Source organism: Odocoileus virginianus, chromosome 17, assembly GCF_023699985.2.
Source record: "Odocoileus virginianus isolate 20LAN1187 ecotype Illinois chromosome 17, Ovbor_1.2, whole genome shotgun sequence".
In the NCBI taxonomy this organism is placed as follows: domain Eukaryota; kingdom Metazoa; phylum Chordata; class Mammalia; order Artiodactyla; family Cervidae; genus Odocoileus; species Odocoileus virginianus.
In genome coordinates, this window is record NC_069690.1 from 44,204,692 (window position 1) to 44,332,915 (window position 128,224).

At 50.2% G+C, this 128,224-nt stretch overlaps 2 protein-coding genes, 1 long non-coding RNA gene and 1 other non-coding gene across 8 annotated transcripts; 3 read left to right on the forward strand and 1 right to left on the reverse strand.

The window, feature by feature from the left end:
• Positions 1-7,062: 7,062 nt before the first annotated feature.
• On the reverse strand, positions 7,063-7,960 carry LOC139038967 (uncharacterized). The gene is made up of 2 exons (XR_011492063.1): positions 7,599-7,960; positions 7,063-7,415 (listed from the first exon to the last, which is right to left on the reverse strand). It is a non-coding gene; the product is annotated as an uncharacterized lncRNA (long non-coding RNA).
• Positions 7,961-26,508: 18,548 nt separating this feature from the next.
• On the forward strand, positions 26,509-82,628 carry PLEKHM1 (pleckstrin homology and RUN domain containing M1). Of its 3 annotated transcripts, XM_070479617.1 has the most exons (13): positions 26,509-26,615; positions 29,469-29,631; positions 33,126-33,214; positions 36,550-36,797; positions 38,473-39,099; positions 47,212-47,617; positions 62,602-62,866; positions 66,012-66,932; positions 69,799-69,944; positions 73,224-73,417; positions 78,742-78,805; positions 79,545-79,702; positions 80,436-82,628. In XM_070479617.1, the coding sequence occupies exons 3-13, from the start codon at positions 33,167-33,169 to the stop codon at positions 80,545-80,547; spliced, it is 3,189 nt and encodes a 1,062-aa protein (XP_070335718.1). In that variant the 5' UTR covers positions 26,509-26,615; positions 29,469-29,631; positions 33,126-33,166; the 3' UTR covers positions 80,548-82,628. The 3 variants fall into 3 exon arrangements, with proteins under 3 accessions (XP_070335718.1, XP_070335719.1, XP_070335720.1); XM_070479618.1 differs by lacking the exon at positions 29,469-29,631; XM_070479619.1 differs by lacking the exons at positions 26,509-26,615; positions 29,469-29,631 and adding an exon at positions 29,186-29,416.
• Positions 82,629-84,112: 1,484 nt separating this feature from the next.
• ARHGAP27 (Rho GTPase activating protein 27) lies at positions 84,113-121,438 on the forward strand. Of its 3 annotated transcripts, XM_070479620.1 has the most exons (18): positions 84,113-84,296; positions 85,220-85,353; positions 86,643-87,317; positions 110,721-111,134; positions 111,391-111,573; positions 111,776-111,856; positions 111,929-112,018; positions 112,374-112,441; positions 112,739-112,829; positions 113,336-113,440; positions 117,220-117,318; positions 118,298-118,403; positions 118,553-118,675; positions 118,749-118,847; positions 119,040-119,117; positions 119,218-119,352; positions 119,512-119,617; positions 119,724-121,438. In XM_070479620.1, the coding sequence occupies exons 3-18, from the start codon at positions 86,661-86,663 to the stop codon at positions 119,899-119,901; spliced, it is 2,613 nt and encodes an 870-aa protein (XP_070335721.1). In that variant the 5' UTR covers positions 84,113-84,296; positions 85,220-85,353; positions 86,643-86,660; the 3' UTR covers positions 119,902-121,438. The 3 variants fall into 3 exon arrangements, with proteins under 3 accessions (XP_070335721.1, XP_020729046.2, XP_020729047.2); XM_020873387.2 differs by lacking the exon at positions 84,113-84,296 and having other exon boundaries at positions 85,023-85,353; XM_020873388.2 differs by lacking the exons at positions 84,113-84,296; positions 85,220-85,353; positions 86,643-87,317 and adding an exon at positions 105,945-106,147.
• Positions 91,267-91,371, forward strand: LOC139039253 (U6 spliceosomal RNA). The gene has a single exon (XR_011492576.1). It is a non-coding gene; the product is annotated as a U6 spliceosomal RNA (small nuclear RNA).
• Positions 121,439-128,224: the final 6,786 nt, after the last annotated feature.

Sequence of the window (128,224 nt, forward strand, 5' to 3'; positions counted from 1 at the left end):
TGAGCTCTCTTGTCTAACACTTGGTGGGTGCCTTTATGATTGCTCAAATTACATGGTAATGTGAGGTTCCTTTTCTGGCTGCAGTCTACCTGGTGTAGTCATGGTCCACATAAAATTTTTCGTGGGAATGCACACTCACCTTCACTCTCCAACCCTCCAACCCCCCAACCCCTGCCAGGATTCAAGGCTTTATTCAGTTTCACAAAGGCTTACAGAACAAGAGGAAGAGAGGAAGACAAGCTCGCAGACTTTACACAGAGGATGAGAAGCCTGGGAAGAAGGAGTGGACTGAGAGATGGGAGTGCTCCTGAAAAAAACAGACAACAGATTATTCCAGGGGTTTCCCACAGCTTTTGCAGATGGCAGTCATGCAAAAATTCACTGAAATTGAAATTGCTGGGTGGCATTTCAGGGGGCTTGAAGAGCTCTGGTTCTTTACATCTCAGAACAGAAAGAATTCAGCGAGAGGCAAAGTGATAGATAAGAAGTGATTCATTAGAATAGGGTGTTTCGAGGTTTACAAGTGGGCAGTGAGAGGTTGCCTTGCCCCAAGAACTTAGTGGGCTACAGTTTTATAATCAAAGGAAAAGTGGGGAGGGGGAAAAGACCATCTTCTTCCTCATTCTTGAATAGACTTCCACCATTAGTTCCTCCTCTATCTCGTGGTGGTGTGGTGGGCGGGGCGGGGGGCGGTGGCGGGGACATAGTTTTCTTGTCCCTATGTGGTCAAGCTGGAACTGTCACGACACTATGGAAAAATTATTTCAGGTCTCATTACAATGAGTGTCTTTCACTTTGAAATGTCACATTTCCATATATTATTGTTTTTTATGTTTGCAGAGAGTATGTCCCAGGGGTCATTAAACTACTGAGCCCACTGGGCAGGATGTGGGTCTCCTGTCACCATTGTTCATTGTTTGGGGCATGTCTTGTGCTTCTGTTGCACGGTTTTCTTGCTCAGCGAGCCTGCTTGTTTTGTGGTTAAGCAAACCCTTGCTTTCTTGAGTAATCACTAACTTACAGGGGTCTCCCACACTGTTCCTTCTACTTACAATGCCCTAGTGGAAATAACTGTTTAATCACCTACCTTGTCCCTTGACTTGTCCCTATCAGAATAACTAAGGGACATTGCATGCTCCATTTGAGGGGAGGGTATGCTTGTGCCAAGCCGGTGAGGCTCTTGCTGTGCCAATTATGACCAGAAATACTGCCCTTTTGCCAAGGTGACCAGATTTCCCTAGTAACTCTCTTACTTTCCACCTTGTTTAAAATGAATTTAACACTGGGACTTCCCTGGTGGTTCAGTGCTTAAGAATCCACCTGCCAGTGCTGGGACACGGGTTTGATCTCTGGTCTGGGAAAATCCCACATGACGCAGGGCAGCTAGGCCCCGTGTGCTCCAACAGGAGAAGCCACCACAAGAAGCCCCCTCACAGCAACTAGGGAGAAGCCCCCGCTCATTGCAACCAGAGAAAGCCCATGTGCAGCAAGGAAACAGGACAGCTAAAAATAAGAGCGTTAATTAATTTTAAAAAGGGGTTTGGCAATGAGAATACTTTGCCTCTATGTCTTTCTTTCAAATCTTCCTGATCAACAATTAACCCTGGTGAACACATTCAGCAGTTAGTCTCATCAAGACCAAAGCCAAAGATGAGGTGGTTCTCACTCCTGGACAATTTCAAAAGTGGCAGACCACAATGCCAACAGCCAGGCAGGTGGGTTTTTTTTTTTTCTTTTTGAGAAGAGAATAGAGTTTATTAGAGTGAGAGACGCGATTAGAACAATAGGGCAGCTCAAGGGAGAGCTGAACCCTTCCAAGGGCTAGTTGCAAATACTTATAGCCTTAAGAAGTGAGTGAAGTGAACTCACTTAGTTGTGTCTGACTCTTTGTGACCCAATGGACTGTAACCTACTAGGCTGCTCCATCCATGGGATTTTCCAGGCAAGAATACTGGAGTGGGTTGCCATTTCCTTCTCCAGGAGATCTTCCCGACCCAGGGATTGAACCCGGGTCTCCCTCATTGTAGGCAGACACTGCACCATCTGAGCCACCAGGGAAGTTCTTAAAACAGAGACAAATTCTACTGGAAGGGTGGTATTAGGATGGCTAGGATGTTAGAGTGTGAGTAATCAGTGCAAAGCAATAGAGGAAAATAATAGAATGGGAAAGACTAGAGATCTCTTCAAGAAAATTATAGATACCAAGGGAATATTTCATACAAAGATGGGCACAGTAAAAGACAGAAATGGTATGGACTTAACAGAAGCAGAAGATATTACAAACAGGTGGCAAGAATACACAGAAGATCTATACAAAAAAGACCTTCAAGACCCAGATAATCACAATGGTATGATTACTCACCGAGAGCCAGACATCCTGGAATGTGGAGTCAAGTGGGCCTTAGGAAGCATCACTACAAACAAAGCTAGTGGAGGTGATGGAATTCCAGTTGAGTTTATATTTCAAATCCTAAAAGATGATGCTGTGAAAGTGCTGCACTCAGTATGCCAGCAAATTTGGAAAACTCAGCAGTGGCCACAGGACTGGGAAATGTCAGTTTTCATTCCAATTCCAAAGAAAGGCAATGCCAAAGAATGCTCACTCTACTGCACAATTGCACTCATCTCACATGCTAGTAAAGTAATGCTCAAAATTCTCCAAGCCAGGCTTCAACAGTATGTGAACCATGGACTTCCAGATATTCAAGCAGGATTTAGACAAGGCAGAGGAATCAGAGATCAAATTGCCAACATCCATTGGATTGTCAAAAAGGCAAGAGAATTCCAGAAAAACATCTACTTCTGCTTTATTGACTATGCCAAAGCCCTTGACTCTGTGGATCACAACAAAATGTGTAAAACTCTTAAAGAGATGGGAATACAAGACCACCTGACCTGCCTCTTGAGAAATCTGTATGCAGGTCAGGAAGCAACAGTTAGAACTGGACATGGAACAGCAGACTGGTTCCAAATAGGGAAAGGAGTACGTCAAGGCTGTATATTGTCACCTGGCTTATTTAACTTATATGCAGAGTACATCATGAGAAACCCTGGGCTGGATGAAGCACAAGCTGGAATCAAGATTGCGGGGAGAAATATCAATTACCTCAGATATGCAGATGACACCACCCTTATGGCAGAAAGTGAAGAAGAACTAAAGAGCCTCTTGATGAAAGTGAAAGAGAGTGAAAAAGTTGGCTTAAAGCTCAACATTCAGAAAACTAAGATTACAGCACCTGGTCCCATCACTTCATGGGAAATAGATGGGGAAACAGTGAAAACAGTGACTAACTTTATTTGGGGGGGGCTTCAAAATCACTGCAGATGGTGACTGTAGTCATGAAATTAAAAGACACTTACTCCTTGGAAGGAAAGTTATGACCAACCTAGACAGCATATTAAAAAGCAGAGACATTATTTTGCCAGCTACGTTCCATCTAGTCAAGGCTATGGTTTTTCCAGTGGTCATGTATGGATGTGAGAGTTGGACTATAAAGAAAGCTGAGCACCAAACAATTGATGCTTCTGAAGTGTGATGTGGGAGAAGACTCTTGAGAGTCCCTTGGACTGCAAGGAGATCCAACCAGTCCATCCTAAAGGAAATCAGTCCTGAATATTCATTGGAAGGACTGATGCTGAAGCTGAAACTCCAATAATTTGGACACCTGATGAGGAGAACTGATTCATTTGAAGAGACCCTGATGCTGGGAAAGATTGAAGGCAGGAGAAGGGGATGACAGAGGATGAGATGGCTGGATGGCATCACCGGCTCAATGAGTTCCAGAAAAACATCTATTTCTGCTTTATTGACTATGCCAAAGCCCTTGACATCTCTTGGGCTGCAAGGAGATCAAACCAGTCAGTCCTAAAGGAAATCAGCCCTGAACTCAGTGGACTCAATAGACATGAGTTTGAGTAAACTCCAGGAGTTGGTGATGGACAGGGAGGCCTGGCATGCTGCAGTCCATGGGGTCGCAAAGAGTCGGACATGACTGAGTGACTGAACTGAACTGAACTGACTAGGGTGAGTATTTTACATAATGTGGGGTCAGGGAACTGCCTGGTTTAGACCAGGAGGCTCATGGTAACAGTTGCTATGGGGCTTGATTAATTCTAGAAATTTTTGTCCTGTGACCTTGATATAAGGCTCCACACCCGTGACCTTTGTACAGGGCTCCACATTCCTCCTCTTTATTTATGGGCCAAATCTTTGGCCCCTTAACATCCTGCTCATGACTAACTGACTACCTATCCCTATCTTGGCCCCAACAGCCACTTATAAGTGGGAACAGTCACTGGTGTTCCCTAGAAGCTGGGTTCACCTCTTGGGTGTTGAGCCAAAAGACACAATTATTATCGAGGCTGTTGCTCTAGAATCATACAGCTGCCTCTCCCTCAAATGGAAAGTAGTTGCTCTCACCTAAGTTTCAGGAGGAAGTGCAAAGAGAAAAACAAGAACCAGTTATAACCAACTAGGTCTAAGATGTTGGAAGATTTGACTTCCAGTAGACCTTGAGCCTCATTATATACTCACTGTGATGAACTATCATACTACATGACACACCCAGCAGCACAAGGACAGTTGACAACTGCCATGACAGCTGGAAAAGCCCACACAGGACTGAAAAGGAGAACTGCATCAGTTACTGGCCCAAACCACACCCCGTGCTGGACAACTCATGGACATTCCTCCCTCTCTTTCCAGTTCACTCCCTTTAAACTTGATCCTCCTATATATATGGTGTCTCCACCTGAACTGGGTTGAAAAGGTGACTTGAGAACTAAGTTCTGCTTCTCCATTCTTTGTTATTGTTGTTTTTTAGTATCTCAGTTGTGTCCAACCCTTTGTGACCCCATGGACTGCAGCACTCCAGGCTTCCCTGTCCTTCACCATCTCCCAGAGCTTGCTCAAACTCATGTCCATTGAGTTGGTGATGCCATCCAAACATCTCATCCTCTGTCATTCTCTTCTCCTCTTGCTGCTGCTGTCGCCTCATTCGTGTCCGACTCTGTGCGACCCCATAGATGGCAGCCCATCAGGCTCCCCCGTCCCTGGGATTCTCCAGGCAAGAACACTAGAGTGGGTTGCCATTTCCTTCTCCTGTTATGCCCGATGTCCGAATCCCCGAGCGGGAAGAGAGAAAGCTACCAAGAGACAATGCAAAACGCAAGAAGGAAGTTTATTGCTAGCTCGAGCTAGGGCCCCCGCTGTGTCCAACGCAGTGGCGCACAGGCTGAGAGCCCCGAGCCCGGTTTTTTTACCCATATTTATAGGCCATCCAATTTCAAACATAGGCAGGGGTCAATTAGCGAAGCGGATTGGTTACATGTTCGCGCGCGCGGGACTTTTCCGAAAACAAGTTCTGATTGGCTGTATCTGGGTGGCCTGATAATCGTCCTAGTTGCCAGAGGAGGGTCTTTCCCTTCCCGCCTCTGTCTCCTATCATGGCGTTATGTTTGCTCTTCCTACATTCCGTTTGTTCTTCCTACATTCCCCCCTGTCTTTTGTTCATAAAGAGGAATCTTCCTCTTTTTCATTTCGGCCTACCGGCCGGTACTATTGCCTCAGCATCATAATCTGGATAGTATTTAGCTGTGTCCTAATAAAAGTGATTAGTCTATTTAAAATGCAAGGTCCAATTGTAAGTATTAATATTAACAGTAAAAGTGGGCTCAGGAGGGTTGAGACTAAAGGAGTCAGCCAGGGCGACCAGGATCCAAACCATTCCCACCATCCCTGCTGGGCTTCCCGTTCTCTTTTGCGCTGCGCCAGTCCTTCTCTTACTTTTGCCATGGATTCTCTTACGACTCCTGTGTGGTCAGCATAGAAACAACATTCTTCTCCCAGAGCCGCGCAGACCCCACCCTGCTGGAGAAAAACCAAGTCTAATCCTCTCCTATTCTGCAAGACCACCTCAGACAAGGAAGTCAGAGACTTTTTTAAGTGGCTGATTGATTTTTTTATGTGAGTTAGATCTTTATCTATAGCAGCTCGGAGGGAGGAAAACCCTTGGCCTTGTAGAGACAGTGAAGCTATTCCTGTCCCTGTCCCTGCCAGCCCAAGACTGAACAAGGCTGCCACGGTGATCGCACTGACTGGCTCTCTCTTTTGTCTCAGCATTTCCCGGTCCCAATGTGAGTACATAACCTCTTCAGAGTGGTATAAGATTTTTGGCATTACAGCAACCAGGACACAGAATTCTTGACTCTGGTTAAAAACCTTCACATTCAAACATGGGGTCAACCCAGTATGTGAACAGATCTACCATCCTCCAACCCCCGGTACAATCCAGTCCTCTCCTTGGAGGCTTAGATTACCCTTGGTCTGAGCACAAAGGGAAGCCTTGTCATGTGGTACTGTGCCTAGGCAAAGCCCTTGTCCCCATACCTCCTTCATCGTGAGGCCAACCTTACGTTCTTCCCATCGACATTGGGGTGGATTCTGGCCTGAAGACAAGTTGTAGGAGACGTTGAGGCCTACAGCCTCATAAAAAGGGGGGCGAAGATTATAGCACAGCCAGCAGGATTGGGTTGCATTAGGGTTGGTACGGTTTAAAGTCGCAAAGGCTGCATTCACCAAAGCCCATAGAGGATCTTGGGAGGCTGGACTAATGGTTACAGCCAGAGGGCTAGGGGCTTCTGTTGGGTTATTTCCAGGGCTTGGAGTGGAGGAGGGGTTAAATGTTTCCTGCGAGCTTGATCTAGAGGGGCTAGGCCCTGAGGCCCCTTTGGTTCCCGTTTCTGTTATGACTGTATTGGGACCCACACTATGTGTTTGCACTGGCTCAATAACCTGTCTTATGGTCAATAACCCACTCGGATAGGGACCGGGCCAACTCACGTGGAGTTGAAATCCCCAAGTCAGTCCGGAGGTCCACTTGTTTTTTTTTTTTTCCCTTTTTTGGTTAAACTGTACCCGTATTTGAGGTGCCCTGCGGTCAGGGTCTCGGAAGGTAAAGTTCACCAAGTCTCGATTTCCCACATCCCACTTTCTGGGCCCATCGCATGAGGTTACACAACTCTAACTAGCACAGTAAAAGCTTTCTACCCCCCCACATGTCCTCCAATTTCCCTTGATGCCACCAGGACAGGCGTAAAACCCATCTGGCCACCAGAACCCATCCGTTCTGACCCACCCTGGCCCAGTATGAAAAAGTTGCCTGAGATCAAAGTACAGGTCTGGCCACCAAGTGTTAATGGGATGGATCTCCGAGGTCTGGTTGAGCACTTCGTGAGTCTGTCCGTCGCTGAGTTTCTAGGTAACCTTGACCGGCTGGTGGGGGTTGGTCTGGAGGCCGTGAGAAGTCGTCCCTGGATTGATGATTCGCCTTCCATTCTGTTTGTGCCTTATCTCGTTCCTCTGGCGTGGCCTGCCGCACGTGGTTGCAGTGAACCCAGGGTCCAATCCCGTCAACCTTGACAGCGGTAGGGGTGGTTAGGAGAAAAACATAAGGGCCTTTCCATCTAGGTTCTAATACTCTAGATTGGTGTCGTTTTACCCAAACCCAATCACCCGAGCTAATATTATGTGTGGGGAGGGCCCTCTCATTTTGGTCCTCGTATACCTCCCGGATCAACTTCCAAACACGGTTATGCACCTTGCTTAATGCCATTATTGTTTGCCAGAATTGTCCCAGAGCAGGGGGTGGCAGGCACTTTCCTTCAAAAATAGGATACACAGGAGGGGGTCTTCCATACAAAATTTCAAAAGGGGTAAGATTCAGCTTATAAGGGGTGTTACGCGCCCGGAAGAGTGCGAAGGGAAGGAGGGTCACCCAGTCCCCGCCAGTCTCTATTGCCAACTTTGTCAGTGTTTCTTTTAGGGTCCGATTCATTCTCTCAACTTGTCCCGAACTCTGGGGATTATATGCACAATGTAACTTCCATTTTGTCCCCAGAGCTCGGGTTAATCCCTGCACAACTTGGCTCACAAAGGCAGGTCCGTTATCAGAGCCCATAGTTACTGGTAGCCCGTACCTAGGCACTACTTCTTCCAGGATCTTTTTAGCAACTATTATGGCTGTCTCTCCCTTAGTGGGGAAAGCTTTTACCCACCCCGAGAAGGTATCTACCAGAACCAACAGATAGCGATACTCATACTTTCTTGGCCTTACCTCAGTAAAGTCTATCTCCCAGTGTTGCCCTGGCCCTTCCCCCCGGTACCTCGCTCCTAAGTGTTGCTTCTTCTCTGTTCTCATTAACTGGCACGCTTTACAGGCTTGAATTATCTCTCGTACAGTTGCCTTTTGTCGGGGGAACCTCAGGCAGGCCGTCTGGATAAGTGTCAAAGTCTTTTTTTCTCCCAAATGTGTGGTTGCGTGTAGGTGTTCACACAAATGACGACCCAGGGTGGCAGGCAATATCAGGTTGCCCTCTTGGTCCCGGTACCATCCATCTTTCTCATCCTTCTGGAGGGTGGTGTCCTTATTGATCCAGTCGAGATCAGGGTGGGAGTATTCGGGAATTGGTGGCAAGGCCCCCATACCGGGAGGGGGAAGTTCCACGGTTAATATGGGGGCGACGTAGTCTTGGCTGGCTGCCCTCCGAGCGGCCGCATCAGCCGCCCGATTACCTCTTGCCTTTGGGTCTTCCCCTTTTTGATGCCCGGGAACATGCACTATAGCTACTGCTCGGGGCAATTGGACAGCTTCTAGGAGCCTGCGAATCTCAGGCAAATTCTTGACTTCCTTTCCCTCAGCTGTCCGAAATCCCCTTTCTTGGTATATGGGGCCCTGGATGTGGACAGTGCTGAAAGCGTACCGACTGTCCGTGAAAATGGTGACTCTTTTTCCTTTTGCTCGCTCTAGAGCTTGTATTAGGGCAAGCAATTCGGCCTGCTGTGCAGAAGTATTTGGGGGGAGTGTTTCAGCCCATATCGTCTGCCCAGACTCATCAACTATGGCGGCCCCCGATTTTCTTTGCCCGTCCTTGACATAGCTGCTCCCATCGGTGAACCATACTAGCTCACTGCTGCTTAGTGGCACATCAGTTAAGTCTTTTCGTGCCGCCAGGGCCTCAGCCAGTATCTCACTGCAATTATGGAGAGGGCGGTCTTTTTCTGGGTTAGGTAGGAGCGTGGCTGGATTCAGGAAGCAAGGGGTCTGAAAACGCACCCGTGGGGTGTCGAGCAGCAGGGCCTGGTAATGTGTCAAGCGGGCGTTGGAGATCCACTTACCCGGCGGCTGCTTCAAAACCCCTTCGATGGCGTGAGGGGTGAAAACCGAGAGTTGTTGCCCATACGTCAATTTATCGGCTTTTATCGGCGTCACGGACGAGGAGGGCAGTGGCCGCAACGATGCGAAGGCAAGGGGGCCACCCAGCGGCCACCGGGTCCAATCGCTTTGACAGGTAAGCTACTGGCCGTTTCCATGGTCCCCATTGCTGCGTTAAGACCCCCTTTCTAATTCTTTGCTTCTCATCCGCTTGTTGACTTCTCGCAGGTCCTGGACAGGTCTATAATCCGTCCCCCCTGGCTTCTTCACCGGCAGTAAGGGGGTGTTCCAAGGGGATTGGCACCGCCTGAGAATTCCGGCATCCATGAGCCGTCGAATGTGGGGAGTGATCCCCCGCCGAGCCTCCTGGCTCATAGGGTACTGTTTCACCCTCACAGGAACTGCCTCGGCCTTTAGCTCGATGACGACCGGATGCCTCTGTTTGGCCAGTCCCATTCTTGCCGTTTCTGCCCAGGCCAATGGGTATTTATGGACCCACGGTTGTACTTCTGGTGCTATGACCTCTGAGGGCTTAGGCACAAAAAGTCTGTATTCATCCCTTAAGGCTAGGGATAAGACATGTATCGGCTGTCCAAGTCCATCTGTGACTGACATTCCCCCAGGGTCAAAATGGATCTGAGCATTAACTTTAGTCAACAAGTCTCTTCCAAGTAGAGGGGCTGGGCATTCTGGTATCACCAAAAACGAATGGGACACCTGATGGGTCCCCAGATTTACTTTTCGTTCTGTGGTCCAACAATATCTTTTTGTCCCCGTGGCTCCTTGCACTATGCTGGTTTTCTTAGACATTGGTCTCAGCCTTTTATTTAAAACGGAGTGTTGGGCGCCAGTATCTACCATGAAGCCAACGGGTTTCCCCTCCATATTTATGGTTACCCAGGACTTGGGGAGGGGTGCCGAGCCTTGACTCCCCTAGTCACTGTCTTCTCTCATGTATAAGGCCCGATTCTCGAGGGAGACTTTCTCCCTCTGGGCCATCCTTTTCCTCGAGTCTCTCTTAGGGCACTCGTTTTTCTAGTGCCCCAGTTTCTTGCAGTAAGCACATTGATCTTTCTTTAGGGTCTGTCTTTCTAGCTTCTCTTTCTTTCCCGCTTGTCGGCCCCGAAGCTCCCTCGCTCCTGATCCGGTTCTTATCCCCGCAAAAAGAATCTTGGCTAGCTCCTTCTGGTTCTTCTGGTTTTCCCTCGTCCTATACTCCCTATCTTCTTTCCTGATCTTTTCTGCTAGTTCTCTCTCCTCCCGTCTAATCCGTTCTTTCCTTTCCTCTGCAGTCTCTCTGTTATTGAACACTTTCTCAGCTGCTTTCAATAAGTCCTGTATTGTCTGCTCTCCTAGCCCCTCTATTTTCTGCAATTTCTTTCTGATGTCTGGAGCTGCCTGGTTTACAAATGCTAGTATCACGGCGGCGCGCGATTCGTCAGCCTGGGGGGTCCATGGGTGTGTATTGTCTAAAAGCTTCTATTAGCCTCTCTAAGAAGGCTGCCGGACTTTCAGTGGGCTCTTGCCTCACCAGATTTACCTTTGCCAAATTGGTTGGCTTCCTTGCTGCAGCCCTCAGGCCAGCCATCAGAGTCTGGCGGTACACTCGGAGACGCTCCCTACCTTCCATTCGCTCGAAATCCCAGTTAGGTCGCAGCAAGGGAAACCCCTCGTCCACGAGATGAGGCTGAGCAGTAGGTCTCCCGTCGACCCCGGGGACTCGTTTTCGCGCCTCTGCCAGGATTCGCTGCCGTTCCTCCGTGGTGAAGAGTACCTGTAACAACTGTTGGCAATCATCCCAGGTGGGGTTATGAGTGAACAGAATAGAGTCTAAGAGGTCAATGAGGCCTTGGGGCTTCTCCGAGAAGGGGGGTTTTGTGTTTTCCAATTGTATAGGTCACTCGTGGAGAAGGGCCAGTACTGATAAGTCCGCTCTCCGTTCGGGTTCGCTGGTCCCACCCGGACGGGGAGTGCCTGAACGGTGGATGACGGTAACTCTGGGTCCCCAGGGTCTTGCATACTCCTATCTCCCCTAGTCCTTCCCCGGGTCCCCAGCGCTGGTCCTCCCTCGTGGTCGCCCCTTGTTGCCCTTCCTGATCCTTCCCATCCACCCGGGGGTTTTGAGGGGGGCACGTAAGGGGGGGGGGGGGGTCTTGCTTCTGTTTCTAAGTCTATTAGGTTTGGGCAAGAGGAATCCTGAAAGACCGGTTTTGAGCTCTCTTTCTTCTTAGTTTCTTCCGAAGTGAGTTCCATCACCAGGACCTGTGGATTAGAAGTTCTGTGGACGAAAGGTTTTAACCAGTTAGGTGGGTTTTCTACCAGATCTTGCCAGACCACGATATAAGGGACCTGGTCTGGATGGCCCCAGGGGTCTGGTGCCATTATCTTTTCTTTCACTGCCTGTATTATGGAGGGCTGAAACGTACCCTCCGGGGGCCATCCGACCTGGAGGGTAGGCCATTCTGCAGAACAAAAAGTTATTAATTTACTTTTCTTGACTGACAGAGACAAGTTATGAGCCCTGGCTCTTACATCCGGAAAATGATCAGTCATGAAAGAGAGTGGAGTAGATTCTCCCTGACCCATAGTTAAGGAACAAGTGGTATGGAAGAAAGGGAGAGAGAAGTCAATGAGAACAACCACCAAAAATCCTATCAGGAGTGGTGGCGGCCAAGAGGTTGGGCTTATGGTATGCTTTTGGAACTGTTTATGTGCCTGCGTCGTTGCACGGAAGTTTTCTTGCTGGGGGCGGGCACCCTAGGGGTTTCTGGCCCGTTCCGTGACCCCCTTATCCTTTCACGGGAGTCTTCAAGTGGCAGGCGCCCTAGCGGCTCTTAAGTGCCTGACCCGTGCCCACACCAAGAATTTTAGGCCACGTTCTCAGTTTGAGATATTAAGGGGGAGCTTCACCCGGTCGGGCTCTAGTTACTTAGGCTCACTTTTGTTGGGCCTTCAGAGTCCACCAGAGTGTAGCCCTGGCCAGGACCCATCAATTGCCCCCACAATTGTTCGCCCGTTCACTGAAGCTCCCAAAGAGATTAGGAAATTGAGACCAGATCATACAAAACGAAATAGCAAATGATACACCAAGAGAAGACAAGAAGCGAGACAATGCCGGCACTCACACAAACACGGAGCGGCGTAGACAAACACACGGACAGACAATTGTCGGCCGACAACCAAGTGCTAGGTCTCTGGGGGGGTGCACGCCCCCGTAACAGGCTCAACTTACCAAACAGTGTCCACTGATCAACTGCCGCGGGATCAGGGGATGAAAGACCCCTTTCTCCGCAGAGCCGGTCGCCCCCCAGCGTTTTCGCTGGCCTGGGTCTCACACCAGCAGGAACGTTCCCTGCACCAGTTACCTCCCTGCTCTCCTAGCAGGCCCCGGTTTCACACTGGATTTCCCTGTACCAGTTACTTCCCTGCTCTCCTAGCAGGCCCCGGTTTCACACTGGATTTCCCTGTACCAGTTACCTCCCTGCTCTCCTAGCAGGCCCCGGTTTTACACTGGATTTCCCTGACCTGACTGGGTACCGGTACCGTTCGGATTCTTCCTTCTGTCTCGGGAGGTTTCTCTCCTCGCCAAGGGATCCCGGAGGAGCCCCCAAATGTTATGCCCGATGTCCGAATCCCCGAGCGGGAAGAGAGAAAGCTACCAAGAGACAATGCAAAACGCAAGAAGGAAGTTTATTGCTAGCTCGAGCTAGGGCCCCCGCTGTGTCCAACGCAGTGGCGCACAGGCTGAGAGCCCCGAGCCCGGTTTTTTTACCCATATTTATAGGCCATCCAATTTCAAACATAAGCAGGGGTCAATTAGCGAAGCGGATTGGTTACATGTTCGCGCGCGCGGGACTTTTCCGAAAACAAGTTCTGATTGGCTGTATCTGGGTGGCCTGATAATCGTCCTAGTTGCCAGAGGAGGGTCTTTCCCTTCCCGCCTCTGTCTCCTATCATGGCGTTATGTTTGCTCTTCCTACATTCCGTTTGTTCTTCCTACACTCCAATGCATGAAAGTGAAAAGTGAAAGTGAAGTCGCTCAGTCGTATGTGACTTTTACCGGCCCCATGGACTGCAGCCCACCAGGCTCCTCCGTCCATGGGATTTTCCAGGCAAGAATACTGGAGTGGGGTGCCATTGCTTTCTTCACCTTCTCCTCCTAGCTTCAATCTTTTCCATCATCAGGGTCTTTTCCAATGTATGGATGTGAGAGTTGGACCATAAAGAAGGCTAAGTGCTGAAGAATTGATGCTTTTGATCTGTGGTATTGGAGAAGACTCTTCAGAGTCCCTTGAGCTGCAAGATCAAACCAGTCAATCCTAAAGGAAATCAACCCTGAATATTCATTGGAAGGACTGATGCCCAAGCTGAAGCTCTAATACTTTGGCCACCTGATGTAAAGAGCTGACTTACTGGAAAAGACCCTGATGCTAGGAAAGACTGAAGGCAGGAAAGGGGAGCGACAGAAGACAGGATGGTTGGATGGCATCACCGACTCAATGGGCATGAGTTGGAGCAAGCTCCGGGAAATAATGAAGGACAGGGATGCCTGGTGTGCTGCAGTCCATGGGGTCGAAAGAGTCGGACACGACTGAACAACAAAAACAGTGAAGTAGAAATTACTAGGCAGTCAGTGTAGAACTCTGAGACTTCAGTCTTGTTTTCAGTAAACATCCTGCTCCATTGTCCTGAATTCCTGGAATGTGTCTTTAGTCTGATAAATTATCAGCACAAAGATCCAGGTAAGGGCAGTAATTAAACTCTGTTGCGTATGCCTGGGGGCTTCCCTGGTGGCTAAGCTGGTAAAGAATCAGCCTGCAATGCAGGAGACCTGGGTTCCCTCCCTGGGTTGGGAAGATTCCCTGGAGAAGGGAATGGCTACCCACTCCAGTAGTCTGGCCTGGAGAATCCCATGGACTGTATATCCACGGGGTTGCAAAAAGTCAGACAGGACTGAGTGACTTTCACTCCATATGCTTGAAGGAAAAACAATTGATGATCATTAATCTTAAACCCACACATCTGGTCCATAGTAAAATGTCCAGAGGGTATAAAAAAGGGTGGTGACTTAATCCAAGGATCAAGAGAAGCTACGAAGATGTTATGTGTCTTGACCTTTAAATTGACTGGTTAGAAATAATGTGGTTTAAGGAAGGATATAAAAACTGCTGTAAGTCCCACCTTGGAGGGACTCTACCTGCTCTCACTGTCTATGCTGAAAACTTATACTTTCCTCCTCTTTAATAAATTCTATTCACTTGCTACCATGAGTGTTTGCATGTACCTGGATTCTATTTTTTGGCTCCGTGGACAAGAACTCAGATTCCTGTCTCAACAGCTCTTTGCATCAGGTGGCCAAAGTATTAGAGCTTCAGCTTGGGCATCAGTCCTTCCAATGAATATTCAGGGTTGATTTCCTTTAGGATTGACTGGTTTGATCTTGCAGTCCAAGGGACTCTCAAGAATCCTCTCCAGCACCAAGTTCAAAGGCATCAGTTCTTCAGCACTCAGCCTTTTCTATTGCCTGGCTCTTGTTGTACCCGGATCGCGGAATCCCACCAAACACCACAGGAGCCGCGGATTGATGCAAAAGCAGTGAGGAACTTTATTACAAGCTCGAGCAGGGACTCTCTTCACACAACGGTGAAGGAGCCCCGAGTGAAAGCGGCGAATCTTTATACTGTATAGCAGGGGAAGCGGGAAGGGAAGCTTAAGGGGATTGGTTAATTCTTCAACTAAGGATGTCTTGTTAGCTACTGATTGGTGGGTTAGAGTAAGGGGGGGTGAGGGACTTTCCTGTCCTCCCCTGATTGGCTCGTTGAGTTTCTTTCTCTCCTCGGGAGGGGGTTTTACTCAAAATGGCGGGGCTATCCTAAAATGGAGTTTTTTGGGTTTCACATTTCACATTTCCCCCTCTTCTAGTTCCTATGGAAGGCCCAATCATGGGTCTTCTACAGAGTCAACTATATCATCTGTGGAGACAGTCGAATATTGAGATCTGAGTAACATTAGGTGGATGGTATTAAATCTATCTTTTACAAAGGACATAATTCAATTTAATATACAGGGACCTACAGTTAAGATTAGTTTCCGGGTTGTCTTTGGCCAATCAATCTAATTCAGAGTCTTTCCTGGTGGTGCACGTATCACTCAGCCAAGATGGATGCTAGCAAGAGAGATTCTGGGAAGTGGACGGACAGGCAGTGTCTCCTCTCGACCTTTCCCGAACTGGTGGTGGCTTATTGGTTCCATATTCCTTATCAGGATCTCCTGTCATAAAACAACTCATGCAAATGGTTACTATGGTGCCTGGCCAGGGTGGGTGGTTTCAATCAGTGTGCTTCTCCTAACAACTACCCACCTGAGAGACTTCATACTCAAGATGCTTCTTGGGAATTGGGACAGAGGTCTCTTTCTTCTGTAACTTCTTCCTGCTGTGCCTGGGCATAGACCTGCCTAGCAGAGCAGAAGTCTCTCTCTACCTGATCTAAGTTGGGGTGTTCCATATCTGAAACCAGCTTTCACTCTTGTAATAACAGCAATTTAGTTTGAAACTGTTGGCACCTCTCAGAGAAGAAATAGACAGGGGCCAAACAGGAGACCTAACAGGATGGTCATCACTGGTCCCCAGGAACAGGAGGCAACGTTTGGGGTGAGGGCTGCGGGGTTTGTGACCTTTTTTTTTTTTTTGATTGGCTGGTGGTGAAGCAACAGAGCCGTGCTCCAGGAATCTTGGTTTAGTCTGAAGTTAGCATCCTCCACCTGGGTGGGGGCTCCAGTTCTGTAGAAGAACTCAAAAGACATTGTTATGCATATTTCTTTGAGTAGGAACTAGGACCCTGTCTCAAGGCTGTACCACCATTTGATTGTTTCTCCTGTTTCTGTATTCCCTCCCTTCCCTGATTAGCAATCATTTGAATCCACCCTTTGGAGCTCAGGGAAGGTCAAGGAGGCTGAATGAAGCTTATATCCTACAGAAAAGAAATGGAGAATACACAGCAGATTTGTACTCCAGAGTCGCCACCCCACAGAGTCCTGCTCAGTTTTAATTTAGGGAACAGGGCAACTATGACTGTGATAACTTCTTGTCAAAATGGGGCATAGGACTGCCTCAGCTCGGAGAAGAGACACTGAATTGGAAGTATTTCTGAGTTCCAAGTCCCAGATCTGAGCCCTGTATGATTAAAATCTCAATCCCTTGGTCTGCCATTTTGTTATAACAGACCCAGTTAGTAGTAGCTGGAGGAGGGATAACCGGAATTTTAATAGACAAAATAAATCTCTTTCTTTTTAGAATAGGCCTGAAACCCAGTTTGGACCTGGCACTTTGGGGAGACTTTTAGCCAGGTGGCCAGTTGCCTAGTTTTATAAAAAGTAAGGTAGAAGTTACTAGCGTCCAGCAGACATTGTTTTGAGAATGGTGGCATCTAAGCCTGACACGACTCAGAAAACTCAGGTGTTTAGCAATACAATGTCTAATCTGAAATTACACCCATAGTAACACCAGGTTATTTCTCAGGCTGTCTGAACCATAGTTGAGTACTCTATTTTGACTTTTAGTTGTAAATTTTTCCTTAATAGCCAAAGCAGATGTTACCATTAATGACATCAGTGTTTTTCTAGAGAAGATGCAAGAATTGGGACTCATAAAATCTCCTGAAAAGATCTAACTATCTGAAGGCCTGTTCTGCCAGTTTTTCTCAGAGCACCGAGTGCCTCATTCCTGATTTTCACCCTGAACTCCTTTCAGGGCCGTTGAAAGTCAGCAGTTGCACAGGCCATAATTTAATCTCTGTAGATGTAGATGGCAAGTCAATCTTCAGTTGGCAAAGCGCCTTTTTGCTCATAAACTTGATCGTGATTTTGAGAGGGCCATTTCATGACCATTTTATCTCATGGTGCTGAGAATGCCCATTCTCAGGTTTGGCAAAGATTTTGTTGACAGGCCACTCAATGTGCTGTTACTGGACTAGGATATAAAACAGTATCCAAAATTCTCTGGACCACCTGTCTTACTAGCCTCTTGGTCCAGGAAAACATTCCTTCTTGTTGCTTCTTCTCATATCTAGAGTTACACTGCTATTATCATCGATCTCATAGGGAACTATATATTATTCTATCAGAGGCCTCAGTCACACATTTGGCAGTGTAAGAAACAGCAATTTTGTAAAACAGGTGAAATACAAAGAACATAGCCAGCAGTATTAGTAAAGTCACAAGTAAGACTTAAGTTAAGAGCTTCCATTTGATGTAGCCCAGTATATCCCAGGTCATCTGACTTAGTCTACTCTGTACGAATCTTTATCTTTCAGGGAAATTATACATCGGCACCACCATCTATAAGGCACATAGCCCAGTTTTCTAGTGTTACTAGACTGATTATCCTTAGTATGATTTAATTGTTTTCAACACAGAGGAGACTTTAAACCTAAATTACCATAGTCTGGTGTTATCTATATAAATCCATCTCATAATTGTGGGAGATTTCTTTCTCCTTTGCTGAAACTTTTCTTGTTGCTCTGATTGAGCTTGAGTAATAGAAAAAGGCTCAAGTTTATGGCAAGAGTCAGAGTAGGCATTATTAATTGGCCCAGTGAAGGGATCCTGTCTAGTAGCATCACAGTGACCTGAATATGACTATAATTTTTTTTTTAAGTAAATTTCCTCAGGGCCAACCAGTTAGAGTCTTGTAGTAGAGAAATTTACCAAGGTAACCTAGAACTAGATACAGGTAATTGGCTACAAACCCAACAATTGAATTGATTTCTAAATCTAGCATAGGATCAGGCCTATGATAGAAAAGCATTTGATTTATATGCAAAGGTCTAAGAAGTCAAGAAAACATTATAAATGATCATGCGAATCAGGTCCAGCATCTTGAGCAAGCTGTCTACCTCTGATGCCGTTGTCTTCTCATCCTGCTGTAGCGTAGTTTCTCCTGTTTGAGCATCATTTTAAGGTGAGATCAGATTGGCTGTCTTCTCTATAGAACAATCCAGTGTAGGGGCCTTTGGAAGTGGGAATTAATCTAAGAGTTAATTTTCCTTCAGTTTCATTGTGCATGAGCTAGTTAAGAGTACCTGATAAAAAGTCCTTCCATCCAGGTTGGAGACAGTCTCTTAAATTATGTCTTTTTCCAGTCCTGGTTGCAGGTCATGAGGCATCTGATCTTCATCCAAAGATAGATTACTGAGATAAGCTTCAGAAACAAACTTAGGGTGTTCTTTAAGAATTCAATTAAATTTCACATTAATATCACATAACAGCAAACAACTATCCGAGAAATGAGTCTTACTACATGCAGACCTCCATTAACAAACTGGGATTTAACATTTTTTGAAATATCTTTTTCTCCCTAAAGTTACCCTCATTTTTATCAAATACAACCAAATTAAGGCTAGTTTGTTTGCAAAATAGGTCTGTTCTTGGTCTGATGATTTATATAACCATAACTGATTATAGACTTTTTATTTTGCTAAAACATTTATAGAATCTCAGACTGAACTTTTAATATAAAACAGGGCTGGGAAACTCACACCAAAGACTTATCACAGATTTTGCCTAACAAATCTAGGTGAACTCTTCCCTTTTTAAGGTCTCAATAATTCCTTGAGATTTTTGTACCTATTCCCGGAAAACACAAGATTCAAACCTGTAATTTCTCAGATAGAAACCATAAAAGCTATAAGCATATTTGCTGGTTCATTCAGTCCTTTGTTAACTTTTGTGAAGTCATCAGGTTTCTCATTAGAATACCAAGACATATCAAAATGTTAAGAACTCCATATAATTTCTAGGATATCTGTATTAGTAATTTTCCATACATTATAACATGAGCAGATTTATTACTCATTTGATAATCTTTTTCATGTAATTTAACCAACCAAATAAACACAGTTTAATATCTCTCTTTGGGATGTTTCAGGGGCCCTCTGAGACACCCCAAAGTTAACTAGATGTCAAAGGAACTTCAAAAGAATTCGATTTAGGAAGTTTTATCCAAAAGATCAATTAAAAGCGCTTAGAACATTTGGTCAGATTTAGTCAATGTTGATGGGTGTATCATTTAGCTTGTTGATATGTCACAATGGGCGTAAATACCAAGGCTCAAGGTCTAGTGAAAGTCAGCTCCGCCATCTTGGACCTAATTGGCTCTAACCAGTTTTCTTATGACGTGTCATTCCTAACAAAATCCATTTATCTAACTAATTGTAATCCAATTTTAGAAAATCCTGATTGTGCATAACTCTTTTTAGTATTTTTTCATACCATTTTTTTTTAACTGAAAGCACACTTCCTGCTTTCCTTTAGCAACCAAGAGCTAACTTTTATATTAGCATTTTATAGATTGGTGAGCATAAATACCAGTGATAACTTCTAAAACCCTTGCTTTCTTAAAACATTTTAGGATGGCATCAAACATTATTCATTTATAGTCCCAAATCTCTTTAGTTTTTCTGTAAAAGGAAATCAGTGTTTAGTAGTAAATGTTTCAAAATCTTATTTAATTTGGAAATGACCTAATTATTTAATAGACTTCTAATACTTAGTTTAGCACAACCCTTAGAAATTCAAGTTATGCCAATCTGGGGAGACTATTGTAGACAGATATTCTCAAAGATTAATTATTCTTACTAGAGCTTATATACAAACTCATTCCTCATTTACATTTTTTAGAAGTTTTTTCACTCGAGGTAATTTCCTTGTTGACAAACTTGTAACAAGTATAATATTTAACTTATATTAAACCTAGATACAATGAAAATATTCTACTTGATGTTAATTACTCTAAGACATGTCTATATTAGATAGGTCAATAAACAAACATTAATATCAGGTATTTAATACTGAATATTTCCCAGTTCACCTGAACCTGGAATTTATTGTTTAATTTAGAATTATTTGATTTGTAAGCACTTACCTTTTTTAAGCCAATTAAATAGAGCTCATTTACAAATTAACCTAAAAAATATTACCCAGAGACAAAGACATACCAAAACATATTTAGACAGACACAGTGCAAGATCTACCTTCATTTTCTAAGTTTGGTCATGAATTAGATATTTAAATAAATAACATTTTTAAAGGCTTTTTTCCTTTTTCTCTCAGTCTCAGGAGTTAGAGATGGTCTAGATAAGTGTTCCTGAGAGCCCTGGTCTCAAGGCACAGGGAAAGAAAATCAAGTTCTAACAAAATGACGGCAGGTCTAAATGGTGGCCAGACAAAGCAAAATGGCCGTCACAAATCACAACTGGGTCTGTCCCATCGTCGGTCAGTCACACAATGAACAAACAAGACGACACACCAGACAAATAACAGAGCGCGCAATTCCGAGAACAAAAGGTGCAGAGTATATCAGATGTATATCAGATGAGTGGGAGCTGGAAGACGTCTCTTCCTGCTCCCTGCTGGAGACCGTATCGGCGCGTCCGCCTAGGTTTAAGTCCAGCTACAGAGCGGGGCCCCCTTACAGATATAGATGCAGCTGCTGCTACTGCTTACCAGCCATTCGTCCTCCGAAGCGCGGGTCCTGGAGGGTCCGGGGGATCCCGGACGAGCCCCCAAAATGTTGTACCCGTCTCGCGGAATCCCCCCAAACACCACAGGAGCCGCGGATCGATGCAAAAACAGTGAGGAACTTTATTACAAGCTCGAGCAGGGACTCTCTTCACACAACGGTGAAGGAGCCCCGAGTGAAAGCAGCGAATCTTTTTTATACTGTATAGCAGGGGAAGCGGGAAGGGAAGCTTAAGGGGATTGGTTAATTCTTCAACTAAGGATGCAACTAAGGATGTCTTGTTAGATACTGATTGGTGGGTTAGAGTAAGAGGGGGTGAGGGACTTTCCTGTCCTCCCCTGATTGGCTCGTTGAGTTTCTTTTCTCTACTCGGGAGGGGGTTTTACTCAAAATGGCGGTGCTATCCTAAAATGGAGTTGTTTGGGTTTCACATTTCACACTCTCACATCTGTACATGACTACTGGAAGCACCATAGTTTAACTATACAGTAACCTTCGAAGGCAAAGTAATGTCTCTGTTTTTTGATATGCCATTTAGGTTTGTACACAGAAGAACTGTACAAAAAAGACCTTCATGACCCAGATAACCATGATGGTGTGATCACTCACCTAGAGCCAGACATCCTGGAATGTGAAGTCAAGTGGGCCTTAGGAAGCATCACTATGAACAAAGCTAGTGGAGGTGATGGAATTTCAGTTGAGCTATTTCAAATCCTAAAAGATAATGCTGTGAAGGTGCTGCACTCAATATGCCAGCAAATTTGGAAAACTCAGCAGTGGCCACAGGATTGCAAAAGGTCAGTTTCATTCCAGTCCCAAAGAAAGGCAACGTCAAAGAATGTTCAAACAATCACACGATCATACTCATCTCACATGCTAGTAAAGTAATGCTCAAAATTCTCCAAGCCAGGCTTCAACAGTACATGAACCATGGACTTCCAGATATTCAAGCAGGATTTAGAAAAGGCAGAGAAATCAGAGATCAAACTGCCAACATCCACTGGATTGTCTAAAAGGCAAGAGAGTTCCAGAAAAACATCTACTTCTGCTTTATTGACTATGCCAAAGCCTTTGACAGTGTAGATCACAACAAACTGTGGACAATTCTTAAAGATACAGCAATAGCAGACCACCTTACCTGCTTCCTGAGAAATCTGTATGCAAGTCAAGAAGCTGTTGACTTGTTAGAACTGGACATGGAACAACAGACTGGTTCCAAATTGGGAAAGGAATACATCGAGGCTGTATATTATCACTGCCTTATTTAACATATGTGCAGAATACATCATGTGAAAGGCTGGCCTGGATGAAGCACAAGCTGAAATCAAGATTGCCAGGAGAAATATCAACAACCTCAAACAGGCAGATGACACCACCCTTATGGCAGAAAGTGAAGAACTACAGAGTCTCTTGATGAAGGTGAAAGAAGAGAGTGAAGAAGTTGGCCTAAAACTCAACACTCAGAAAATGAAGATCATGGCATCCTGTCCCATCACTTCCTGGCAAATAGATGTGGAAACAATGGAAACAGTGGCAGACTTTTTTCTTGGGGGGGGGGGGGGGCTCCAAAATCACTGCAGATGGTGACTGTAGTCATGAAATTAAAAGATGCTTGCTCCTTGAAAGAAAAGCTATGACTGACCTAGACAGCGTGTTAAAAAGCAGAGACATTACTTTGCCAGCAAAGGTCCATCTAGTTAAAGCTATGGTTTTTCCAGTAGTCATGTATGGATGTGAAAGTTGGACTATAAAGAAAGCTGAGCACCAAAGAATTGATACCTTTGAACTGTGGTGTTGGAGAAGACTCTTTGGGACTGCAAGGGGATCCAACCAGTCAGTCCTAAAGGAAATCAGTCCTGAATATTCATCGGAAGAACTGATGCTGAAGCTGAAACTCCAATAATCTGGCCACCTGATGAGAAGAATTGACTCATTGCAAAAGACCCTGATGCTAGGAAAGATCGAAGGCGGGAGGGAAAGGGGACGTCAGAGGATGAGATGGTTAGATGCATCACAGACTTGATGGACATGAGTTTGAGTAAGCTCTGGGAGTTGGTGATGGACTGGGAAGCCTGGCATGCTGCAGTCCATGGGGTGGCTAAGAAAATAAAGTCTGTCACTGTTTGCATTGTTTCCCCATCTATTTGCCGGGAAGTGATGGGACTGGATGCCATGATCTTCTTTCTTTGAATGTTGAGTTTTAAGCCAGATTTTCACTCTCCTCTTTTACCTTCATCAAGAGGCTCTTTTATTCATCTTTGCTCTCTACCATAAGGGCGGTGTCATCTGCATATCTAAGGTTACTGATATTTCTCCTGGCAATCTTGATTCCAGCTTGTGCTTCATCCAGCCAGCATTTCCCATGAAGTACCCTGCATAGAAATTAAATAAGAAGGACTGACATACTAATGTCAGGAAAGGTGAAAGAGGAGAGTGAAAAAGTTGGCTTAAAGCTCAACATTCAGAAAACTAAGATCATGGCATCTGGTCCCATCACCTCATGGAAAATAGATGGGGAAAGAGTGGAAGCAGTGTCAGACTTTATTTTTGGGGGCTCCAAAATCACTGCAGATGGTGATTGCAGCCATGAAATTAAAAAACGCTTACTCCTTGGAAGGAAAGCTATGACCAACCTAGATAGCATATTAAAAAGCAGAGACATTACTTTGCCAACAAAGCTCTGCCTGGTCAAGGTTATGGTTTTTCCAGTGGTCATGTATGGATGTGAGAGTTGGACTGTGAGGAAAGTTGAGCGCCGTAAAATTGATGCTTTTGAACTATGGTGTTGGAGAAGACTCTTGAGAGTCCCTTGGACTGCAAGGAGATCCAACCAGTCCATCCTAAAGGAGATCAGTCCTGGGTGTTTGACTGATGCTGAAGCTGAAACTCCAATACTTTGGCCACCTCATGCAAAGAGTTGACTCATTGGAAAAGACCCTGATGCTGGGAGGGATTGGGGGCAGGAGGAGAAGGGGACAACAGAGGATGAGATGGCTGGATGGCATCACCGACTCGATGGGCATGAGTTTGAGTAAACTCTTGGAGTTGGTGATGGACAGGGAGGCCTGGCATGCTGTGATTCATGGGGTCGCAAAGAGTCGGACACGACTGAGCAACTGAACTGAGCTGAACTGACATACTAAATAAGCAGGTTGGCGTACAATATATAGCCTTCATGTACCTTTCCCTATTTGAAATCAGTCCATTGTTCCAGGTCCAGTTCTAACTGTTGCTTCTTGACCTGCATACAAGTTTTGAAGGAGGCAGGTAAAGTGGTCTGATATTCCTATCTCTTTAAGGATTTTCCACAGTTGTTGTGATCCACACAGTCAAAAGATTTAGCATAGTCAATGAAGCAGAAGTAGATGTTTTTCTGGAATTCTTTTGCTTTTTCTATGATCCAGTGGATGTTGGCAATTTGATCTCTGGTTCCTTTGCCTTTTCTAAATCCAGCTTGTACATCTGGAAGTTCTCAGTTCACATACTGTTGAAGCCTAGTTTGAAGGATTTTAAGCCTTAGTTTGCTGGCATGTGAGATAAGTGCAATTGTGCAGTAATTTGAACATTCTTTGGCATTGCCCTTCTTTGGGTTTGGAATGAAAACTGACTTTTTCCAGTCCTGTGGCCACTGCGGTGTTTTCCAAATTTGCTGACATATTAAGTGCAGCACTTTCACAGCATCATCTTTCAGGATTTGAAATATAAGCTCAACTGGAATTCCATCACCTCCACTAGCTTTGTTTGTAGTGATGCTTCCTAAGGCCCACCTGACTTCACATTCCAGGATGTCTGGCTCTAGGTGATAATCACGCCATCGTGATTATCTGGGTCATGAAGATATTTTTTGTACGGTTCTTCTGTGTATTCTTGCTACCTATTCTTAAAATCTTCTGTTAGGTCCATACCATTTCTGTCCTTTATCAAGCCCATCTTTGCATGAAATGTTCCCTTGGTATCTCTAATTTTCTTGATGAGATCTCTAGTCTTTCCCATTCTATTGTTTGCCTCTATTTCTTTGCATTGATCGCTGAAGAAGGCTTTCTTATCTCTCCTTGCTATTCTTTGGAACTCTGCATTCAAATGGGTATATCTTTCCTTTTCTCCTTTGCTTTTTGCTTCTCTTCTTTTCACAGCTATTTGTAAGGCTTCCTCAGACAACCATTTTGCCTTTCTGAACATGGGTATTTCATGAAGGGGCTTGGGTGGTGTATTCACCTTCATGAAGGGGCTTCAGCAGAGGGATTTAACATAGAATAAGGGAAAATGTTGAGAGAGTTCAAGTTTTAGTTGATTGAAGTCACACAGTCAGAACATGTCAACATCATCTTTCCTTATTTTTCCTCCAGGCTGGTAACTGAGCATGCAGTTAGACCACCCTCCACCTGGTGGGAGGGAGGGTGGGGATGTGGGGAGTGAGGGGGGCAAGGGGGACTTAGTTCCTGTAGCACAAGTCAAAGAGGTGTGTCAGATTGTTATGTCCAGCCCTTGAGGAGGAACTAGGATTCTTGTTTCATGGCTGAATTATTGTTTCTCGATTGCAATCTTTTGTTCCTTTCAGATCATTAATTACTGAGACCTATTCAAGGGCAAGCATTGTGGCCAGGCTTAGATCACAAAACAGCTTAGGCATAAAATGGCTTCTCTTATGTCAAAAAGCTATATTGAGTTCTTTTCCTCCTAGGACTTCCCCATCCCCCCATCCTATCTGCTTACACTAGGACCTCAACCTTCCCAGAGATATGAAGGACACCTTCTCTGAAGAGGTGGATGGAGTATAATACCCCAGCTGGGATCAGTGGAGCTTCCTCCCAAGACTGGTGTGTCCCCCATCCGCCAGTCCTGTAAAACCACCCCAAAGTCCCACGGCCCTGCACGTAGTGGGAAGCCCTGCATGTAGTGGTACCTCTTCCCACACGCAGGCCCTAGTCTTACTAGAGTGAAACCCAAGCATGTTAAATGTCTCAAGTATGGCAGGACCCGCCCCCCAACCCCCACTTTTGACCTTTGGTTCTCAGTACCACCCCTTTTTAAAAAATATCTGGCTGCGCCAGGTCTTCGTTGGTTTGTGGGATCTAGTTCCCTGACCAGGGATGGAACCCCCTTCATTGGCAGCATGGCGTCTTAACCACTGCACCACCAAGGAAGTCCCTATTCTGATTCCATTTGAAAGAGAAATATCACTTCTGCAACGGAAAGCAAACAACTACAAGGCTACGTGAGAATAACTGCTTGAGCGAGTGTGGTGGCGCAGGCATGATAGTACATTACTAGATAATGCCCAGGGGACCTCAAGGCGTTCCCTTGATACAAGCTGTGCTTAAAACATACACGCTTTTCCTGAGAAACGCCAGGCGGGAGAGCAGCTCCAAGCTGGGCCTGGGCTCTGCCCATCTGGCTACACTGATGCCCTGAGGGAGGCAAAAATAGGGTAGGCGTTGGTCCCATTTTACAGGCGGGGAGCCTTCACTGGAGGCCAAGTGACGGCCCCAGTTCTACGCAGATGCGGTCAGGACCTCAGAAGCCAGGATCTCGTCTGACACAGATCCAGCGGGAGGCGGGCAGTGAGGACGCATTCCGCCGGGCGCCGGCGGCCTTGCTTCTCCGCGCCCCGCTGGGGTACGCTGACCGTGAGCCTCCCAGAACACCTATCTACACCCGGGCTGAGAACCCTCCGGCACCGGAGCGCTGGCCCCGCCCCGAGGCCCCTCCGGGCCCCACGATTGGCTCCATGTGCAGGGGCGGGGCCGGACGCAGAGTAACGTGACGGCGTCAGGCGCCGCGGGAGCCGCTTCCTGTTGTCAGTGGCCGGGAGGCCGCGGCGTCCCATCCGAGGCTTAGGGGCTGCAGCGGCTGGCAGTGCCCCCGCCCCCTCGCCGCTCCCTTCGGTGAGTTAAGGATCCGGGGCGAGGCGGGCAGCAGAGGGGCGCGAGGCCGGGACGCATATGAGCAAGGGAACACCAGCACTCTCCGTGAGCCCAGACCCCTGGTTGCCTTGAGACTGCCCTGCTTCCGAGCCCTCACCCTTCCCAGCCCAGGCTCCGCGCCCCACTCGACCCTAGCCTTCGGCCCGCACCGCCGCTGCTGGCCTGTCCCCTCCATTTGCCACTCGTGACCTGACCCTAGCGCTTACCACCCCACCCCCCCACCACCGGTCTTGCGTAAATGCAGCCTCATCCTTGACCTCACTGTAGCCCAGTTCCAACCCCGACCTTGACCGCATGCCTCTGCTTCCCCCCAGCACATGCCATCTTCACCTCTCAACCCCTTTGGCGATCCTCATGACGCACACTGGACTCTTTTCTGGTTCGGTTAGCCCTTTTCATATCAGCCTTCTTATCCGAATCTTCCACACCCTCTGCTCAGCTCCCCAGGGTATGCCCATCCTGAATACCCCATCTCTATCCAACTCTCATTTAAGACCCACCACCAAAGTAGACGCCCTGTTGAGCACACACTTTTCTTTTTGATAACTCTGATCTCAGCCCTTTCTCAAGTCTTACACGCCTCTTGTCTTCAGACTCAACCCCTCACTTCGTAGCCCACAATAGATTTCCTATCCATTTCCAACCATTAGAGGACACTCCTAATGTCCCTAAGTCTTTGCTAAACTACCCCCGACTCTTGGTGCCCAGTTCTTAGCATCCTCACCCAATCTTATTAAAACTGAGGTCTCCTGCCCTCTCACCTCTGCTATCCCCAGCTCAGTTCTACACCTGTTTTTCCCTTAACCCAGTCCCCACTCAGTCTGAGAATCAGTGCAGAGTCCCCCTGCCAACCTCACCAGCTGCCCCTCAACAGCCAAATGTCACTGCTTTCTGGGAGCCCAACAGTTAGACACTGAGGGGTTTGATGGGTGCCGGCAGGGCCTCATGTGGTAGGTAAGTGTGGAGAAGTAGAGCTCCCTGCTTTGGGTCAGGGTCAGGGATTTTTTTCCCAGGTGTCTGGTCCCCTGGACTTGCCCCCTGAAACTGTATGTCTAACATTCATATTAAATGACTTGTGCTGCTTCCGGAATGGTAGGTGTCCCCAGATACCTGGAAGGTGAAGATGGCCACTCACCTGGCTCCCACACAGCCTGGGGCAGTGGAAGCCATCACTTCCTGTTGGCTGGTTTTCTGGCCGTGAATAAGCTCCAGGAGCACCACTGTGTGGCAGTGTTCACAGAGCCTTGTCCATGTGTGTTGTCACTTGTTATGGACCCGCTCCTGGTGCTCCTGCCAGCTAGAGCTGAGAGCAGACCTGTCCTGAGCACAGGGAACGCAATGGATGCCAGAGATGATGTCACACGTTGTGAAGAGCGTAGGTGAGAGGGCTCCCAGGAGGCAGAGGCTCAGGCGGGTATAGCGGCTGTTGAATCACTTCCTTTTTCTGCAGGTGCTGGATCTTTGAGTTTGGGCCATTTGGTTACCCATGAACATGGGGAGCCCAGATATCTGAGTGGCTGAGGCAGAGGGACATTCCTGAGGCCCCACTTTCAGCATTTATCATCGCCTGGGCTTTGGGGATACACATTCTTTTCAAATTCTGATGACCTGCCTTTAGAGGCCATTTGGTAGCAATTTTAAACGGTCCCCAATAGGACCTGTTGTCTTTGTTTGCCATTCATAGTCTCTTTTTCCCCATATTTATTTACTTATTTGGCTGTACTGAGTTCTAGTTGTAGCACACAGGATCTTTTTAACTGTGGCATGCAGGATCTAGTTCCCTGACCAGGGATCAAACCTAGGCCCCCTGCATTGGGAGCATGGAATGTTAGTCACTGGACCACCAGGGAAGCCCTCTTGCTATTTATAGTCTTGCTCCTTTGAAAAGTTGAATGCTCTTCTCCCTTCAATGTCCACCCCCCACCCTATTAAGGTGGGATACATTGAAATAGTTTTAGCCAGCTAGCAGGGTGGTTTAATGTAAGGTGTTCCATCCTGGCTGAGAACTGTATACCTCAGCTTCCCTCAGCCTGTGAAATGGAGATTCCTGCCCTGAGCCTTATTTTTGTTTTATTCTAATGTTCATCCAGTAGATGTTTTTTGAGCATGACTATGTGCTGTGCATTGCTCTAGGCACCAGAAATGCAATGGTGAATGAATTCAAGTTCCTGTTATCATTCGTTCAGAGTTGGTCCTTGCTGGAATCCTAAGGACGGGACAAGAATATGGGGGAGATGGGTGTTATTGATGGAAGGAAGGAAGGAAGGAAAGAAAACTGCTCTGTCTTCACTGACTTCACATTTCTGGCCTTACTCACTAGCCTTTAGTTTGGGAATCACAGGGCTAGAGATTTCTGTCCCTCTAGCGGGTATCTGATGATTTCAAAGGCTGTTCCACACTCTCCCCACTCCCTTCTCCTGCCTCAGGACACTTGTCCAGAAATGCAGCCGTCTTCAGGTGGAAAGAGGTATAGTTTACTCACTCCGCACTCACATGTCTGAAAGATCAGCTGCCCTTCTGAATCAGAAGACAACTTTGTCCTTCTTTTCCAGCTGAAAACCGTGACTCATCAGTTCATACAGCAGCTGGATGGCTTAAATGCCAGACTGTTCTCAATAGCCCGGTACAGGGCTGGATTCAGGCCGTAGAGAGCAGGCTGTTGGGAATAGCTGGGAAGTCTCTAAGGAGAGGAGGCTGCTGTTTACTGATGGATGGAGTGTTTCAGAACTGGAGAAGCCCAGCAGTTCTTTTCTTCCTTTAGTGTAAGTCTCATCTAAGCCATTTTTTTCTTTTTTTCTTCCTTGGTCTCTGGAGGAAGTGAAATTGGACATTCATAGAAGGCCAGGCAGCATAAGAAAGAAAAGCAACCAGAACAATTCCTTCCTGTGTGTTGGAACATTTAAGAAAAGACAACTGTGAAACCTGGGTACCATGGAAAGGGCTTGGCCTCAGCTGGTTGGGACTACAGACTTGATGGGTAAGATTGTTTGAGTTTCTGAGTGCAAAGTTAATTATTACTTAGTTCGAAAGTAGTAAGTTTTGCCTGAAACTCTTGGAATCAAAAACCTGAGGCACTTTGATCTGGCAAAAGACACAAGACAGAATGAGGAAACCAAAGAGTTCTATTCCTACTGAACCTTAGTTTTCTCCTTTGTAAAATGGTGATAATCACCCTTCTCTGACTGTATTGATTTAAGAATTACATGAGATTAGAGAAGCTTGAAGCATTGAGTCCGGGTGAATTGTTACTTAGGGGGAGAGGTAGACTTTTCAAGGTTAGGATTTGCCTCAGGGACAGACAGAAGTCGCCTTTTCTGCCAAACTCCACCAGTGGTGTTTGAAGAACCTTTTAGCAGTGTTCCCCACATTATCCCCTTACTCTTTTTAGCCTAGGTCTCTTTGCAGCCCCCCCACCTTTGGTTTGGTTTTTGGTGTCAGTGAAGAGTGTTCTGAGGACAGGAAGTGAAACCCGTCCCATGGGAAGGTACACTGGGGGGCCCTGGAGAATGATGGAGTGCTGACCCAGCAGTCAGGAGACCGAGCCCCATTCTGGTTCCATCAGCAAGTTGTGCCATCAGCCATCACGCTCCTTCCTCTGAGCTGTTTGCTGACTCTCTGAGGCATTCTGGGGCAGACCCACATAGGCGGGGCGCTTTGGCTTCTTACAAAGGAAGATGTGCCCCGAAGTGTGGCATGGACCCCAAAGCCTCAGTCCCGCTTTGTGACTTACCAAGTGGCTGCTGCCTTCTGAACTCCTCTGCCCTGTCACTCTGCAGCCTTTCTGACACTTGGCTTTAAAAGCGACAGGTACTTGTCTGGCCCTGCTCTGACCTCTCAGCATCAGTCTATGTGTGAAGAGACCCTTTCTGGCCTGAAGCACCTGGTTACTAACAGGGCTACCCCCCTCTTCCCCACCCATGAATATTATTTTCAGTTAATTCATTATGAGGCCTGAATGAACCCAGGCTGTTTTTCCAGGTTGCTGAGGCCTAAACCTTTCCTGTCCTGACCTGTGGCTGGTTGAGGGAAGGGCAGCTGTGGGGCTTGAGGCTCCCTCCAGAAGAGGCAGGCCCTAGGGGAGCCCTGTGGCCTGAGGGGAGGCCTATGGCCGCTGGAATTACTGAAGGGGATTGGTGCCCAGGGTCTTGGAGCCAGAACACCTGGATTTGGCCTCCTGAGCTGCACAAGGTGGCCTGGAAGGAACATTGTCCAGAGGGACTGTTTGCAACACCAGTCCTTCCGCCTGGGGTGCTGGTGGCAGGAGACTGGATGAGGGCCTGAGAATCACTGTAGGTGGGAGGGGGAATGAGGTGAGGGTGAGGCAGTAAGACAGGGCCTGAGGCCAAGGGTTGCATCCTGTGGTCCGTCACGCCCTGACCAGGGCTGGCTCTGCAGGGGCCACCCTCCAAACCCCTCCCTCATTCCCCGTGTCTTTACTGTGGGAGGTCAGCTCTGGGTCCGGTTTACCCTCTGCCAGCCCCAGGGACCAGGGACTGAATCTGACCGTCTCCCACTGTTAAGGGCCATGCTGTCTCTGTCACTTCTAAGTGTTGAGCTCACATCCTCCTGTAAACCTTTCCTGCCAGGCTGACCTCAGTGTCCCCCTGCAGCCCCTCACCTGGACCCCCAGGCCTCCCTGCCCCCTTTTCCCTCCCTGCCTTAGCCCTCACCCACACCCACCTCTTCCAGAAGGGAGGTGATCACACTCCGTCAGTCTGAGGGTTTCCCTTGAGCAGGGGTGACCCTTGTCCTGGCAGTGGGCGGTGGAGTTGGCCACTTACCAGCCTCGAAATCTTGGGAATTTCCTTGACTTGCATCAGCTTCTGTTAATAAAGACAGAAATAAACACTAAGACAATAAAACACTCCCAGGGTGGTTATGAGAAATGAATGAGGCGATATATGTAAAAGGTACAAAACCCATTGAGCGTGCCTTGATTTTAGTAACGTCTTTGGGCCGTGAGTTTCGGTTGATTGTTTTTTTGGCTGTGCTACATGGCATGTGGGATCTCAGTTTCTCAACCAGGGGTTGAACTCACAGCCCCTGCAATGGAAACATGGAGTCTTAACCACTGGACTGCCATGGGACTCCCCTGGGCCATGAGTTTTTGAAAGCAGAGACAGCAATACCCTTTTTTGCTTTTCTTTTTTTGGTGTCCCCTCATGCTCAGCTGTGTGGCCACTCGAGATTTGTTTAGATGTGAGTGTGCCTGTCTAGTCCTGGTCTGGACAAGTTGCTGTGGTGGGACCAGGCAGCAGCCCCCTCAGGTTCAGGCCAAAGTCCCTACCATCCCCCACCGTGCCACCCTTGGCCTAGTTGCCTCGGGAGAAAGCCAGCTACCCCAAGAAATGTCTCTGCATACTGACTTGAGCTGCCTGCACACTCTTATTTGGGCAGTGGCATTCTTTGCCAGTAAATTTGGACAGTCATGTCCAGTAGGGTTAGAGATACCATTTATTCTTGGTAAATATCAGGCCCTGTGCTTGGCACTGTCCACGCTCATAGTCTCCCTCCGAGAGGTCTGATACATGCCCCAGTGTGCCAAGTTGGTTAGTGGCAAATTAAGATTAGAACCCATGTCGTTACCCTTTAGACATGTGCCTGTGCTGTTCAGGCTAGCCCCTCATGGCCCAGAGAAGCAGCAGCAGTGTGGCAGGAGTGCCGTTCCGTCTGAAGCCATGTCAGTTGTACTTTTCCCCGCTGGCTGGCCGAGCCCGGCTAGGAGAGGAGTCACGGGACAGTTGCAGGGCCCAGGCCCTGAATGTGAGCTGTGAGTTCCTGCTTCTCAGCCCCTGTGGGTTCTTGGCGCCTTCAGCTGCAGCAGTCCCCTTGCGCCCTCAGCTCTGTATCAGATCTGCCTTTCATCCCCTGCCTTTTGGTGCCAGTGTTTGGTGTGGTGTAAAGGGCCCTTTCTGGGCTTCCCTGGTAGCTCAGCTGGTAAAGAATCCGCCTGCAGTGCAGGAGACCCCGGTTTGATTCCTGGGTCAGGAAGATCCCCTGGAGAAGGGATAGCCTACCCACTCCAGTATTCTTGGGCTTTGCTGGTGCTCAGATGGTAAAGAATCCACCTGCAATGTGGGAGACCTGGGTTCAGTCCCTTGGCTGGGAAGACCCCCTGGAGGAGTGCAGGGCAACCCACTGCAGTATTCTTGCCTGGAGAATCCCCATGGACTGTAGCCCACCAGGCTACTCTGTCCATGGAGTCAGAAAGGAGTCAGACGTGACTGAGCAACTAAGCACAAAGGGCCCTTTCTACCCACCTTTTGGGACAGACCTGCCCTTGGCACCCAGGGCTCCTCGTGAGGTCCAATCCATCGGCCTTTTTTTCCTTCCTTATTTCCTTCCTTAAAATCCACTCTCAGTTTTTACATTTGTATTCAAAGCCCTTTCGGTTGCAGTTTCGAGGGTGAGTTATGGGGAACAGGCGGGCTGGCGCAGTGATGGCTCCTGTGGCCATGTCTGTCCCTGCAGGTGTCATGTGATTGTCCTGGTGAGCTGCTGCTGGAGTGGAAATGCTCTCAGGGGTGGAGAATGGACTGGACCCCCGGGCTGCCATCCCGGTAGGCAACAAGGGACGATCAGGGTGGGGGAAGGGGTGCCTGGGACAGCCATGCCTTTGTTTTTTCTCGCTTTGAAATGAATTAGCCCTGTTTAGAAAGAGAAGGCTGAGAAAAAGTTGCGCACAAAAGATCCTGCCCAAAATCATCTTATTGGTGATAAAATGAGGATTTACAAGAAACAATGGGGATTGAATGTAGGTTACCAGAATACCAGGGATTTCTCCGAAGAAGATGCACAGATGACCAATAAATACATAAAAAGATGCTCAATGTCATTAGACATTAGACAAAGACAGATCAAAGCCATAAGGAAGAAAACAGAAGTGAAGTCACTAGTGTAGGAAACAAACTTATGATTTTCAGGGGATAAGGGGAGGGGAGGGGTAAATTGGGAGATTGGGACGTATATACACACTGCTATATATAAAATAGATAACTAATAAGGAAATACTTCGGCCACCTGATGCAAAGAACTGACTCATTGGAAAAGACACTGATGCTGGGAAAGATTGAGGGCAGGAGGAGAAGGGGATGACAGAGGACGAGATGGTTGGATGGCATCACCGACTCAATGGACATGCATTGGGGACATGTCTCCCTCTCCTTCACAAACTCCAGGAGATAGTGAAGGACAGGGAAGCCTGGCGTGCTGCAGTCCACGGGGTTGCAAAGAGTCAGACACAACTTAGCGACCGAACAACAACATTAACAATAAGCACCTGCTGTGTAGCACAGGTCAATACTCAATACTCAATAATAGCCTATATGGGAAAATAATTTTTTTTAAAGGGTGGAGAGATGTATATATATATATATATAACTGATTCACTTTGCTTGCCCCTGAAACTAACACAACATTATAAATCAGCTATACACCAATAAAAATTTTAAAAATAAAATAGTAAGGAAAAAAAAAGCCATAATGAAGGACTTCCCAGGTTGTCCAGTGGTTAAGACTCTGAGTTTCTATTGCAGGGAGTGTGGATTAACTCCTTGGTAAGGGAACTAAAATCCCACATGCCGAGCAGTGTAGGAGGAAAAAAAAACCATATTGAGATACTTCTTCATACCTACCAGGATGGCTGTAATGAAAATGGCAGACAATAATAAGTGTTGGTGAGGTTGTAGAAAAGTTGGAACCCGCATCCCTTGCTGCTGGGAGTGTAAAATGGTATAGCCATTGTGGAAAACACTTTGATAGTTCCTCAAAAAGTGGAACAGTGTTACATACAACCCAGCAATTCCATTCCTAGGTTTATACCTAAGAGAACTGAAAACATATGCTACACAAAAACTTGTAGATGAAAAAAAAAAACAAACTTGTACATGAATGTTCAAGCAACATTGCAGCTGAAAAAGTGGAAACGACCCAAATATCTATTAATTGATGAGTGCATAAATAAAATGTGATATATCTGCACAATAGAATATTATTTGGCAATAAAAAGGAATGAACTACTGATCCAAGCTAGAACACCGACAAACTTGAAAACATGCTAACTGAAAGAAGTCAGACACAAAAGCTGTATGTTGTGTGATTGCATTTATATGAAATGTCCAGAAAATAGGCAAATCCATAGAGACAGAAAGTACATCGGTGGTTGCCAGAGGTTGGGGGAGGAAGGGAATAGTGAGTGATTGCTAATGGGTACAGGGTTTCTTTTGAGGGCAATGAAATGTTCTAAAATTAGATAGTAGCAATGGTTGCACAGTTCTGTGAATGTGCTAAAAACCACCGAGCTGTGTGTTTTAATGAGCGGATTTTATGATATGTAAATTATGTCTCATTAAAGCCGTTCTAACAAAAGAACATTTAACTTTTCAAAGAACATTAACATGGATTGTGTTGTCTAAAATAAAAACCAGTGACACATTTGTCCATAATCCTGTCACCTAATAATTCAAACCAGTTTTTCTGTAATCCCTTCCAGTCCTTTTCCAAACCCTTAGGTAATTTTGACATATGTACTTTTATTATGCTAGGACAATCTTAACTCTGTATTTCCAAAGGACTTTATGTATATTTAAATATAGGCTTTCTCTAGTTGCAGTGTGTGTGGGCTTCTCCAGTTGTGGCTCACAGGCTCTTTAGTTATAGTGTTTGGGCTTAGTTGCCCCAAGACATGTAGGATCTTAATTCCCTGACCAGGGATTGAACCCTGAAGGCGTCCCCTTCATTCAAAGGGGACTTCTTAACCACTGGACCACCAGGGAAGACTCCTATGTATGTTTTATGATTTATTCATTTAGCAATCATTTACCGAGTACACATGCCGAGAACCAGGACCATTGTTGAGGGCACGAGGATGAATAAAAAGCTAGTCCTGCCCTCAAAGAGTTCCCCCGCTCAAGTGCTGCAAATCACGGAGTATTATTTCTGTATAACAGATAGGAAATTGAGGCTCAGAGAGGTTAGGTGGAATATCTGAGGTGACCCAGCTGGTGACTACCAGAACTGAGATTAAACCCAGGCTGTGACTGCCAGGTCTAGGATCTTTCTTCCTATAAACCATGCTCCTGTTTCCAGGCGTTTTTATTGTTCTAACGCAACACTTTTTTCCTCTTAACTTATTGACTCTCTGTGGAATGTTGGTCATATGATTAAGATGGAAAAATCTCACTCTTGCCCTAGATGAATTACCTCAGCTCCCATATCTGTAACTATGATGAAGTCAGTACTTAAACACAAGGTTTATATGGCTGTCAGCTCACTGAAGTTTGGTTTAAAAAACAAGCAAACAGGCAGTTCCCCAGCAGTCCAGTGGTTAGGACCTGGTGCTTTCACTGCTGTGGCCCGGGTTCAATTCCTGGTTGGGGAACTAAGATCCTATAAGCCTCACAGCATGGCCAATAAATAAGTAAATAAATTTAAATACTGAAAACCAAGCAAAAATACCCCACAAATATCTTTGCAAAAAAAAAAAAAAACATAATAATAACAACACCTCTCTGTGTGATTTTTTTCTTTTTCTTCTTTCTATTTTCTACCATTAGCCTGTACTAAATTTTTTTTTAATTAAAATTTTTTGTTTTAAAAATTTTTAAAAAAGAAAAAAATTTTAATTTATTTGGCTGCACTGGGCCTTTGTTGCAGCATGCAGTATATTTAGTTGCGGCATGTGGGCCCTCGCCCCTTGACCAGGGACCCCTGCGTTGAGAGCGCACAGTCTTAGCCATTGGACCACCAGGGAAGTCCCAGCCTGTCCTAGTCTTGTTGCATAGATACACGATTTGTGCTTGCATGGGGACCCATGTGGTTGGTGACAAGCAGAGTGACATTGCAGGGGTCGCCACAGGAGCCTCTAAAGACCCGTGTTGTGTCCGGCGCCCCCTAGGTCATCAAGAAGAAGCTAGTGGGCTCCGTGAAGGCGCTGCAGAAGCAGTACGTGTCCTCGGACGTGGTGGTCACGAGCGAAGACGGAGATGCCAACAGCATGTGCAGCGCCCTGGAGGCCGTCTTCATCCACGGCCTGCACGCCAAGCACATCCGCGCCGAGGCCGGAGGGAAGAGGAAAAAAGGCGCCCACCAGAAGCCTCTGCCTCAGCCTGTCTTCTGGCCTCTCCTGAAAGCTGTCACCCACAAGTGAGAGCCGCTGGGTGGAAGCGGGGTTCACGTCGGGGTGGAGCTTCAGTATGTGGGGCTCTGGGCTCTTCCTTCCAGGACTTTTCTGTGAAAAGCCACAGGGAGCCCTGTGTCATGGAGAGGAGATGGCCCAGGGGAGGCTGGTGTCAGACCAGGCCTCAGCGGGCCCCTCAGGCGGTGTCGAGCCCCTGGGCTGGGCACCCTGAGTGGAAGCAGGAGCCTTCTTTTCTCCTCCTCTGGCAAATTCTGTAGTTGGAACAGAAGCTGTGTGGCCTGCAAAGCCTAAAATCTTTACTGTCTGCCCCTTTCCAGAAATTTGCTGACCCTGCCTGAGGACGTTTGCATATTTGTGTGCTAAGTATCATACTTGTAAGGAGGTAGGGCTTTTTTTTTTTTTAAGAAGAGCAGTGTCCAGCCAGAGCATCTGAATGTGTGCCCTGAGACGCTTGGCTTGCCTGCCCTGCCCTGAAGCACCTGGGCTCTGGAGCAGCCAGCTGGCATGGAGCCTCTCTGGTCTCTTAAATGTCCCTGGTGGCCTGTCAGTCTCGAATCTTCCTTTTCGTGCCTACTGCCGCTGCCCTGCCTCAGGCTCTTACCTTAATTCTGGGTGGAATGCCTTTCTAAGTGTCCCCCTTGTCTCCTTCTGTCTTTCCTTTGGTCAGTCAGCCAGCCTTCAGCGAGCTTAAGCTGACCAGAGCTCCATCCGTGGGTTCTGCAGAGTATGGTCAGTGGTCCCGTGGAGGGGCCATGCGCGGGGGATGGTGTAGTCAGAGGAGGGGCACTTATAGCAGACGGAGACATGTCAGGAGCTGAGTTGGGTACACGTGGGACCGGGATGGAACACCCTACCCTGAAGTCTGCATAGCTGTGGGCGTGCAGCTTTCCTGAGGAAAGCCCTGTATCCATAGGCTCCCAGATGTCAGGCTGGGGCCCCGGAACCTGTATCCTGGTCTCATTCTCTACAGAGTTCTAATGCACAGCCAGGGGTGGGCACCATTGCCCCACTCTACTTCCCCCATTTGATACTCAAGACCTGTATTATTACCTCGCCTTGCAACCCAGTCTTCCATCCTCCTCCCCAAGCTGTAACCAGAGCGCTCCCCACTCCTGTTATAGACTGTAGCTTTTCTCCCCTTATGCCTTTTTGTCTATCAGTCTCTTACGCCTTGAAAGTTCTCCTTCCATCTTTGCCTCTTGAAATCCCTCAAGGCCCAGTGCAGAGACCCCATTTCTATGGCATTTTTCTTACTCCAACCCAGAAATGATTGCTTGGCCCCCACCAGAGTGCTGCTAACAATAGGGCTCACCTCAGTATGCCCTTGAAAAGTCATTACCTGGACCGAGGGTAGGGGCTATGTCTTGACCCCATGTCTTCACAGCTCCAAAGACCTTGCCCTGGGGGCTCAACAGACGTGTCCCAGATGAGCAGATATTGTCGGGCCAGACAGATAGTTGTCATGAAAATGGCAGTGATCCTTCATGATACCAACCTAAGAACATTGGGGGTTATAGCTGAATCTTTCTGAATTCCCCTTCAAATGCTGTTATCCAAGAATTTTTCATGCCTAGGTATACTTGCAGTCATTGTTCTTGGCTCTTGCTAACCAGTGGGTAACATGACATCTCGGTGACTGGCAGTCGTTTCTTGAAACGTGTCCGTTCTCCATCTTCCCAGACACATCATCTCGGAGTTGGAGCACCTGATCTTTGTGAGCACGGATGTGGGCCGCTGCCGGGCCTGGCTGCGGCTGGCCCTCAACGACGGCCTGATGGAGTGCTACCTGAAGCTGCTGCTACAGGAGCAGGCCCGCCTGTGCGAGTACTACCAGCCCACGGCCCTGCTCCGCGACGCCGAGGAGGGAGAGTTCCTCCTGAGCTTCCTTCAGGGCCTGACGTCCCTGTCCTTTGAGCTCTCCTACAAGTCTGCCATCCTCAACGAGTGGACACTCACCCCGCTGGCCCTCTCGGGGCTCTGCCCGCTCTCAGAGCTCGACCCCCTCACTACCCCTGGAGCTGAACTGCAGCGGAAGGAGTCTCTGGACTCCATCTCCCATTCCTCGGGCTCAGAGGACATTGAGGTCCAGCACTCAGGCCACAAGATCCGACGGAACCGGCAGCTCACCGCCTCCTCCCTCAGCCTGGACACGGCCAGTTCATCCCAGCTCTCCTGCAGCCTCAATTCTGACAGCTGCCTCCTCCAAGAGAATGGCTCCAAGAGTCCAGACCGTTCCGAGGAGCCCATGTCCTATGACTCAGACCTGGGGATGGCCAATGCTGACGACTCGGACATGTCTCTGCAAGAGTGAGTTCCCCTCCCCCACCCCTTCCCCTGCCTTCCTGCTTCTCTCCCTCTTGTCCTTCCGCCCTTCCTGGAGCATGTGATTGCCTGTCACTGAGCTCAGGCCTCTGTTAGGGCAGGAAGACAGACAGAGAGGTCATAGACTCTTCCTCAGGGACCAGAGTTGCTGGGAGCTGTACCTGGAAGTAAACTGGGGCTAGTGGGGAGAATGCATAGAAAGCATTTTTTTAAAAAATATTTATTTATTTATTGGGCTGTGCCAAGTTCATTGCAACACTTGAGCTCTTCCATCTTCGTTGTGGTATGCAGGATCCTTAGTTGTGGCACAGGAACTCTTAGTTGTGGCATGTCGGGTCTAGTTCCCTGATCAGGGCTCGAACCCCGGCCCCCTGCCGGGGGAGCATGGAGTCTTAGCATGATCCTGCAGGGAAATCCCTGGAATGCCTTTAGATGGGGCTCAGAGCTGGTTCCAGCTCCAGCTCTGTCCTAGGTGACCTGTGACAAGTTAGTTAGTCTGAGTTTCAGTGTCAAATATCACTGCCATCTTCATCTAAAGAGAAGGAAACCAATAGTTCAGAGCTCTGTGTACAACTTCCAAAAAATACAGTGAAGCACAGTGCACAGCGTGATCTTCTGGGACCTCATGGAATGACAAACTTGACAGGAGACAGGAGCCTGGGCAGAACCCTTCCTTCATTCAGGCTTTTTAACGTTGGTTTTTGATAATCTATTTTTATGGTTAAAAAAAAAATTTAAAATGTGTACCGTGAAAAATCTCTCCCACCCCTGTAACCATAAATATTAATTTCTTACATATTTTTCCAGTGTCTCTAAATCCAGCTATACTATGTGTGACTATGTAGATTTGAACTTTTTCTTTCTTATTTCTTCTTTTTTAATCGAAGTATAGATGATTTACAATGTTGTGTTAGCTTCATATATATATATATGTATATATATATATCCTTTTATAGATTCTTTTCCTTTATAGGTTATTATCTTTCTTATTTCTTTATTTGGCTGTGCTTGTCTTTGTTGCTGCACATGGGCTTTCTCTAGCTGTGATGCACACAAGCTTATCTGGTTGTGGCACATGTGGCTCATGGGCTCTACAGTGCAGGCTTAGTAGTTGGGGTACACGGGCTTGGTTACCTCGTGGCATGTGGGATCCTAGTTCCCCGACCAGGGATTAAACCCACGTCCCCTACATTGAAGTCATATTCTTTACCACTGGACCACAGGGGAAGTCCTTTATCTCTTGTTTCTTATTTCCCCACTTCTTTCCACAAAAGCTAGTATAAATTATAAATACACCATTCTATACCTTACCAGGGCTTCCCTGTGGCTTAGTGGTAAAGAATCTGCCCACAATGTAGGAGACCCAGGTTCAATCCCTGGGTTGGGAAGATCCCCTGGAGAAGGAAATGGCAACCCACTCCAGTATTCTGGAATTCCATGGATAGAGAAACCTAGTAGGCTACAGTTTATGGGATCACAAAGAGTCAGACACAACTGAGTGATTAACACATACATACATACCATATTTGAGAGATCTTGTCATATCAGAGCTTCTTTTTCTATTATATTTGTGTCCAGTATATGAATGAATGTACCTTAGTTTATTGAATCATCCCTGAGTTTAATGGACATTGGAGTCCAGGGTTTCTACAAATAACCTGTGAATGTGGTCCTTTAGGTCTATGTGAGTTCTCTCTGTTCAGTAAATTCCCAGAAGAAAAATTACTGAACCAAGGGGTAGATTAATTAGTAACTTTCACAGATATTTCCTATTTACACTTCATCAGTGGTATGCCTATGTCCTCTCAGCCTTCACAACAGAAGGTATTAGCAAACTTTTGGATGTTGCCTCATCTAATAGGTAAAAACAGTAGCTGTTTATGAAGCATTCCCTCCAGGTATTACCCGTTTTTCCAGCAACTGTGGTTAGGACCTTCTTTCCACTACTGCTGTCCCCGCCCTCCCCCGTCTCCTTGGTTCAGGTCTTTACAGGGCTCCCACCTGTGTGGGAATCACACCAGGACTCTGGGTGTCCTGGACTGGCCCGGAAGCAGATCCAGTTTCAAGCCAGTTCCACCACGTACAAGCACAGTGGTATCCTGCATATTGCTAACTCTTTTTGAGGTTCTGTTTATCTTTTCTTTTTTTTTCCCGGAATGTAGTTGATTTACAATGTTGTGTTAGTTTCCATCATACAGCAAAGGGGTTTAGTTGTATATATACATCTATCCACTCATTTTTAGATTCTTTTCCCATATAGGTCATTGAGTTTCGAGTAGATGTCCCTGTGCTATACAGTAAGTCCTTACTGTTACTGTAGTTACTGTTTCATTGTTTTTTTATCTTTAAAGTGGAAATTCCCTCATAGGGCCGTTTGAGAGTCAAATGAGATGCCCGTCAATCAGTTGCACACATAAGAATGTGTGGTAGTTCCCAGAAACGGCTTCTGAACATCGAGCACATCAGATAGAGTTTTCACATGTCCAAACAGAAGGATTAGATATGATGTGCTGAGAAGACGCAAGCCCTGCCCCAGAGGCGGTGGGGCCCGAGGCGTGACTGCCTGTCAGCCACCTGTCCTGGCCTTTGGTGCTTCTCCCTTCCCCCGCAGACCAGCCAGTCCTCTCTGTCATGTGTCTTGACTTTATCTTTCATGTGTCTTATGATTGGAAAATTCCAGCTTAAGGTTGTTGAATCAGTGACCATCCACCCTCCTTCAGGGGAAGTGTTGTCCTGGGTATTCTGGGGGAACAAAAGGGAAGAAGTCAGGAAGCATAAACCCACACTGGACAGTGATGTGGGGAACCAGACACCACACACACACATGCAGAAGCACGCAGCCAGCACCACCATTCTTAGAGCATCCACAGAGACCAGCGTTTCTTGGAGTGTATGTTTCAAGGGAGATTCTCACCAACACTTAGAGAGTTAAGTTAATGTGTTACTTAAATGCATGTAACTTACAATTGGGCATAAACACATTGGGCTTAAAACTCAAAACATCTGCAAATTGGGAATTCCCTGGTGGTCCAGCGATTAGACCTCCATGCTTTCGCTGCCCTGAGCCCAGGGTTTAATCCCTGGTAGGGGAACTAAGATCCAGCAAGCTGGGCTGTATAGGAAAAAAACAAAACAAAACTACAAATCAGACATGAATTGCAAAACCCATTTCAAATGAAATTTATTAATGTTTGGCAGAAACCAATTTACAGTTTACCTTGTGAAGAAAGGATTAACTGCCTCTCACGGCTTCTTTGGCATTTGTTGGGTCTGAATTATAATTATTGCTGAGAAGCACAGGTACAGTCTCGTGGTAAAGAGTGTAGACTCAAGAGCCAGACTGCCTAAGTCCTCCATCAACCAGCTTTGCTACCTCAGGCAAGTTAGTAAACCCTTCTGACCTTGATGTCCTCATCTGTAAAATGGGGGTGAGAATGCTTCAAAGGAATGCTGGGGTGATGCGGCAAATAGAGACCTTCATATGCCTAGAACAGTGTCTGACTCAGCATGCTTGCTGACCACGTGGTGGTGTTATTTAACTTCTGGGTACCTGTGATATCAGCTCTGCTTGTCCCCATATCCACTGCTGAAAAACCTTGCTTAGTAATATTTGTCAGAGGTCACTGTCATGAGGCTTTCCCTTGGGGGAGAAATGATTCTTAGTATATGCATCCCACCTCTGTGCTTTTATTAGTGGCTCTTGACTGCCAAATAGTACCGTGTATCACCACCACAGTTCGCATGTTCAAAAAAACCACAGGCTCAGAATTGCTCATCAGGGGTCCTTTATAAGGTGACCATTCAGACTCTTCAGGTCATGGGGGTATAGCTCAGGGGTAGAGCATTTGCCTGCAGACTCTCCAGGCCATGCTTTTTATTTACTTTACACATATAAGTACTCATAATACATATATTTTCCCACCAGATTGCTCTCTAAATGAAAGCACAAAGTCAGAAATTTTTCAAATAGAAAGTTTTTGGTAAACAGGGCCTTGTACCAGACCCCAGTGGAAGGACTGTAGCAGTTTCACAGTTTCATTTCTTGGTTTTTCTTTTTTTTTCACTGTTTCATTTCTATGTTGTATTTTATAAATAGAAATATAAAACTGTCAAAATGTTTGACAGTTTTCTTTCTTTGCCTTTGCTTCACAATCTCATCTCTATCCCTTTTTCCCACTTGATGTACATATCTCTTATTCTCACTGGGTCCTGAAGACTGGTACCAGTTCTGGTGAAGCTCTGTGAACTTGATTTCACCTTGCCTTTAGTTTTGATTTGACAGAAGCTATAGTTGATCACACAGGCTTCTTGCCATTTAGTGGCATTTCCCTAGGCATTAAATCACTCACTTATTCTAACACCCTATCCATTCTTGTCATTAAAACCTTTCTTATAGATCAGGATTCATGTCTATTTGATAACCATTTTGGCAATGCTAGTGAGTGTTTCAATAAATCTTCTCCTTTGCTTACATTTTTATGTTTGTGTACAGGGAGGCTAAGCAGCCTTATCAGTGATAATGAGGTTAGTGTTACTTTGTGCCAAACCCTGTACTAAGCACTTTACCTGTATTATCTCATTTAATCTTTGTCAGAGTCATAAAAGGTGGATGCTGTTACCACATCTGTCTTTCAGATAAGGGAATTATGTCCATGAACTTCATGTTCACATTGTGCGGCCCACAGCCACATGCTAACCAAGGCCAGGAGGACTCGGGGAGCCCTGCTCTTAATCACTCACCACACCACCTCCTGAGACCTCACAGAGGACCTTGTCAAAAATCTGCCTCGCTGGTTCATTTCAGATGAGGTCCCATTCTGTCCCAGCGGTTTGGACACATACAGTTGGTTAGCAAATGTCCCCTCCTCCTTTGCTGGTGGAAAGTCCCCTTTTCTCTCCAGCTCATCATTGCCTTCTCCCTACAAGCTGCACTCTTGGATTTCTCATGGGCCTCTTTTAGAGTGCAGCTTTAGAGCAAGAATGAGCCCCCACCTGCCTCCCCCCATAACTCTCCCACAAATACAACCGCACCTTTCTCTGACGAGTCATCCATTTATTTGCTGTGCCATGCTTAGTCGTGTCCGACTCTTTGTGACCCCATGGATTTCTTTGTCCGTTGGGATTCTCCTGGCACGAATGCTGGAGTGGGTTGCCATGCCCTCCTCCAGGGGATCTTCCCAACCCAGGGATCGAACCCAGGTCTCCCGCGTTACTTATCAAGACAGAATTCACATACCATAAAATTCACCATTTTAAAGTGTAGTTTAAAAAAATAATAATAAATAAAGTGTAGTTTTCAGTGGTTTTCACTATAGTCTCAAGGTTGTGAATTCAACATCTATACTATCTTTAAAAAAAAAAAATTTGCTTGGCTGCATTAGATATTAGTTGCCCCACACAGGATCTTGTATCTTTGTTGCAGCCTGCGTAATCTTTAGTTGCAGCATGTAGGATCTAGTTCCCTGACCAAGGATCGAACCCAATCCCCCTGCATAGAGTGCAGAGTCTTAGCCACTGAACCACCAGGAGAGCCCCCAGCATCTACTACTCTCTAATTCAAGAATATTTTCATCCCTTACCCATTAGTTATAAATTTACCTATTCTGAACATTTAATGTCAATCAAGTCGTACAATATGTGGCTTTTTGTGACTGTCTCCTTTCACTGAATACCATGTTTTCAAGGTTCATCCACATTATAGCACATATTATGGCCAGATAATATTCCATTGTCCATTGTGTAGATATACTACAGCTTATTTATCCATCAGTTAATGGGCATTTGTTTTTTTTCTGCTTTTTAGCTGTCATGTTGCTATGTGTAGTCATGTACAAGTGTTCTGTGTGGACATGTTTTTAATTCTCTTGGGTATGTACCCAAGCATAGAACTGCTGAGTCCAGTAGTAACTCTATGTTTAATATCGTGAGGAACTATCAAATCGTTTTCCACAGAAGCTACACCGTTTTACATTTCCACCAACAATCTGTAAGAGTTCCAATTTCTCTGCATCTTTGCTGATACTTGTTATTCTCTGCCTTTTTTATTATAGCCATCCTACTGGGCATAGAGTAGCATCTCATTGTGGGTTTGATTTGCATTTCACTATCGTCTAATGATTTTGAACACTTTTTCTTGTCTTTGTTGGCCATTTGTATGCTTTCTTTGGAGTTATATCTATTCAAACCCTTTGCCTATTTTTTAAATGGCTTTAACTTGGGTTATTTATTATTAAGTTGTAAGAGCTCTATATTCTGGGTACTAGACCCTTGGATATATGGTAATATTTGCACATTTTGTATGCAAATATTTCTATTAGATATATTTTTTATTAGTTGCTTATGTATTAGATGTCATATCTAAGAAACCATTGCCTGATCCAAAGATATGAAGCTTTATGCTTGTTTCCTTCTAAGAGTTTTATAGTTTTAGTTCTTACCTCTAGGTCTTTGATCCATTTGGGGTTAAATTTTTTTTTTGGCTGTGCCATGCAGCTTGTGGGATCTTAGTTTCCAGACCAGGTGTTGAACCCGAGCCAAGGCAATGAAAGGGCCAAATCCTAACCCCTGAATCACCAGGGAATTACCTGGGTTAATTTTCTCTTTTTCATTATTCATTCATTTATTTAACTTCATCAGGTCTTAGTTGTGGCATGTGGGAACTTCATTGCAACACACAGATTCTCTAGGTGTGGTCCATGGGCTCAGTAGTTGCGGTACACGGACTCTCAAGTTACGGTCTGTGGGCTTAGTTGCTTGTGACACGTGGGATCTTAGTTCCCCAGCCAAGGACTGAACCCACGTCCCCTGCATTGCAAGGTGGATTCTTAACCACTGGACCAACAGGGAAGTCCCCTGGGGTTAATGTTTTTTCTGTGGTGTGAGATAGGTGTCCAATTTCATTCTTTTGCATGGAATCAGTCACTTATTCCAGCACCATTTGTTGAAAAGACTGTTCTTTCCCCACTGAAATGTCTCAGCACCTATGCTGAAAATCAGTTGCCCAGAAATGCATGGGTTGGTCACTTCTTGACTAGAATGCTTTAAAATGTTGTTTGGGGTTATAATGGTATAAATAAGAGCAGAGCTCACCTAGAAGGAGTCTGATGAAAACTTGAGATCTGAAATCCTTGTTTCCATAAGCCCACACACAGGGGAGCTTGATGTGTCTTCTGCACCCACTCTAAGCCTTTAAGGCAGATGTGTGCAATCTCTTGGGCTCCAGACAGCTCTTTTGACACTAGAACCTGCATTTGTCTATGGGTTCCTCACTGGATTCATAAGCAGAGGTGGAGACAGCAAATAGGTTTACTTCAGAAACAGAACTTGGATTCTCTGAAGCCTCAGGAGAGGGAGGGAAGGAGGAGCAGCCACTGGCCAGTGCACATTCCAGAAGGTGTAGCAGTGTGTGTGTGTGTGTGTGTGTGTGTGTGTATACACAAAGGCAGTGCCACTGGCTCCCTTGGCCCCAGACGTACCACTGAGGGGCAGGAAGTGCCAGTCCCATCAGGCACACACCCCGTGTACGTGGCACACATACCACATAGCGTGTGTACACTGTTCTCCAGCAACAGCTTCTGGAACTGTGAGGCTTCTCTGGCTCCACGCCCAGCCCGTCACCCCAACCCTGCTGCCCAGTTATTCCAGGGACAAAGAGGATCCTCACTTTACCCCAGTCCACATCCCAGGGAGCAGTCTTGGAGCCCAGCCCGGAGACACCATTCACTGAGGCTCTGCCAAGGTTGGCGTGGGGCGGGGACAGGCCACGCGGCCATTTGGCTGAGCAGACTCACCAGACCCACAGTCAGCCCACTCAGAGGGTAAAAGACAGGCAGTTCCCGTTCGCCTCGAGTCCTTTTCTCTGCTTTGTGAGCTTTGTCACCTGAGACCCTGGGCCGCACGACTCACCTGGTCACCGAAACTGCCCAAGTCCCAGCTGGAGAAAAACTTTGGTGGGAGGGTCTGTGTGTGGGAGCTGGGAGCACCACCATGACTAAGGGGGTTATTTTGCTCAATCACAAAACAGCAGTTTTCCACTTAGCCTTGGGCATTCCAGCTGACAGCCCCATCACACGGGTTTCTTTGTTTAAAAACTTCTAGGGTGTTGTCGGAATTCAGCAAAGCCCAGGTAAACTCTGTGCCAGCCAACGGACCGAGCCGAGAAACGGAGGTTCCCACGCTGCAGGCCCCGCTCCCCCTCCCTGGCCTCGACACCAGCACACCCCTGGACTTGGAGGAACCAGCAGAGCCCCGCCACGCCCAGGCCTCCCCTGGGACTGGAGATGGGGACCACAAGCGGGAGCCGCTTGCCCAGGCGCCTGGCCTCCTGGGCTGGCCGCAGCCGGGCCCTGCCCAAGCTGTCCTTTCCGGGAGCGCTTCAGGCCAGCAGCCTCCTCGTCCCGTGAGAGACGCCACCAGAGCAGCCAGCCAGGAAAGCGGCCAGCAGAAGCCCCCGGAGGATGACGGGCCTTGGCTCAGCCTTGCAGTTCCCTCCCCCACCAGTCCGGTGAGTGGTATAAGCTGAGTTTTGGGGGGAAGGGACGGGAGGAGAGGGGGTGTTGGTGCATGTCTCAGAGCCAGAGTAGGGTTTCCCCAGCTAGTGACCCCAGGTGGTCTCTGCCTTCTCCCTCTGAGCCCCCTCACCTCGTATGGTTCGGTATTAATAGAACATTGTGGTGATGGAGCTAATGTTCTATGGGGTGTGAATAGTGGATGGGAGCTGGGCTCTTTGCCCATCACTTCCCATGGGTGTCGCCTCTCACCTACACACCTACCCCCTGGAGAAGGTAGTTCTCTCCCGAGCACAGGCTCTGCTCTTCACCACGGACACTCACCCAGTTTTTGCCTCACTGAGCTTTGGTCTCCTCCTCCATGCTTGTTACTATTTATTTATTTACTTTGCTGTGTCAGGTCTCAGTTGGAGCATGCGGGATCTTTTGTTGTGGTGCAGGGATTCTCTAGTTGTGGCGTGTGGGCTTACTTGCTCCACAGCATGTGGGGTCTTAGTTCCCCAACCAGGGATCAAACCCAAGTTCCCTACATTGCAAGGCAGATTTTTTTTTTTTTTTTTGCCACTATCTTTTCTTTTCTTTTTTTTTAATTTTTGAACTTTTTATTTGGTATTGGGGTATAGCTGATTAACAATGTTGTGACAGTTTCAAGTGAATAGCAAAGGGGCTCAGCCATGCATATACATGTATCTATTCTCCCCCAAATTCCCCTCCCATCCAGTCTGCCACATAACATTGAGCAGAGTTCCACGTGCTATACAGTAGGTCCTTGCCTGTTATCCATTTTAAATATAGCATCCCAACTCCCTAACTATCCCTTCCCTTCCCCTTGGCAACCATAAGTGTGTTTACTGATCACATTAAAATGAAAGCATTTTAAATATGTATTTTAAATAAAATATAAAATTAAAGTTTTAGTTAATTAAATACAACTTTAATTAAAGTTTTAATTAAAGTTATTAAAATTAACTTCACTTTTTTTTTTAACTTTCTTTAATGTGGGTCTTAGATCATCTAAGATGACCTGTGTGGCTTGCATTTGTTTATGTGGGACGACACTGTTCTAGAATAAGCTATTCTAGTGTGTTGATGACCTGAAGAAGCCAGCGCTGGGACTGGCCTGGAAAAAGCCCAGAGGTAGAGGCTGGAACTGGGGGCCCTACTACTGTGAAGCAGTAGTCAAACTGTGAACTCGAGTTCTTATGCCATTTCACATTTGTTCTTGGGTCATGAAAAGCAGAAGTAGGAACTGGAGTGCACGTGTGCCCACACAAAACCCAGAGCTCATCCCAGCTGTGTCTGGGGCTCGTTTTGGGCATACAGTCTTACTCTTGCAGCTCCATCCACAAACGTCCCTCCTTTGGCCTGTAGCTTCTAGATTCTATAACTCAGGATGGGCCAGGGCCATGAAATAGACTATAGGAGACACCCCCACCCCCTCTTTTAACAGCTTTATTGTGATATAATTCACATACCATACTATTCACCTAATCAAGTGTATAATTCAGTTTTTTTTATTCACAGTTGTACAACCATCACCACAGTCTAAGTTTAAATATTTTCATGTTCCATAAAAGAACCCCCATACCCCTTAGCAATGATTCTTGCCCTTTCCTCCCACTCCTGCCTCTCCTCACCTTGCTCAACTCCACGCAACCACTAATCTACTCTGTCTATAGATCTGCCTGTTCTGGACATGTTACATGTGTAGAATTGTATGATCACATTTGTGATTGGCTTAGTTTCAATTAGCAAAATGTTTTTAAAGTTCATCCATGTTGTGGCATATATTAGTACTTTGTCTTTTTTTTTTAATATCCCTTTGTAAATTCCATCATATGGATGTGTCACATTTTATTTATCCATTCATGGGTTAATGAACATTGGCATTTTTCCTACCTTTTGACTGTTGTGAATAGTGCTACTATGAACATTCATGTATAATTTTTTGCTTGGACATATATTTTTAACTTTTTTGGATGCATAGCTTGAGGTACAATTTTGGGATCATATTGTATCTCTATATTTAACCTTTTGAGAAACTGCCAAACTGTTTTCCAAAAGCAGTTGTCTTGTTTTATATTTCAACCAGCAGTGTATTTCTCTACATCATAACCAACAGTTCTTACTGTTTTTTTTATTATACGTGGTATCTCATTATGGTTTTGATTTACATTTCCCTGATGACTAATGATGTTGAGCCTCTTTTCATGTGCTTATTACCATTTGTGTTTTTCTTTGAAGAAATGTCTATTCAAAACATTTGCTCATTCTTGGGAATTCCCTGGTGGTCCAGTGGTTAAGACTGTGTGCTTCCAATGCTGGGGGCACAGGTTCAGTCCCTGGTCAGGGAACTAAAATTTCCACACGCCACGTGTCATGGCCAAAAAAAGATTGCCCAGTCTTAAATAGGGTTATGTAATAAATTACAGTTTTTTTGTGTATTCTAGACACTAGCCCTTTCTTAGATAAATGATTTGCAGATTTTTCTCCCATTCTGTGCATTATCTTTTCACTTCCTTGATGGTACCATTTGAAGCATAAAAGTTTTGAATTTTGATGTAGTCTCTTTTTTGTTGCTTGTACTTTTGGTTTCATCTCTAAGTACTCCTTTTCTAAGCCAAGGTCATGGAAAGTTACTCCCATGTGTTCTAAATGTTATAGTTTCATCTCTTACATTTAAATCTGTGATCCACTTAGAGTTAATTTTTGTATTTGGTAAAAGAATGGCACCTGACTTCATTTTTTTACATGTGCTTATACAGTTATACGAGCACCATTTGTTGGAAAGATTTTTTTTTTTTTAACATTTTTATTTATTTGTTGGCTGTGCTGGGTCCTCACTGTGGCTCAAGGGCTTCTCTAGTTGTAGCACATGAGCATGGTTGCCCAGCGGCATGTGGGATCATAGTTCCCCAACCAGGGCTCAAACGCACATCCCCTGCATTAGGAGGCAGATTCTTTACCACTGGACCACCAGGGAAGTCCCTGGAAAGACTACTGTTTGCCTGTTGAATTGCCCCAGTTTCCCCTTTAAACATTTTTTTGAGGAATGATGTATCTAAAGCACCCAGATCCTCAGTGTACACCTCAGTGGATGCTTATATGTCACACACATTCTGTAACCACCATCCAGATTGAGATATAGAACATTTCCAGCCACCAGAAGTTTCACTTCTGCCCTCTTCCACTCACTGCCCCCCCACTCCAAAGGAAACCACAGTTCTGACTTGTAGCCCATAAAGTCTTTCCTGTTGTTGAACTTTATATAGATAGAATCACATAGTATATATTCTTTTAGTTCTTTCACTGAACTTTATATATGTGAGATTCATCTATAGCCTGAGGTTCTTTTCCATTGTTCTGTAGTATGCCACCATAAGAATACAGATTTTTTACCACTAGCGCCACCTAGGAAGCCCATAGACTATATCACAACATCCCGTATATTCAATTCCCGTAATGTATTCACAGAAGTTTGAGTTGTTTTCAGGTTTGGGCTATTATGAAGAAAGGAGATATGAGCATTCCTATACTTGCCTTTCAGTGAATCCATGTATTCGTTTCTGCTGCTGCTGCTGCTAAGTCACTTCGGTTGTGTCTGACTCTGTGTGACCCCATAGACGGCAGCCCACCAGGCTCCCCCGTCCCTGGGATTCTCCAGACAAGAACACTGGAGTGGGTTTCCATTTCCTCCTCCAGTGCATGAAAGTGGAAAGTGAAAGTGAAGTCGCTCAGTCATGCCTGACTCTTAGCGACCCTACGGACTGCAGCCTACCAGGCTCTTCCATCCATGGGATTTTCCAGGCAAGAGTACTGGAGTGGGGTGCCATTGCCTTCTCCATTCATTTCTGGGTGTGCATCTAAGAATGGAATTGCTAGGTCACCGGGTAGCCGTGTGTTGAGCTCTAGACAGGGAAGCCTGGCGTGCTGCAGTCCATGGGGTCGCAGAGTCGGACGTGACTGAGTGACTGAACTGAACTGGCCTGAACTAAGATACTGCCAAACAGTTTTCAGAGGGCTTGTACTAACTTATACTCACATTAGCAATGTGAGCATTTTCATTGTCCTTCATCATAGTCAGTGGTATTGTCAATCTTCTACATTCTGGCTACTCTAGTAGGTATATAGTGGGGTCTCACCGTGGTTTTAATTTGCATTTCCCTGATGACTAATGATACTGATAGCTTCTCATTTGCTTTTCGGAAGCATTCTTTAAAGTTATTGTCCCATTCTTGAATTGAATTGTGTGTTTTCCTTATTGATTTGTAGCAGTTCTTTATATACTATGGATGTATCTTTTATTGGATAAAAAAATACATATATATATATATATATAGCAAATATGTTCATATAATCTATGGCTGGCCTTTGAGTTCAGTTCAGTCACTCAGTCGTGTCTGACTCTTTGCAACCTCTCAATGGTATCTTTTTAGTATTATTTATTTAGCTATGCTGGGCTTTGATTGTGGCATGTAGAGTCTTTTTTTTTTTTTTTTTAATATAGTTTCAGCATGTGGGGTCTGGTTCCCTGATCAGGATCAGACCTGATCCAGGGACCCCCTGCATTTGGAGTTCGGAGTCTCAGCCACTGGACCACCAGGAAAGACCTATCAGTCTTTCTGTTTTTCAATCAGTGTGTTTCGTGTCTATTTTTAAAATCTCTTTGTCCCCCAAGGCTATGAAGGCTGTGGAAATCCCTGAATTTTCTTCTAGAAGTTTTCTTATTTTACCGTTTACAATTAGGTATATGATCCACCTGAGCTTATTTAGATCTGGTATGAGGTAGGTGTTTTCCACATGGATGTCAGGTTGACCTCGTGCCGTTTATTGAATACGACTATAAATCATGGAGCCGTGTACGTGTGGATCAGACTCTCCATTTTTGCTATCCCAAAGGTGACTTCAAGCCCAGAATGTCACAAGGCCCTGAAGTCTGTGACTATGAAACCAGCAGCACACGCTGAGGTTGAAGAGAAAGGCTCTGTGGCCCCCACTAAAGGAGAAGGATGTACCCTGGGGTCGGTGGCTGTGGGCTCCAACAGGGTTCCCCAGAGTGGCCTTGACCGGGGTGCATTCACTCCTGTCCAGGGCTGGCTTCTGCTTTGCAGGCTCAGACATCCTGTCTTGCCAAGGTCCCAAAGCTGGTGGACGGGACAGCTTGCTTTGTCAACAAAAATCTTCCTCTGCTCACCAAGTTTTGACACCTCCCCCAACCCCACCGCAGCCTCCATGCAGCTGCTTACAAACCTAGCACCTTCCAGCCCCGGCTTTTACATTTTTTTGAATAAGGTTACTCATTTATTTATTTTCGACTGTACCAGGTCTTCGTTGCTATACACAGACTTTCTCAAGTTGCAGTGAACGGGGGCTGCTCTTTGTTGCGGTGCGCAGGCTTCTCATGGCGGCGGCTTCTCTTGTGGAGCACAGGCCCTAGGCTGTCAGGCTTCAGTAGTTGTGGTTTGCAGGCTAAGTTGTCCTGTGGCATGTGGGATCTTAGTTCCTGGACCAGAGATCGAACCTGCGTCCCATGCACTGGCAGGTGGATTCTTAACCAGTGGCCCACCAGGGAAGTCCTCTCAGCTTTTACATTTGCTGTTCCCTCTACTTGAGCTGTTTCCCATCTCGCTGCTTTTCCTGTGTCCTTTCAACCTTCCCTGACCACCCTGTTTCAAAAACACCCTCGCCAGTGACTCTCTTTCCCTCTCACCTGCTTCACTTTATGACACTTCTCACTTGGTTAGATTCTGTTATATCTTTCTCTACTTGTTTATTGCCTTATTTCTGTCTAGAATATTATCTGCATGATACAAAAGACCATGCCTGGTCCCTTAGCTCTGAGCACTGTACCTGAGAGAGAGTAGGTATCAGTGAATAGTTCTTAAGTTATCCAAAGACCCTCAAGATGCCAGCTTGTAAGTTTACACGGAGGAATGCTCCATTGGGTGCATGGGGCAGGCAGGTCAGTCCAACCAGGTCACCCGCTGCCTCCTGGCCAGCCTCAGGGGAGTCTGGTTGCTGGAGGGTTGCTTGGGGAACAGGGCATCAGAGCACCAGACGCCGAGCCCAGTGTAAGGTGCTGGTCCCTCCCAGGGCCTGTCCCCAGGGCAGCTGTATGCCCATCCATCCCCCTCGCTCAGAAGACAGCCCCTATGCTACCCCAGGATTCGCCTCTTTCTATGCTGCTCACACTTAGTCATTGCTGCTTATCCCAGAGCCATTCAGCCTTTCTTTAAAACTTTGTTTTTAATTAGTTTTATTCAGAGCCCCAGCTATGGGCCCAGCACTATGCTTGATAGAGTGATGGAGCAGGACAGAGGCCCTGCTCTCTGGAGACAGACACTGGGTTAGACAAAGGCCTTCTGCATCATACTTACACCTGTGTTAAGTGCTGGGAAGGACTGGAGTGACTCTGCGTACATGGCATCTGGAAGGTCGTGAGTTGGTTTCTCAGTTTGACTCCCAGAGGACAGTCTGACTTCTAAGACTTGGCTCTAATCACTCCCTTCAGGGACCACTGACCTCTGGAATGTGGTCCCCTCCGCCAAGTCAGGCTACAGGCAGTCCTTTCACCTGACATGATGAGGACAGACTGAACAAAAGGGATGTTTTGAAAGTGGTCTAGAGACCTTACATCTCACTCCTCTGCCAGGCCCCTCTCAGGGATTCATCTGTTGTGCGTAGCATCCTGGTACCTGTAGTAACTCCATGTGGCATTCTTCCATCCTGGGTGCTGGTGGCAGGTGCTGCTCTGGCTTAGATCCTGGGTCAATGGTGATTTCCCCCCACAGGGAGTGGACCAGATGGAGGCCCTGAGTGAACAGGAGGCAGGAAGGTGGTAGGGGGAGGGGGCACAGTGGTGTGCGTCCTCCCTCCCTGTAATAACTCAGGATCCTGCAGTGGGGCACAGTTATAGAGCTCAGTCCAGGCCCATGTGCAGAAGCTCCAAGGACCCAGTGTTCCCACTGTTTTTTTCTATTACTTAAGAGAACAAAAGGTTTTCCCCAGAGTCTTATTTCCTGGTGGACAGCCTGTGGTCACTGGGCCATGTGTGGACACCTCCCAGCAGTCTCCCTCTTCTCCATGGAGAGAGAGGCCCTCACCAGTGAGCATGTTGTTATTCAGTTGGTAAGTCATGGACTGCAGCATGCCGGGCTCCTCTGTCCTCCACCATCTCTGGGAATTTGCTCAGATTCAATTCCATTGCGTTGGTGATGCTATCTAACCACCTCATCCTCTGCTGCCCCCTTCTCCTTTTGCCTTTACTCTTGCCCAGCATCAGGATCTTTCCCAATGAGTTAGCCTTTCGCATCAGGTGGTCAAAGTACTGGAGCTTCAGTTTCAGCAGTAGCCCTTCCAATGAATGTTCAGGGCTGAATTCCTTTAGGATTGACTGTTTTGACCTCCTTGCAGTCCAAGGGACTCTCAAGAATCTTCTCCAGCACCACTATTTGAAAGTATCAGTTCTTTGGCACTCAGCCTTCTTTATGGTCCAGCTCTCACATTCATACATAACCTCTGGAAAAACAGTAGCTTTGACCATACAGACCTTTGTCGGCAAAGTGATGTCTGTGTTTTTTAATATGCTGTCTAGGTTTGTCATAGCTTTCCTGCCAAGGAGCAAACGTCTTTTAATTTCATGGCTGCAGTCACTGTCCAAAGTGATTTTGGAGCCCAAGAAAATAAAATCTGTCACTGCTTCCACTTTTCCCCCTTCTATTTGCCATGAAGTGATGGGACCCGGTGCCACGATCTTAGTTTTTTCAATGTTGAATTTTAAGCCAGCTGTTTTACTCTCCTCTTTCACCCTCTTCAAGAGGCTCTTTAGTTCCTCTTCACTTTCCTCCACTAGAGTGGTATTGTCTGCATATCTAAGGTTGTTGATATTTCTCCTAGCAATCTTGATTCCAATTTGTGATTCATCCAGTCCAGTATTTCGCATGATGTACTCTGCTATAAGTTAAATAAGCAGGTTGACACTATACAGCCTTGACTCACTCCTTTCCCAATTTTGAACCAGTCAGTTGTATATCCAGTTCTAACTGTTGCTTCTTGACCTGCGTACAAGTTCCTTGGGAGGCAGGTAAGGTGGTCTCGTACTCCAATCTCTTTACGAATTTTCCACAGTTTGCTGTGATCCACACATTCAAAAGCTTTAGCATAGTCAGTAAAGCAGAAGTAGGTGTTTCTTCAATTTTAGTATATGTGCTGCCGAAGCGAGCACAAAGTAGGTGTTTCTCGATCCAATAAATGTTGGCAACATGTGAAATAAGCGCAGTTATATGGTACAGCAGCATACAGCATCCCAAAATCCACATCTGTCTCCTTCCTTGTTTCCTCACACCACCTTTGTTATTTTACATTGAAAACATTTGGATAGTCAAGATTTATTCCCTCGTCAACCAGAGACGGAACCCTGGGCCCTCAGCAGTGAAAAGCATCAAGTCCCTACCACTGGACCACCAGGGAATTCCCGCCCTATCTTTTTAAAAAAAAAAAAAAAGATATATATATATATCTTTTTTTTTTTTTTTTTTTACTGTGTTGGGGCTTAGTTGCTCCATCAGGTCTTAGTTTCAGCATGTAGGATCTTTAGTTGTGGCATGTGGAATCTAGTTCCCTGACCGAGGATCGAACCCAGGTCCCCTGCTTAGGGGGTGCACAGTCTTAGCCACTGGACCACTAGGAAGTACCCCCCTCATCTTTTATAACTCTGCCAGGCACAAAGAATGGCCATTCCAAACAGCTTTGTAGGTGCTAGGATGGAGGTAAGTGTAAAATGCCATAGGAGCCCAGAAGGGATCTCAAACCTACCTGGCGGTGGGTTGGAGGGGGTGTAGGCTGAGGATGAGTAAGAACTGCTTTCCAGGAGGAGGTGATGAATGACCTATGAGCTAAGTCTTAAGGAAGAATGGTCTCTCCCATAAGGGTTTCCCAGGTTGTGTGCACCAGGCTCCAGGAATTTCCCTGGATGGCCGTGGGATTGCTCCTGCAGCCCATTTTCCTTGGGGAGTTCCCCTGAGTCTTGATGACTTAGACAGGCTTTGTTCAGAATCTGAGTTGTGAGTGGTCCCTGGCAGTCACCCTGATTGACACATTATCCTGTCACTGGCAGAAGGAAGCACCTGCTGGTTCTGAGGGTTTTAGAAGAAGCTTTGGAAGCCAAGCTCTGTGAGCCTCCCTGCCATCAAGCTCCTGACTCCGAACTAACCACTCTTGGCTTAAGGAACTTGAGAGCCTCTGAATGGATTAAGCTGTTCAAACCAATCCTTCTGACATTCTGGGCAGCTCCAGCCCTGCTCCCCTTCCCTGTCTGTGGGAGTGGGGAGGGCAGTCTTAATATAGGGGTTGGAAATAGCAACATCAGGGTGAGGTTTCTGGCACTTAACATGACAGCTGGGCTGGTCGCAGCCCTTGGGTGACTCATTTCCTCTGTGTAGGCAGCCACCAAGGGCATCCAGCCAGCTTCCTTGCCTCTGCTCTCCCATGATGCTTAGGCACAAAAAGACAGGGAGCACTTGAAATAGTGAAGAAAAAGAGCCAGAATTCATTCCCACAAGCCTCCTGACCCCCACTGCACTTCCCTCAGCCCAGGGAGCAGCATCAGATTCAGGGAGATAGCAGCAGAAGGGAAGGGGCATGGCCTGGCTGCCTGGAGCCTTGGGGACCTGCTCAGAAATGGGAAGCAGAGGCAGAGGAGCTAGTGATATCTCTGGGTCTTACCTGCCCATGCCTCCTCCATCTCAAACCCTACAAGCAGCGCTGAAAAATTCAACATCCCTTTAACAAATGGTGCTGGGACAACTGAATATCCTATCCATGTGCATAAAGGTGGATCCTTTCCTCACACCATATACAAAAATTAACTCAAAGTCGATCATAGATCTAGGCATTAAAGCTAAAACTGTAAACTTCTTTGCAGAAAACATAGGAGTAAGCCTTTGTAACCTTGGCTTAGGCAATCATTTCTTTTTTTCAATGTTTATGTATATATTTTTTTGGCTGCATTGAGTCCTAGTCACAGCACGTGGAATCCTTTCGTTGCTGCACGCAGGCTGCCATTCTCTTCTCCAGGGGATCTTCCCGACCCAGGGATCGAACCCAGGTCTCCCGCATTGCAGGCAGATGCTTTAATCTCTGAGTCACCAGGGAAGCCTTAAAGGGCACTATCAAAAAAGTTAAAAGGTAACACACAGAACTGGAGAAAAGACTTGCAGAGCATATATCTGATATGGGCCTAGTATCCCGAACTTATGAAGAAACCTTGCAACTTGTATTTGCTTCCTAGGGCTTCTGTAACCGGAGAAGGCAATGGCACCCCACTCCAGTACTCTTGCCTGGAAAATCCCATGGACAGAGGAGCCTGGGAGGTTGCAGTCCATGGGGTCACTAAGAGTCGGACACGACTGAGCGACTTCACTTCACTTTTCACTTTCATGCATTGGAGAAGGAAATGGCAACCCACTCCAGTGTTCTTGCCTGGAGAATCCCAGGGACAGGGGAGCCTGGTGGGCTGCCGTCTCTGGGGTCGCACAGAGTCTGATACGACTGAAGCGACTTAGCAGCAGCAGCAGCTTCTGTAACAAAGGACTATAAACTGGATGGCTTGCAACCACAGAAATGTATTATAGTGTGTGAAGTCACTCAGTCATGTCCGACTCTTTGAGACCCCAAGGACTGTAGCCTACCAGGTTCCAACGTCCATGGGATTTTCCAGGCAAGAATACTGGAGTGGGTTGCCACTTCCTTCTCCAGGAGATCTTCCCGACCCAGGGATTGAACCTGGGTCTCCTGCATTGTAGGCAAACACTTTACCGTCTGAGCCACCAGGGGAATCCACAGGGATATGTTCTAAGATCCCCAGTGGATGCCTGAAGCTGTGGATAGTACCAAACCCTACATATACTATATTTTTTCCCATACATACATACCAGTGATAAAGTTTAATTTCTAAATTAGGCACAGTAAGGGACATCCCTAGTGGTCCAGTGCTTAGGATTTCACCTTCCAACGCAGGGGGTGCAGGTTCAATCCCTGGTTGGGAGGCTAAGGTCCCACATGCCTGGTGACCAAAAAACCTAAAGTTATGTGACTGTGACCTCTCAGCCCCCCCAGTATCTTACTGTACCAATGTAATACCTTTTCCATCTTAACTTTAAGCACTTATTCACGTGCTGTGGGTATAACTTCTGTAGTTTGAGGTGCAGCAGCAAAGCTGGCACAGTTTGTTTTTCCTTCTTCATAATCTCACAGATAGAAGACTCTTTCTTACCGTAGATCTTAACAACCTTTGAATATCATTTCTTTCTTTCCTTGTTTAGTCGAGAACTTTTACTGTGTTAAAGAAAGTACTTTACGACTTCTCTGGCAGATCCGAATTGCCAGCATCACTCGTCTTATGCTTTGGGGCCGTTATTAAGTAAATCAGGGTTCCATGAAGACAAGCACCGCGATACCACAACGGGCCATCTGGTAACCAAGAGGGCTACTGACAAAGTGACTAATGGTGGGACAAAGGCGTGATTCACGTCCCAGGCAGGATGGAGAAGGACGATGAGAGATTTCATCGCACTACCCAGAATGGTCACAGTGCAAAACTTGTGAACTGTTTATTTCTGGAATTTTCCACTTAATGTTTTTGTGGAAAATATAGTTGGCTGTGGGTAACTGAAACCATAGATAAGGGGGAACTGGTATATCTGATGGTTCTGGAGGCCAGAAGTTCACAGTCCAGATACTGGCAGGGTTGGTTCCTTCTGGAGATTCTGAGGAAGAATCTGTTCCACGCCTTTCTCTCATCTTGGAGCGTCACCAGCAGCCTTGGGCATTCCCTGACTCGTAGATGCATCACTGCAGGCCCTGCCTCTCATCACACGGGGTTCTCCCTCTGTCTCTCTGGCTTCGCTTGGTGTCCTCTGAGTGTTCTCTTTACTCCTCTTGTAAGTAGATCGGTCACATTGGATGAAGGGCCCACCACACCCCAGTATGACCTCATCTTAACACATTTGCAACAACTCTGCTTTCAAATCAGGTCACATTCTAGGGTACTGGGGTACCCTATCCTAGGGTAGGATTCCAGCATATCGTTTGCAGGGTTGTGGGGGGGACACACACAATTCAACCCATAACATGACAAAAGAACAAATAAACCAATTTGAAAATCGGCAAAGGATTTGAATAGACCTTTCTCCAAAGAAAATATACAAATGACCAATAAGCATATGAAAACATGCCCAGTGTTTTTACACATCAGAGAAATGCAAATCAAAACTGTAAGTTTGCACTTCATATTCTAGCCATACATACATCTGACTATAATCAAAAGTACAGATAATAATGATGGAGAAGATGTGGAAAAATTGGAACCCTCATACATTGCTGTGGGAAGGTAAAATGGTACAGCCACTTAGGAAAACAGTTTGGAAATTCCTCAAATGTTAGACGTAGTTATCATCAGTTGAGTTCAGTTGCTTAGTTGTGTCCAACTCTGTGACCTCACGGACTGCAGCATGCCAGGCTTCCCTGTCTATCACCAACTCCCAGAGCTTGCTCAAACTCATGTCCATTGAGTCTGTGATGCCATTCAACCATCCCATCCTCTGTCATCCCCTCTCCTCCCACCTTCAATCTTTCCTAGCATCAGGGTCTTTTCTAATGAGTCATTTCTTCGCATCAGGTGGCCAAAGTATTGGAGCTTCAGCTTCAGCATCAATCCTTCCAATGAATATTCAGGCTTGATTTCCTTTAGGATTGACTGGTTGGATCTCCTTGCATTCCAAGGGACTCTCAGGAGTCTCCTCCAACACCACAGTTCAAAAGCATTCATTCTTTGGCACTCAGCTTTCTTGCTTTCTTTATGGTCCAACTCTCACATCCATACATGGCTACTAGAAAAACCATAGCTTTGACTAGATGGACCTTTGCTGGCAAAGTAATGTCTCTGCTTTTTAATATGCTGTCTAGGTTGGTCATAGCTTTTCTTTCAAGGAGCAAGCGTCTTTTTATTTCATGGCTGCAGTCATTATCTGCAGTGATTCTGGAGCCCAAGAAAATAAAGTCTGTCACTGTCTCCATTGTTTCCCCATTTATTTGCCAGAAAGTGATGGGACCAGATGCCATGATCTTTGTTTTTTGAATGTTGAGTTTTAATTCAGCTTTTTCACTCTCTTTCACTTTCAAAAAGAGGCTCTTTAGTTCCTCTTAACTTTCTGCCATAAGGATGGTATGATCTGCATATCTGAGGTTATTGATATTTCTCCCGGCAGTCTTGATTCCAGTTTGTGCTTCACCCAGCCCAGCGTTTCTCATGATGTACTCTGCATATAAGTTAAATAAGCAGGGTGACAATATGTAGCCTTGACGTAATCCTTTCCCAATTTGGAATCAGTCTGTTGTTCCATGTCTGGTTCTAACTGTTGCTTCTTGACCTACATACAGGTTTCTCAGGAGGCAGGTAAGATGGTCTGGTATTCCCGTCTCTTGAAGAACTTTTCACAATTTGTTGTGATCCACACAGTCAAAGGCTTTAGCATAGTCAATGAAGCAGAAGTAGATGTTTTTCTGGAATTCTTTTGCTTTTTCTATGATCCAACAGATGTTGGCAATTTGATCTCTGGTTCCTCTGCCTTTTCTAAATCCAGCTTGAACACCTGGAAGTTCTCAGTTCATGTTGAAGCCTCGCTTGTTGAATTTTGAGCATTATTTGCTAGAGTGTGAAATGAGTGCAATGAGTATAGTACTCTGAACATTCTTGGCATTGCCTTTCTTTGGGATTGGAATGAAAACTGACCTTTCCCAGTCCTGTGGCCACTGCTGAGTTTTCCAAATTTGCTGGCATATTGACTGCAGCACTTTCACAGCATCATCTTTTATGATTTGAAATAGACTCAGCTGGAATTCCATCACCTCCACTAGCTTTGTTTTAGTGATGCTTCCTAAGGCCCACTTGACTTCGCATTCCAGGATGTCTGGCTCTAAGTGTGTGATCACACCATCATGGTTATCTGGGTCATTAAGATTTTTTTTGTTATCATATTATCCATCAATTCCACTCCTAGGTGTGTACCAAGAGAATAGAAAACATGCGTCCACAGATAAACTTGTATATCAAAGTTCTCTGCAGCATTATTCGTAATTGCCAAAAAGTAGAAAACTACTCATATGTCCGTCTTCTGAGAAGTGGATATATAAAACATGATAAATCCATAATTGGAATATTACTTGGTAATAAAAAGCAATGAAGTAATGATACATGCCAGGACATGGATAAACCTTGAAAACATCATGCTTAGGGAAAGAAACCAGTTTCAAAAGACCACATGTTGTAAAATTTCATTTATACATATTCAAAATGGGCAAACCTAAGGAAACAGAGGGGGTTTCCCAGGTGGCACAGGGGTAAAGAATCTGTCTGCAATGCAGAGACACAAGAAAGGTGAGTTTGATCCCTGGCTTAGGAAGATCCCCTGGAGGAGGAAATGGCAAGTCACTCCAGTATTCTTGCCTGGAGAATCCCATGGACAGAGGAGCCTGGCGGGCTGCAGTTCCTGGGGTCACAAAGAGTTGGACACACTGAGCCCTCATACATGGAAACAGAAAGTAGATTATTGATTGCCTGGAACTGCAGTGGTTGAGGGGAAACAGGGAGTGGCTGCTGATGGGGTTTCCTTATGGAACAATGAAAATGTTCTGAACATAGATTGTGGTGATGGTTGCACAACTCCATGAATATGCTAAAACTACCGAATTACACTTTTTTTTTTTTTTTTTTTTTTTGGTCACATCATGCTAGATCTTAGTTCCCCAATCAGGGATGGAATCCACTCCCCCTATAGTGGAAGGGCAGCAGTCGTAACCACTGGACTGCCAGGGAAGTCCCTGAATTATACACTTTAACTGGTTTAATTTTATGATGTGAATCGTGTCTCAATAAAAGTGTTTTTAAAAACAAACAAACTTGCCTTTCCTTCTTTCCTAATAGAAAAGCAAGAGCTGGATCTCAGAAGATGACTTCTACCGGCCTCCCCGGGAACAGCCCACAGACAGTCCTCCTGATGCCGCCACAGCTTCTCCCGGAGGGATTCCCGAGTCAAGGCCTGACCTCCTGGTACAAGAACCAAGACGAAGCTGCTCCATGGAGGCCTTAGACAAAGCTTGCGCGCCTTCCCCAGGAAGTGGGAGAAGCAGGGCTGCCCCGGCGCCGCCGGAACACAGGAACTTCAGGGTGGTGCATCGACGGCAGATGGGTAGGCAGTTCTGCGGGTGTCTGGGTGCCGCACTGCGCATGAGCAGTGCCTTTCAGAGAGCAGTTTGAAAATCCTGGTTTGTGTTACCGTTTGGGCAGTATCTTCTCCCATAAAAAATCTCATCCCAAAATGTAATAAGGAGCACCCTTGCAGAGTAATTCAGGAAGGCATTTCGGAAAGAGCACTGTCTTTTCTCATAAAATCTTTTTTTAAATTTTTAGTGGAATATAGTTGATTTACTATGTTGTGTTAGTTTCAGGTGTACCGCAAAGTGAATCAGTGAATCAGCCACACAGATACATACATCCACTCTTAAGAAAGTAATGCTCAAAACTGCCTACAGAGAACACGAATACTGTTTAATATACAGAAATGGAAAATAACTTCCCTGAAACTCTTGTATAAATCTTAATGAAAAAAAAAATCCTAATGATTTTTTTTCCAAATCTTAATGATTATATGTAAGATTATATGTAAGATACATGAGATAATCTTAGGAGTATACAGGCCTCTGGGCTCTTGTCTGGAGCCCAGAACGAAAGCCCCGCCTCTGGAAGGCTCAGATGTTTCCACTGCTCCTTCCTAAGGCCTTTCTCTCAGACAGTTTATTTAGCAGCTCTGGTGGGGTTGATCAGATCTGCAGTCTGTTCGATGTCCTCTGTGTGCAGTTCCCAAGGAGGCCAGCTTGGCCTCCACACCCTGTGAAATTCCATAAAGCATTAACTAACCATAACCTAATTTCTCTGTAACCCTCAGAAACAGACAAATGTGCAAGTGTGTCCCCAGTCCGTCTGTTTCCTCATTCTGTTTGCAGTGGCCCAGCAGAGAATGCTGGCTGGGTTTCTGGGGCCCTGGCTCAGGGAGTCTGGGCACAGCTGTGGTTTCCATGCCACCTCCTCCGAGGTTTTTCTTTCAGCCCATGTGATGGTTACAACCATACCAGAGAAGGTGTGCTTTATGCCTGCATCATCAGGTATGGAAGGATAGGAAGACCCTACACAATGGTTTGAAATCTCTAAGGCTCGTCCAAGCTGGGATAGAGAATTGTGTGTCCTTTGGACCCCCTTGTTCAGGAACGTGGCTAGCCCCCAGGGATCAGGGAGCCTTGGGCTCTGTGTGGTACACACAGAGTATCTGCTCAACAGATACTTATTGGGCACCTGCGATGTGCCAGGTACTATTCTAGGTGCTGGGGACACAACAGGAAATGAAGCCCGGTCCTTATCTTCATGGGAGTTGTATTCTAGCGTGAGAGACAGGAAATAAGCAGATGAACAAGTAAACATATAGTGGGGGCAGGTGATCATTCCTGTGGGAATAGTAAACTGGGGAGGCGGGCAGGGTACTATTTCATAAAGGATGGCCAGGGACTTCCCTCATGGTCCAATGGTTAGGACTCTACACTTCCACCGCTGGGGCCCATGTTCAACCCCTGTTCAGGGAATGAAGATCCTGCAAGCTGCATAGCACAGCCAGAGAGGAAATAAATAAATAAAGGCTGGCCAAGGAAGCCCTCACAAATTAGGTGACATTTGAGGAGACTTGAAAGGTGGGGAGAGAGGCACAAGGCAATCGTTGTATTTCAAGCAGGGAGAGTGTGTGCAAAGGCCCTGTGACAGGAACATGCTTGATGTGTCCAGTAAGCAGCAGAGACCATAGTAGCTGGAACAGAGGCGATGGGAAGGTGGTGGCTAGAGATGATGTCAGAGTGATGGGGCGCTTCGTGGGCCACAGTGAGGATGTTGGCTTTTGCTCTGAGAGAGATGTGATCTGATTTGGGGGACTCTCCGGGGGAGTCATCCTGGCTCATTTCTTGAGGGGCTTCAGGGGGACATGGACCAGTCAGGAGGCCACAGCCGTAAGCCCGACCAGGAATGATGGTGGACCAAGCCCCTGAGGTAGTGGTGGAGGCGGTGAGAAGTGGAGGGAGGCTCTGGGTATACCAAGAGGATTTGCTGATAGATTAGATGTGGGGTGTGAAAGGAAAAAAAAAAATAAAGGGTAGCTCCAAACTTTTTAGCCTAAGCATCTGGGAGGATGAAGTTTGCCATTTTACTAGATGAAGAACATCAGGAGAGAAGTGGGTTTGGAGTGGGAGAATCAGGAACACGTTTTTGGACGTGTCAACTTTGAGAAGCCTATTAGACATACACGGAGCATATGGAGATCAGAATCTAAAGCTCAAGGGCGAGGTCCAGGCTGGAGATAAAAACTGAGGAGTTGTTGGCATAAAGACCCAAGACCAGGGAAGATCAGCTAGGAAAAGTGGGTATTAGTAGAGAAGAGAACCAGGGCCGAGTCCAGGGCCTCCATAAACAGGCCAGTGAGAGGAGGGAGCATCCGGGAGACGGGAGAGGGGGGCCAGTGACGGCAGAGAAGACCCCAGGAAAGAGGGGGCTCTGCTGTGTGCAGTGATGCTGATGGGCCAGGCCAGATGGGGACCAACGACTAGCCTTAGGACTTGGCAACAAGGCAGGCCTGGTAGCTTTCCCAAGGGCAAATTCTGTGGACTCGGGAGAGAAGGCTGCTCAGAGGAGGTTCAAGAAAGAACAGAAGGAGGGGGGCCCAGAGACATTCCCACACCTCCTCAGGGGGGTTTCTGTAAAGCGGACAGAGACCCAGGGTGGTAATTAGAGATGCGAGTAGAGTCGAGAGAGATTTTTAATGCTGGGAGAAATAACAGCATGTTTGTGGGCTGGTGGGAATGATCCAGGAGAGAGGGAGAAGACAGCAACGTGGGAGGGGCAGAGAAGATTGTCCTTGAGTAGGAAGGGTGGTGGTGGGGGGACCCCCGCACAATTGCACAGATGGGAGGGGGGCCTCAGACAGAAACACAGTCAGTTCATCCCCAGCAACGGGGCTCAGAGTGTGGGTGCAGATGCTGGAAGGGGCAAGTGTAGTAAAGCGCACACGGAGGTGATTGTTGAAGTGCTTTTATTTTCTCAGTGAAATTCAGGAACACAATCATCAGCTGGGGTTAGGCTGGGAGGGAGGCTCTCAAAATACGTTCCCATCCAGCCAGTGGTGGCCTCTGTTCTCTGGGTGGTCACGGAGTCCACACCCACGACAGGACTCGGGTCCCGGAGATTATCCAGGGTGGCGAAGGGCCAGGCCTATCATCTAAAGTGCCTCTTTCTGCCCACAGGGCTGTCCAACCCATTCCGGGGTCTCCTGAAGCTGGGCACGGTGGAGCGGCGGGGGGCCATGGGCATGTGGAAGGAACTCTTCTGCGAGCTGTCCCCGCTGGAGTTGCGCCTCTACCTGAGCGGCAGGGAGCGCACCTGCGTGGAGACCTGCTCGCTGCTGCGCTGTGAGTCCGTGGGGCCGGCCCACAGCGACGGCCGCTTCGAGCTGCTCTTCTCTGGCAAGAAGCTGACCCTGCGTGCCTCGTCCCGGGATGAAGCCGAGGACTGGCTGGACCGGGTGCGTGAGGCACTGCAGAAGTGCCGGCCCCAGCAGGAGGAGGAGTGGGTGACCATCCAGTACCCGGAGCAGCCCGAGGACCCCCCAGAGGTCCCCCAGGGTGGCCACCCCGCCCCCTCGGACCTGCACACAGAGGCTGAAACCCCCCAGGGCCCGCAGTTCGACTGGTCCTTCTCCCAGGTGCCTGAGCCCGACGCTATCAAAGAGTCCCTGCTCTACCTGTACACGGACCGCACGTGGATGCCCTACATCTTCTCCCTGTCCTTGGAGTCCCTCAAGTGCTTCCGCGTGAGAAACAACGAGAAGATGTTAAGTGACAGCCACGGAGTTGAGACCATCCGAGACATCCTGCCGGACACGAGCCTCGGGGGCCCAGCCTTCTTCAAAATCATCACGGCCAAGGCCATCCTGAAGCTGCAGGCCGGGAATGCCGAGGAGGCCGCCCTGTGGAGGGACGTGTTGCGCAAGGTCCTGGCGTCCTACCTGGAGACGGCCGAGGAGGCGGTGACTCTCGGCGGCAGCCTGGATGAAAACTGTCAGGAGGTGCTGAAGTTCGCCACTCGGGAGAACGGCTTCTTGCTGCAGTACCTGGTGGCCATCCCCACAGAGAAAGGCCTCGACTCCCAGGGCTGCTTCTGTGCAGGTGCTGACTCGCTGTCCCCACCTCCAGCCTGCCCGCACTGGGGTTCCTGCTCTAGGCTCTGCACTCCTTCCTGCTCCCCACAGGTGCCCCCACACTGCCCCGGGGATGTTGCAGCAAATTAAGCTGTTCCATGATCATATTATATTCTTCTGGAGCCAGGGCTTCAAGTATTTTTGCATGCTTTTACAAGTATACACAGGTATTTAATTACAAAAATAGACTCGTACTACATGCTGGCCAATAGAACTTTCTGTGACGATGACAATGTTCTAGAATCTGTGCCATCCAATAGTGTAGCTACAAGCCACGTGTGACTACTGAATACTTCGTGTGGCTTCCTAGTGTGGAAGGAACTGAATTTTCATTTGGTTTTAATAATATGTGTGTGTGCATGCTCAGTCGTGTCCGACTCTTTGCAATCCCGTGGACTGAAACCTACCAGTCTCCTCTGTCCATGGAATTTCCCAGGCAAGAATACTGAAGTGGGTTGCCATTTCCTGCTCCAGGGGATCTTCTTGACCCAGGGGTCGAACCAACATCTCCTGGGTCTCCTACATTGGCAGGCAGATTCTTTACCACTGAGCCACCTGGGAAATCTTTTTTTAATAATATGTTTAAATGGGCACCTGTGGGACTTCCCTGGTGGTCCAGTGGGAAAGAGTCTGCCTGCCAGTGCAGGGGACATGGGTTCAATCCCTGGTCCAGGAAGATTCCACATGCTGAGGGGCAACTAAGCCCGTGCACCGCAACTACTGAAGCCCACAGCACCTAGAGCCTGTGCTCCACAGGCAGTGAGAAGCCGGGGCATAGCAATTAGAGAAAGCCTGTGGGCCGCAATGAACACCCAGTGCAGCAAAAAATTAAAAAAAACAAGTAAATATTAAATAAAATAAAATATTTTAAAAATAAATAAATAAATGGGCACCTGTGGCTTGTGGCCATGACTTTAGACAGCTCAGCTATATCTATTGTTCTGCAGCTTGGCTTTAATCCAGTTAGGAATATGTTATGCATGTTCTTCTACATCAATACATCCTCTCTGTCATTAGCATCATCAGATCCAGTCCTTCCATGCCAGGCACTGGGCCAGATGCTTTCTTTGGATTGTCTCATCTATTTTTTTTTTTCATTTATTTTTATTAGTTGGAAGCTAATTACTTTACAATATTGTAGTGGTTTTTGCCATACATTGACATGAATCAGCCATGGATTTACACCTGTTCCCTGGATTGTCTCGTTTAATCCTCACAACAACCCCCTTGGGATTTGTCTCTATTTATAGCTGAGGAAACTGAGTCACAGGACTGGTAAGTACCTGTCTCAGGTTCACACAGCAAGTGATGGTGGATCCGGAAGAGGACTTAGTGGTCCCAGAACCTGTGCTCTTAGCCAGACGTCCACAGGGCCTCTCCACTCCCATGCTTTTAAGGCCGCGTGATACTCCCTTGCTCACCTCCCATTTCTAGGTCTTCTCCTCAGTCCAGACACCCATCTCCTTCAGCCCGGGCCCTCCAGCTGAACTGTGAGGAGGTGGCCCTGCTGCATGGGGAGACGCAGCTGTGCACGGTCTAGGAGCCGTCCCGTCAGGGTGGAGCATGTGGGACTGAAGGGGAAAGCCTGCTTCAGGCATCTGAAGGAAGTGGTCTGCGGTTGGTCCCCCTCCCCCCACCCCCGGAGGATGGAGACGCTATGCAGAGCAGAGCTTCTTGCAGAAAAGTCTTCAAGCCCCTGTTCACCCCTTGCCCCCCTCCCCCACGTGCCAGCCCCTAACACTCACACTTTGCCCTTTAACCCACGGGCTTCAGGTTCAGAGAGGAGGCCAGGCCCCCAGGGCTAGGAGGAGGGCTTCCCCACCGGGGATGTGGATGCTAGCAGGCAGCTCTCCCCACCCCTGCCACCACTATTCCCCCCACCCCCGCCAGCCCCCAGCCAGCCAGACTGAAACTGGGGAGCTTGGGCCTTCTTTCTGCCCACAGAGCTCTGTGGAGGGGCCACCAGCCTCTGACATCTGGCTTGTATCTCATAGTTTACTTTCAAAAACCTCATTTAAACTTTGTAATAACCCCCACAAAGTAGCAAATAGTAGCTGAATTGGAACCTTGCAAAAATTCAGTGAGGGTCAGGATGAGACAGCTATACACCAAAGAACCAGCCCTTCTAGTCTCCAGGAGGCTGAAGGGACGACTCCTGGCCCTGTAGGAGGCAGGGCCTGTGCTCAGGATTTCAGCCCTGCCTCTGGTGCCCTGGGCACACCCTACTTTCATCCCCTCTGCCCCCTGCTTTGGAGGGCTTCAGCAGAGGGGCTGAAGCTGGGCCCTGCACCCCATCCCGAGGTAACAGGCCCTGGCTTCAAGCTGGCACCAGACCATGTCCACCATCTCCAGGTGGCTTCCCCTCTGGCTCCCTGTGTCCAGCCCCGTGTCCCCAGCTCCTGTACTCCTTGCCGAGATCCTGACTCCCTGCTTCCATTCCTGGGCCCTGGTGGAGGGGTGGGTGAGCCTGGCGGCGGCTGGTGGAAACATCGAACAGAGGCAGTTAGGAATAAGAGAATGCGGGCTGTGCTCCAACCTGACCCATCTGTGTACCCAGTTGTGGTGTGACTGGGCAGGTTTCCTAACCTCTCTGCATCAGTTTCTTCAGCTGGGAAACAGTGACAATAATTCTTAACAGAGTTTTGTCGTAAAGGTTAATTACCAGAGTTGGTTGATTGGTGGGAATATGAATGGCAGTTGTTATCTTCACGCTCTCCTTTCTAATCTGGCTGCTTTCCCTAGCTAGCAGGCCCTTCACCTTGGCAGCTGCTCTGTGGCTCAGGAGCTGACTCTGGCCCCACCGCTGCTCACCCTCCCTCTGCTCCTCTCCCCAGGCTGCTCCCGGCAGATTGGCTTCTCATTTGTACGACCCAAGCTCTGTGCCTTCTCTGGCCTCTATTACTGTGACATCTGCCATCAAGACGATGCCTCAGTGATCCCGGCCAGGATCATCCACAACTGGGACCTCACCAAGCGCCTGGTAAGTCTTGAGCCCAGCCTGTCATGGCCATACAGGGCTGCTGAGCGACAGAGAAGTGGTTGCTCCTCTTTGCTGCTGCCATTCATATGTTTGGGGGAGTTTGGCTCTAGAGAAGCCAGGGTCACTAGTTTAGGCCCCATGATGTTGGGGAGCTGACCAAAAAAGTAATTTGGTGCTGGTCTACAGCATCTGGGCAGAGCTCTGTCCACGCCTGCCTTGGCCTTCAGGTGGGAATCAGGATGGTTCACTGTACCTCTCCATGGGCACAGATAAAACTGCTTGAGCACCAGCATAGATAGATAGGCAGAAATGATAGAATAGATTAGATATAGAGGATGGGTGGATGGGTTAGGTGGGTAGTTGCATGCATGGGTTGAGGGGTGGCTTGGTGGATGGATATGAATGGATGGATGGATAGATATGTGGATGAATGTATAGATGGGTGGATGGATGAATGTGCAGATGGGTAAATAATGGATGGATGGATGGTAGATGGATGGATGGATGAGTAGATGATGGATAGATGGATGGATGAATTGGCCAGCCAGCTGGCACACTTCCCCCTGGGAGCAGTCAACCTTTTCCAGGCATACAGGCATCTACTTTTCGTTACCTTTGGAATCATACTGGGCTCATACTGCTTTATAACATGTTTGTTCAGTTAGGATTACATCTTGGATACTTTTTGATGTTCACCAAATGCTTTTAAGTATGATGTATTCTGCAGTCTTCCAGATTTTCCTCTTCTTCAGCTGAGCTTATCTGCTTACATAGCTGTGTTACCCTGAGCAAACTCTTCCACTTCCCGTTTCCTTCTCCATGAAGAGGGGTTAATTACAGTGCCTGTCGCCGGGCAGTGAGGGCTAAAGGAAACAGAACCACCAGTCACTTAGATGGTGCCCCTTCCCTTTCCTAAGGCCTCACCTTCTGCCCCTAATTCATTCGGTCAGGATCTGCCTCAAGGGGTGCAGACTCGGCTTTCTCCCAAAGGCACAGGTTTCTCCTAAGACAAGACACAGAAACAGAGGAAGTAGCTGTTGACTTCTCTCGAGACCCAGGCCTGCCAGCCATGCTGTCTCCTCATGTGTCCCCATCAGAGCCCAGAGAACATAATCCTCAGACCCGGTACCACCCTGACCTCCACCCCTGGGGATGGGAACACCTATTAGCTTCCCTCTGGTTTTCTTTCTCTTTTCTTGGCCATGTTGCATATGGGATCTTCGTTTCCCCACCAGGGATTGAACCTGTACCCCCTGCATTGGAAGCCCAGAATCTTAACCACTGTGCCACATTAGCTTAGAGAAGTCCCAACATTAGCATCACTTTGGCTTTTTTATTGGTTACTTCATCCTTACCCCTGCCCTCAGTGTTAAGTATTTAACTAACTACATGGAGAAAATTAAACCTCAAGATGACCACAAATGCAAAGAACCCTCTGGTCATAAAACACTCTCACCATTTACAACATCCGGATGTCCCTGTTGAGCCATCTCCCTATTCACTGCTGTTAATTTTGGTGCCACTTCCTTTTTCCAACTAGAAAATTCTAACAATTCCCTCGGCATACCTAAGGTCAGGAAGCATCCAACTCTCTCAAAGATGCCAGACCTGGGACAGGAAGGTTCAGAATAGGAAGTGGCTGGCTGGCAGGTTTGGGGTCCCTTGTCCACTGTCTGGCTGACCCACTTGTGCAAGGCCTGGCTGGTACTTGGCAGGATGTCAGCCCCCGCCTGCAGCTTCTCCCGTTGTCTGTCTCCTCCACCCGTGGGGGAGGAACAGTCCCAGGAGAGCTCAAAGCTCATGCCTGTCTGTGTACTTGGCAGTTTTCAGCATGCATTCCTGCATGTTATTTCATCTTGGCCTCACCCTAAGCCTGGAGCTGAGTTGTGGGAAGGGCCGGGCAACAGCAGTCTGACCTGAGTCAGTGACTCACCAGGCCTTTGCCAGTGGTGGGATGCCTGTCGGCTGGGGGCTGGTTCCTCAGGGCTCTGGGAAATGGGGAAAGATGGAGATATCAGTGAGGTGAGAAATGCTGGTGAAGCCGGTAGAGCAGCCCCTGGCCTAACAGTCTCCTGTTGGCCCTGTCCCATCCCCCGGAGCCAGTGGACAGACGCCTGAACCACACAGACACCCACAGAGTCTGATGGCAGCTCCCATTCACAGAGAAGCTACTTACCTGGATTTTCTTTTAATCTAAACTCAATCCCATGATGTAGGTGCTTTTCTTTCCCCCATTTTACAGATGAGAAAACTGAATCACAGAGAGGTTAAGTAAGTTTCTTGAGGTCATACAGTTGAGAAGGGGTGGAGCCAGGATCCAAAGCCGGACTAAGCACTGCAGGGTGATTGATGGTGGAGAACATCTCAGCTCCTCCATCCTTATCCTCCCCAAAGAGACTGCAGGGAAAGGGACTTCTCTTTGTAAGTGAGGAGGCCAAGGGTGCAGAGATAGCACTCAACTCAGACCTGGGCTCTGCTTTCTTCTGGTGGCTTGGATAAGTCACTTTAGCTCCTCTGAGTCTCAGTTTCCATATCTGTAAAATGGGGATGATGACACTTTCCCCTCTGGGTTGTTGTGAGGATGAAGAAAAGGATGTGGTCGAGGTCTTTAGCCCAGTGCCTGGCAAATTATAGGTGCTCAGTAATTGGCGTTAGGGTCAGGGCTGAGGGTAGAACCTTCCACGTCTATCAAGTGGGAGAAACCCAGATTGATCACTCAGCTCCATATGGAGACTTGGAGGAGGCCCTGCCCTGGTTGGTGCTGTTAGTGAGGACGGAAGAAGCTCGGGAAACCTCTGGTTCAGCTGTATCTGATCCATGGTTTCCTGTGGTTGAAGCCTGACTCAGATCGGTCACCTGGTTCCTGAGTCGGCCCAGGGTAATGTCTGTTTCCTTTCGGCAGAAAAATGGGGGTGGGGGTGGGGAGGCCAGGAAATAGTGGAAAGGATCTGTGAGGCCCAGGCAGAGAGGCGTGTGGACCCTCCTTCCCGTCCCCGCGTGGTCAGGGAGGGGCAGCCGCTGGTGCCAAAGGGGAAGAGCGGGTTTGGAAGCCAGATCAACTGGGTTTGAATCCTGACTTATCTGAGCTGTGGGCCCTGGCCAAGTCACTTCCTCTCTCTGAACCTCAGTTTCCTCATCTGTAAAATGAAGATGGTACCGCTTCCCTCGTCAGGTGGCTGGAGGGGTGAGTGAGGGAGTAGGTGACCCAGCGCCTGGCGACCTCAGGCGCTCACCAGATGGCCCTCCTGTCTCTCCCTCGCCGCCCCATGGTACCCTCAGGTCTGCAGGCAGGCCCTGAGGTTCCTGACACAGATCCGGGCCCAGCCCCTCATCAACCTGCAGCTGGTGAACGCGTCGCTGTACGAGCACGTGGAGCAGATGCGCCTCATCGGGAGGAGCCGGGAGCAGCTGAAGCTGCTGGGGGACTACCTGGGCCTGTGCCGGAGCGGAGCCCTGAAGGAGCTGAGCAAGAGGTGGGCGCCGGACGCGGGGACGCAGACAGACAGACAGACACACGGACACACAGACAGACACACGGACACACAGACAGACAGACACACACACACACACACACACACACACACACACACAGACAGACAGACAGACACAGAGATACAGACCCAGAGACACACACACACACACAGACAGAGATACAGACAGACACACAGACACACAGACACACACACACAGAGACAGACACACAGACACAGAGATACAGACACACAGAGACACACACACACACACACACAGACACAAAGAGATACACAGAGACACACAGACAAACAGACACACACACAGATACAGACACACAGAGACACAGAGATACAGATACACACACAGATACAGACACACACAGACAGACAGACAGACACACAGAGACACACAGAGACACAGACAGACAGACACCGACACACACAGACAGAGACACAGACAGACACACACACAGAGACAGACAGACACACACACACACACACACACACAGACACAGAGATACAGACACACAGAGACACACACAGATACAGACACACACAGACACAGAGATACAGATACACACAGATACAGACATACAGACACACACACAGATACAGACACACACAGACACACACACACAGATATAGACACACAGACATACACACAGATACAGACACATACACAGACACACATATACTACACACAGGGTCAGTGCACAAGCAACTTGGGAGAAATGCCAGGGCTGGGTGGAGGACTGCCTCTCTGCATTTAGGAGTGGCTTTTATTTGTGTGTGTAATACATTCATTCATTTGACAAGTGCTTATTGAGAACGCGCTCAGTGCCCGGCGAGGGGTGTGGGCCCCAGGGCTGAGCACGGTAGACTTGGGTTCTGCCCTCTGGAGGGCACGGCAGGGAGCAGGGCCGCGGCTACCCCCAGGAGTGAGGGCGGAGGAGAGAGCAGGACGCCCTTGGAAGTACAGCGGAGTGGGGGGTCTGACCCATATTGGAGGGGGCCGATGGTGGGGGGCTTCCTGGAAGAACTGACCTCCAGTGTGAGACCTGCGAAATGAAAGGGAAAGAGGGGATTTGCAGGAAAGAGTGTTCCAGACAGAAGTAGTGATGTGTATGGGCTGTGGATGAAGGCCCCGTGTGTGGAAAGAACAGGGAGAAATTTTCAGGCAGTGAGAAGGGAAGTGGGGATGTGTGAGAGGAGGCCAGAGACGTGAGAGGGGCTGGTCTCCTGGCTCCCCGGGTTCCCATCAGCCCTCTGCCGCATGGCGGCTTGACTTTGCCGCCCTGGCAGCAGCCCTCCCCAAATCCTTGCAAGGGGACGAGGTTGGGGCGGGACCCTCAGGATGCCCTTCACAAAGCTGCTTGGTACCCAGTGCCTGGGGGGACTTTCAGTGCTCAGTTGGGGGTGAGGAGTGACACCTTCTGTGGGGCTATGCTGTCCTGGGGCCCTAGAAGGACAGACCTCGGGTGCACGAGCTGGTGCCTGCTGCCCAGCTAGGCTTCATTGCTGGTTTCTGGGGACTTGGAGCAGCTCACAAGCCCCTCCATGTTCCCTGTGCAGCCTCCCGACAGGGCTGGTGCAGACCCCCTGTCTGCTGGGCTCCCCTGCTCAATCCTGGTCCCTGTCCTCCCAGGGCTGCTCTGCATCTGAGAGGTGCTGTGGGGAGCCCTCTCTTAGGCAAAGCACAGAGGCTGACCCGTCACAGGCTCTCAGAGCAGCTGGCTGATCCCTGGTCTCCTCCACAGGGCCTGGAAGAGCAGAAAGCCCTCTGGAGGCCACCATGAGGGACCCAGATGGCTGCTTCTGGGGAGGCTATTGCTGTCTCCATCATCAGTGGCTCCTGGGTCCCACTCACTCCCCCTTTCTGAGATTCCAGGACCCAGGGCCCCAGAGTCTGCCCTCCTGCCCCCCTGTCCAGGGTGATGAAATCTCAGGTCAGGTGGGACCTTGCGTCCCTCTTCAGTTCAGGGATGTCTGCAGACCTGAGTAGACCTGCTGCCTGTAGGGTGGGTCCTGGGTGCCAGCCTCACTTGCCCATCCCTCCCCTGCTGAGATTGGTCAGCAGCCTTACTGGCCTGTCCAGGTTGCCCTGTTGGGGCACTGGGGGCGGTCTTGCCTCTTTCTCTCTGGCTGCTGTTTCCAGCCTTCATGAAAGCAGGACCAGACCTGCAGAAGTCCCATTTCAGAAGCAGCATAAGGTGAAGAAAGAGCTCAGGAGCAGCCTTCACCTGGCCCCAGACTTGCTGTGTGACTCAAGGAAGTGGCTTCACTTCTCTGAGCCTCAGTTTTCTTGTCTATAAAATGGGCCAGTGATCCCCATGTTCATGTGACCTGCCGGAGTTGTGGTGAGGGCCACATGAGGGGCCCAGTGTCCAAGAAGGGACAGAGACAGGTGAACAGATGGCCCTGGGTCAGGGAGACGTGTGCTGTGAGGGAAGGAGGCAGGGTGCAGCGGGCCAGGGGAGCTTCTTGGAGGAGGTGGCATCAGCTGAAGGTTTGTGGAGTTTTCTTTTTCCTTTTAAAAAGAAAAAAAAAAATGCTTTTCTTCTTTACAAAGATAGTATTCAGGTAGTATTAAAGAGAACCAAGCAGAGAGCTAGAGTCACCCTTCTCCAGTCTGGCCACTGTCAGTACTGTAAGCGCTTCCAGATCGCACTCTGTCCTCACTCACAGGAAAGTGGACTTACCCCAACACAAATGGCATGTGGTGAACCAGGGTTTAGCGAAAGAACCAGAGGAAGCCTGGGCCGGCTTTTCTGCAGGGAACCCATGGCTGTGGGGGTGGGGAGTCAGGAGGGTAGCGTGGGTTGCCAGGACCTTCGCAGGGCTCATTGCAGCCAGGTTGTGGGTACAGGGGCTAGACCTCGAAGACCCTCTGTGCCACCACAAAGGCATAGGATTTTATTCTCCTGGCAGCCGGAGCTGTTGAGGAGTTTTGAGCATGGGATGGTCACACTCCCATCAAGACCAGTTTGGCAGCAGCGGGGTGTGGGGGCTGGTGTGGTACCTGGCATAGGAGGTGAGAAGGCCTGGACTGAGGTGGTTGGAGTGGAGGCTGAGAGGACAGGAAGGGTTGAGGAGAAACTGGCAGATCTTGGGATCCCCTTTCTCTCAGGGGGCTGCCCTGACCTCCCCTCCACAGCAGCTGTAGGGCCTCACTGAGTGCCTCACAGGCCCAGGGTAGGCGGCCTAGCTGGCCCCCTGGGCTTCCACGACTGAGCAGAGGGCAGACGACAGAGAGGACTCTCCATCCACCCTTCCTGCCGGCTCAGGAACAGCCTGTGCGCCCCCTCTGCCCCTCCCCCTGCGTTTTCCTGATGATAAACGGCAGCTTCCGGTTCCCAGAAAGCCGGAAGTTCCCCGGGGAGACCGGCACGTTGCACTGAGTGGCCACTTGGCAGCACACCACGGGCTGCCTGGTGGAACTCGCCATCTCGGCCCCGGGGGGTTCCTCCTGGAACCGGGGCTGTGCCCTGGGGTGGGCACAGCCAAGCATCCACTCCAGATGCCGCGGCTCGGGCACCTTCCTGCCTCCAAATGTCTGGAGCACCCTGGGGCAGGCTCCCGCACGTCCTCGAACTGGGAGAATTCTCCCCCCAACCCCACTACCGCACAGACACACAGCAAGGCCAGGCAGGAATTTTTTGCAGGTGTTTCCTGTCCATCTCTCAGGATGTAACCCTTGGGATCTCTGCTATTGGTGAGGTGGAAACTAGAGCCAGGCTGCTGGCAGCTAAGCCCTCGTCCTCTGCTCCCCACCCCTACCTCTGAAATGGGATCTGTGCACTCAGGACACCTCCACTCCTCTCCCAGAGCGCCAAAACCAGATGCTTAAATGTCTGTCCCTAAGCTAGACCATGGAGGAGGCAGTGGCACCCCACTCCAGTACTCATGCCTGGAAAATTCCATGGACGGTGGAGCCTGGTAGGCTGCAGTCCATGGGGTGGCTAAGAGTTGGACAGACTGAGCAACTTCACTTTCACTTTTCACTTTCATGCACTGGAGAAGGAAATGGCAACCCACTCCAGTGTTCTTGCCTGGAGAATCCCAGGGACAGGGGAGCCTGGTGGGCTGCCGTCTGTGGGGTCGCACAGAGTCGGACACAACTGAAGTGACTTGCAGCAGCAGCAGCAAGCTAGACCAAAGGCTACAGTAGGAAGGCAGAGGCCACATCCTGTGCATTTCTGTCCCAGCACTGTCCATGGTACGTGATGGTGGCAGTAATGACAACTATTAATAACAGCCTCTAGGCATTCACCTGGGAGATAAGGATGCAGGCTCTGGAGCCAGTCTACTGCTTTCAGACTCCAGCTGTGCCTCTTACTAGCTGTGTGACCACAGGCAAGTTCTTTACCTTCTCTGTGCCTCCATTTCCTCTTCTCAAAATGAGGGTTATAAAGCGTCAACCTCACAGGATTCTTGTGAGAATTAAATGAATTAATATATCAAGCTCTTAGTCCAGTTCCTGGCTCCAAGTATTAGCTTTCTTTTTTTTTTTTTTTTTTTTTTTAAGCATTAGCTTTCATCATCATCCTCATCATTATTTTTTAAATATATTTTTTAAAAATCTTTAAATTTTTTTTTCAACTTTATTGAGTAAAATTTACAAAATTGTAAGATATTTATAGTATTTTTTTGTGATGATTTGATATATAATTATACTGTGAAAGAGTTCCTCCCATTTTATTAAGTCACACATCCATCATCCTCACATATTTTATACATATTATATATAATGTATATATGAAAAGTGAAAGTGTTAGTCACTCAGTCATGCCTAACTCTTTGTGTCCCTAAGGACTGTAACCCGCCAGACTCCTCTATCCATGGAATTCTCCAGGCAGGAATACTGGAGTGGCTTGCCGTTTCTTCCTCCAGGGGTTCTGCCCGACCCAGGGATTAAACTTGCATCTCCCGCATTGCAGGCAGATTCTGTACCATCTGAGCCACCTATATAGTGTGTGTGTGTGTGAGAGAGAGAACATTTGAGTTCTGCTCTTGAATTTCAATTATACAATACAATGCTATCAACTATGGTTAATAATTATTCATTTACTATGTACAAGGCACTGTGCCAAATGCTTTAAATAAATTATTTAATCCCCAAAAGAGCTCTCTTGCTCAGGTAAGGACACCTGAGGTTCAGAAAGGCTTAGGAACTTGCCCAAGATGCTGACAGCTGGTCACCTGGAAGTCCAGGTCCCGAGCCCAGGCTGAAGCTGTTTCTCCCTGGTTAGCAGCGCGGAGGAAGTGAAAACAAACACAGGTGGGCCCAGATTCCTTCTGAGGAACCTCTTGTCTTTTCTTTGAAGGCTCAACCACAGGAATTATCTCTTGGAGTCACCTCACAAGTACAGTGTTGCCGACCTCCAGCAGGTGAGAACACCACCCCTGAGGTGTGTGTCGGTCGCTCAGTCATATCTGACTCTTTGCAACGCTTTGGACTGTAGCCTGCCAGGCTCTCTGTCCGTAGGGTCACAAAAAGTCCAGGCAAGAATACTGGAGTGGGTTGCCATTCCCTTCTCCAGGGCATCTTCCCGATGCAGGGATGAGACCCGAGTCTCCTACACTGCAAGCAGATTCTTTACTGTCTGAGTCACCAGGAAAGCCCAGAGGAACCTAATTCCTAGAAACTTATTCCTGGAGAAATCAGAAAGGGAGATGTTGGGGCAGGGGCTGCTGCCTGCAGTTTACGGAGGCAGGACGACCCATCTTCAGCCTTTCAGCAGCTCAGAATGGGTGTCTGGCCGTCCACACTTCCTGGGGCAGTAACTGAGCCCTTGGCCCCACTAGACAGGCAGGCACCACAGCCAAGCCCAGGATCACAGGGCTCGGCCCCCTTCCAGGCTGCGAAGGCATAGGGAGGGTGAGGGTTTGGGACATTCCTTTCCTCGAGGGAGGGGACCGTGGATTCCTGTGTGCAGAAGGACTGCACGCCTGCGTGGCTCGGCCTCACTTAGGGAGGTTTTCTTGCCCAAGTGGAAGGAAACTTCTCTTGGGGTAGGAGTACTCCAGGCAGGATGCCAGGAGGAGCAGCAGGCCACATTTTGCAGACAGCCTCGGGCCTGGCACAGCCTCTCAGAAGGCCTTGGTGGCCGGCGCTTGCCCTCCACAGATCGCGGACGGGGTGTACGAAGGCTTCCTCAAGGCCCTGATCGAGTTTGCCTCCCAGCATGTCTACCACTGCGACCTGTGCACCCAGCGCGGCTTCATTTGCCAGATCTGCCACCACCATGACATCATCTTCCCCTTTGAGTTTGACACCACAGTCAGGTATGCAGACACTCTGCCAGCCCCCCTGTTTCCCACCCCTGGGTTGGGGGCAAGTCCCAGAGGCCACTGAGAGGGGGACGAGCCGAGCCCTCACAGGACTCCCTGCCTCCCCCGAGCCGCCCATCTTCCGAGAGAAGAGGTAGCTGCTGCCCCTTTGAGTCGCATGGGAGGACCTCGGTTTTGTCCTCTGCAAACAGGTGGAGGAGGGGCTGGGTGAGTTACTGGCCTAGAGTGTTGGCACAAGGCCGGGCACAAAGTGGGCACCTGGTGGGCAGTACCTGCCACTGCCTCTGCCCCATAACGATTGTCCTCAGTCATCCCTCATTATCAGAAGCCTCTAAATGGAAAGAGGCCTCCACCAAGCCTCCATTCCAACCCATGTGGGAGTGGAAAACTGAGCCAGTGGGAGCATCCATTCATTTTCAGTAGGTGTCCCCAGACCCAAACTCGACCCCCCCGAAAAGACCTAGGGCTGAGTTTTTTAAACTGTAGAGTGTTTGGAACACAGGCAAGGAATCATTGAGTCTCCGCAGTATTTATAAGAAGGAAAATACAATAGAGGGCATCTGTGTGCATCGTGGGGCTTAGAGATCAGCACCGCGGCGAGAACCTTTTGTCCCAGGATGGAGAGGCAGTGCCGAGTGCCGTGGGTGGCCGGCTCTGGTCAGGAGCACCGACCAGCCTCGAGCCTCAGAGGCTCGAGGTCCCAGCAGCGCTTGCGGCTTTCTCCCAGGTGCGGCGAATGCAAGACCGTCTTCCACCAGACCTGCCAGGCCGTGGTCAAGAAGGGCTGCCCCCGCTGTGCCCGCCGGCGCAAATACCAGGAGCAGAGCAGTCTCACCTAATCCCGCCCCTTGTCCCCACCCGGGACCCGGGGCTCAGCCATCCCAGCCGGGTTGGCCACCAGCCTGGCCACACTCTCAAGGTGTCACAGAGCCAGGAAAACTCTCGGATGAGACCAGAGCACTGGCCTACGAGAGGGAGCCCCGGGAGCCCCTGATGACACCTCCTGCCCCCCACCCACCTGCTCCAGGAGGTGCGGACACCAGCAGGTGCCCCCTGTCCGAGGGTGTGGGCAGAGGGGGGGCTTTGCACTAATTGGCCCGGCTCCCCTCACTGACACCGCATCTCCATGAGGGCTGTTCAACACTGTGGAAACAAGACTTGGGGAGCATTTTCAATTCCACATTCCTGATTAAAAGGTCTAGTTTTTTTAAGGTGGGTTTTTTTTCCCTTCATATTTCGACAGAAAATATTTTTTTATTCTTGACCCTCCACCAGTCACCCAAGAAATCCAGGTTCTCACCCTGAGCAGATGTGTAGAAACCGCTCAGGCCCAGCTTGGAGGTGGGTGGTGGCCGGTGGACAGGCCCCCCAGGACAGAGCCCACCAGCTGGCGGGTGCCTTTCCTTCGCCCTCACCGGGCGCTTGCTGCTGACAGCTCCTGTACAACGTGCCAAACTGCCGTGGGCCAGGCGGGCCCAGTCCTGAGGATCACGATCTTTCCCCTCCACCCCCATCTGCTCCCTGGTCCCCCCTCCACCTGAAAAGCCCGTCAATTTCTCTGTGTCAAAACCCACCCCCCACCCCTTCTGCGGCTCTCCTGTAGCCTGGGATCTTGGTCCCGATGGAGGAGGGCTATGACTCGGAACCAGCACTGTCAGCACTTTGAGCCTTCCTTGGTCCAGGGGAGGATCGTCATCATCTAGCCCACCCCTCAGCCCCCTGACCTCCTCACTCCTGCCCCTGACTGGCAGCCAGATGGGCAGGGGGCTGCTGCAGACACATTTCAGGAATGCACCCCTGCCTCACGGACCCCGCCGGGACCGAAGTAGGCTGTGTCCACACTGCCCCCCGCCGTCCTCCCACGAAGAGCGCCAGCCCTGCTGCAGAGATACGCAAGGACATGCAGGAGAAGCCACCCGTGGAAGGATGCTCAGCCTGTTTATGAAGCCATGAGTTCACAAAGTTCTGCTGGACTAACCCAGGAGGGCTGCTGCCAAGAGATTGGAACATTTCACTGGAGCACAACTGCCTTTGGAGGGGGTCTTCAGGTGGAGCCTGAAATTGTTTTCAAAGCGATATTTAGACCCTGGGGCTTTGTGGGGGGGGCATGATTTCTCTGTTGCCTCCCCCCACTTCTGGACCCAGCAGGCCCGCCTCAGCCCTGGGACCCCCCTGACCATCTTATCTGTGCTCAGCTGAGATTGGAGGCCTCAGGTAGATATCCACCTTCACTGTCAAGAGACGAACCCACTCCCACCTCTCCCTTGGGGTGATTCGGCTGCTGAGTCACCTGCCCAGCCCTGTGGAGCTGGATAAATTGTGCAATAGAATGGAGGAGGTGGTGGGCGGGTCAGGGAAGGGGCTGTCACATAGCTTCTTTGTCCCCATCACGGAAGCTGGTGCACACCTGTGCTCAGCTCCTAAACCAGAAAGTGGATCCTTAGCCCCACCCCCAGCCAGCATTAATGCTCCACCAGAAACACAGCCTGATCAGAGCCATAATTGGTGGTCTTGGGGTGGGCAGCACTGCCTGAACCCAGCCCTGTGAGTGTATTCTGTATCCCAGAAGATCCCTAGGCGGCAGGGGGAGTGAGGCCCTGGAGAAGCCCACTTTGGTTCAGCGGGGGCTGGCACACCGCACTCCCTACCTTCTCTGGGATCAGTAGCATTAAAGCTGACCGCCCCCCTCCCTACCACCAAAAAGCTGCTGATACTTTCAGATGAGTTGATTCACCCTCTTCACCTCCAGTGGAAAGCTGGTATGAACCTCAGTAGTGCCCACACTATTTTTAAAATTTCGTTTTATGCAATAACCTGTTTCTAGAGGGCCCTGGCCCTGAGAAGTGCTTTGCCATGTACCGGAGGAACTGCGGCCATGTGACTTTTGAGTGATTTTGCAGTAAAGACCTGCTGTTTCTAATCTGTGGTCTGGTTTCTGAATCTGAAAGCTGTCACTGACTGGGGAGACCACAGGCGCTCAGATACTGTCTGATAGCCTCCACTGTTTTCTCAGTCCCTGGGCACAAGGGAGGGCTGGAGGGGGGTGGTTGTAGGTAAACATTTGCAAGCAGGGGGCTTGTGTGCCAGGAGTGAGCACGGAGAATAGTAGAAGTAATTCTTCAGTCTGTCTCCCGACCTGGCCTCTCCTCCCAGTCAGCCCTCCACCCCACCATGGGGTAGGATTTCAGGGCCTTTGGGGAGGTTCATTCACATACACTCATGTAACTGAAGCGAATGCCTGGAATCCCACTGTGATGGCTTCTTTCCTGTTCCTTAAATGTCAAAGCACAGACCCCTGACACTGGAACCTGTGAAACCATTCCCCATTGGTCATCCAAGGTGAGAGAAGAGGCTCCGGAAGGAAAGGCTTGTGAGCAGGGCTGGATTCAGGGCTCATGGTTTTAGGGCTCCACCTGGCCTTGGCTGCCAGCTTTCCTCTGAAGTTCCAGCAGAAGTCTGGGGGTGGGGAGGGCCTGCAGGAGGAAGCCCACTGCTGCCCTTGTAAAGACAGAAGAAGGAAACGGGCTAATTCCCAGGGAAATCAGGGTGCAGGAACTTGGGACTGAAAGATTGATGTCTGCAGTTTCCTGTCCTTGGGGCAGCTTTTCGGCCTTTGAGGGAGCGCACTCTGCCCATTGCAGGAGCCCCAGCTTCCCTCGAGAGCAGGAGGTGGTGGGCTCCGAGGAGCCCTGAGGGACCTGGTGGGAAGAGGCCGGGCCCAGAAGAGCACACGGCCTATGTGCTGCCTTTGGACTCGGTCGTCCATCCTTAGCAAGCTGTTTCTGAGAATACTTGTTTCTCCCTTCCCCCTCCTGCCTAAAGGAGGATGGCAGATGGGGAGTTTGGAGGCCCCAGTTCAACCCCAAAGAGGAGGGCTCATCTCATAGTAAAACTAGTGATAATAATAACTCTTAAGATGTGTGTTCTTACAACGTGATGATAACAATACATTAGCCTGACCTGCTGCAGTCCATGGGGTCACAGAGAGTCACAACTTACAGCAACAACAACAACAATCCTATGAAGTAGGTGTTAGTGTCCCCAGTTTACAGGAGAGCAAACTGAGATGCAGAGATAAGGTGAGCATCTTGAGTACAACCCCAGGAGGTTGCCCTGAGCTTTGACGGATTGGCCGGGGGTGGGGGGGCTCCTCCCCCGCAAGGATCAAGGCCAGGGGTGGGGGAAAGGGGATGGAGTAGAGCAGCAGTGGAGGGAAATCTGGCCCGGCTTCCTCCCCGCTCATCCCACCGTCCAGGCTCGGCTGCCTTCCTCCAGGAGACAGCCAGGTGTGGCCCAGGATCCCCGGGAGGTGCAGGGGAAGGGGGTGGCGTCTGCGCTCCTCGGGCGCTGGCCCGTCCCAGAGAGGACAGGAAGCCAGGACACCGGGGATTGTCTCTCGCAGCCGCAGCCCCAGCCCCGGGAGGAAGTTCTGCCGGGTGCTCTCCGCCGGTGCCTCCCTCGCTATATTGTTGAACAGGAAACAGGGCAGCGCGGGAGCTGGGCTGTGGACGAGGGAGCACCGGACGCCGAGCCCCCCGCGCGCCTGCCAGGACAAGTGGAGGCGAGGCCAGCGAGCGGACACCCCGAGGTGCCTGGGCCGGGCCGGACTGGTTGGCGGTGCTGATCTGGGGTGGGGAGGAGGACTGCAGGTGGCGGGGTCCTCACCCGGCAGCACCGCGCAGAAGCGGGAGCTGCGCGGTCTTGGAAGGAGGGCGGTTCGGGACGGATCTTCCCCTTGCTCGGGAGGAGGTGGGAAGCGAAGGGCTGCCCGCCGTCCTGGGGCAGGAGGGGCCCAGGTCCAGGCCCCCTGCGACGACCCAGGCGTGGGTGCCGCTGTGACTCTTGTCTGTCTCCCAAGCCGTGGACGCAGGGCACCTCCTGGTGAAGAGTCGGTCCTCGCGCTCCAGGGACCCTCCCCTCTCCCCCGATCCCTCTCCTCTTCGCTCCCCCCAGGACCGGGGAAGGAGCCGAGGACCGGGTCCCCTCCCCACCCAGCCAGTGACCACGCGCTCCGGGGAGCGTCTCTGCAGTGGGAACCCCGCTCCAAGTTTTTCCAGGCCTGGCCGAGCTGAGTCCGGAAAGGCTCTGGGGAGGACGAGGATGGGACCGGAGCGGCAGTGCCTGCAATCCGGGTGGTTCAGGATGCAAATAACCTTGCTAGGACTGGGGACGCTCCGGCTAGACCGCAAGCCGGGCGAGCAGTCCTGAAGCATCGCGTCGGCGGGACGCAGAGCCTCCTGGAAGCCGTATCCCGAGCGTGGGGGTGGGGCGCGGCGGGGGCCGGACCCTACCCTCCCTTGGCTCCACTCGTGAACCTTCCGTGCCCCTTCGGCCGCAGCCCTCCCTGCCCCTGCCCCTCCCTCAGGCCTTCTGCTCAGGTCCCGCCTCCAAGGCCCCACCGGCCCAGGCGGATTTCTTCAGGCCCCGCCTCGCCCCTCCCAGACACCGCCGCTTCGGGAATTGAAGGCGGTCCTTCCGAGCCTCGCTCACCTTCTTTGCTCTCTTTGCCAGCTCCAGCTCCCTGAAGTCTCTCCAGCCAAGCCGCCTGAAAACCCCGCCCAAGGAGATGGCAGGGCCCTAACCTGCATCCATCCGCCGGCTCCACCCAGCCCGCCCATGGGCTCCGCGAGGCCAGCCCTGCCGACGTGAGTGAGCGGCAGGGGCTCCGGGGGAAGGTGGCGAGAAGGGTGTCCTCCCTAAGCTTGGTTGGCTTAGCTCCAGTCAGCTCAAGGACCCCGCTTCCAGGGCCCAGAGTGCTCAGTGGCTCAGTTTACACTCCTTCCCCGTCGAGGAAAGCTTGAGAAAGTAGAGAAGGAGCGCTAGGCGCCCCGCGGCCAGACCCTGTGCCTCGGGTCCCTCAGACTCAACCAGAGGCCGAGCTCCCACCCGCACCTGCTGGTCCCAGGTCACCATCGTGGGGCAGTCGGTGTGGCCGATGTAAAGGCTTGGAGGGACCAGCCTCATAGACGGGCTTCCAGTTGGGCTGTGACCGCCGCTCCCCCGACACACCAGGAGAGTGGGTTGTGGTGTTCACTCCAGGAGAATTTAGGAGGTCCCTTGGGTACACCGCACGGATAGTCAGTATCAAAGAGTGTATTCTCTAGGGGCCACTCTCGTGGGGCAATATAGAGATCGCGGGCAGGGGGCAGGCCGCGAGGGCCAAGCCTCTCTCTGGACGTGGAGGTGGGACGTGGAGGTGGGAGCACAGGGGGCGGTGCTGGTCGGTCTGGACGGGCGGGGCTCCGGGGTCACGTTTGTGGCTAAGCCGCTGGGGAAGGAAAGAGAAACCAAGAGAACCGGTTTCCCCGGCCTTGGCAGTCGCGGCCCCTTATGCCAAGGCCCTTGGACTACGCAGGGCAGGGACACTCCCAGAGTAGAGCGAAGCGGGGGCCGCTCCCAGAACCTGCGCCCCAACTCTGTCTCCCTCGGGCCTGGGGCGCACGCGCCGCGGTGCTTGGCTGGGGCGATAGGAGTTGCGGAGGACGCGATTCCCTGAGGGCTCCTGGAAGTGTCGGGACAGGGCGGGATGGAGGTATAGGCTATTTTCCCACTTTACAAATGCGGGAACTGAGGCCCAGTCAGTTTTTATGCACACATGATGTCAACTTTATCGCGGGCAGTACCCCCCAACTAGCCTTAAAGCTTCCCTGGCTTTAAAGCCGGACCGGTGTTAGCCACCATCTCCCCACCGAGGGATAGAATTTTATACTCCAGGCCGCAGAGTAAAAGGGCTGTCTTCATTCCATCGCTGCGTGTAAGAATTAGAACCGTGGAAATTATTTCATCCAAGCCCCGCGTTTTCGAGATAGGAAAACCGAGGCCCGAACGTACACAACGATTGTAGCTTCGGGACTCGAAGTCTTCGGGCTCCCCTGCGGAGCGCGGCCCTCTGGGCGGCCCTGACCTCCGCGCCCCTCCTCCTCGTCGCCCACAGGGACACGCGGCGGCCGCGATGGCGGCGGACGTCGAGGGGGACGTGTACGTGCTGGTGGAGCATCCCTTCGAGTACACGGGCAAGGACGGGCGCCGCGTCGCCATCCAGCCCAACGAGCGCTACCGACTGCTGCGCCGCAGCACCGAGCACTGGTGGCACGTGCGGAGCGAGCCGGGCGGCCGCCCCTTCTACCTGCCGGCGCAATACGTGCGCGAGCTGCCGGCCCTCGGCCACCCCGCGCCCGCCCCGCCGCCGCCCGCGCCCCTCCAGGGCCCCGCAGCTCCCGAACCGCTCGCCTACGACTACCGCTTCGTGAGCGCGTCGGCGCCCGCCGAACCCGACGGCGCCCCAGCCGAGCCCCGGGGCCGCGCGGGCTCCCTGTGCGGCCGAGCTCGACCGGGCGCGGCCACCCAGCGTCGAAGCCTGGCGCCCGGCTCGCCAGCCTGCCTGTACACGCGGCCCGCGGCGCCCGTGAGGCCCGCGCAGTCCTTGGACGACCTGGCCCGCACCGCTGCGCCCCCTGCCGGCCTCCTCGGGAGCGGGGGCGGCTTCAAGGCCTGCAGCGTGGCCGGCTCGTGGGTGTGCCCGCGGCCCCTGGCGCGCAGCGACTCCGAGAACGTCTACGAGGCCATCCGGGACGTGCGCGGCCCGCCGACGGAGCAGCGGCCGGAGCAGGTACGCCACCGGGAGCCGGGAGTGGGGAGACGGGGCGGGGGGGCAGGGGTTACTCCCGCCGGCCAAAAGCCTGGACGCTGGGAGACCCCCTGAGCCTTACGTCTCGGCTCGACGGAGCAGCAGTGTCTGCCGGCTTTGGACCAACTCGCTCACGCCGAGCCTAACTTTGCTCAACCACGAAACCAGAGGGGTACAGACTCACTCAAGATTTCTTATCTCCAGTTCCCAAATGCCAAGGCTCCCTGGAGCCCAAAAGCTTTCGTAACTCAGTTAATGGCAGAATTTAACTTGAACCGATGTGCGGCCATGGGCAGCCTTAATGTACCCCATTTAGTGTGAATATTCAAGTTTTGCTGTAGAAGTGCAAGTAAACCCGATCATACAGTGCTGTCCAAGCCTTGCTGGGAGCATTATGTCACCTGAAGCAGGTGCGGGCCCGTTACCTTTCTAAAATCCAAACCATTCCAAAACACATCTGGAATGAAATAAGGAATGGTAGCGGACTGCCGCCGCCGCCTCTACCTAACGCGCGTTTCTCACATGAGCTTGGGTGTCGGAGGAGATAATGGATGTGAAAGTCAGGGGTCTGCTTCCTTTTTTGGCTGGTTCCAACATTTTAGTTCCTCTTTTTTTTTTTTTTTTTTCAATTTCGATGGGTTTGTTTCAGAAATAAGTCCAGTTATAGTGAGGATATTCTTTTCGCCTCAGAATCGGGTTATGTAAATTTGGGGATTTCTGAAATAATATTTAAATATTATTTTTAAAATAGGGGCACGTTTTAAAAAGTCTTACAATTTCAGAATCCTTTGCTGGCCCAGACTTCTTCAAGTTTAGGGACTTTTGCGGGAGAGATGGGGTGAGGGGGGGTGCACAGGGCCCCTTCTGACATCTGCCGCAGCTGTGTAATTATGGGCAATCCACTTCCTCTCTCAGAGTCTGCGTTTAGACCAAGAGGCTAGGGGACGGTGGAGAGATGACTCTTGAAACTTGTGAGTCTCTGATTTCCTTTTTTGGACCCGATATGATTATAATAAATATTGATGCCTGCCACGTGCAGAGACTGAGTCTGGGATGCAGAGGAAGGAGGCACCGTGCCCATCTGCGAGGCCCCTGGTCTTATAGCGCAGTGTTCAGGATTTGAGGCTACACAGACTTAACTTTGACTCTGCTGGGTCACCTACCAGCTGCTAAACGAGTCACTTCATTCCCCCCACCACGGTGCCTTCTTGTGTACACGCAGAACAATATCAAAGGATTCGGGTTGTTGAGAGCCTTAAAAGAGGTGAAGCGTGGAAGTGCTTGACACGTAGTAGGCGGTCTGCCAAGACTGGCTGAGGTCCCACTGGGTATCTTTTCCTCTGGGCCTGCTCCACCTTTGCTACGGTTTTTGCAAGAGGCACCCGCCCTCTGGTGGCCGGAATGGGGAACAACGTGCGGCGTGCAAGGAAAGAGATCAGGACCCGGACCCAGAGGGGAGAGAGCTGAGGAGGTGGAGGGCGATGGAGTGGAAACTTTGCGCCAAGCGCCTCTGCCAGCCCACCATCTAGCTATTCCATCTTCTCTGCAATATATGGCTGCGCGCCTGCTCTCCTTGCCCTCGGCGCCGCTCCGTTTCTTCGGCAGGCTCTCGCACCTCTCCACACTCTCTGACCTTGTGACGGTGGGAATGTCTATTTGGCTTTTGGAGGTGCACTCCTCCCCTCTAGAGGTGGGGGGCTGGCCTTGCTCTCTGAACCCCAGCTCCTGGCATCGAGCCTGGGCCAGAGCCTTATGGAATGTGCTGAGGAAGGACGAGGAGAGGCAGCTCCCTTAACCATGAACCCAGGCTCTGCAAGCCTGCCCAAGGGGCACCACGGCAGAACCCCCACGGTGGGAGAGGAAGACCTCCCGTCCAGATCCCAGTACCTCCTGAGCTCAAAGAAAAATCATCCCAGCTGCCAGGGTCACTCCACCTCCAGCTTCCTGCAGCTGCAGTGGTGTGTTAGGAGTAGATGGACATAGATGATCAGGGCTTGTACCCGGAGGAACTGGGGTGTCTGCCAGAGACCTGGGTTTCCGCTGAGATGCTCTGCTCAGCCTCCACTCTGGCCCTCATTCACTGTGTGAACTCAACAAGTCGCTTAGCATCTCTGGTCCTGTTTCCTCCCTGGGGTAACGGGGATAAGACCACACTCCCTGTGGCCAGGTTTTCTTTCAGTGTCAGCTATCGGCCTCCCTTGACACTCCATCCAGGACAAACTCCAGGGGAAGGGAGTTGGTTCCCTCCTGGGAAGGAAGTCCCACCCTGCTCTCTGTTCACAGCAGCACTTAGAGAAGGAGTTTCTTGAAAGGTGAGCCTGCCCATAACCTCCTTGGAGGAGAAAGTTCCCACCTTTCCCCTCCATTCACTAAGTATGAATTGATGGAATACCTGCCTTTGGATCGAAAGGCGACCGAGGCACGGCTCCAGCTCTGGGGGGTTCACCGTCTGGGTTGGGAGACTGGCAGGAAGGGACAGATCTTCAGTATGGGGCACAGGCCGTCTGTGATGGAGCTGCACTCAAGGTGCTGAGATGCGTGGGCAGAGGTGAAGTGTGAGAAGATGTGGCACCTTTGGGACCTTACAGGTGGGGCTCAGGGATGGGAGTGTGGGGTCGGGAGTGGATAGTGTCTTGCTGAGCAGGGGCTCATGGGCTCTCAGCAGGAATTTGGACTTTATCCTGCAGCCATTGGAGAGCTCTCAGCAGAGAGGGGAAGGAGATTGAGGGCAGACCCCTGCGGCTGGGCCTTGGAGAATGATGAGGACCTTCATGGTCCATGGAAGATTTGGGAGGAAGGCTGGGTGGGACCTGGTGGCCAATGGGCTGAGGGGGTGGGTAGGAAATCAGGAGGAGTTCCAGTCTCCCAGTTTGCTCACTGGCACTGACGGTGGTGCTGTTTGCAGCCTGGATAACCGGGGAGGAGGCGGTGGAGGAAAGATGCGATGCCCACTCTGTCCATGCCTGGTTCCAGTCCGGGACAGCTAGGACTGCTGCCCAGGAGGAGGCCCTCGGTGTGTGATAGTGGAGCAATGGGTGTGGACAAGAGCGCCTGAGACAGTCCCGGGGCCACTGCATTCGAGACAGCCCCAGGGCCACAGCATTTGGGTGATAGAGGGAGGAGAGAGGAGCGAAAGAGGAAAGAACAGCCAGGGAACAAGAAGGAAAAGCAGCAGAGTACTGGCCCAAAAGCCAAGGAGTATCCAGGAGAAAAGAGAAGTGAGATAAAGGCCACTGAGCTTTTATCAGAAGCGGCCACCAGAAGGTCAGCGGCTAACTTATCAGGAGCAGGTCCAGCGGTTGCTGAAGGCAGAGAGCAAAGGGGCAGAGGAATGAAAGTCGAGGACACAGGTGCAGAGTGTAGACAATTCTCAGAAGCTAGACAGAGAGGGGAGACACTGTGTGGCCAGGTGTGGGTGTAAATCTTGGGTGGAGGCTCCCCAGAATCTCCTGAGAAGGGCAGGAAGACAGGAGGCAGAGGATGGCAAGGAGGCAGATGAAGAGATTCCACCCCAGGAGAAAGAAGTGAGGAGCAGAGGCTGGGAGCAAGGGGGAAAAGGGGGAGGGGGGAGGGGGAGGAAGGGGAGGGGGAGGAAGGGGAGGGGGAGGGGGAGGGATGTGGGGATGGAGGTGACGTGGGGTCATCAGAGCAAGTGGGGACAGTGTCCAGTGGATGGACCATCGGACGAGGGGAGAGGGTGGTGAGGAGGGCAGGATGATTGGCAGAGGCAGGGACTGGCGCCCCTAGAAGCGAGGCGCCTCTGCCACCTGGGGCATTTCACCAGTCACTCAGCTAGGTTAGCACGCAGTGAGCACCTGCTGTGGGTTGGCCACTGGGACACACAGCCTGGGAAGACGCGACAACCCCTGTCTCAAAGGGGCTAACAGGTCTACGAGCTCTCACTCATCCTGTGAGCTCTCACCCTCCCACTGTTCACTTTGGCAGCACATAAATTCAAATTGGAACAGTACAGAGGAGATTAGCATGGCCCCTGAACAAAGATGACACGGAAGTTGGTGAAGTGTTCCATATTTCAAAAACAAAACAACTCATATTCCCAGTGGCTTGGAAGGCAGGCCTGGGCACACCCCACATTTGCCCTGAGTACGGACGAGGTTCAAAGAGGTTTAGTGACTGACCAAAAGGTCACACAGCCAGGAGGAGGCGGTGTCAAGATCAGATGCATTCCTCCAGACCCCAAACCCCGGCTGAGTCCCAGGCTTTCAGCCTTGGCCACCCCGTTCCCCTCAGCAAGGACAGTACAAGCCCAAGGCAAACAGGTATTCACCTTTCAGAGTGCCCTGTCACGGGCACCGGGGCAGGGAGGAGGCAGGAATTCTCTGCGCCTGATGGTGAGGTGGGAGAATGAGATGTCCCAGGAGAGGGTAGAGTGCCTTCCTGGTGGCTCAGTGATAAGGGGCCCGCCTGCCAGTGCAGGAGACGCGTTCCACCCCTGGTCCAGGATGATCCCCTGGAGAAGGAAATGGCAGCCTGCTCCCGTGTTCTTGCCTGGAAAATCCCATGGACAGAGGAGCCTGGCGGGCTACAGTCCATAGGGTCGGACACAATCGGTGACTAAACGGGAGAGAGGAAGAAGCACCCCCTCCGAGGAGGGAGAGAGGGAGGAGGGGGAGGAAAGTGGAGGACTACCCGTCCTCCCCGCACCGCCCCCCACCCCCCCTCCATACACGTGCTGCCAGGAGGCACTCTGGGAGCCTGGGGAAGCCGGGTGAGGAAGGGGCCTCTGTGACTCCTCCCCAGAGACTGCAGGGCCCACCCCTGGGCCAGGGGCCGTCCTGCCCCGGGGATTCCAGGGTGTGGTCGCCACTACACCCTAGAATGACTCAGAGGTGGGAAGGGCCAAGCCGGCCACCTGGACTGGAGCCCGCCCCTGCTGCCGGGCATTGGCCACTGGGAGGAAGGGGTCACAGCCCCGGCCTCCGCGGCGTCTCAGGCAAACAGCCCAGGAGGCGCCGCACCTGAGCAGGTTCCAGACTGCTAGGAGCCCCAGGGCGCTCCTTCCTCCTCCTCGGCCAGGACTGGTGAGTGACCAGGAAATGTGCCCTGGAGTCGGGACCCTGGGGGAGGAGGGGCGAGCCTTGGCGGTTTTCCCACACCCCCCTGCGTCCCCTCCGGATCATTCCTTGAGCCCATCCCAGAAGAGGACCCGCCCGGGGACCCCTGCTGCCACGCGCCCCGCCCTCCTCTCTGGATCCCAGCCCGCACTCCACGGGACAGACTCCAAGGGCAGCCCCAGGGAGCTGTGACCGAGATGAGGGAACTGGTCTTGGGCAGACCCAGCTAGATCCCCCTTTGGGACCAGCTGGCAGGAGTGGGGGCTTCTGAAAAGGAGGGGCTGGTCAGAACAGAGGAGCGGAGGCCAAGTGGAGGGACTGACGCGTCCCCTTGTCCGTCCTCCCCGCTTCTAACAGCTCTCCCCACTGCCCAGTTAGGGTAGCTGTCCTAGGGTGGCCCAGCTGGTTTCTTTAACCTGGCCTGAACGCACCCTCCCATGACTCATCTGCAGCCCCAAGCTGACCCGAGAGCCCCACTGCCCAGCCTGTGACCTGGTTTGTGAAAGAATAGGTCCAAGGGGACCCTCCCTCCCACGCTTACCCACATTCCTGCCCACTGAGAGCCCTCCCTGCCCACTGTTCCCAAGGTGGAAAGGCACAGCCTCCCGCCCCGAAGACTGTTGTCGCTGGGTGGTCCCCCCTCCCCCCAACCCCACCCCCCCCCTGGGTTTCATTCCCCCCCCCCCCCCCCCCCCCCCCCCCCCCCCGCTCCCTTCAGCCCCCAGGCCTCCTGAGACTATCCCATGGCAAGCCCACCTGCCTCCCCACTTCCTCCCTGAGCTCCAGCAGCTTGCTTCACCCTATTCTTATTTGCTCTGCTCTTCCTGGAGCTGTCGGTCCAATAGTGGGAGAGGATGGGCAGTCGGTACTGAATGCCAACCCCGATGGCCGGTCAGCGTCAGGTCCTGGGCACGGGAAAGCCCGTGATCATGACTGGGGGTACCTAATGGTCAGAAGGCGGTCGCGGTTGACCAACCGCGAGTGTTGGGGCGATTGGGAGCTGGATCTAGGTGGGGCTTCCCTGGTGGCTCAGATGGTAAAGAACCTGCCTGCATGCTGGAGACTGGGATTCGTTCCCTGGGTCAGGAAGATCCCCTGGAGAAGGGAGTGGCTACTCACTCCAGTATTCTTGCCTGAAGAATTCCATGGACAGAGGAGCCTGGTGAGCTCCTGGTGAGGCCATGGGGTCACAAAGAGTCGGACAAGACTGAGTGACTAACACTTTTACTAGGTTGAGCAGTGAGGGGACACTTGATGTTGGTTGGTGTCCAGGGAAATGGGGGTGCTAGGGCTGGGTCCAGGGGAGGGGTGCTTGCTAACACTCAGAGAATCTGTTTCCAAACTGAGGAAGGATTGTGGTGTTGGGGGATTTCCAGAGCTGCTGCCTTGGCGAGGTGAGGTCTGCAGGGCCCTCTGTCCAGCCCCAGCTCTGGGCTCCATGCTGCCGCCCTGCATCTCTCCTTCCACTGCCTGGAGGTCCACAGCGAGCATGAAGGGGAGCAGGTCAGGGGTATGTGTCTAGGCTTCGTGTCTGCCCTGGAGGCTGCAGGCACTTGGGCCCGAGAGGGGCCTGCCTCGAATCCTGCCAGCCATCTTCCTTCCTCATTATACAACTGGAGGATCAGTTGCCTGGTCTGAATTTGCAAATTACTGTTTCCCCCATTATGGCTTCCCCGGAGGCTCAGCGTAAAGAATCTACCTGCCATGCTGGAACCATAGGAGACATGGATTCAAACCCTGGGTGGGGAAGATCCCCTGAAGGAGGGCATGGGGTGTATTGCCTGGAGAACACATCCCAGTTCCCTTGTGGTTCAGCGGGTAAAGAATCCGCCTGCAATGTGGGAGACCTGTGTTCAGTCCCTGGGTTGGGAAGATCCCCTGGAGAAGGCAAAGGCTACCCACTCCAGTATTCTGGCCTGGAGAATGCCATGGACTGTATAGTCCATGGGGTCACAAAGAGTCAGACACGACGGAGCGACTTTCACTTTCCCTTCACATTCTGCCTGGGAGAATCCTACGGACCGAGGAACCTGGAGGGCTACATCGATGGGATTGCAGAGTCAGACACGACTGAAGCGCATGAGCACGCACGTTCCCCTATAAAGGTAGTTTGTGTGTGTGTTTAGTCGCTCAGTCATGTCCGACTCTTTGTGACCATGGACTGTAGCCCACCAGGCTCCTCTGTCCATGGAGTTTCTCTAGGCAAGAATACTGGAGTGGGTTGCCATACCCTCCTCCAGGGGATCTTCCCCACCCAGGGATAGAACCCAGGTCTCCCGCATTGTAGGCGGATTCTTTACCATCTGAGCCGCTAGGAAAACCCATAAAAGTAGTTTAACCCCATTACAAATATTTGGATAATGGGGGGGATTTCAATCTAATGATTCGGGGTTTTGGTTTCTCTCCATCCATTCTGCTTTCCTAGGCTTACGTGTTGGGGAATTTTACAGACATAGGATTGTCCCAGTGCATGCTGACATTTATGCTGCACTTTTTTGCTTCCACATCTCTTGATTCAGTAAAAAGCAGGTAATGGAGACAATGAAAAATCAGAGGCAGTCCCTGGAATGAAGGTAGCTTACATTCCAGAAGGAGTGACTGACAAATAAATGACAGTTACACTATTCTGTGGTGAATTCCAATGCAGAGTGCTATGGGGGGACATGTCCAAGGAGCACCCCACCCCATCCCACTCTCTCAGGTGAGAGGGAAATCTACAATCCTGTCCAAGGAGGTGATCTCAGAGGTGAATTCTAACGGCTTCTACAATTCAGCCTCCCGAGAAACCTTCTGGACCTGGTGCTTTGTCAGTGGCAGATTTTATTTGTTAATTTTGCTCATCAATGGTAATTAGTCTTTTCAGGTTTTCCACTGGTTCACTAGTTAATTTTGCCCATGTCATTTTTAATTTTATTTATTTTTGGCAGTTTTTTTTATTTTACCAGGGAGGTATTCCTTTTTTTCCTAGATTTGTAAAAGTTCCACTTTTGTCATGGATTTCCTTCTGGCCTAGTAAATAATCTTTTTTTTTTAAAATAATAATCTTTCTTTTTAAGTTTTCAAAGTTCTTCAAAGACAGAGAAAACCTGTACATTTTCTTTCTTTCTTTGGTTGCATCAGATCTTCATTACATCCTGTAGGATCTTGGCGGCACACAAACTCTCTAGTTTTGGCTTGCAGGCTTAGTTGCTCATTATATGTGGGATCTTCCTGGACCAGGAACCAAACCTGTGTCCCCTGCATTGACAGACAGATTCTTAACCAATGGGCCACCAGGGAAGTCCCTGTATATTTTCTATACAAATATTCTTGTATACTTAAGGGATGTAAGGTTCCATATGTATCAAATCAAGTTTATTGATCATTCAAATACATTTTCTTTATATGCTTCTTTTCTTCTTTTGTTCTGATTCTGATAGAGGTTTATTAAATCTCCGTCTCAAATTCTCTCTATTAAGTGCTTCATGTACTTTTTAAAAAAAGGTTTATTTATTCATTTATTTTTATTTTTGGTGGTACTGGGTCTTCACTGCTGTGCCCAGGCTTTCTCTGGTAGTGATGAGTGGAGGCTACTCTTCATTGCGTGCACTGGCTTCTCACAGTGGGGGCTTCTCTTGTTTGTGGCACATGGGCTATAGAGAGTGGGCTCAGTAGTTATGGCTCATGGGCTTAGTTGCTCCACGGCATGTGGGATCTTCCCAGACCAGGGATCAAACCCATGTCCCCTGCATTGGCTACTGGATTCTTAACCACTGGACCACCAGGGAAGCCCTTTTCTCGTAATAGTTTTTGCTTTTTCGATTTAACTATAATGGTATTGGGAGCATACAGATTTTGACTGTCCTGTCATCACAAATTGTGCCTTTGTATCATTATGTCATTGGAGAAGGCAATGGCACCCCACTCCAGTACTCTTGCCTGGAAAATCCCATGGATGGAGGAGCCTGGCAGGCTGCAGCCCATGGGGTCGCTAAGAGTCGGACACGACTGAGCAACTTCACTTTCACTTTTCACTTTCATGCATTGGAGAAGGAAATGGCAACCCACTCCAGTGTTCTTGCCTGGAGAATCCCAGGAACGGCGGAACCTGGTGGCTGCCGTCTATGCGGTAGCACAGAGTCGGATACGGCTGAGGTGACTTAGCAGCAGCATCAGTATGTCATTTCCCTTTTTATCCTGCTTAGTGCCTGTTGATCAGTAGCTCAGCTGTGTCTGACTCTTTGCGACCCCATGCACTGCAGCACACCAGTCTTGCCAGTCCATCAGCATCTCCCAGAGCTTGCTCAAACTCATGCCCACTGAGTCGGTGATGCCATCCAACCATCTCATCCTCTGTCATCCCCTTCTCCTCCTGTCTTCAATCTTTCCCAGCATCAGGGTCTTTTCTAATAGTCAGATCTTCGCATTAGTATTTGAACTTCAGCTTCAAATATTTGAAGTATTTGAACTTCAGCTTCAGCATCAGTCCTTCCAATGAATATTCAGGATTGATTTCCTTTAGGATTGACTGATTTGATCTCCTTGCAGTCCAAGGGACTCTCAAGAGTCTTCTCTAATACCACAGTTCAAAAGCATCAATTCTTCAATACTCAGCCTTCTTTAAAAAAAAATAATGATAATAATGGTTGAAAATAAAAGGACACAGAGAGATACCAGCAAGTGAAAAGGTAAAATAAAATGAAATAAAAAGGAAGTATGACCATATTAATAACAGAAAGGTAGAATTTCAGGTTTAAGCTTTTCACTTGTTTGTATCTCTCTGTGTCCTTTTATTTTCAACCATTATCATTTTTTAATTGAAAAAAAAGCATATTTCTTGTGTGTATCATATCACTGGTTTTTAAACCCAAGCTGTCTCTTAATGGGATAATTCAGTTTGTTCACGTTTCATTTAACAATTGGTACACTGTCCTTGATTTTATTACTAGTGGTTTATGTTACATTTATTGGTTTACCTTGTGGTATTCTTTTCCCCTTCGATGAGGTTGCTGCTGATTCCCTTTTTTCTCCTTCTGTTAATCTCTTGTCTTTCTGTACTTTCCTCATCATTAGTGGCTTCTGTTTTTCTCTCCGGCTCCTAATCCAGTGTGTTCTAGAGCATGTGTGTGATGAGGATTCTTTTTCTCAGCGACCCATCTGGAACTCACAGATCCCTGCCAGTCTGTAGACTTGGGTCTGTTTTTCAGTTTAGGGAAATCTACTTGTTACCATGACTATTGTTTCTTTTCCTTTTTCCTTTGCATGTTGGCTCTCCTGGCTGGATCTCCCAGTTTCTTTTCCCTCTTCACTTCCACCTCTATGTGCTTTTGCTTTGAGGTTTGAGATATTGAGATATGTGTGGCCTTATCTCTCAGGCCACATATTTGAATATCAAGAGTAACTATATCTTCTCCTCCAATTAGTAGTACAACAATATATTTTAAAGTTCTAAAACAGTCCTTTTCTTCTTCTTTTGTGCCTTACTTGAATCTCAGAGAGTTTTTTCTTCTTGTTGTTCACATTGTAATTATATTTTCCAGCCCTCTATCTTGCGAATAGCCTCAAGGTATGCATTTTTTCTTTTAAACTAGGTTATATGCTTATGTGTTTTTTTTAATCAAAGCATTAAAAAGTATATAGCAATAATTCTCATACACATCATTGCTTTCTTGCCCTGTTCTTTATCAGCTTAAAAGTTACCACTTTAATCAATTCTTTCTCTATTCTCCCAGAATTGCTTTCTGCAAACACAGACTAGTATAATATATTGATTATTTTCTGTCTGTCTTACACAAAGATAGTGTTAGGTAGTTAGAATAGGGAAGAGGAGTCCAGAAAGGCGGTAGCCAAAAAGAACTGAAAGGGAAAAGCCTGCGAAAATAGAACAAAGGAAGGTCCCAGGACCGGAGTGAGAACCTCAGGTAAAACAAACAACACTCCTGGCTGGCCCAGTTTACATAGGACAGGCCCAGGGACAGAGAAACATATAAAAAGAGGAGGCAAAGCCCTCTTCTCTCTCTCTCTCCCGCGAGGTGGGGCGCTCTTCTCTTCGCGTCTTTGGGTCGACGTGCCCTCACGCCTCGGCAGATGGATTTTCCTGCCATTATCTAAATAAAATAGAGCTGTAACACTGATTTATTAACGAGCTGTAACACGGTCCGTTCGAGACCCGAGAGCTGTGACCCTCCGAGGGGGCTTTAAGGTCTGTCACTCCAAATTTTTGTTGTGACAAGACAAAGAACCGAGGAGCATACACTTGCCTGACAATAGTATACAGGACATCTTGGTTTTTATTTATTTATTTTTTGCCTTTTTTATTTAACCATGTGCCCTGGAGCTTGTACATACAAAGTATCCTTCCTTTACCTACATGGTTTCCCATTGTAAGGATTTAGCTTAAATCATTTAACCAGTCCACTGCTGATGGACACTTGGATTGTGTCCTATCTTTTGCTATTACAAACAACATTATAATAAATAATCTTTTAAACCTGTACAGGTAAATCACAGTGAAATCCCAAAAGTACAGTTGCTGGGGCAAAGGGTAAACAGTAGGTATTTTTTAGATGTTGACAAATTGCTGCACTCAGGGCTTATATCAACACAAATGAACACACCTGTCTCCCCTCAGCCTTGCCAACTGAGTGTCATCAAAATATTGTTTTCTGCCAATCTGACCATAAAGTACATTATCTTAAAGTAGCTTGAGTTTGCATTTCTCTTTCCAGTGAGAATGAGCATCTTTTTATGTATCTGAGGACTATTTGTTTCTCTTTTTCTGTGAATGGTCTGTTCCTGTCCTTGGCCCATTTATATATTGAGTTATTGGTCTTTTTTCTAAATTGATTTCTAGGTGGTCCTTCTATAGGGAAAATAGCCCTTTGTCTATTACATGAGCTGTAATCCCTTGTCAAAGTTCATCTTTTGGCTTTGCTAATGATATTTTTTTGCCACTCAAGTTTTCTTGAAATACATTTGTGTAGCCAAGTGTATAAACCACTTATCTTATGGTGTTTAGATTTAGAACATTGTTACAATGGCAATTTTTTTAAATTTTTTTAATTAAATTTTTTAATTAAAAAAATAACGGGTTATTTTTTTAATAGAGAATTTTGCTCATATTTTCCTCCCTGAGTATTGTTATGTCTTCACTTTTAACATGAATCTTTGATGCTTTGGGGGTCTGTCTGAGTGGACAGAATGAGGTATAGACTCATCTTTAATTATCTTTTTTTTCCTGAATGGTCACCCAGTGGTCCCATCCCCCTTTATACTGACAAGTTCTTCCCGCCATGATTTGTGATGGTGTCTTTAGGGTGTCCTGAGTCCTGGTCATGCTGGGGCCTGATAGCAGTGGCCTGTTTGGTAGCTCTGTTTGTTGCACCTTTCTCCAGCCCCATCAGAGGAGTGATTATATATCTTGGCTCATCAGGGCTGGAGGTGAGATGCTAGAACGCCCCACTTCGTGGGGGTCCCTAGAGCAGTAGTGGTCTCTCGCCTCCTTGGCAAGACCAGCCTTAAGCACAGAGGCTGCTTGGCCCACCTACTTGGCTCCCCATCAGCTCCTGGGGGCAAGGGGTCTGGACAAGGCTCACCCTGCCTTCACTCCAGGGTCCCATGACAGGCACAGCTTGCCCCGGGGTTTCCCAGGTCCCAGCCTGTCTCAGGGCCTCTCACCTGTGCCAGCCAGGTCCCACCCATTCATCTACCCCAGGTCCCACTTGGTTTGAGCAGTAGAGGGTAGCAGTTATGAGGGCAAGAGAAGCAGGGCATGTTTAAGCTGCCGTATTTCCAGAATCCTTGGCTCCAGAACTGTATCTTAAAGGGAGAGAAATTCCTTTGTCTGTGATAGATTGGGAATAGGGGGGAGCTGGAAGGGCTGGTCTGTTTCCAGATAAGAAATAATGAATACCTTGTGGAGTAGTAACACAAGAAGAGTTAAAAAAAATTTTTTTGAAGGTTTTTTCTTTGCCTTTTATTATGAAATTTTTCAATCATATGAAAAAGTAAAAAAGAATACTGACATGAATATAATTATACCTATTACCTAGATTCAAATATTACTATTTTCCATGTTTGTTCTATCTTTTTTGCCAAGAATAAAATTATAAAAGTTGTAAATTCCAGGCTTCATTATATTTCACCCTTGAAAACTTCCCTGATATCAGGGCTTCCCTGATAGCTTAGTTGGTAAAGAATCTGCCTGTGATGCAGGAGCCCGCGGTTCGATTCCTGGGTCAGAGAGAAGGGATAGGCTACCCACTCCAGTATTCTTGGGCTTCTCTTGTGGCTCAGCTGGTAAAGAATCCACCTGCAATGAGGGAGACCTCGGTTCGGTCACTGGGTTGGGAAGATCCCCTGGAGAAGGGAGGGAAAGGCTACCCACTCCAGTATTCTGGCCTGGAGAATTCCATGGACTTGGAAAGAGTCGGACACAACTGAGCGACTTTCACTTCACTTCCCTTGAAAACTTCAGCATGCATCTCCTTAAAATGATCTTTTTCTCTGTAATCATGATACCATTACATTAATGCCTTAATGTAGTCTAAGATTCTGGCCATAGTCAAATTTTCCCCATTATCCTAAGACAAGTCTCTCATAGCCCGTTCAAGCCAGGATCTAATCCTATGCATTCATTGCATTTGATTGAACTCTCCCTAGACAACCCCTTCCTTTTCCTTCTGCCCTGACATGGACAAAGAGACCAGACCAGTTTTCCTGTAGAATGTCTGTTTTATTTTATTTATTCTTAAAATATTTATTTATTTGGCTGCACCAGGTCTTAGTACTGGGTACATGGCATCTTCGATCTGCCTTGAGGCATTCGGGATCTTTTTTAGTTGTGGCATGTGGAATATTTAGTTGAAGCATATGAAATCTTTAGTTGCAGCATGTGAACTCTTAGTTGTGGCATGTGGGATCTAGTTTCCTGACCAGGGATTGAACTCAGGCCCCCTGCATTGGGAATTGGAAGTTTCAGCCACTGGACCACCAGAGACATCCCAGAATGTCTGTTTTAGATTTAAATGTTGGCTTCCTGTGGTGATGTTCCTGTGTTCCTCTAACCCTGGTGTTACCTGGGACTGGTGAGTCTGAAAGATTTCCAGAAGTAGGGTCACCAGGACTCTGAGACAGATGAGACAAGAGAAGCAGGAAATCAAGGGTGACTCTAGGTCTCTGCTTGAGCACCAGAGGTGATGCTGAGATGGGGAGAAGGAGGAAGATGAACTCAGTTTGTGTATCTTTTCAGTGTATCAAGGACATCCCCCGGCAGTTGGATTGCTCAACCTGGAAATACAGTTGCAAGTTGTTACCCTAACAAAGTGGGTTGAACTTTCCCGGTACAGTCGGGTGAGAGGCAGAGATGAGATAGCAAGCACCCAGGAGACGGGCAGAGGAAGGAAGCAGACCAAGAGGCCATAGCCTGAGGCATCCAGCAGTGGGAGGATGATAAAGACTACCTACGAGATGAGCCAGGCCAGACCAGGACCAAACTTGCCCTTGAGGTTGTGGGAGACCTGAGACCTTGAGGAGGTCTGAGATAGCAGATGGCGAGATGCTAGGTGAACAGACTCCTTGGAGAAGTTGGCTCTGAACAGAAGGAGGGGAGGGCTGGTTCCAGAGTTGTAGCCACGCATTCCAGCAAACAAACTCACTCAGAAAGACAATGCAGATGGTGGAGTGCAGTTTGTTACCCCGGAGGGCCCAAGGCAGAGTCTCTTCTTAGCCAAGGACCCCAACCAGTTTTTGTGAAAACCTTATATACCCTAAGCATATCTGCCCAAACCCACCTCTCCAAACTCCCTGAACCTAGTGTGAACAAAGGAAAAAGAAAGATACAATCAAAGTTAACCTGTGATTCGTATGCCTTAAGCCTAGGTAGTTAACAGTGGACAATTATCAATAGGCCTGTGGTCATACCCCAATAAGCATAATAGAATGTATGATTCTATTCGATTACATGGATAATTAGGGTATTCTTTTAGGGATGGAGAGCCCTGGGGCTCTTCCTTCCGGGGGCCTGGTTTTCCAGTTGGTATGTGGTTTTCATAGGTACTGGGCAAACTGCAGAGACTGGCTCAAAGTCCACAGTCTGGCCCAAGATGGAATCCTGCTTTCAAGATAGAGCCTGTTCTGTTTCCTCCTTCACCAGGGGCACACTTTTTTTTTTTCCAAGGTGGAGAGACCTTGAGTTTGTTGAAATGCCAAGGGGACAGAGGCAGTCAGGTGGATGGGACTGGAGATTTGAGATGAGGCAGCTCCTGAGCAGATGAGAATCACTTGGGTTCCCAGGGCTCAGGTTGGGGAGGTTGGCTTGGACAGGCGGACCCTGAGCCCCCATCAGGGGAGGGAGAAGGAAAGGTGAGCACAGGTGCAGATTGGCTGAAGGGGGCGGCAGAAGATGACCACCCTGCCACATTGTCCCACCTCCTGAGGTTGGCTCAGGAGGGTCCTTGACAGACCATTTCTTTTAACTAATTAATTGTTTTGGCTGCACTGGGTCTTCATTGCTGTGTGCAAGCTTGCTCTAGTTGTGGTGACTGGGGTCCACTCTCTAATGCCCGTGCTCTGGCTTCTCTTTGCGGTGGCTTCTCTTGCAGGCCACAGTAGTTGTGGCACATGGGCTTAGTTGCCCCGCGGCACATGGAATCTTCCCAGACCAGGGATCGAGCCCATGTCCTCTGCACGGGCAGGTGGGTTCTTAACCGCTGGACCACCAGGGAAGTCCGATAGACGACTTCTGATTCCTCCCAGCCCAGCAGCAGGAAACCTCCTGGGTGTCTGCCAGCATTACTAAGAGCCCAGGGGATGGTGAGTGGTGAAGGGGCTCCACCCCAGGCCTCACCCAGGAGGAGCAGGCCAACCAGACAGCTTCTCGAGGTCACCAAGAGGCTAGGGGCAGAGTCCAAAACCAAGGGCACTCAATCAAAACCCAAAGCAAAGAAAAGCAGAACTGTAACCCCGCTCTCTTCCCCACAACTGCAAGCGGGTGTGGGAGCTGGGGCATCAGCTTGGCTCCTTCACACCAGCCAACCCTGTGAGAGAGGAGAGGATGACAACCCATTGGATAAAGAGACTGAGGCCCAGAGATCCCAGGGGTCCAGAGATCCCAGGGGTCTCCCAGGGAAAAACTGAGGCAGAGTCTACACAAGACACCAGGTTTCTGGACTCCAGCTCTATTCTTTTTTCCTTTTAATTGAATGGAGCTTCTGCCCCAATTCCAGGAGAAGAACCTCACCCCAGGTCATTTACGTTTGGAATCTCATCACTCTAGATGCTTCTGGAGGGGCGGGGCCAGGGGTGGCTAGCTGTAGTCTAAGGTTTGAGAACCCCTGCCGGCTGACCCCCAGCCTCCCCACCCCACGTTGGTGAAAGCGTGGCTCTGGGTTAGGGGTGGGTATGGAGTGAGACCTGGACTCTGTCCTGGAAAAGGCGTGCTCAGAGGAGGGGCAGACGCCAGACCTGGGGCGGTTCTGTATACGGCTAAGTCCCTGGGGGCAAAGATCACCATTCATTTCCCCACCACCACCCACCCACCCAGCTGGATGGCAGAAAGCAGGCTCTCAGGCCCAGAGTCAGCCCAGGAGGTCCTGTCCCGCCTCCTCCATCCAGCCCCTCTGGCCAGTCCCTGGGCTAAGTCACTGGTCTGCAGACATTTCTCTTGCCTCTGGCCCCAGAGACTGGAAGGGATTTTCCGGTTGCACCTGCTCCTGGCCCGACACTTCAGTGAGGGTTTTGGGAAGATGGGTGAGATGCTGCTGGTTTCTTCTGGTCCCTCCCCCAGCATGTGCCTCTGGAGGCAGGAGGGTGTGGTGAGCAAGGAGGACCCCGGGGAGTCCCGGGGGAGCCGCGGTGGTCACCACCTCCTCTCACTGAGGGAGGGGCAGCCTCCTCCGTAACCCAGACCGGCCGGATCTATGTGGGGTTGGCTCCATCCCTGGAGTGTGGGGCCAGAGCCCAGGGGGAGAGCCCAGGTGTGGGAGCCAGGCCTCTTACAGAGGAGGGGCAGCGGGCGGGGTGCCGGCTGCCTTTCCTGTGGTCCCAGCTTCCTCCCACCACTCACTCCTGGCGTCTGCCTCGGGGAGACCCTGTCGCTCCTGGTTCCTGCCGCAAGCAGACCCTGCTGCCCAGTTGCACCTGTAGGACAGTGCCAAGGGCCTGGGCTCCCAGCCCTGTCCTCCTGTCTCCCTTCCCCACACCAGCTCCTCCCTAGTTGCTCTGTTGCCCTGGAATTTACAGTGGCTCTTCCCATCTGTCTCCCGGCTTGACTGCACCTCTCTAGGTGGCTGTGTGTGTGTGTGTGTGTGTGTGTGTGTGTGTCCCCTGGCCCTCCAGGTGGAGACAAAGTGACGTGCCATACGTGTAACAAGTGTGAGGACTCCAGGTCTCTCGGGGGGGGGATGAGTGTGTTCCTGGGCTGCTGGCTTCTAGGTTGGGGCACAGGCGATGGTAGAGAGGCGGTACTGGAACTCTGAGGGCAGAGTAGGGCACAGGCCCCAGACTTGCTCTGGATGGGGTCTCCCCAAGTGTCCTACACCCTGAATCCATGCCAGGCCTGGCTCTACTTGGGAGTCCCCGTGCTGAGCCCACAGTGGGTGCAGGGGAGGAGAGCCTGGGGGATGTGGGCCGGGGAGGAAGGAGAGTCAGGGCTCAGGGCTAGAGGATGACTGATATGGGAGATGAGGGCCCTGGGATCCCGGTGAAAGGGTGAAGGTCAGAGCTTCCTGTTTAGCCTCTGCCGGAGCGCCTTTGGGCTGGCGGGTGGTGGGCACTTGGGGCTGAGGAGAAAGCACCTCTGAGGGGGTTAATGAAGACAAGATGGACCCAAGGGCTTGGAGGACAGACCACAGTTTCTCACCCAGGACAGGCTGTGTCCTCTGTGAGCACCCACCTGCTGAGGGGTGAAGAGACAAGAGGCTAGAAGGAAGCTCTCAGGGTAGGACGGGAGAGCTAGTCCATGCCCCCTTTCTCTGGTCCATGGAGAGTGGGGACGGGGCCTGGGCATACTTGTGCGTGTGTGTGGGCACGCCCACAGAGGTGGACACATGGGTCTGGGTGACCAAGGTTGCAGGAGGCAGACCCAGGCGGTCAGGCGGGTAGATGGCGGTGTGGTCAGAACCCCTCCGGTCCTCCACGTGGCTGGAGGGATCTGGACCCAGCTCCCTCTGAGACCACATCTGCCCAAACCCCTTCCTCTTTGAGATATTCCTCCCCCCCCACATAAAACTTCCTCTTTTCCATCACATCCTCCCTGGGCCTTAGGGGAGTCGATGGCCACTCATTGTCCAGTCTCCTGCAGCCCAGGCTCCAGCTGCCCCCTCCGGCAGCCCCCATCTGTGCAGCCCACCCTTCTCCCACCCGCAGGCCTAATGCCATCCTCCATGAAGCCTGCCCCATGGCTGTGTCTGGGCCTGGGATTCAGAACTCACTGGTAATCAGAGCACCGAGTGGGGTGGTCCGTGGTTTCCCTGGACATAAAAATACCCCTGACCGGAGGCACCCCCACCCTGTCTCAGGCAGCCTCCGTCTCAGGCAACACTTCCGCAGCCCTGACAGGAAATGGGCTGGAGGCTCAGCCTCCCGCCATCTCAAGGCAACTTCTTGTTTCCCTGTTGCCTGTGCCAGTCTTGGGGTTGTACCCCTTAACTCCACCCCCAGAGCCTTCCCAGGGCTGCATCCCAGCAGCTCAGAGGGAACAGGATGGTGGACATCATCGCCAAACTGACCAAGAGGAAGAGTCGGGAGCTGTGGGGACAGGTAGGGGACCCTGGCACCGGGGGTGAGCTCAGCCTCTGATGGGGATGGCAGAGGGGCCTGTGGGGCCCAGGGGCTGCTGGTCGGGCCTCCGTCCTCTGGCTCCGTTAGGAGCTCAGGGAGCAGAGTCAGGAACTGGGAGCCTCACGGAGGTTGGGACTCCTCCCTTCTTTCCTCTTTCCTTCTCCCCGGGGGTGCCATAGGGATGCTGAGAGGCGGTGATCCGCCAGGGGATGGTGGACAGTGGGGAGGGGGGGCGGAGAAAGGGGCAAGCCTGTCACCTGCTTGTGGGCAAAGGAAAGAGACTGGTGATGAGAACGGCTGGGGGGCTGGGGGACCTGGGCAGCTGGGTGTGGTGACAGCCGGGCCCCTCTTGGCTCTGTTCTCGGTTCTGAGGTGGGAGACCACTTTTTCGTTCCCCTTCAGTGTCCCCTGTGTCTCTCACCTGCCTGCCGTGTGGGCCCTCAGAGCCCCTGGTGCCCCAGGCAGGGGTGTCTGTGTGGGGACGGGCTGTGTCCGCATCTGGCCTGCGCCTCCAGGAGTTGGGGGCAGGGAGGCAGCCCCACTCCAGTCTGGCCGAGCTCCCCCTGGAAGGCCTGAGGGCCTGGAGAGCCTGGTTCCGCCTGGCTTCCAAGAGCCAGTCTGCACCTGGCTGCGGCTGCGCCGGGAGAGGAAGGCACCTCTGTTTTATTAGCAGCACTGTGGGGGCTGTACAGAGAGTTCTAGAGTTGGAAGGGGCCTCGGGGCTAATCAGCCCAGCTCTTTCTGCAGGGCTGCGGCAACCCTAGCAGGGACTGGACTCCACTTGCCTACCTCGCAAGAAGGCCCCTCACAACCTGCCCAGGCAGCCTGTGTCTCTGGGGCAGCGCCAATCCTTAGACTGCGCTTCCCTCTAAGGGGCATTGCCCGACCCCCGTTTGGCCTCAGATTGCAGTCTGGAGCCCCACGGTGTAATTCTGTCTTCTCTTCCTGCTGACAGCCCTGTCACATGGGGGGCCTAACTTTCTACCTCCCAAATCTCCTCTGTACCAGCTGGGGGTGTTCCTTGTACAAGATTCCCATCAGCCCGACCAGCCTGGGACTCCCCGTGGACTCAGCCAAGGCCAGCAGCCTGGCCAAGTGCAAATCCCCATGTCCAAGAGCCTGTCTCCTTCATTGGTTCCCTTCCAGCTCCTGTCCCAGAGACGAGCAAGGCCACTGCCACAGTGGGTCCAGCTGGGGTGGGTAGGAGGTATGTCTGATTATCCACCTGCCTCCACCTGCTGCCTCCACCCTGTCCTCCCAAGGATTTCTTGGTTTCTGTACCTGAATGCTCATTTTCAGGAAGTTCTTGCTCAGAGCTAACCCCAGTCTCTCCTGTAGTGTCAGGTGTGTTTGGGTTTCTTTCTTTTTCTTTTTTTTTTTTTAATATTTATTTAGCTGTGTCAGGTCCTAGTTGCAGCCTGCAGGATCTTTCATCGCAGCTCACAGACTCGTTTCGGCACACAAGTTCTAGGTATGCTTGGCTTTTGTTTGTCGCTAAGTTTGGCATGGAATTGGCTTGCATTCCCTGGTGTCTCAGACTGTAAAGAATCTGCCTGTAATGCAGGAGACCTAGGTTCAATCCTTGGGTCGGGAAGATCCCCTGGAGAAGGGAATGGCAACCCACTCCAGTATGCTTGCCTGGGGAATCTCACAGGCAGAGGAGCCGGGTGGGCTATAGTCCATGGGATCACAAAGAGTGACTAACACTATCACTTTCACTCAAGCAGTAAGTGTTTTTGGTGGATTGGCTGTGTGCCTCAGCCATTGGATCATCTGCTGAGGGGTCAACTGTGGTCAGTTACATCATCCCAGGTCTAGATCTCAAGAATCTCCTGCCTTTGAGCGGGCAGAGAAGGTAGACAGATGGATGGACAATGAATGGACCACCAAGGTAGAATGACACTGGGCCGAACAGAGTGACTAAGCAGAGTGCCGGCTGGTTAGACTTCTCACCGGAGGGAGCATGCTTCCTCCAGGTGAAACTTGTGAGCTGAGCACCAGCAGAGGATCAGGACATGGGGAATTGAGACCAGGGTGGTTCCAGAGGGTGGGACACAGGACAGGGGTGGGGGAGAACTGGTTTAAGAAGATGCCCTTTATGTTTGGGGGAGGGTCAGCAGGCCAGTGTGGTTGGAATACAGGATGCCACAGGAGAGCTGTTGTGGACAGAGAGAAAAAAGAAGTGATGTGGAAGGTCCCATTTCAGCCAGACAGGAGTTTGTGGGGCGAGGGAGCAGAGTGGACTGGGAGGAATGCTCAAGTCGTCTTGCCACCTCCAGGCCTGGGACCCGTCACACTATCTAAACTGGTAACACCCCCTTCTATTTTTGCTTTCTTGTCAGCAGCAGTCATCACCGAGGCGCAGTGCATTTCCTGACCACTCTGCTGGGTTCCCTGCTCACCCCACCACCATTCACACGCGTGTGCACTAGTGTAGCAGCTCCACCAGGGCAGATTTGTGTCTGATTGTCCACAGCTGCATTCCCAGTGCCCAGACCTGTGCCCGGCACAGAGCAGGCAGATCTTTGCTGGCCAAATGGGTGCCTTTGCAGGCCCAGTGAGAGGTTGCATTGAGCAGGACACACTTCCCCTCCTGAGTAGTTTATAGCTGAGTGAAGGTGTTACAGCAGTGGAGGAACTTCTATGATTTGTGTTTTTTTTTTAAGAGATTTATTGTCAAAAAAAAAAAAAAAATTTGTTGCTGCAAAAAAGAAAAAATGAAACAAAACCAAATCCAATTCCTATAATTACACAACCCAGAGATAACCTCTGTTAACATTTCAGGGAGTTACTTTAAAAATAGAAATTGTACTATTTACTATTAAAAAAAATTTTTTTTTTATTTGGCTGCATCGGGTCTTAGTGGCAGCAAGGACACAGAATCTCCATTATGGCATGTGGGTGCACAGGCTTCTCTCTAGTTGGGGCTCATGGGCTTTAAAGCTCGTGAGCACAGTAGTTGTGGCACACAGGCTTAGTTGCTCCTTGGCATTCAGGATCCTAGTTCCCTGAACAGGGTTCAAATCTTTGTTCCCTGCATGAAAAGGTGGATTCTTAACCACTGGACCACCAGGGAAGTCCCTGAGTTTACCATCTTGAAATCTGCTTTTCCCTTGTACCATTATGCATTCTTAGAACACAGTATTAATCTCATGCTATTCTGCTGTCTGGAGTTTGATAGTGTCATTATTTTTCTTTTTAATGGGTACTAGGCTGGGTGTGAGTGGAGAAGGAAATGGCAACCCATTCCAGTGTTCTTGCCTGGAGAATCCCAGGGACAGGGGCACCTGGTGGGCTGCCGTCTGTGGGGTTGCATAGAGTCGGACACGACTGAAGCGACGCAGCAGCAGCAGCAGGCTGGGTGTGGTGGTCACACAGGAGAAATCTCAGGAAAGATCTTAAACCTGACACCAGAGCTGAGTGCTAAAGGAGGAATAGGAGTCAGCCAAGTGAGAAAGGGGTAGGGAGAGGTTCAGGGTGTGAATGAGCTGACGTCTGTAGCAGACTCAGCAGAGAGGGTGGGGGCCTCCAGCCACTGGGTGCTACTGGAGCTTAAAGTTCAAGGCAAGAGCCAGGAGTGGCAGGAAATATGGGGGGGAGACAGTCAGGTGATGGACGGCCTCTGGTGCCCTGGTAAAGGCTTAGACTTTGCCCAGAAGGCAGCAGGGAGCCCTGCGGCCGTTAAGCATGACCAGATTTATAGTCTGTATAACTGGACCCTCCAGAGGGTAAGGGGAGGGGCCTCGTCTGAGGGGCGGGGCCTAGCCAGAGTGGGCGGATCTGACTCTTGACCCCGCCTCTCTCTCCCCCTTCACTTTGCTTTGGTTGGGTGGGGAGAGACGCATACCCTTTTTTTTTTTTTTTGCCCTTCTTTCTTCCTTCCCGTCTGGCGCTTTCCCTTTCTCTTGTCTGGAATTAATTCTGAGGTCTGCAATCCCTGTGTTGGGGAAGTGTCAGTTCCAAACCCCAAACCAGAGGCAGCAGTGTGGGCTCCAGTTCCGGACCTTTTTTGGCGAAGGAAGAGGGAGGGCTGGGTGTTCTTGGTGGGGGTTGTAGAAGGCAGCAGGGCCCTGCCCCCAAGTGTCCTGAGGCCATTTCGCTGTTCCCGCGCAGTCTGACTCAAACCTGTGAGTGTGCAGCTGGGAGAATTTAGCTGTTAGTATTTTACTATTGTTAATAAGTCACTTCAGTCGTGTCCGACTCTGTGCAACCCCATGGACAACAGCCCACCAGGTTCCTCCACCCCTGGGATTCTCCAGTCAAGAATACTGGAGTGGGTTGCCATTTCCTTCTCCAATTGTTAATAATTAATGTAGCTACCCCACGCTTCTGGGGCACTTCATATTTTGCAAAGCACTTTCCAGAACAAGTCCTCATTCTCTCTTCACTACGACTTCCGGAGCGAGGGCAGGGCAGACATTTTGCAGTTGGGGGAGCCGAGGCCGAGAGGTGCGGAGACTTGCTGAAAGTCGCCTGAGTGGCGAGTGTGCGAGTGGGGACAGTGTGACCGCTGAGCAGGCCCGAAGGTCACGCCTCCTTCCTCCTCGAGCAGGTGGCCGAGCCTCCGGAGCCCGTCTACGCGAACGTAGAGAGGCAGCCTCCGGCCACATCGCCCCGCGCTGCCGCCGCCCCTCGCAGTGTGGGAGACTCGGTGTGGGAGACACACACGGACGCGGGCACCGGGCGCCCCTACTACTACAACCCGGAGACGGGCGTGACCACCTGGGAGTCGCCCTTCGAGGCTGCCGAGGGCGCCGCCAGCCCGGCCACGTCCCCGGCCTCGGTGGGCAGCCACGAGAGCCTCGAGACCGAGTGGGGCCAGTACTGGGATGAGGAGAGCCGCAGGGTGTTCTTCTACAACCCGCTGACGGGCGAGACGGCTTGGGAGGACGAGCTCGAGGACCAGCCGGAGGACGAGCAGGAGATGCAGCCGGGCCTGAGCCCTAGCAGCCCCAGGGACCAGAGGGTGAGGGGCGGGGCCTTGTCAGGATGGCGGGGCTGACTTTGAGGGCCTCTGACCCCGCCTCCTGCCCCCGCACAGCCCTGGGGTCCGAGAAGGAGGGGCCTTGGTCTTCGGTGGGTGGGGCTATCACTGCGGGCCTTTGACCCCGCCTCTCTCAACTTGGGGGAACTAGGGTGGGGGGCGTGGCATGGGCCGAAAGGGCGGGGAGCCAGGTGTCACCCCTGGCTCTGAGAATTTCTGGCTCTTCTGCTCCTTGCAGCCCCCCACCCCCGAGACGGACTACCCCGATTTGCTGACCGGTTACCCAGAGGAAGACTATTCCCCCGTGGGCTCCCTCAGTGAGCCCGGCCCCGCCTCTCCCTTTGTCACACCCCCAGGCTGGTCTCGCCATGTGAGCCCAGATGGGCAGACGGTGTACACCAACAACATCACCGAAGAACAGGTAGGGGCAGCGGGCAGATGGGCGCAGACAGCCGTGGGGTCGCTCCCCTTACCACTCTATGCTGAAGTTCCCGCGCGGGCTCCATGCCAGCCCAAGACTGTGTGTCCCACGCCTGCCCCTCTAAACTCCTTGGGGCTCTGGAGGGAAACTTTTGTTCCCCTGTCCTGTGAGCTAAGCGGCCTGACCATCCCTCTCCCCACAGTGGGTGAGGCTGGAGAACCAACATGGGAAGCCTTACTTCTACAACCCAGATGATGCCTCCGTTCAGTGGGCTCTGCCCCAGGTAACTACCTGGGGAAAGGAGAGTGCCTGGGAGAGAGGTGGGGGCTCAGTATGACAGTGTCTTTCTCCCCAGGTCCCAGTCCCCGTCCCTGCCCCTCGAAACATCCACAAATCCAACCAGGACAGTGAGACCCCAGCCCAGGCCACCCCCCCAGAAGAGAAGGTAAGGGAGGGGGCATGTAGGACCTGGCAGGACCCCACAGAAAAATTGGGGTGTTTCTGGAGGATCTACGATTAGGTCTGGAGGCACATCTCCACCATAAGCCCAAGTACTACCGTGGGCTAAAGGAACCTGGGTTCTGAGTTGTCCCAGGCTCAGAGCTGGACAAGGCTGGGGGCTGGAAGGATGTCTCTCCTGCTGCTGGGGCTCCTGTGGGAGCAAGCACCCCCCACCACTGGCCAGATGCCAGCAAAGAGGGTTCAGTGGAGACTCAGGCCCAACCTGTAGGGAGCTGCTGGCTAAGAGGGAGAGTGGCTCCTCCCCTTAACTGCCTCCTCCTTCGCCCTCTTTCTCTAAGATCAAGACCCTGGACAAGGCAGGCGTGCTCCATCGCACCAAGATAGTGGACAAAGGAAAGCGGCTCCGGTGAGAGCTCAGCTGCCTCCAGACCCCAGGGTGGGCCTTAATGATGATGTTCACTGAGCACCTCTAGTATGCCAAGCTCTTAATAACCCTTTATGAGGTCCTGTGAGGACCCTGAGGCACAGAGACATGATTTGCCCAAGACCCCTTGACTACCAGGTGTTAGCCCTGGGAGTCCGCCTCTCATGGCTGGGTGCCCCAAGCTGTCTTCTTAAACTCTGTGCCCTGCTCCTGGGGGTGGAGGGGGGGCCGCCTCAACCCAGGACCAACCCAAGCCCTGCCACCACTGCCGCTACCCAGGAAGAAGCACTGGAGCGCCTCCTGGACAGTGCTGGAGGGCGGAGTCCTGACTTTCTTCAAAGACTCGAAAAACTCAGCTGCCGGTGGCCTGGTAAGGCCCAGACCTCCAGGGCAGGGGCCACCCCATCTGCTCCTGACTCCTGAGCGGCTTTGCTTAATAAGGTTTGCCAAAGGCTAGGTCTGAGACCGTGGAATGTGAGAGTCCAGGGAGCTGGGCCTTGGCAGGGGGCAATGAGAGCAGGTCACCCCAGGACAAGCAGGTCCAGCCACATCGGGTGTGGGAACCAGTCCTTGAGGATGGGCAACTCCAGTCTGGTGGGCAGGGAAGCTGGAAACCGGACGTACCTGCTCGCAGAGATGGGACTGCACTCCTTTTTCCTTTCCTCTCCTAGGTGGGCAGAGAGCAAACAACCAGCCAGCCCCAGGCTCCATGGTTCTAGGAACTCTTGGGTCCCTTGCCTCCAGAGCCATGACCCCCGTTGTGCCTAGAGCCAAGGGAGCCTGGTGGATTGGAGCCAGGATGCTGTGACAGACCGGAGCTGAGCCGAGGGTGTCCTGAAACCATACTCCCTCCAACCCTTTTTCCCTTCTCCACAGAGGCAGCCTTCCAAGTTCTCCACCCCTGAGTTCACGGTGGACCTGAAGGGGGCCTCTCTCGCCTGGGCCCCCAAAGACAAATCCAGCAAGAAGAATGTGCTGGAGGTGAGTGGTGTGGGTGAGGAGAAGGAGAAGGAGCCTACTGATGGCTTGGGGCCCTCACTAAGCAAGCCCTGAGCAGGGGGACCCTGGCAGAGCTGGGGTTGGAATTCTCGGGGCTCAAAACCAAAGCTGCCCCCACCCTGGGGACCTGTCCACAGTGTTTCCAGGCATCAAGATTCTGCAGCTCCCTCTCCAGGAGTGGAGCTCCCTGGAGTCCTTTATCCCCAAGTAGGGGGTCCCTGGGGAATAACACTGTCATGCCTGGAAGGGCAGTCCTCATCCCACTGCTTTGGCCTGAGACAGACAGGAGATGCTGGGTCCCCCCTACTCAGGCTGATAGGCTGGGACACCTCCTCTGGCTGGTTAGAGCCCAGCTTCCAATCGGAAGTGAATAAACTAGGGCAGGACAGTGAACACATTTCTCAGGCTCCCCCTCAGGAAGAGAGGCCAGATGGGGCCCAGGCAAGACCCTCTCAGGCTATACCCTGCACTGTCCATGTGTTGTCTTGTTTTTAAACTACTCTTATCCTCATCTGGGCTTTTCCAGGTGGCACAGTGGTAAAGAATCTGCCTGCCAATGCAGGAGACATAAGAAATGTGGATTCGATCCCCGGATTGGGAAGATCCCCTAGAACAGGAAGTGGCAACCCACTCAAGTATTCTTGCCTGGAAAATTCCAGGGACAGAGAAGCCTGGTGGGCTACAGTCCATGGGGTCGCAAAGAGTCAGACATGACAGAAATTAAACAGGCACGCACCCTCACCTCAGTCTCCAAGTGTTTTGAGGCAGCTCACAATGAAAATGCATATAGGTGAGGTGGTAAAAGCTACCGAAAAGCCAGGAGCAGGAAAAACAAGTTAGAGGAAGAGGGCAGTGTGGAGTGGGATTAGGAAACAGGGGACATACAGATACTACGGTTATTGTTGCTGAAAAAAAAGTCAGCTTCTTGTTTCCTGGCAGCCAAAGTGAAACATGGCTCTCATTATTGGGTCAGGGGAGTGAGGGGGAAACCATTGTAGATTTTGAGGGAAATCAAAGCTTTTTCCTAACACTTGGCTGTAGAAGAAATTTTTAGTGCGCAGCTTTATTCTAGTTTAGTAAGGGACTCTTGGGGTTGCTTCAGGTAACCTTTGCTGAAAGCCAAAAAATGCATGACCTTCCATTTCAGCTCAGAAAAAGCAATTCTGCAAGGAGCTTGAGTGTGTTGTGTAATGATGGTTCACCCAGCTTCACTCAGTTTTAGAATCAGAGTATCCACAGCGCAGGGGCTTCCCTGATAGCTCAGTGGCAAAGAATCTGCCTGCCAATGAGGGAGGCGCGGGTTCAATCCCTGAGTCAGGAAGATCCCCTGGAGGAGGGCATGGCAACCCACTCCAGTATTGTTGCCTGGAGAATTCCATGGACAGAGGATCCTGGCAGGCTGCAGTTCATGGGGTGTGACATGACTTAAGAACTAAACAACAACAATCCACAGAGCAACAGAGCACTTGTATCTGCTGAGCTCTGATCAGTAGGTCTGGAGCCTTCTCCAGACTTGACCGAGTAGAGCTCCACGATCGACTAGCTATGTCTGTTGTGAACATCAGATTGAGGAGGGACATCATATTTGAACTGGAGGGCAAGCCTTCAAACAGCGCTCTCTGAATGTCACCTCTCTGACTGGGTTTTTGATGAAAGTTTCAGAGTAGACACTTCTGAGTTGTCTTTTCTGGCAAAGACCAGAAGGCAGATGGTGCTCTTGGAAGCACCTCAAGCTGACAGGAAGGCTGACAGTCTGGAATGGAAATCCTGGAGTCCCCCGCTTCCCACTGGCTGGCAGTCACCTTCCCTCCACTCAGAGGTGGAAAGAAAGTGAAAGTGAAAGTCATTCAGTTGTGTCTGACTCTTTGTGACCCCGTGTCTGACTCTTTGTGACCCCATGGGTATACAGTCCATGGAATTCTCTAGGCCAGAATACTGGAGTGGGTAGCCTTTCCCTTCTCCAGGGGCTCTTCCCAACCCAGGTCTCCTGCATTGCGGGCAGATTCTTTACCAGTTGAGCCACAAGGGAAGCCCAAGAATACTGGAGTGAGTAGCCTAACCCTTCTCCAGAGGATCTTCCTGACCCAGGAATCGAACCGGGGTCTCCTGCATTGCAGGCAGATTCTTTATCAACTGAGCTATCAGGGAAGTCTGCCACCTATAGGCAACTTCAGATTTTTCTCAAGCATGTGTGCATGCTAAGTCACTTCAATCGTGTCCAACTCTTTTCGACTCTATGGACTGTAGCCTATCAGGCTTCTCTGTCCATGGGATTCTTCAGGCAAGAATACTGGGCTGGGTTCCCATGTCTTCCTCCACAGGATCTTCCTGACCCAGATATAGAACTCTTTCATCTCACCTGCATTAATAGGCAGGTTCTTTACCACTAGTGCCTCCTGGGAAGCCCTTTTACAAGAGACCGCCCTAAAAACTGTATCATCAAGATTGGCTAGTCTTCCGAGTTGTCCTAGCATCCCCTGACAATGGCTGGCTTGAGTTCTGCCTGCCTGTGCATTCAACAGAATGAATGTCTTGTACAATATACTGATACGTAACTAGACAGATTTGCCTTCCGTATGAAACTCGAATGTGAACTGATTACCGCTTTTGAGACAGCTGCTGAAAAGAATGGCAATTGTTTTAGAAGCATTGTTAGGCCATTCGTTCTCTGGAATAACAGATAGGGCCCCTGTCAGTTTAGATTAGAATGAGGTTGTGCTCTCTGCCCACTGAAGGTTCTCTGGGCTTTGCAGGGAGGAGGATGGAGTAGAACATGCAGGTTTGTTTTGTTTTGCCTTTGAAAGCATTTTAAATTCCATTCAAGTCTAAGTTAAATAAGTAGACAGCCAAAGCACTGCGCTGAGTCTGGAAGCTATGAACTGTCTGAGACAGTTTTATCTATTTATTTATTTATTCAGCTGTGTCGAGTCTTGGTTACAGCACACAGGTTCTTTGTTGTGTCATATTGGATCTTTCATTGCGGTGCATGGACTCTCTGGTTGGGGTGCATGGGCTTAGTTGCTCTGCTGCATGGGGGAATCTTAGTACCCAGACCAGGGATCCAACTGGTGTCTGCTGCATTCAAGGCAGATTCTTAACTGGACCACCAGGGAAGACCCTCAGTTTTTGCTGACTCTGACTCTCACAGGACCCAAAGGCATGGCTGGTATGAGCTGCCGCAACCAACCATTCCCATCCACCTTGAAGGCTTGGTTCTCAGAGCCAGAGGCCGAGGAGAGATCCATCCAAGTTAGCCTTGTTCTTTGTAGACTTTGTTACAGAAACAGCAGTCAACTGATAAAGAGCCCAGGTTGTTAATATCTGCTTGCAACTCAATAGTATAGAGTAGTGGCTTTGGGGCCTGCCACATGGAGTTCCTTTCATTGATTTTTTTTGCTGGCTGGTGCTCTGGGTAGGCCTCCCATGGGGAGGCAGGATGGGGTAAGGGAAGGCACACCAGATGGCTAAGCCATGCAGTTCTGCTGCACTCAGATCCTCACTCCATCAGTCACTAGCTGTGTGTCCACAAGGAAGTTGCTTAAACTCACTGAGCCTGTTTGCTCATCTGTAACACAGAGATGCTGTTACCTACTTCTTTAAGGAGGTGGAATATCTTGGCTTGGGGAAAGGCCCTGGCTCTATTAGTCTCTGAGTTCCTGGGGACAGGAATAGATCACCTCTACCCCTGTATCCCCCTTGGGGCTTAGCCCTGGGGCAGGCCCAGGAAACCAGAGATGACTGAGTGACTTGTGTCCCACCAGCTTCAGACCCGAGATGGCTCAGAATACCTGATCCAGCATGACTCGGAGGCCATCATCAGCACCTGGCACAGTGCCATCATCCAGGGCATCCAGGAGATGGTAGGCAGAGCTGGGGACTGCCAGGGCTGGTGGGGAGAGGATGGCCAGCCATTATGCAGGGCAGCTGCCCACTGTGGGTGGGGCCCTCCACTTGGGTACTGGGAGTTCCATGACACTGGTAGGTAAGTAGTCCTCTCTGCAGATGCAGATGGGCTGCTGAAGAAACAGCCTTTCTTAAGTAAGTGAATCCAGCCCCTGGGATTGGCCCTACGGGAGGCCTGTCCAGGTGAACGTATCCTAGAGTAGTGACCCGTTCCACACTGAGGCAGGAGAAAAGTAAATACTCTGGTAAACAACTTCAAGCTGGAGAGAAAGGCTGAAACCAGAAGACATCATTTAAAAGGACTGAATTGATGGGTCTACCATTTTTTAAAATTCAATATAGCAATTGCATAAGTAGAGATGGGGCAGGCCCATTCTGACAGCTCTTCACCTGGAAACAGCCTGGGGCTTTTTGATCCTTAATTCCCTATTAAGGAAAAGGCAACACTGGATGTCCTGCTTGCCTGTATTAATAATGGTAGGAATCCAGATCCAGAGAGGTGATGCTGGTGAGGTGGTTGGCAGTGCTCTGGTCCCAGCTCACACTGCAAACTTGAACTGGGAGCCACGTATTGTGAAATGCTGACCTAGTGGAGTGTGTACAGAGGAGCTAAGGAAAATGATGGTGAAAGGGGGCCAGGAACCAGGAGGTGGGTAGGGGTAGTCAGGATGAGAAAAGGTGGGGGAGAACAGGATGCCTGACTCCAACACCTGGAGGGCTCCATGCAGCTAAGGGGGATGGGGGGCGTGAATGGGGTTCCTTGATGGAAGTAAAGCTGAGTTGACCTTGATAAGGGAACAGAGAACTCTGCCTAGGGGTCTTCAGTCCAAGTCTGCTGGGAGGGCATCTCAGTTCCTCACCCCATCCCAGGATTCCCCACCCCCGCGCCCACCAGTTGGCCCCAAACTCTGCCTCTCTGAGACTGTGTGATTCTAGTCCGCAGACCTGCCTCCCGAGGAGGAAAGTGAGAGCAGCGGCGTGGACTTTGGGTCCAGTGAGCGCCTAGGAAGCTGGCGGGAGGATGAGCCACGGCCTGGTGCAGGTGTGCTTGGGCGGGAGTGAGGCGGGTGGAAGCGGATGGCAGACATCCTTTAGGGGAGCGGCGACCACCCGGCTGGGGCCGCAGGCCGGCCGACCAGCCGTGGTGCCAACGACTGACCCAGCCCTCGCGTTCCCATTGGCGTTGGGCAGCGCCGCCCACCCCGGGGCCCGGAGGCCTGGAGAGTGACATCAGCAAGGTCCGGCAGAAGCTCCGCAAGTTCCTGCTGAGGCGGCCCACGCTGCAGTCGCTGCGGGAAAAGGGCTACATCAAAGGTACCCGAGGGACCCGGAGAGCGGGGCGCCAGTGGCCCAGGGGCGAGGCGGCGCTGACGAGCCTCTCCCCCAGACCAGGTGTTCGGCTGTCCGCTGGCCGAGCTGTGTGAGCGCGAGAAGAGCCTAGTGCCGCGCTTCGTGCAACAGAGCATCCGCGCCGTCGAGGCCCGGGGTATGTAACCGCGCCCGGCCCGGCATTCCCGGAGCCCGAAGGCCTCCTTCCAGAACCCCAGACGGGGACCTCCAGGGAGCGGGTGGGGCGCAGGGTCGAGGGGGAAAGAACGAGAGCTTCTGAGCAGGAATCAGAGCAAGGGCTTTAGCGCCCGCCCACAGAACCCGGGGTCAGCGCCTCCCTCCGCTCCAGGGCTGGACATCGACGGTCTGTACCGCATCAGTGGAAATCTGGCCACCATCCAGAAGCTGCGCTATAAGGTGGACCACGGTGAGGCCCGCCCCCTGGCTCTGCCCCAGGCCTGAAGGCGCTTGAAGGGATGAGCTGACCTCTTCTTCCCTCCCCTCTACCCGCCAACCCCCCGCCGCAGATGAACGTCTGGACCTGGAAGACGGGCGCTGGGAGGACGTTCATGTTATCACCGGCGCCCTGAAGCTTTTCTTTCGAGAGCTGCCCGAGCCCCTCTTCCCCTTCTCACACTTCCGCCAGTTCCTCGCGGCCATCAGTGAGCGCATGGGGGAGGTGGGGCGGATGGGGTACGGGTGGGGCTGGGCTGCCTTACAAACGCTCCTGCGGTGACCAGGCCCCCCTCCCCCAAATACTGAAGTCAGCGCCCTCTGTTTCCCCCCACGCACACCCCCCCCCCCACCCGTCCCTTGCCCAGAGCTGCAGGATCCAGCCAAGCGTTTCCGCTGTGTGCGGGACCTGGTGCGTTCGCTGCCCGCCCCCAATCACGACACGCTGCGGGCGCTCTTTCAGCATCTGTGCCGGTGAGCGCGGGGAGCTGCGCGGGAATGGGCAGGCGGGCCTGAGGGGACCCTACCCCTCTCCCCCCAGCTCTGGGCCCTGATTCCAACCCCATCACCCCCGCTGCAGGGTGATCGAGCACGGAGAACGGAACCGCATGTCCGTGCAGAACGTGGCCATAGTCTTCGGGCCCACGCTGCTGCGGCCCGAGACGGAGGAAGCCAGCATGCCCATGACCATGGTGTTCCAGAACCAGGTGGTAGAGCTCATCCTACAGAAGTGCTCGGACATCTTCCCGCCGCCCTGACCGCGGGCCCCCAGCCCCACCCCCGCCGCTGAACCTGGGAGTGGGGGCGGTGACAGTGGGCCTGCATGGGCAGCTGGAGGCCACGCGGCTGGACTGTTGATCTCTGAGACCTCCGCCTCCCTCCAGACCGTAGGCGGGTGCGAATTCTGCACCCCCTCGGTTCTGAGGCTATGGTGACCCCTGGTGGGCAGTTCGCAAACTGTGCTCCCGCCCTCCCCCGGAGTTGGCCTGTTCGTAGGTTAATTGGGGTCTGTCCTTTACCACAGCTCCACCTACTGGGCACGTCCGAGAATGCAGGGTTGGGGGCGAGTTTTCTGGGACAGCAGCTGATGCCGGGCGGAAATGGCTGAGGGCCTTCCTGGCTTCGTTAGGCCTGCACCTGGTGGAGGCCTTCACGAACACCCTGCGGGTCCCCGGCCCTGTGCGTGGCACTGTGCTATCATGAAGCAGCAAGCGACAGCTTCCCTGCTGCGGAAACAGGACTGATCCGGGCCTCCAGTGGGCGGCTGAACTTGCCTTTCCCCAGGTCTCTGGGCTCCTGCTGGGCTTAGCCACAGGCTGACTGGGCACCATTTTCATCCCCTTCTCAGTTGGAGTTCTGGGTCTCTGCCTTCCCTTGATCCACTTTGTGCTCTGTGCGAGGGTTCTTCCTGGTCACTAAATGTGTACCCTGCTCCTGCCACTTGACACACACCATTTCTACTCACAATCCCATTTTACAGATGAGGAAACTGAGGCTAACAGAGGCAAAGTGACTTGTTCAGGGTCTGGTGGGTGATTGGACTCCCCAGCTCAGCCTTCTGTCACACCAGAGCACAGCTTCCTGTGAAGGTGACACCAGCCTTTTCAGCTAACCCCGCATCCCCCCCCCCACCAGCATGGCCTTATGGGTAAAGCAGTGAAACTAGGCTGGTGGGCTCTGTCTGAGACGCTCCTTGAGGGCAGAGAGGGAGTCTGCCCTAGCCGTTCTTCTCTGGGGGGAGGCGTGATGGCACTGGCAGGAGCTATCCTAGCCCGCTCACTGCCCTCCCTGACAGGCATGCCTCCCTGGTGCCCACCTGGTGAAGAACTGGGGAGAGAAACCTGCAGGGTAGGGGGAAGGCAGGCACGACCTCAGGAAAGGAAGTGTGAACCCAACCCCGGTGTCATCGGCCCCGCTTCCCTTCTTAGACACAAACCACCTCAGGTTATGGGTCTCAGCCTCCTTCCCCCGCTCACCCGTTGATGCGTTCAAACAACAGAAGCTAATATTTATTGACATTTGTACCAAGCCAAGCATCCTACTTGGATTACCTCCCTCGTTTCTCACAGCCAATATTTATTATCTGCTCTTCTGTGCCAGGCACTGTGCTCTGGGGCAGGGGTACCGCACTCTGCCTCCCTGGTGGAACTTCTGGCCTGGTGGGCGGGACTGACCCAAGCCCACTCCTACTGCCAGCAGGCCTGGGGCAAGAGTACAGATGGAGGCTTCATATCATACGTCAACATGCTGTAAAGTTATAAATTAAGCTGAATCAATAAAATGTGTTCTATTCTCCTACTTTGTCATTGGTTTTTTTTTTTTGGCCGTGCTGCATCTTCACTGCTGTGCTCCGGCTCTCTAGTTGTAGAGAGCGGGGCCTGCTCTCTAGTTGCGGTGCACAGGCTTCTCACTGCAGTGTCTGCTCTTGTGGCCGAGCACAGGCTCTGCAGCATGCGGACTCAGTAGTTGTGGCGCCCGAGCTTAGTTGCCCTATGGCATCTTCCCAGACCAGGGATCGAACCCATGTCCCCTGCATTGGCAGGTGGTTTCTTAACCACTGGACCACCAGGGATGTCGTAATTCTTCTACTCTGACAAATAGATTTTTGCAGTGACCTGGAAAACCAGGTTCTAACGTTAACTTCTTTGGCTCTGCTCTCAACCCAGCCTCACCCCTAATCTTCCCACCCTCTGGGCACCCTGGCCCAAGGAGAGGGACACACATGTGGATATTCCAACTACGAGTACAAACTGCTGTTCCCTGGTCGCCCCACACAGTCCACTCTCTGAGGGAAGAGACATGGGGTCTCAATGTCAGGAGCATGGTCTAAAGGGATGGGCCTGGGCTCTAAGGGGACCCCACAGATTCCTCATCCTGGGTGGAGAGGCACAGAGAATGTCCAGAATTGTTCAGTTGCCATCATGTCCGACTCTGCAACCCCATGGACTGCAGCACGCCAGTCTTCCCTGTCCCTCACCATCACCCAGAGTTTGCCCAAGTTCATGTCCATTAATCCATGATGCCATCCAACCATCTCATCTTCTCTTGCCCCTCTCTCCTCCTACCCTCAGTCCTTCCCAGCATCAGTATCTTTTCCAGTGAGTTGGCTATTTGCATCAGGTAACCAAAGTATTGGAATGTCAGCTTCAGCATTAGTCCTTCCAGTGAGTATTCAGGGTTGATTTCCTTTAAGATTGACTGGTTGATCTCCTTGCTGTCCAAGGAACTTTCAGGAGTCTTCTCCAGTACCACAGTAGAACCGTCTAAAGTGAGACCCATGTCAGGGCAGGGACCCCCTCTCACAGGTCTAAGGGCAGAACTAGATGGATATTAAGCACCGAACTATTTGGCTAAGCATGTTTTTATGGGAGCTGGGAAATGTGCAGGGTGCTCTGAAGGCGTGTCACTGGGGTGTGACCATCCACCAGAGGCCCAAGATGCCTTCACGGAAGTCACATCTGACCAAGCACTAGAGAACAAGGAGGACTCAGCAGGTTGAGGAAGTCAGGGAAGGGTGTCTAGTCAGAGGGAACAGCATGAGCAAAGGCTCTGAGGCAGGGAGGCTTGTGAGGAGAACAAAATCTGAGCGAAGACTACGGTGACCGAAGCCCACAAAGCCAGGGGCATGGGTGGAAGGTGAGGCCGGCAGAGGGCAGAGTGCTCAGGGCCTTGGGACCACGATGGAGGGGGACCTGTGGCAGGACAGTGGGAGGAGGACCTGGGGCAGGAAGGTCTTGGGAAGTGTCAGCTCCCCACCCCAGCCCACCCCTGTGGGCTGGGTTTTTGACCCTGCCAGGAGTTTGGCGGGTGATCAGTAATGTAGCCACAGACACAGAAGTCCCGAAATCATCACAGTCTATCACATGCTATCAGAAAGCACTACTGTGAGGACTTCCCTGGTGGTCCAGTGGTTAAGACTTCAAGCTCCCCATGCAGGAGACCCGGGTTCCATCCTTAGGGAACTAGGTTCTGCGTACTGCAACTAAAAGATCCTGCATGCTGCAACTAAGACTTGGTGCCAAATAAATTAATATTTTTAAAAAGAAAGAGAAAGAAGGAAAAAAATTACCTACTACCAATGAGCAAACTCCTGGAGAGATGTCATAACTCACCTGAGGTCACAGGGCAGGTTGGTGGCAGAGCTTCATGTACACGGTCTGAGCATCTACTGTGAGCCCACCAGAAGTCTGAGCTCAGTCATAAACCCTCCACTGCAAGCCAGAAGGTATACAGTGAATACATTTGAGATGAGTTGGATTTTGTCTGGAGACACAAAGATAAATAGAAATAGTATCTGCTGTCTTGAAGTGCCATCTGGTCGGGGGACAGACAAAAATAAGTGAGGGTAGCACAGCTGATAAGGGCTGTCACAGGGGGCCCCCTCCCCAAGTCTCTCTTTCCCTCTTAGCAGAAGCCCCAGGTCCTCCGACAGCCGGGCATCTGCCCTAATGCTGCCCTAGAAACAGCCTCTGGTGCCTGCCTGGATGCTAAGTCCGGTGGTCATGCCCAGCTCTCATGTGAATGGACTTCTGAACTGCCTGTCATCCTAGAGATACACCATCGTTTGCTCGAAGCAACATGAGTCTTTGCCCAGCCTGTAAATGTCCCCGGCCCACCGCTCTCTCTCTCCACCCTCCCTGACGATCCTCATCCAATCCACTCTGGGGACTCAGTCACGAAGCCAGCAAGTGCATCACTCAGATCTCTGTCAGCAGCCCAAAGTGCTCTTTCTGAGTTCCAAGTGCAAATGTCCACCCACATCGGTGCCTGCCAGGCACCCCAAGTGCAGCCTGCCTGCAACAAAACTGACACCAGCCTCTCCCCCAATTTCAGGGCACAGCACCTCCAACCACCCGAGGCGCCTCACCCTCCGTAACCAGTCAGCCACCAAGTCCCTATCTTCTTCCTTCTAAATATTTCCCAACTCCGCCTCTCCCACCTCCACTCCACCTCTCATCCGGACGGGCTCCTTCCCTTCCTGTTCCATCCTTCCCTTAGCCATCTGACCAAGATCCCTGAGGCCTTTCCCAGCCATACCTCCTACCTCTGCACACCTCTGTGCCCATGGGTGTAGCTCCCAGCCCACTCCAGAATGTTCCTTGCCTCCCTGCCTTTGGGCCCACAGTCTCCCGTCTTCCTCCTCTTCCCCTGGCTAACTCCTCTTCCTCCTGCCAGCCTCAGCTCACACCTGCCCCCACCCCCTTTCTCAGATCTCAGACCTCTTCTCAGATCATACAGGCCTTTCTCTCTCATCACACTTGCCTCCCTGTGATGTACCTGTGCCTCCGTGTCCTCGTCGTCCCCACTAGGCTACGGGCTACATGTTTTCAAGATTCATCCATATAGCCCCTGGCTACATGGGCTACATCGTGTTCCAAATAACATTCCACTGTACAGATTTTGTTGTTGTTCAGTTGCTAGGTCGCGTCCGACTCTTTGCGACCCTATGGACTGCAGCACGCCAGGCTTCCCTGTTCTTCACCATCTCCTGGAATTTGCTCAAATTCGCATCCACTGAGTCGATGATGCTATCCAACCATTTCATCCTCTGTTGCCCTCTTATCCTCCTGTCCTCAGTCTTTCCCACCATCAGGGTCTTTTCCAATGAATTGGCTTTTCTCATCAGGTGGCCATAGTGTTGGATTTTCAGCAACAGTCCTTCCAATGAATATTCAGGGTTGATTTCCCTTAGGATTGACTGGTTTGATCTCTTTGCAGTCCAAGGGACTCTCAAGAGTCTTCTCCAATACCACAGTTCTAAAGCATCAATTCTTCAGTGCTCAGCCTTCTTTATGGTCCAACTCTCACATCCGTACATGACTACTGAAAAAAACATGTGTGTGACATTTTTTTTTCTCCACTCACTAATTGATGGACATTTGGATTGTTTCCATTTGGGGGCTGTTATGAATAATACTGCTGTGAACATTCAGGCATGAGTTTTTAATGTGGAAATACTGTCTTAGTCAGCTTGGGCTTCTATAACAAAATAACATAGACTGGGTAGCTTCAATAACAGAAATCATTTCTCTCAGTTCTGAAGACTGGAAGCCTGAGATCAGGGTGCCAGCACAGTGGGGTTGTGGTGAGGGCTCTCTTTCTGGCTTGCAGATGGCTGCCTTCTTGCTGTGTCTGTATATAGCAGAGAGACGGACAGGGAGGGAGGGAGAGAGAGAAAGTTCATCTCTTCCTCTTTGCTTTTTCTTTTTTTGAGTCAAAAAAATTCAAAATAAAGAGTAAAAAGTATTCATTCATTTATCAAATATTTTGGGGGGTAAACTTAACAATAGCCAAGCACTGACTACCATTGGCCAGTTTCATTTTCAAGTCTTGAAGATGAAGTCTTGAGAATTCATTCTGGTTATCTTCTGTTGCACTGTAAAATGGGAAGCAGCCAACTCACTATAATGTCTCACTCAATATCCTTAAAAACTTACATTGCATTGTCTGAAAACATAATTTATTTCAGCTTCAGTTTTATGAATTTATCTATAATAGGAATCAACCAATTAATTATAGTACATGTGATTCAATTGAAAAGTTATAATCAAGCTTTTTGTGGCATAGTTCTATAGTGAAGAAAATTAATGCATTTTAAGGCCAAATTTAGCTTCCCAGGTAGCTCAGTTGGCAAAGAATCCGCCTGCAATGCAGGAGACCGTGATTTAATTCCTAAGTTGGGAAGTTCCACTGGAGAAGGGATAGGCTACCCACTCCAGTATTCTTGGGCTTCCCTGGTGGCTCAGATGGTAAAAAATCCACCTGTAATATAGGAGACCTGGATTTGATCCCTAGGTTGGGAAGATCCCCTGGAGGAGGGCATGGCAACCCACTCCACTGTTCTTGCCTGGAGAATCCCCATGGACAGAGGAGCCTGGTGGGCTACAGTCCATGGGGTCACAGAGAGTCAGACAGAGCTGAGCACAGCACAGGGCCAAATTTATCAGTTTGTTTATTTTAAAAATGATTCTGGTAATGGCTTTCTTTTTTTAATTATTTTATATTGGACTCTAGTTGATCTACAATGTTGGGTTAGTTTCAAATGTACTCATCTCTTCCTCTTCTTCTTTTTTTTTTTTTTTCCTGGTCCTTTTCTTTCTTTTTTTTTCCCCCATTTATTTTTATTAGTTGGAGGCTAATTACTTTACAATAATGTTGTGCCTTTTGTCATACATTGACATGAATCAGCCATGTCTTCCTCTTCTTATCAAGACACTAATCCCATCCTGAGGCCCCACCCTCATGATCTCATCTAACCTAATTACCTCTCAATGGCCCCGCCTCCAATCACCGTCACATGGAGAGTTAGAACTTCAACACATGACTTAGGGAGGGACACAGTCGGTTCATAGGAATATGTCTCACTCTCTTCCATATATACTTAGGAATGGAACTGCTAGATCATACAGTAACTATGTTTAGCTTTTTGAGGAACTGTTAACTGCAGTTTTGGTCAAACTCTGGTTTTCTCCGCTGATTGCATCATTGTACATTCCCAACCTGCAATGTGGGAGGTTTCTGTTCTCTATCGCCTGCTGTGACATCTGTCTGAAGCCTTCATTCTCCCCAGCCCCCTGCCCCCACTCTCTCTCGATCAACAGGTGACCTCACTACGTCACAGAAAAGATGGGAACCCTTGTACATCCCACCATCAAGCTCGGAGCTCCCTCACCACAGCCCCCCTCACCTCCTTGCCCCTGATACCTCAGAGCAGACCTCTCTCCAGGGTACAGCTCATCTCCGGCCTTTGTTTCAGAGAGTGTCCCCGATCACTGGCCATTTCCTCTCTTCTGCTTTTAATTGCTGTCTCGGGTTGAGTTCTGCAGGATACGGAGAGAAGCCTGTAGGCAGTTAACTGGGGGGCGTTCAAGGATTGTGTGGGATAAAGGCGGTGGCAGGGCTGGACCAAGGGAAAAGCTGAACTGTGATGCAGGCCCATCTCAGGCCTCAGCCAACCCCGCAGGAAACTGAGGCTGGGACACGCTCAGCAAGGCCCCCCATTGTGGCAACGAGGCCAGGACTGTAAAAGGCCTTATCTACCAGTCATTGGATCAAGGCTGCTTCGGACAACTGGGGGAGGTGGGGCTGGCAGTGGGGTGCATGAATTTGAGCAAAGAGGTCTCTATAGCTCAGGGCTCGTCCCAGAGACAGGCTCAGATGAGAGCTCTCAGCTGCCAACCTTCTTGAAGCTGGGGCAATTAGTACTTCAGTCCTGGAGGGGCACCTGGGTGGTGCCACAGCATCCAGCTGGCTCCTTCCTCTCCATTTGCAGTCCCCGCTCACTCTTCCAGGCTTTCCTGGTGGCTCAGACCGTAAAGAATCTTCCTGCAAGGCTGGAGACCTGGGTTCGATCCCTAGGTCAAGGAAGATCCCCTGGAGAAGGGAATGGTAATCCACTCCAGTATTCCTGCCTGGAGAATCCCACGGACGGAGGAGCCTGGCGGTCTACAGTCCATGGGGTCACAAGGAGTCGGAGTGGCCTGAGTGCAGTTCTGTTCTCCGCTTGCTCAGTCCTCTTTTAGCATTCTGTTTAGGCAACCCTTCCTCAGGCAGCTCCTCTGAATGTCCAGCTCAGTCAGTTTTCTTGGTTTTATACCATTGGAGACCCATGTGCCTCTCTTATCTCAGTTTGGCATTTTACAACCATATGTCATGATTATTTATTGTTATCTACGCCCAGTAGCACTAGTGGTAAAGAACCCGCCTGCCAGTACAGGAGATAAAAAGAGAGGCAGCTTCGATCCCTGGGTTGGGAAGATACCCTGGAGGGGGCATGGCAACCCACTCCAGTACTCTTGTCTGGAGACTCCCTTGGACAGAGGAGTCTGGCAGGGCTACAGTTCACAGGGTCACAAAAGAGTTGGATATGACTTAGCGACTTCACACGCACCCCCCGCCATGATACTGTAAGCCCCAGGAGGGTGAGGACTCTGTTATTGCTCACCTGTGTATGCCTGGCACCTAGCATAGTGCCTGGCACGTGATAGGTATTCAGTAGATACTCATTAATGAACCAATCCATGAAAAGGTAGAGAATCAGAGTTCAAGACCCAGCTCTCATTTCCCATCAAGGGACCTTGG

What these genes read in the sequence shown, in the direction of transcription:
- PLEKHM1 (XM_070479617.1), top strand. Translation starts at nt 33,167, where the DNA reads ATGCTCTCAGGGGTGGAGAATGGACTGGACCCCCGGGCTGCCATCCCG. An exon ending in ACCCCCGGGCTGCCATCCCG is followed by an intron (nt 33,215 to 36,549) that starts GTAGGCAACAAG and finishes GGCGCCCCCTAG; the next exon opens with GTCATCAAGAAGAAGCTAGT. An exon ending in TTCCCTCCCCCACCAGTCCG is followed by an intron (nt 47,618 to 62,601) that starts GTGAGTGGTATA and finishes CTTTCCTAATAG; the next exon opens with AAAAGCAAGAGCTGGATCTC.
- ARHGAP27 (XM_070479620.1), top strand. Translation starts at nt 86,661, where the DNA reads ATGGCGGCGGACGTCGAGGGGGACGTGTACGTGCTGGTGGAGCATCCC. An exon ending in GGAAAAGGGCTACATCAAAG is followed by an intron (nt 118,676 to 118,748) that starts GTACCCGAGGGA and finishes CCTCTCCCCCAG; the next exon opens with ACCAGGTGTTCGGCTGTCCG. An exon ending in GCGCTATAAGGTGGACCACG is followed by an intron (nt 119,118 to 119,217) that starts GTGAGGCCCGCC and finishes CCCCCGCCGCAG; the next exon opens with ATGAACGTCTGGACCTGGAA.